This window comes from Myodes glareolus, chromosome 1 (genome assembly GCF_982192425.1).
Source record: "Myodes glareolus chromosome 1, mMyoGla1.1, whole genome shotgun sequence".
Classification (NCBI taxonomy): Eukaryota; Metazoa; Chordata; class Mammalia; order Rodentia; family Cricetidae; genus Myodes; species Myodes glareolus.
The window spans coordinates 98,622,653-98,766,831 of NC_142026.1; the positions used below are offsets into that span (position 1 = coordinate 98,622,653).

General features: G+C 39.9%; 1 long non-coding RNA gene across 3 annotated transcripts; it reads left to right on the top strand.

The window, feature by feature from the left end:
- The first annotated feature begins 1,120 nt into the window (after positions 1-1,120).
- Positions 1,121-106,048, top strand: LOC146895866 (uncharacterized). Of its 3 annotated transcripts, XR_015739035.1 has the most exons (7): positions 1,121-1,228; positions 14,220-14,358; positions 36,807-36,861; positions 56,148-56,252; positions 64,936-65,085; positions 89,131-89,337; positions 105,155-106,048. It is a non-coding gene; the product is annotated as an uncharacterized LOC146895866 (long non-coding RNA). The 3 variants fall into 3 exon arrangements; XR_015739034.1 differs by lacking the exon at positions 89,131-89,337; XR_015001982.2 differs by lacking the exons at positions 64,936-65,085; positions 89,131-89,337.
- Positions 106,049-144,179: the final 38,131 nt, after the last annotated feature.

A 144,179-nucleotide genomic window follows, 5' to 3' on the forward strand; every position in this document is an offset into this window, starting at 1 on the left:
AGGAAAGCACTCAATTTTGTTAGCCAGAAGACAGAATCAATTGTGAAAATGATTTGTATTTTCCCTCCTGGCAGGTATTGAAAGCAGAATTTCCTAAGTACAGAATTTTAGGATCAAAAGACGTTTTTTAAATTACGGCTATATTTACTAGTTGCTTGCATTTCAGATTTTAGAAAATCCAACATGTAAGTCTATCAGCATCATTAATAGATGTGATGCAAGAGCTGATAATTACTCTTAAAGCAATATTGAAGCTTATGAATGTATTTTCAGGGGAGTAATGTTTCTAAATGTTGACTCATTGTAGTGAATCTTTTGAGTTTTTTTCTAGATTTATTCATTTTATTTTATGCATGTGAGTGTTTAGCCTGAAAGTATGTATGTTCATCCACTAATGAAGGGACCATGGAGGTTACAAGAGGTCATCCAATCCCTTTGAACTGGATTACAGATGATCATGAGCCACCACGTGAGACTAGAAACAAATCCAGTCCCTCTCCCTTTATGAGAGCAATAGGCATTCCTAAGGACTGAGCCATTTCTCCAGCCCTTCTCCATAGGAATTTCTGGAAATCCTCGTAGATATACTCACAAACAAGTCTCCCCAATTGCCAGGCAGTGGGACTTGTTTGTGATATATCTGAGAGGATATACATGTGTGTCTGCTAATAGAGTTCCTCTTTCCTTAAGAAAATTCTTTCATTTATCTATAAAACACAATGTGTATGATTTTGAAGATACATCTACATTCAACAATTCTGGAAAACCCTGACGTGAACTTAGGACAGGAATAAATGAGAGACAGGAAGGTGTATGTGTGTGCGTGTGACCTCTCGCCAATATAACTACTATGTTTCCAGTAACAAGCAGCTGGAGGGTTCTGAAGCATTTCAGCTTGACTGCTGATCACGTCACTATTTGGATATGAAGACTTTGCAGTCTAAGTACCTATATTGTTTGATTTATGCTCATAAGAATTAATGAAGCGATTCTACATGAGTGTGGCCAGTTTAGGCATATGTCAATGGTAGATGCTCCGTCTAGCTTCTTTAGTGGAGGCAGATCTTGCCTGGTCAGATGAACACTTGGGCTGTTTCTGAAACTGGGCCATCTGTTTCCTGTTTCTCTGAGTTGCTCTTCCTCTGTGAGCAACTGCTGTAGTCATGGCCATTCAGTGAGTCACTGCTTCCTTGAGGGTGAGCATGCAGTCAGCCTGTCAGCCTCTCAGGTACGTGTGGGCATGAGGAGACCCAGGGGACTCTCAGCCTAGCCTGCTTTCCTCTCCACATTTCTTGCTTAATTCAGTATCCTTCCCCTGTCCCTGCTACTCTGCTCCTGGCTCTAACCTGCAAACACCCCGTTGCTTCAGGCAGAATGTTTTATTTTAAAAAATGTGATTGTTTTTTAAACACTTATCCTTTTATTTGTTGGGCTTCTCATTCTGTGCTTTCCAAGTGGAAGGAGAGTCCCCTGAGCCTCCAAATGTTGCTTCCACACCATCCCTCCTGCTCATGAAAATCCGGTTCCTTTGAAACTGACCCTTGCCCTCTAATCTAATAGCTTCAGCCAGCATTTATTGAATACTCCTACTGAGCCAGGCAATGTGCTAATCATTTTCAACAGACTGTTTCTTTGAAAACTCTCAATAGCCCTGTAAGATAGGAACTATTGTTATCACACCTTTGTGAAGTCTACGGAGGCCAAGAAACATTTTCTTTATCTATTTACCATGAACAGAAGAGAGCGTAGTGGCTTCAACTGTTGTGAGCTATTGGGACATGTGGAGTGCTTACTAACCTGAGTATTTACTGTTGCTGTTGCTCCTGAGGGCCTTGTGCATAGGTGGGAACGTGGAATTTACACCCTGGATGTCTGGCTGTGGAATGCCTGCCTTCCGCCATGAAGCATGACCAGACCACATTCCTCTGATATCAGATAAGAGGCCTCTGATTCACAGACCAGAAGCGAATTCTGCTTAAGGTCTCCTGAATTGTTCTATCCCTCAGTGTCTCTTGCTCTTTCTGCCTTTGTCCCGTTCTTTCGAACTTTTTCCTTTTATGTTGTTCCCTCACGACTCCGAAGATTTCAGTCCCCTTTTCCTCTCAAAGTACAGACTAGCCCTCCTTGCCGCGGTCATCTTCTCCACTGAGATGCCCGTTTCATTAACGCCATCAACATTTTGTCATCTACCAGCTCTGTCAGCCCCTTTTGGCAGCTTGTATTTATATTCAGGGCACACTCTTATCCTTATAAACACTCTTGGCTCCTTTATTCACCCCTCAAATGTTTCTTCACCTTCCCCAGTTGGAACTTTAGTTCTGTTAGAGCTAGCCTAAAATCTGGATCTTCATCTGAACAATGGTGGAATGGATGGAGAAAAATTGATACCCAGACTGCTTAATTATTACATTAAGTAAATTTATCATCCTACTTAATGTCTTTAAACAGACTCTTGGCACTGCCTGACAGTCTTTCCCTTAATATACTTAGCCATTCTCAAGAGAACTATTTGATATTCCCCCTCTCCCCTCCTGTCGTGTACACTCTTACTGATGACCTGGTTCATTGTATCATTAAGAAAATGGAAATACGATGGTTAGATGGGGGCTCCAGCTCTTCACTGTTGGGCTGACAGAGCTACCCTTCATTTGCTCCTGTCTCTCCTGGATCCTGCTCTTGTGGAGGAACTGTTTGTCTTGTTAACTATTACCCTTGTTTTCTGTCCTGTAGAGGAAGTGCCCCTGTTCATACTGAAACTAGACTTTGCTTGTGATCTGGGTCTGAGTCCTCGCTGCCTCCAAGGCCGGTTCTCTGTTCTCTGAGGTTACTCTGCCAGTTCCAAAAAACTTGGACCTGAAATGGCCAGCTTGCTTCTTTCTGTTCCCTGCTTCTGCCTCTTCCTTCCACATTATTTTGTCTCCACTTCAACAACCCATTCTTTTTTCTTTTTTTCTTTCTTTTTTTTTTTTTTTTTTGAGACAAGTTTTCTCTGTAGCTTTGGAGTCTATTCTGGGACTAGCTCTTGTAGACCATGCTGGTCTCGAACTCACAGAGATCTGCCTGCCTCTGACTCCTGAGTGCTAGGATTAAAGATGTGCGCCAGCACCACCTGGCTTCAACAACCCATTCTTATTTGGCACCTCGGTCGGTCACTGCCCCACTAAATTGCCTCTGCTGCTAAAATAGCCAGTGTGTGCTGTTCTGCCACCTCCGAAGGGTACTATTTAGTCTCCAGTATGATGCTGAACCTATTCATTCAGCGTTCTGTTGCTTTGCTGAGACCATCCTTCTGACTCGATCTGAAGCAGCCCCTCCCTCCACTGACAACGGCACTATGGCATTACTTGGATCTATTTGGTTCACAGGCTCTATTATGTGAATTTATCTTGTTCATGTATATGCTCATCTACACACTGTGCATCTCCCGCTTCTACCTAGAACTGTGCCTGGCACATCACAGACAGTAAAAAAGGATCTGTTGATTGACAGGGACAAGACTGTGTGTAGAATAATCTCCTCTTTTATAACCAGGCTTTGGTTAACTGGATGATCTCGTCTGCTTGCCTCTCTCTAACATCAGGATGAACTTGCTCTCTTAAAATTCTCTCCTCCTCTAATAAAGGAGACTTCCGGGTATGCTTATGATTTCCCAGGCCCAAATCTCATGTCAGGCCAACCACAACTGGGTTGGAGGTTCTTCTCCTGTTATCTTGCTCCTAAGTCATTAAGGCCACACATTTCAAAAGCTTGAAATTTCCTAAACGCTAATTGTAGGCTGCGGGCTCCGTAGGGATTGGTACACACTTCTGCTAGCAGTTCAAGCAGCAACTTACCGTTGCTCTCCAGTCTGCAAAAACATCCTCGCTGTGAGGCCTACTGGCTTAGCTCCAGAGTTTGTCTCTTGTCTTCTGAGATCTGGGTCAAAGTTACTCGTAGTCTTAACTTTTCTTATCCAGTCACTAAACTATTCTCATTACGCTGAGAACCACACTGACAGTGAAAATTAGCGGCATCTCTGTAAGAAGCCCAACCTGTCTGATTGTCTGAGGTACATTTGGCCAGTCTGTCAGGGCCAAGCAATATCAGAGACAAGAGAAACATCTAATTTCAGAAGTCACTAGCTACAGCTCTGTTACTGTTGGCAAGTAAACATAAAAATAAAAGAGCCCGGAAAGGCATGATGGAAGAAATCAGTCTGAATTATATTTTTAAGAGGCTTTCTTTAAGTGGTCATACATTTCGTTTAACTGTGATTTAGTGATAACAAAAATATTCCCGCACACACAGAGGCCTCCACGGCTCCTTGAGACTTGGATTAGTCATGTGTACATCCAAGAAATCTAATAGAGCGGAAAGACCCAGAGGGGTAATTTAGTATTGCTGTATGTCCAGTTTTAGCCTCTAGTCTGTCTCTGTCCACTGCCATAACTGAGTGATTGAGTAATTTATCGTTGCAACTGGGGCACTATCAGTAATTGTGCCGGGATACTGTGAGTAAGCTGGGGCCATTCCAAGCAAAGGAAAACATGTGGTCATTCTAAGCAGAATATGGCTGAGAAGTGGGAACATATCTCCTTCTGCAGGGAAAAAAGAAAAAGTAAAAGAAAAAAAAAAGGCTTGCCCTTTGTTTAGCTCTGGTTTCTCTTGCTGTGATAAACACCACGACCATAAGCCCCTTGGGAAGGAATGGGCTTATTGCCTCTTACGCTGCTATATTACAGTCCCTGACTGAGGGGACTGAGGGGACTCAGGCCAGCACTCAAGCACAACAGGAGCTGATGCAGAGGCTATGGATAAGTGCTGTTTCCTGGCTTGATCCTTATGACTTTCTCAGTTTGCTTTCTTTAACACCTAAGGCTCCCAGCCAAGAGATGGCACTGCCCACAATCAACGGGACAGACCCTCTCACGTAATCACCAATGAAGACACTACATCACAGGCCTACTTACAGGACAGTTTGGTGGGAATGATTTTTCAAGGGAGGCTCCCCCTTCTCAAACGACTCAAGCTGTGTCAAGTTGACATAAAAATTAGCCAGCACCACCCTTCTGGTCCATAGGCTTACCGGTGATCAGATGAAATTATTAGTCACCAAATGAGATTCGCTTAATTTCTGCAAATGTATTTTAGCCATCTTCTCAAAAGTGTGTGTGACCACAGGACTGTATGAGTTTTTGGTGTTTGCTATCCCAGGGTCCAAAATTTGAAACAGACAATTAGTCACTTTTACTAGGAACTGAGAGACCGGAGGAAACACACTTCCCTTATTCAGTCCAGCCATAGTTCAGGTCAACCCACGGCCTGTTCTTGCAAGTTGAAATCAAGACCCCCCCTTAGTAGACATCTTTCTTGAAATGTATTTGTAGTTTCTAGAAGAATACAAATTTGTGCACCCCACAGTGTGGTGCACAGAGTGCAAAAGAAATTGGGCTGAAGAAAGTATATTTCCCCACCCTGTGATAGTCTCTCGTGCTGTCTGGTTATGCATTCTTTACATGGTATACCTCATCCATCATCTATCGGTCCATGTGTCTATCATCTATAGCAGATGCACAATGGAAGAAACACAGGACCCAATACATTTATCAGAGGAAGGCTAAGCAGACCCATACATCGATTTGATAATCTTTCTATTCTGATAAGGGATTTTTGCCTTTTTTTTTTTTTTTTGGTTAACATGTATCACTTGTGCAGAATAGCGGATTTCATTGTGGTATTTTTACATGATAATATAATTTACGTTACACTCATTCCCTGACTTCCAACATGATTTTTTTTAAAAGACCAGGACAGCAGGTGACTCCCACTTCTTCTGGGCGAATTCTGTGGGTTGACCCTGATTAAGGCCCTTCAAGTGCAGCCCTGAGGTTGGCCCCTGGCAAAGATGTCAGCATCAGTTTCTGTAATGGCTTTGAGTTGTGTCCAGTCAGCTGTGAGAAACAGGCCAAGGATACTGACAGTTTGAGGATGCGTCGAAGAATCTCATTTCTGAGGTGGCTCATGAAATGTATCTCATCATTTCAAAACGGCCCATGCATATGAGAAGGACGGGGCTCCATAGGAAAGAGGGGCATTGAAAGCTGAGGCTCTTCACTGCCTTTCTCCTGGCACCTCCACGAAGGATACCTGTTTCAGAGAAGCTCCATCATTAGTGAAACCGTTGCCTGTCTCAGGACAGTTCTCTGACTCCTGCCTTCTTTAATTGTCCTGAAGTCTGTCATCACAGGTGACCACTCCACTTTGCCCAGGACTGTCCTGTTTTAACAGCGAGAAATCTGTATCCTGAGGCAAATCTGAGCCCTGAGCAAGTCAGTGCGGGCGATCACTGGTTGTAATTTTTCTTCTTTGGCTTTGCTGTCCATCTTGGGCTGCACAAAGACACGTCATTTTTGTTGTCCAAATGTCACACATATCGACACCCTTAAGACACATTCCTCTTGCTCTGCTCCATGGCAAAGTCGTAGAATGCTTGTTATTCACCCAGTCTGCCAAGAAAGTGCAAATGCAGTTGAGGGAAGGAGCTTGCAGTTCCCACAGACTTATTACTACAAATGGGCCTCCCTACTTCCTTCACGGAGGGCAGGAGAGGTTTGAGCACTTTATTTCCAATTCACATTCCATTTTCTATCATTCTGCTGAAAAGAAAAGTTACAGCTGACCAAATTGTTGGGAATCCAACACCCTTTGGTTCAAAGTTCTCACAGAGGCAGCGGCCATTTATTTCAAAGGCGATGAACAGGCTCTGTCCTGCCCTTTTCTTGCCTCCTGGGCATACACAAAGGACTTGGTTGTTTTTCTGCTTCAGGGCAGCCAGCACCTTCCAGGCAGGAAGAAGACTAGGTTCTGGAGGGACCTGTTCTAGAGATATTTACATGCTTTTGATTCTTTTCAGTTTCAAATTGTTGTGCTTCCTGGAGAGCAGACCAGATCAGCTCTGTCTTGCAAGCCCATCTGTTTTAAATTAAAAGTGGTGGCAATGGGTAACCAGTTGGAGGTCTCTTTCTTTCTCTTGTTCTCAGAGTTTCTCAGTTGCCTGAAGTTCTTTGTCTGGCGTCATAAGTGGTCAGTTCTGAAATCATATGCATAAAAGTAACATTATACAAGTTGAACTGGTTATATTTACATATTTCAGGATGTGGGGTGTGTGTGTGTGTGTGTGTGTGTGTGTGTGTGTGTGTGTAAACAACAACAAGTAAAGAAAAAGAGGCAATGAATCTGAAAAAGAGCAAGGGGAGGGTATGTGAGGGAGACTGAAGGGAGGAAAGGGAAGAAAATGAGGTAACTGTAATGATATTTTATTTTAGTAAAATAAAATAATTAAAATTACAAAAATGTAAGTGGCAAAGATATTCCACCATGTTCTTCAGTTTTCAGAAAGCCCAACACATTGATGATAAACTTGTCATAAAAATACAACTGATTCTTTGATTCCCTATCTGTTTTACATCTTTAAGCCTTTGTTCTTTGTAACAGTGAAGGAAAGTGAATTCAAATTTTAAAGGCCAGTTAGCTATTCTTTGTGGTACTATACCCAGGATTGAGTTCAATAATGGCAATGTGATAATTCCCACTTTTCCTGTCTACAATAACAATTAGTTTCCTGACTTATTTTTTAGATTTCTAGTTTCTATATCATTAAAAATCTGGTAAGCCACAGATACCCCATTTTTTTGCTTTGGTTGTTTGGGCCCAAGTTCCTAAGCTTGCTAATCTTCTTACCTGCCATGCCAGACTTTGGAATTCCTGGGAACTTTGTAATCAGTCATGATTTCTATTCCTCCTTTCAACCAATGTCTTTATCTGTCATTTGTTTGTGGATATTCTTAGGTCTCTATTCATACCCTAGCCCTCTCTTACAGGCACTATATTATTTTCTACAGGACAGTTCTATCTATAAATTCGTCTTGTATCTCAAATTAAGCATGACCTTGTTTGAATTATTAAATAGATTTAAGATTCTGATTTGAACCCTATTCCCTATTTTTAGATACTGGTAACATCACTCACTCCTCATCCTAATCTGGAAATTTCTTGCTGATTTGAACAGTCTTTCTGTTCTCTTTCTTCAGCCAGTTCTGATAATCCCACCCCTTGACTCTGATTGCATCCTCCTTCTCAAGATCCAGTCTTACTATGTCTTTTCTCATGGCTGTTGCTTTAAGAGCTTCAGTTATTTTGTCCCTGCTTCCTGTTCAGCCAGTTGCACTGTCCTCATGCTTGCCAGAGTAACCTTTCAACTAGGCGAATCATATGAAGGCATGACCGTGTTTTGTAATCCTTGGATAAACTCGCCTACTCTTGATGTCAAATGCGACTGTCTTTAGGACTTATTTCTCTGCTGTGTCTCAGGCCCCCTTTTCTGCTCTCCTTACCCATCTCCCTCATTGTCCTTCCTCTCAGCAGCAAAAAGTTGCTTCATCATTAATTATCCTCGTGCCATTTTGAAGCACTACCCCTTCTGCTAGGGATGCCATTTGTCTTTTTCTTTTAGCAAACTCCAAGTCATGTGACCTTCAGGATGGGAGGATTCATTCTATCCTGGTATCTCCCTGCTTTATGCTTCAACTCTATCATCAGCCAGGCTTTTTTTATGATTCTTCTAAAACTGAAGATTCAATGGAACTGGGCAGTAGTGGCGCATGCCTTTAATCTCAGCACTCGGGAGGTAGAGACAGGTGGATCTCTGTGAGTTTGAGACTAGTCTGCTCTACAGAGCTAGGACCAAAACAGGCTCCAAAGCTACAGAGAAAGCCTGTCTCAAAACAAAACAAAACAAAAAAACAACAACAAAAAAGGGGGGGGAGAGAGAGAGGGAGGGAGGGAGGGAGAGAGAGAGAGAGAGAATCAATGAATCACTGTTCTAAAACTTTATACTAAGATGGTATATGAGTGAAGCATAGAATATTCTATAAATCACTATATATCTGGGCTATGAACAACAACAGAGGAATTACCAATAACGCAGAACCTTATACTATGGGATGGTGCATATGTGCGTACGCGCACGCGCGCGCACACACACACACACACACACACACACACATACACACAAACACACTCTTGGTGAACTCTGTATTGTTCAAGGAAAAAGTTGCTATGTGTTTGTCATAGTCAATGAGTCCTTTGTACTTTGTTCAAGAAGAGTCTGGCTTGGTGAAACTGAGCATCAGAGCTTCGAAGTAGAATTCAATTACATGGTCTGAAGTAATACAATACTAATACAAATGTTTTATTAGAAACGATTAGTAAGTATAAACCAATTGAACTAGAGACAAGCTGAAAACATAGTGATTTTTGCCTTTAGAATGACTGGTTTTAACCCATTCTTCCTAATATTGAATTAATTCCTTGTCTATTTCTGCCATTAGTTCATGGCAGTAAAACTACCAGCTCTACATGGCAGGGACAGTTTTCTTCCTGTAGGAGAATGTGCTTTTAGAGGTCCTAGCAGGGTTTTACTTTGTTAATGCGTAAGTATAAAGTTTAAAGTGTGGTTCAGTCTTTTAGGAAGTTTTCTGATTATCTCGATTCTCATGGTGATGCTAAAGAGATGGTGTTGTGTGGGGATCTCCAGCTTGGGGACCTACCACTTAGCTTATGACTTCTGACGTCAGAGGTAAAGACCAAGGAAACGTGGCCAAAGCAAAATGACTGTGGTTGATGCTTCTCTTTTTGTCATGAAGGATGTTTTCACAAGATGATAAGAGTTTAACACAGAAATAGACAAGCTTTAGTCATGCTTTTTTAACTTAGCATTCATAGAAGGAAGTGTTCCCAAGGGTTATAGAAAAATGTGACTGTAATTCTTAAAAAGAAAAGGTCTATTTCTCTTTGCAAATGAGGTCAATCCTTCACACCCAGCCTGCCAGAATCACACCTAGCCTTAATGAAGACCAATTAATAAGTTTTCAAGAACTGGAAACCATCAATGAGAAAAACAAAACAAAACATATATTAAGCATGATCTGTAAAACTGAGAAAAATGAGTCTCCCAGGTGCTAGCTGGGGACTAAACTCATACAAAACTGAACAGATTCACATCAGATGTAACATTGTCTCCAGGCTGCACCTTAGTATTTAATGTTTAAGTTATTAAATGTGAGAAAAATTGTCAAAATATTTAAGAAAATTCTTACTCAAATATATTTTAAGGAAACAAAATATTCAAATGAAAAAAATTGTGAAAGCTTAAATATTTCAATCTTAATTTTAAAAGAAGCACAGTCTTTTGTGAAAGGCTTATACATTTTGGAGAAAGGTTTATAAAGATAGATACTTGCTTACTTTGAAGCAGTCATGTGAGGGGGGGAAATGGCTCACATCATTTGAAAATGTTTCAAACCCATTCTAAGAGGACAGGAACAAACTGTGTGTAATCTCCCCATGTGGGGCTCCTAGGGATGGCTAGAAGAACCAACATTTTCTTAATCTTCTCTCATGGGTGTGTCAGTCTCTGCTTTTGGTTACATGTGATGGGGAATATTTTGTATTCATTGACACTACTGATCTTGCCAGACTGGCAGCAGGAGAGCCAGCCCTCAGCTACACTGACCCTGGCAGAGCATGGCACCCTGTGGGGGATGAGTCTTCATTGCATTGTTTTCTATTGTCTGTCTTCTCCACTGTACAGTTTGTTCATTATGCGTAGATGGGCGTGTATCTGGGGAAAGTAGGTCCCTGGGCTTATGTGTGGAAATCCTCAGGGCGGAGGAAGCATGTGTCATTTTCACTGGAGGGAGGGATTAGAGTTGATTTGCCGGGAATGCGTGAATATTCTTTCCTTGCTGCTGTCTTTGCCATATTATCATAATTGATAATATGGCATATTAATTACAATAATTGGGCATACAGAAGGAAGGGAAGCCATTCCCAGCATCACTGTGGCTAGGATAGGGCTCTCTCTTTGTGTGTATGTATAGACTTAGTCTCTGTGTAGACTTGGTCTCATGGGTACACTCAGAGGTCTGAGAAAATGACAGTTAGGTTCAGGATCAAATGGCTTAACTATTATGGGTAACAAAGGCAGGCTGCTTTGTCCCTGGAGGTGGGGCTAATGATAGATACATTTAAGCCCCTGTGCACATCCAAAAATCTGGCAGAACAGGCAGTCCCATGGGTCCAGAGCTAGCCATTCAACGTTCAGAGTGAACGAAAGACAAGGGCTGGGGCACACCCTTGAAAACAGGCCTCAGGGAGAAAACTGCACTGTTCTGGTCAAATAATTTTTTCAGACTTGTCCAGAGGCGAAGCACTGGGAAGCCCACCCTAAGCTGGTGAAAGTTATTTCTAATTCTGACATAGTACAGAACTTCTTGCCCTCACAAAACAGAAGCCTTGTCGCTTTCATCTTCATGAAGGCGCTGAGATTTCTATTGTTTGTTAAGAAACATGTTTTTGAAGCCAAATTTCTCTTTCCTTCTTTACTGGTTCTAGGAAAGGCTTTAAAAGGTTAAACAGTTACTGACAAACTTGACTGCAAAAGGCATGTCATTGTTTAGAGCAAATAGGGGAAGCTTTATGAAAACACCACAAGGCACAGAGAGCGATTTGTACACCAATCAAATTGTATGTTTTCAAAACATAATTGATATTCTTTGCTGGGATGATGGCTGGGACCCCTCGATGTTCTGAATGGATTAATGCCAACCTGTTACAGGGTGATGATTAAATTAAAGGACAGACCCCAGCTGAGGTGTACAAGTCGTTCATATTAGAATACTGGCACTAACTCCAATTGGGGAATTATTTATAACCTTGGTTCACAAGGAGTGGCCTGGGAACACATGTGGGCACATACAAGCATTTCATCTCAGCAGCTAATGGAAACTTTGCTTCTCAGCTGTCTGGGGCAATGGCAGTTCTTAGGTGGAATCACGAATCTCTATGGAAGATTATGATAATTTGCCTGGTCTCAGAATTCGTTGGAATACAAAGAGTGCAGTTTATGAATGGAGGCCCTCCTTCCTCCTTTCTTCCCCCCTCATTTTTTTTTCTAAGCATACATATTTTAAAAGGTACTATTTCAAAGCCAAGTGGACACAGTTTATGGATAGAGCATGTTGTAGGAGAAGCTTTCCTTTCGAGTTTACAGGTCGTGTGTGAAGAAAAGTGAAGTTCTTCTAGCCATTCAAAAACATTGGAGGGTGTTAGCAGAGCTTAAATAAGGCCCTGCTTTTCTCAGAGAGGGGTTTAGGGATGCCTCTTACAAACTGCAGTGAAAACAAAGGCGAGTATGCACGTGACACTGAGCTGTCTTTCTCAAGTAGCTCATATAAAAAATCATATTTCTCCATTTCATTTCAAGTACAAGTTTTCTTCCAGAGGCATATTCAAAGTGGAGAATAGGACAGAGTATGTCTTATATCTTCTCCAAAGCCTTTAGCACTGTTAACTCGCAACTGGGCAATCCCTTGGCACATAACCCGTGAGGCAGGAACCTTGACAGAACATCTCCAAGGTTGAAGTGGATTTTGAACAATTTCCCGGAAGCTTTAGACACTAATCAACCTTCCTTTGGCTATTTCCCATGCCCAGCAACCTCCTGGCTCTGACACACGTGATAAGTGCTTTCTCCTGTTTCCTGCTCTACTTCCACGATGATCCTTTCCCCATGACTCAGATCTGTAAAGCAGAAGTCAGGAGTGTTCATGCACATGAAATCAAGCTCTCTTCGGGGCATTTTTCTCAGAGGACTTGTGCGGCATTAGCAATAACCTACATAATACTTCAAATGTCATATACTCTGTAGAGAAATAAAAATTCTTCATTTTGTTCACATTTCTGCTCTTGCTTAGAGCAAAGACTTCTTTGGGCACAGAGTAGTGACACTAAGGACTAACATTTATTCCACCCAAATTCTAGACACTACAGAGGCTCAAGGTGGCAGAATGGGTGACTTGCCCACGCAGACAAAGTGTTGGTGGTCTTCCTGAGGCCTAAAGGTCCTGGCACAAACATTCTTCTATACACACGAGAGAGAGAGACAGAGAGAGAGAGAGAGAGAGAGGGAGAGAGAGAGAGACAGAGACAGAGACAGAGAGACAGAGAGAGAGAGACAGAGAGAGGCAGAGAGAGACAGAGAGACAGAGACAGAGAGACAGAGAGAGAGAGACAGAGAGAGGCAGAGAGAGACAGAGAGACAGAGACAGAGACAGAGAGAGACAGAGAGAGCCTGGCAGGCAGAAAGTAGTCCCCTAGTATCACGATGCCCTTATGCGCTCCCACTTAATCTCCTTCCTGAGGAAATGGAGACATGGATTTTCACATTCATTCCCTGACTTGTGTCAAGGGGAAATTTGGCCTGGATGTCCTGAACTTTCCTTTTGGGTTTTTCCTGTTCACAGTCTTTAGGACCTGAGCTTCAGATCTTGTGTTTCTTCTCAGCCTTGGCCTTAGAACATTCAAAGTTCTCCTGCTTCCCTGCCTGCTCAGGTTGAAGTTGACAGCCCCTTTGACTAGCATTCCTGTCTCCATCTTTGCAAGGCTTTGGAAGTCACTCCTCAGTGCTCCTCATGCAATAGTAACTGCTGCTGCCAATAACCAACAATACCTTCAGGAGACCATGACAGGTTAGAGTTCTAGAAAGGGAGGTTGTGGAGGAAATTTATGCTTCCTTCCCACTGTTGTTCTCCTCATGGGCATGAGTGTCTGTTGATGTGGGATGTTCTGCTGTATATTGGTTAATGCATAAAGTTTTTTGGCCAATGGCTTATCACAGGTAGGAAATCCAAACAGAGACAAGAGAGAGAGAGAGAGAGAGAGAGAGAGAGAGAGAGAGAGAGAGAGAGAAGGCAGAGTCAGGGAGATTCCATGTAACTGCTGAAGGAGGCAGATGCCATGGAGCTGCCCAAGAAGCAAGAGGTAACAAACTACAAGTCACGTGATAAAATATAAAATAATAGAAATGGGTTAATTTAAGATATAAGAACTAGCTAAGAATATGTCTGAGCCATCAATCAAACAGTGTTGTAATTAATATAATTTTTTTTTTGTGTGTGTGTGTGATTATTCGGGTCTAGGTGGTCGGGAAATGAATGAGCAGTCTCTTCTTACAATCTGTGCATTACATGCGGAATTCCAGCAGTTGGTGTGTGCCTAAAAAGAAAAATTTAGAGGAGACGGTGTCCAAAAACCTACCTTAAGGCCTTTCCCTTTCACCCCATGGAAACAGAATTCTCCGTGAAGATATTCCTGCACTAACCTTTTACCCTCTCCTCCAGGTATCAGTGGTTTCAGCATTCCAGTGATAATATGTGAAAGACTGAACTATGGCCATGCCCCTGACCCTCACTGACCTCCTCTGGACTTGCCACCTGATTACCATCCCCAAAGGTCTCTGACATTAAGAGGGATGCTCAGGTAAGCTGTTCTCTGGAAATATGCAGATGGTTACAGACTGCATGCCACATTTTCTGGAGGTTTACACAGGGCCCTTGCTGTGCTCTCTTGGTTCCCATATTCCTAGAGTCCAGGAAACAGGCAAAAAAGGATCGAAAATGTTCACGGTAACCGTGAAAATGGGGATTCAGGCCGCATGTGACATTGCTCCTGAGGATTTGACTTTTAGCGTTCTACTTCTTCAAAGATTAAGGAAAAAAACTGTTGCTTTTTGACAATGTTACGATAAATTATATTCTTTTATATTTACTGGGAAAATTTCAACAAAACACAGATAATGTAACCATTGCCAGGATAATTTGGGCTTAAAACAATCTAACAACTGTTGTTACATAGTATATTTAGGGATGGAAGCCACTCAATTTTGCAGCATAGGAACCAAGAAGAATCCATTAACACCTTGCTAAACATCATCAGGAATAACAGTTTTAACCGAGGTAAAATGTACTTAATTGTGTCATCTCAGCTTTCAGGTTGATTTGCTTTAGAGAAACCTTTTAGAAAAGTATTCTCCAGGAGCTTCTGATTGACTCAAAACTTATTTTAATGTCTAAAAGTATTGCCTTACTGAGACCACATCTGGTTAGTACTCCTATCCCCACACACTGTAGTAAATGTTAGTTTTCAGTTTTTGTGTTATTTTGTGGTGTTGGGGACCTAACACGGGGCCACGCATGCTAGACAAGCACTGTGCAATGGAGCTGCAATTTAATTCCAGTGGGAGATTTTTCAGTGTTAAACCTATAGTCATATATGGTTCTTTTGCATGCATCTATGAACAAGCAGTATCGAGTGAAGGAAAGTTATCAGTTGATGTAATTGATGAACGATAGCCTCCTCCTCAAAGGGCTGACTCAGTACTGCATTATAACTTGTGCTCTGGTCTTAGCTTTCCATTTCTTATCATGGTGTCCCACACCCATGCTGATCTGTTAAAGATTCGAAACGCACTGGCGTATGAGTGATTCCATACTAATTTCTAGTAATTAATTTTCTACATTCAGGGACTGTACAAAGCCTCAGGGATAGAGCAGTGAAGAAAGAGAAAGATCTGCTCTTGTGAATGGGAAAACGGCAGATCAAGAAGGATCAAAGCTGAGTCTCAAAGAAAACTCTTGGATTGCCCCAAATACTTTTGTACACCCTACCCCCGTGAATTGCTGGCTCCCCATAAACATGTTTTCCCCACTATTTGGGAACTGTACTCTGCTTACTGCTTTTCCAGTCTCTGCTGAGGGCATCTGGATCTTTGCACACCAGCACTGTTGGCTTTGCTCCACCTTCTATCATTTGGCTCTGCTTTCTTCGCCACTTTAGGTTTGGACTTCTTCCTGGTAACCTCACCCAAAAGAGGTCTGTTCATTATTTTATTAAAAAAGACTTATTTTATTATCTTCTAAAGTTTGCATGTGTATGGGAGGGGCGTATGTGTACATGCTCGCAGGTGCCCTTGGACAACAGACATCAAGTTGCATCCCTGGTGGCTAGAGCTGTCGGTGATTGTGATCTGGGAACCCAGCTAAGTCATCTCCTCAGCCTTATCTATCCGTTTCTGCCTTCTGGTTCCCTGAGTCTTAGAGGTGCATGGGAATTTGTGGTGTTGTCTGTGCAGATGTGGGGTTGGTTTCTGCGACCACATCATCTGCTTGGATTTGATATAGCTATTATTACTTTCCTGATCTCAAAATAAGAATTACCTGGAAATATTGTAAGGGAGAAAATGTGAAACTTGATTTTAAGATATATTCAAACACGATGAACTAATAATCCAAGAAAACAAATTGGAAGAAGGAGGCTGGAGAAATATTTGTTTTGCTTTCAAGATTATGGGAACTGCCACCCTGAACCCAGTTCCAATGAACCTAGGCCATGGAATTGCTGAAGTGGAAGTTCCATTTGACAATATATTCAAGGCCAGAAAAAAGAATACTAACTTCTAGGAACAGGTAGATTTCTCAGCAGCATAATTTCTGATGTCAATATTCCACAAAGTGCGGAACAGGCATAGGTGGCTCTTAAGAAAGAAAGAAAGAAATAAAAGAAAAGAAAGAGCTAAAGAGAAGGATGTTCTGGGATGCTGGAGAGTGACTTTCTAATGAGGAGGAAAAGGTCGTCATCCAAAGAAACAGCTTCCCAGTGAACCTGCATTGCAGAAAGATGCACTCCAACATGGGAATCCTCAGAGAGCAAGCGTGGCCATGGAATCTGGAACATGTCAAGGGTGTGTGGTCTGTAATTCAGTCTTGTTCTGTTTACCTCACTTACCTCTAGTGCTTGCTCTGTTTGTGATCTTCTGCTTCCACATTCACTTATGTGTCTAGCTCCCTCCCACCCTGGCTTTTCTCTGGTTGGATTCCAACCTATTTCAATCCACATTTGCAGATGGTTTACTACTTTTCCCACACATATTCACCTTCCTGATTTCTTCTTCCTGTTCTTTAACAGTGTGTCACAGTCACAATGGCCTGATAGCCTGTGTTCCAACAGAGACCCTGGTTAAAATTCCCAGTGCATTCTGTAGTGATGCCTCCTTCCCTTACTCCAGGTTTCTCACATTTGCAGAACCCTGAACTGAAAATTGAAATAAAAATTCAAGGGTGAGTTTATTCACATTATAAAGGACAGAGGGATGAGGTTCTTTAAGTAGTTCCTCTCAAGTGTTTGTTCATAGATCATTAAATATTTAACTTGGTGAATAAGTAGAAGCCGGACTGTTCCAAACTACTGTTGGTTAAATAACACCTGGGAATTAAGATAAGCAACTCTAAAATGAAAATAAAATTCAAGTGTTCTGTTATCAAGTAAGTAGTGAAAATACTCAACTCTGTGCTTCAACAAGGGGCGGTCAACAACCTTGGGTCTTGCCTTCACCAGCAACTGAGACCCCATGCTTAGATTTTGGGTCCTTCTGATATCTACCTTGCTTCTTCCGTGAGAGACAAAAGCAGAATCTCTAAACCTCAAAATTCTCACAATAAGTGAAAAGGACATTTGGAACTTCAGTATGAACCATGGCATTAGGAAGGGACAAGGCTTGATGGAACAGTGACATATATCATCGAAGACAGAAAATAACCTTCGAACTTTGATTTCGCCTTGGTATTTTCATCAGGAAGAATGATCTTTAAATGAACAAGTGTAGCACAAACACAGTTAAGAAGTCACAGGAGCCCAGGTAGAGAAATCATAGTGACAAATAACTAAGCTGTCTCTAGAGTTGGGCAAAACCTGGGCAAACTGCATTCTGGAAGAATGTTAGTACTTGGCAGTATTATTGGCCAGATACTTTGGACTTTGGAGGGTTTATAAAAGGGATGCAGAAGGTTCAGGAAAGGTAAATATCCTAATTAGTAGTCAGGAGAGAAAGCAGATTTCAGAGATAGAAATTTGAAGGTAGGATTTAGAAAGGGAAATGGCATCTGCAGCACATGGTTTTATGTAACCAGTAGCGATCTGCTCAGACTTAAGGCCAGCTCAGCAGGAGCGAATTCATGCCTGGTGCTGTAAGTCTAGCCAACTACCCATGGATGGTGAGGCCATGGGACTTACCGGAACACCCATGGCTGTCACTTTCCCAAACTAGTATAATCTCTTACCCTATTCTTACTGCTCCTCATTATACTCACAAACAAGTGTATCTTTTATACCTAATCAAAAAAAAAGAAAAAAAGCTTGCTTTTGCAGTAGATACAAACCGGTATAGAAAGCCACAACTGGTCAAAATACAGAAGACAACTGACTTTGGGGTGCCTAGCCCTAACTGGTACATCAAAACACAACCCCTACACCTAAGGCTCAGGAAACATTGTTGGGAGAAAAAGACTGTAAGAGCCAGAGGACCAGTAGTCCTCTGTGAGACTGTTCCTTCTATATATGACAGGGAAGTTGCATTCGTGATCTCTCAAGAATATTGCCGAGAAATATGAAAAATGAGAATATTAATTGACATGCCAGCATGGGCTTCACTGCTAGACAAAGAGCTGTAGGCCATTAACGATTGCAAGAATAGGTCGTCTCCAGTCATAAATCCCCTAAATTGATTGTCTAATAGCAAGTGCGCAACCCTAAGAACATATGCATATGAGTGACACTAAATACAACCCAGAAGGTTGTATTTGCATCGTGGAGGGGGTAAGAGGAGACAAGTATCTGCAAGCATGTAAGGAAGGCGAATACAGCGGAAAAGGAGAAGTACTGTGTCTAGAAGTATATTCCCATTTTTGGCAAAGACATCTGAGTTAATGGCATTACTTTTCTTCATGCCCTTGTAGAAGGACACCCCAAGGATAGATGAAGTGACTTTAAACAAGCTGTCTCCTAGAAGCACGTTTTTGTCATGTGCCAGAGGGTTCTGTGGAACTTTGAATCAACCAGTGGCAAAGCTTAAAAAGCACACTCATCAAACCTGAGGACAACATAGAGCTGAGAGCAATGACTAATTAATTGGATGAGAGACTCAGGGCTCAAAGACACTGACAGGCTGGATTGATTGTCTTCCCCGAACAAGATGACATTTAATACATAAAAAAACATGACCTCTGGCACCAAGATTAGGAAAAACAACCCTACCAGAGGGGAGTTCAGAGTTCTGCAACTCTTAGCTGTATTTGCTTTAGGTTGCTTGACTTTCCTTTAAATCTTTGTTCAATGTCAAAATTTCTTCCTTGTTCATCATAGTACTTGTTTCTTTATACCTGACCTCTGGTAGTAGGCCTTTGCCCCTTGTCTTTGGCCTTGGCTTTTAACTTAGTGTTTTGGTCTCTGTGTATCTAGAGGCAAGGTTGTACTCAGCGAAGTCTGCCCTTGGTTTGCAAGTGAGTTCCTTGTCAGTCTAAAACTGCAGAGTCCTCTGAAGCCTGACCTCACAGGAATTCCCCACCACTCTTATCTGGGACTTCCTGTCTCATCTGTTTGTTATACACCATGACTATCACTTTCATTCTGCACAAAAATTAATTCAAAATGAGTCACAGACTTTATGCTCCCATATGGCTTTCTCATGCATAAAAGCCAATGGACTATGATCTATCTCTCAAACCTTCTGTCCAGATGATCTTTTGCTGATCTCATTTCTTGCCCCAAATACAGCCTCCTTCTGCTTTGATGTCACATGTATTCCGTTGCCTTCTCTTTCCCATAACTCTTCTCTTCATTAGGGACTTTTCATCTATTTTCATGATCTCCTTTCTAATTTACACACACACATACACACGCACACACACACAGATTTCACACACATGTGTTTTAATTTCAGATATAGCCAAAAGAACGGGACATCTATCTTCCAGGGTCTGACTTAGTCCCCTTAACATGATGATCTATCTCATCTGTTCTGTAAATGTTAGGATCTCATTTTCCCTTTCAGCTGATTGATATTCCATTGTGTAGATGTGCAATATTTCTTTCATCCATTTCTCTGTTAATGGGCTCCTGTTTTCTAACTATTGTGAACAGTACAACAATGAACATGTGAAGTGGCCTTTCATTTGTATTTTAATAAATAAAGCTTGCCTGAAGATCAGAGAGTAAACAGTCACACTGGCTATCCTTATAGACCAAGCAGTAATGATACACACTTTTAATCCCAGTAGTCACACTAGTTGCCATAGAAACCAGGTCGTAGTGGTGCATCCCCTTAATCCCAGAACTAGAGAGGATTATAAAATGGGAGAAGATGACTCTCAGTCTCAGTCTCATTCTGAGATTCTTGGAGGCAGGATTGCCAGTTCGGACTGAGGTTGCGATAAGAGCCAGTGGTTGGCTGTTTTGCTTTTCTGGTCTGCAGGTTGAACCCCAATATCTGGATTTGAGTTTTTATTAATCGTGCTCCAAACATGAATGTGTAATATTCCTGATATGTTGATTTAAGAGTCCTTAGGGTTTGTTTACAAAAGTCGGATAGCTGTGTTATATGTAGCGCTCTAGTTTCTGTATTTGCGGAACCTCTTTACTCACTTCCAGAGTGGTGACATCAGTTTACATTCTCACCAACACTTGGTAAGAGTTCACCTTTCCCCTTGTATTTATTGTTTCCTTGATGCTTGCCATTAGACATTTGGTGGAGGTGAGTTGGAATTATGTTCATTAATTTGAACATAGTTTTAGATATTTTTGTCCACTAATGTTTATTCGTTTGAGAACTATCTGCTTAGTCCATCAGGTCATTCTCTAATTAGACGACTTAGAATTATTTTGATACTTAATTTTGCAATTCTTTATATATATTGAGTATTAGTCCTCTGTCCAAGTTGTAGTGAGTAAAGCCTTAGGTGCAGTCTGTAGAATGTCTCTCCAGTCTGGTGATTGCTCCCTTTGCTGTCTAGAAGCTCTTTAAGGTAACCCCATCTGTGAGCTCCTGGGGTTAGTTTCTGGGTGCTGGGAGTCCTTTTCACAAAGTCTTTGACTACGGCTGCATCTCAGTGTTTTCCACCAGTTGTTTTTTTTTTTTATTGTTTAATCAACTTTTATTTTATCAATGTCATTCATTTCAATACAAATATAATTGGGGTTCAAAATTCAGCATATGTCTTTAGTTTTCGTTAATTTTGAAACAGCATTCTGGGGAAAACCTTTTAAATATAAGTTGGCATTTTTTTTTTTGTAATTTTATTAAATTATAAAAAGTTTCCATTTACGCCCCTCCTCCCAACGCCCTCCCACTCCCCCCCTCCCTCTCCTCCTCCCTCTTTGTCCCCAAGGGAAGTCAGGGTCTCCTGCCCTGTGGGAAGTCCAAGTTCCTCCCCCCTCACTCCAGGTCCAGGAAGGTGAGCATCCAAACAGACTGGATCCCAAAAATCCAGTATATGCAGAGGAAACCAGTCCCAGTGTCATTGTCAATGGCTTCTCGGAAAGACTGCAGGCCAGCCACATTCAGAAAATCCGGCCACATTCAGAGAATCTGGTTGGATCACATGCTCGTTCAGTCACGGTCCATCTGGCCTTGGTAAACTCTCATTAGATCCGACCCCTTGTATCAGTGGGTGATAGTATCCCTCGCAGTCCTTCGTCATTTTCTTCCTCCTTTTGCTCCTCGTTTGGATCTTGGGGGGCTCAGTTCGGTGCTCCAACGCGGGCCTCCATCTGTATCGTCATCCAACGCCAGATGAGGGATCTATGGTGATAAGCAAAATATTCATCAGTATGGTCACGGGCCAAGGCCGGTTCAGGCACCCCCTCCTCTGCACTCATCCATTGTTGGTGGGAATGCAAACTTGTGCAGCCACTTTGGAAATCAGTGTGGAGGTTTCTCAGGAAACTGGGAGTCAATCTCCCTCAGGACCCAGCAATTCCTCTCTTGGGAATATACCCTAGAGATGCCCAAACATACTACAAAAGCGTTTGTTCAACTATGTTCATAGCAGCACTATTTGTAATAGCCAGAACCTGGAAACAGCCTAGGTGCCCCTCAATAGAAGAATGGTTAAAAAAGGTGTGGAACATATACACATTAGAGTTTTACTCAGCGGTAAAAAATAATGACATCTTGAATTTTGCATGCAAATGGATGGACATAGAAAACGCTTTACTGAGTGAGGTAAGCCAGACCCAAAAAGAGGAACACGGTATGTATTCACTCATAAGTGGATTCTAACCATAATTAAAGGTCTTTGAGCCTATTATTCGTGATCCTAGAGAAGCTAAATAAGAAGACGAACCTGATGAAGATTATTTACCTATCCGCCAGGAGGTAGGAAATAGTCAAGAGTCCCAGGTAACCTTGGGTGCAAGGGGGGTGGGTGGGAGGGTTGATGGAAGGGGAGAGGGTTAGAGAGAAGGGAGTAGGGGAGGAATGGAGAAAGCTCGGTTGACCGGGATGGGGGGAAGGGAGGAAGGATGAATGTGGGATCAGGGAAGAATATATTTCAACTAAGGGAGTCATATTAGAGTTTACAGGAAACTTGATTATATATGGGATCCCAGGTCCAAGGAGAGATCCACCAGTTGTTTTGAAGACTCCGATCTTACATTAAAATCTTTGACCTATTTTGAACTAATTTTTCTGCAGGATGAAAGTGGCATTTCTCATTTCATTCTGCCATGGGTACCAGTTTTCCTGATCATGTAGGAAATACCTTTCAGTTAATCACTGAAAAGGATTTTGCTCCCAAAATGTGGTTTAGGCACTTTTGTGTAAAAGAGGTATTTGCGGCTATGTGAGTTTATTTCTGGGTCCTTTATTCTATTCAATTGACCCAAATACTCAATTTTGTATTAATAGTTTGCATTACGATGACTCTGTTGTATGACTTGAGATCAGGCATTGTGATACTTCTAGCATTGCTATTTTTGCTTAGGCTATTTCAGGTCTTTTGTGCTTCGAGTTTTTTTTTTTTTCTATTTCTTATCATGTCATTGGAATATACACGAGACAGCAATGAATTTGTAAATTTCTCTTGATAATGCAGTCATCTTAACAATACTAATTTTGCCAATCCAGATTCATGGGGAGTTATTGTCTTCTGATGCCTTCTTCAATTTCACTTTTGAGTGTTTTAATGTTTTCATTATAGAGCCCTTTCACATTCTTGGTTGGGTTTATGCTTAGGCACTTTATTATTTATTTGAAGGTAATCTGAGTGAGGATTTCATTTATATTTTATTCTAAGCAAGATCATCTTTGCTGTGTAGAAGCAAATCTGATTTTTTCACATGTCGGCGATGCATCGTACTAGTTAGCTAAGTGTTTGCAAGATTGAGAATTTTCTGGTGGAGTCTTGGGAGTCTTTCAAGAATTGGCTCATGCCATCTATAAAATAGAAGTCGTTTGGTTTCTTTCCTCCTTATTTCTATCCCCTTTGGTTCTTTCTCTTACTTTACCACTCTGAACACACCTGATCTTGAGAACTAAGCGGCAAGCACACAGACGAGAGGCCACTCTGATTTGTTGTCCCTTGTTGGATCTGAATCAGTATGGCAGGGATACATCCCTGTAGAACATTGACAGAGGTTAGATAGGAGAGCTCCAGCTCCACTTTCTATGCACTTGCTCAAGAAACTCAAACCTTGTACTCACACTGTCTTATCGTGAGTGCTGCTTTCACGGACTTTTCTTGCTTGTTTAAATTTGACCATGATGCTTAGAATTTTCTGCTTTACAGCCGGGGAAATGGAGGTTAAGGGTGGTGAAATAAGAGGGTTATATCCACACAGTTCTTACTGGTAAAATAGAGATAAAATTTCAGGCCTCTGATAAGTCCACCTCACATTTTACCTGTTTTTTGCTTGTAGGGCTTGAGTTTTCTCTTTACACATGGCCTTCTTTCAAAGACACATCTTGAGACTATCTAATGGATAACAGTTCCATTGATTTACAGAGATACACAGCCCTTAAAGACTAAATCCATTCTTCACTGACATATTCATGCAAGTACATAATATTTTTGGTTATTTTATTCCCCCATTACCATTCCTCATTCCCCACTACTTTTGTTAACCATTTCTTTTCCCAACAGATCTCCCTCCATAGAATTTGATGTTTTAGAATTTAAAATTGTGACCCACTGAGTTCATCCTAACATGGGTGGCTAAGAGTTATTTATGGGAACATGTTATCATGCTAGAGACAACATTGCAAAATAAAATGATATACTCCTTAGTAATCATTGACGTCTATATCTTATTTGGAGAGGGGGGACCTCATGAGCCCTTTCATCCATGGTGGAAAGTTGCTGGTAGAACCCTCCCTGAACAAGCCCTGCACAGACAGGGCTTTTGTTCGGTGTGACCCGTCAGCTTTTCATTATCACACATCAACAAATACATCACCAGTTAAGTATGTTATTATCTTAAGAAAATATCAGAAATGGAGCTCATCCCTGTGTTGAGTCAGCATTCCTGCTTCTGCCATGTCTGTGTTACTCATTCTGGGCCATAGTTGAGTGTCTGTATCAATGTTTTGCTGGTGTACCTGCTTCGCTTTGTCTCTAGCTCCAACTCCATCCTGTATCACACTTTGAAGGGACTCAATATTACTTTTATTATTGCCACACTTCGGATCAAAGGTTTTTATTGGCTTCTCCTTGCCTCTAGCATTACGATTAAATACCTTGTCTGTTTCTCAGCCCTTCAGAGATTGACTATACTCATCTGGTCAAGCGATTTCTTAGTCCAGAACTGTGTTCTCCTTCTTTTTTATCCATACTGCTTACTCCGAGTTCCCCGAACTTCCCAGATTGAAACAGGTTTACACAATTGTTTTTTCTGCTGTGGGCAGCACACTCAGCTCGGGCCTACATATGTGACTGAATCGTGTTAAACTGGTGGCTTTAGCGAGGGAGAGCCTTTGGCACTTGTAGGAGCCGACTTTCCATCATTGTAACGACACCGGGTGGATATTTCATAGAGAAGAGTTTCATTAGTTCACAGTTTTAGAGGCTGAAAGCCCAAGACACAGCAGCTCCAGTGACTTGGCCTCTGTTTGTGGTGGGCGGTGGGCAATGGCAGCCGCCAGTACAGGTGGAAGAGAAGCTGTTCAGAAACAGGAATTAGAAATGAAGGGAAGGGCCAGGATTGCTCTTAAATCATGAGAACTTATAAATTTGTTTCATAAGAAGCATCTTAATTCCTGTCAAATGCAGAGCCCTTCATGATCCAAGGAATTTCTGCTAGGTTCCATATCTTAAAGGTCCACACCATTTCCTGATATCACCTCATGTGGGATCAGATTTCCAACTCATGAACAGCTGGAGTAGCCACTAAAACCACCATATTCCTTACAGCTAATAATGTCTTAAACCTGAATTGATAAAGATTCCATTTCAAAGATCACAGATTGAAAGAATAAGACAAATTTAATAAAATAAACAGAAAGGGTATTGCCTGAAGTTTATTAAAACAGAACTTTAGGGGTTGAGTGATAACTCAGTAGGTAAAATGCTTGCTGTAGAAACATGCAGATACATTTGATCTTCTGCATTCATGTAAAAAGCTAAGCACAGTGGCATGTGCTTATAATCCCAGAGCTCGGGAGAGAGAGACAGATGGATCTTGGGGTTCACTTGTGAGCCTATGTAACCTGAATCAGTAAGCCTTGGGTCTCAAGAGAGGGAAAGAAGGGGAAATAGAGAGAGAGGGTGATAAGTAGATGTTAGATATGTCTCAAAAAATAATGTCATCCTGAGAATGACACCTAATTATCTCTCAGTCTCTGAAGTCATAGTTTCAATAAAGTTCAAATAATAATCTTTCTGTGTCAGCTTATTATTATTAAAGTTGGTCTATGCAAGTATGTACACATAAATCCATGTGTGTATAAATGTGTCCTCTTCCACAAACATGTGTTGTACCATGAGGGGCTGGCTTGTTGGGGTTTCTATCCCACCCAGTACCCCACAGCCGGCATGCCCCAAAAAGAAAATCAATCACACAGAGATCTCTATAAGTTATAAAGCTGATTGGCCCTTGGCTCTGGCTGCTTATTAGCTCTTATAGCTTATATTAACCCATTATTCTCATCTATGTTAGCCATATGGTTTGGTACCTTTTTCAGCTTGGCAAGTTACATGTTGCCTCTTTGGTGATCTGAGCAGGAGTGGCGGAGGGAACTTCCTCCTCTCTAGCCTTCTTCTATTCTCATTGCCCAGCCTCTACTTCCTGTCTGGATGACCCGCCTATACTTCCTGCCTGGCCAATCAGCATTTTATTAAAATACATGATTGACAGAATACAGACAATTCTCCCACACCAGTGTGTAGATACACAACTCAGATCCCCCCCATATAACTGAGATTATATACTGTCTTTATTCCATGTGTGAAAGGGACACAGATGACCCATGTGAAAGCAAACTGGAGACTCATCTGTTGTTCATATGGAAAAACAGAATCCCCAGAGCAAAAACCCTGCATGGACTAAAATTTGAAAGCCATTGTTTAGGAAAATGGGAAATTCAAAATGGAAATAAGATTCTGGGAAAGCAAAGGGATTTGAGACCAGCTCGGAGAGTCTAGGTCACTTGGAATTAAATGGAGGGATGCAAGCTCTATCTTTTGTGTGTGACGGAACAAATCTTCATTCTAGAACCAGTGGGTCCTAGTTTATTTGTCGGGTTTTTACAAGTATTGCTACGTTAAGGATCCTAACCCAGCCACGGTGAGGATAACAGTATGGCTCATTTGGGTAAGCCTCAATCCAATGGCAAGTATCTTCAGGAGGAGCAGACATCAGGGTACACAGTGAAGGGAATACATGTGTCAGAGGGGTGCAGGACAAGGGCTCCTGGGAGCATCAGGCAGTAAGAAGTATGGCCTCCATGTGAGTCCTGGAGGGACTGTGGGCCTGGTGATGTCTTAATCTCAGCCTCATGGCCCCAGAACTGCTAAGTGATGAGCGTGTTTCTTCTAGAAGGGGCAGGAACCCTATGCAGTGCTCCCATCTCTCTGTCTAGAGAACTCTCTCAGAACAGCTTGCAATGAGCTCCTATGTACTTCTTATATTCCTGTTTCCTCTTTCCTTTGTCTTGTCCCTCCCTCCCCCAGGACTGGGACTGCTCCTTTTTCCTTTAAAGATTGCAGCAGAATGAGAGGATTTTGAAATAAGAGGGGATATTTGAGATATGTTTGTTGGTTTTCACATGAGGAAATTAAGGTCCTCTGTTGGGAGTTGACCAAGTCCTGGCCACCAGGTACTCATCAGATCCTGTGCTCCCAGGTTTGTGGTACTTCTACCCTGTCCTGCCTTCCAGCAAGAACCATTGAAGGTCTCACACAGTGCTATTTCTTTTACCCACCTACCAGTCAGGCATTGACCTTAAACTGTGAGCAAGCTTCTGGACACTGAAATTATTAAGTTTTTTTTTTTTAAATACATGGTTATTTTTATGTCTATGTTTGGGATCAGCAAGAGGAGAAGGAGAAAGCACATAAAATTGTTTTTAAAGTGTGATGAAGGCATCTAATCCTCAGGCAAAGGTACCCTTTAGAAGAAATCTCAGATGTTTGTTAGTATTTATTATTTAAATGCTTTCCTTCTGCACCAAGAGTTCCAAGGAAAAGCGAAGATCAGTTCAGTTCTGGGAAGCTGTCTCTTACAGTTCTGGCTACTAACATTTCTTTAATAGTCTGGTTTCCTAGCAATGATCTCTTTAACAAATAGTTATATCATATTTTAAAAATTGTAGCATTGGCACTTTGAAACTCAAAGACAGATGTATTCCTATGAGACTTATCCATCATATCAACTGTGACTAAATTTCAGCATGGAGATTGCATTATATATATGTCTGGTGAATAATCTTCACCAGACTGAAAAGAAATTATCCGTGTTCTGAATCATATGTCCCTAGGAATTTTGCTTAATTTTATGTTTTTTAAAGTGGAAAATATTCTCAAATATTTTATATCATAGACATTCTATTTATTTATTTATTTATTTGGCATGTGCATGTGTGTGTGTATGTGTGTGTTGAGGTTCACATGTGTCACATTGCACACACGGAGATCAGAGAACAACTTTTGAGAATTGATTCTCTTTTTCTACCAGGAAGGTTCCTCTGATTGACCTCTGGTTGTCAAGCTTGGTAGGAAGTGCATTTACTCTCTGAACCATCTTGTCAGTCCTGCCTTAGACAAGCTTTGATTTTGTTGATGATTTTTGATTGTGTTTATGATATGTTAGTTTTCATAGCACTGTTTCTAGCAAGGTTGTTTGTTAATTCACTCGCACTTGCCATTAACACACTTTACAGGTTTCTTTAAAAAGGCATAGATATAGTCTCCCTAATAGCATTTTAAGAGAAGCCCAGTTTACTTTATTAAAGGCAGTTGCAACTATGCAGACAAGAAAGATGATCGTGTTTGTTATGCAGACAAGTCACGAGATGCCAGAAAGAACATGCAGACACTGATGCAGGCTGTGAGACACAGCTCCAAACGCCTAAATGAACATTGAATATCAAGTCAGTTTCCAATGGCCCACATGCTTGCTAGCTTTTGGGTAAGGGTATATTTAATAGAATTTTAAAATGCTCTGTGAGAAAAACGGTCTATTTCACAGTTTGTGAACACCCAGAGGATAAGTCATTAGTTTTTATCTGCATGACTTCGATAAGTTATTTAATTTCTTTGTATCTCCCTTTCCTAATCTTTAAAATTGTGATGACAAAAGTGCAGACTCCAGAGGCACAGGCGAAGAGCACCTGATGGAAGCTCACAGGAACAGCACCAACAGCTTATGGGTCTTAACTCACACGCCTGCTGCCTTCCCAGGCTGGAATGTAAGAGAATTTAATAGTATTTGTAAATGATTACTGCCAGCGATACCTACAGAAATAGGAGACACCACAGAAGATGACTTAAATACAGTTGATTTAAATATTCTATTAATATGAAAGCAACATGTCTGTTTACTTCCTTTCATGTTATCTTTTTTTTTTTTAAGACCCTGGGTATTTTAGGGCCAGAAGCAGAAAACAGAAAGCCTTCATAAATAAATTTTGTGTTCTCCCCTTCACTCTGATGACTAATAAGTATAAGAAATCAAGTGTGTTTGGGTTCCTTCTCCCACCTTCTCATGCCTCTGTACCTGTCTGTAGGTAGAAACTGTTTGTTTATTTCCTGGCTGCCCAGACCCAAAATAATCACATAGAAACTTTATTAATTAAAACACTACTTGGCTTATTAGCTTAGGCTTCTTATTAGGTAACTCTTACATCTTCAATCAACCCATTTCTATTGATCTATGTATCGGCACGTGGCTATGGCTTAGTGGCATGGATAGGGTGTATGTCTTCTTCAATAGCTACATGGTGTCTCTCTGACTCTGCCGACTGTCTCTCTATATCTCTTCCAGTCTGACTATATTTTGCCCTGCTACGGGCTGAAGGAGATTCTTTTATTAACCAAAGGTATTAAAGCATATTCACAGCCTACATAAGGAAATCCCACATAATTTCCCTTTTTCTGTTTAAATAAAAAGGAAGGTTTTAACTTTAACATAGTAAAATTGCATATAACAAAACAGGTAGCAAGCAAGAATTATAGTTACAATATTTGTATCTATTTTATCTTTTACCATAACTATGAAAAACTAGAATTATAACTATCTATTTTTCAACTCCATCAAAGACACCAGAAGGATATAATATTACTTAAGTTAACAGAAAGTACATTGTAAGCAACTTCCAAAACTCTGGAGTTGATAGTGACATCTTGCTGCCTGGATAGTCACCCAAAGTTCTTTTATAACATTGGGGACTCTATCTTCAGTGTACAGGCCTATAGTATCTGGCAGACTTTTCCATAAAACAAGAAATTTGAAGATCTGTTTTGACTTGTAATGGCATATTTCATCAGATGCTTTCTTCTGCTGCCTTCAAAATGTCTGGCAGTTCTTGCATGAAGCAAGAACCCCAAAGGGCCATCTCTCTTTTAGGCAAGTTCAATTGTCATTTTTTTTTTGTGAGTCCTGCATGTCTACTTCATACAGCTTAACATCAAGCAGTCCAGGGAAGAGCAGTTTCTTTCTCAAATGGCTAACAAACCTTATAAGAAGTCTTTTCTATGGTCATCATCCTCTTGAAGTAGATTGGTGCTGTCATGAGCAGATGTGGCTCATTGTTATGAAAAGTCCTAAGTTCTTAAAACATTTTAAATGCCATACTCTGTTAGTCTTTGAAAGGTTTAAAGACTAACTATGCATCTGAAATATATTTCTGTATGTCTAGAAAACCTAACTAACTTGACTACAAGCTTAACTATTATAGATGACTATTTATTAACCTCTATTTTTAACTATATATTACATTTTAAAATGAGCTGTTCAAATGCAATATCTTAATCAAGAGCAGAAATATACATATAACAAAACCGACCTTAAATTTGTATCAATAAACCAAGAGCCATATAGATACAAAATATTTATCTGTATAGCATGTCTCCCTTTAAATGTAAACAAACACTTATAAACAATCATTTAGGGAACTTGGTAATTGTTTTTAGACTACGTTTTGTTGATTGTGGGCACTTTTAACCAGGTCTTTCATGTGGTATATTGTATGGTAGATTCATCTCAGCCTGCAGTCCTGAAGCTGTTACGTTGGACCATCTGGGCCATTGCTTCAGGGGATCTTGTTTGATCAAATAATATTAGCTGGTAAGGAATCCACAGTTTTCTATCTTCTGTGGAAACAGAAGCAGAACCTCTTTACCAAAGCAACATATCCTTAGACCCAAATTCTAAAGTCATGATACCTTTAAAACATCTATGCTGGTTTAGCTTAGCAGCCCATACAATGAAATGCTTCTCTGTACTTAGCTCATTCACAATCAAAAAAATTCAAAGAAAACACAATAATATATATAATACCGAGTCTGTGTACATTTTCTATTTTTTGTGGCTTACATTTTTACTCTATTACTTTTTATGAGTTTAATATTTATTTTATTACCTTTACTTTTTAAAATCTATGACTGTAATACTTTTTTTATTATGATTGTCTATACTCTTTTCCCCCCTCTTTATATCAAGCCTACATACATTTATCCAACAATGTGACCCATTTAGAGGTATTTTTTATTTGAATTTGTCATTACTGCATGTGTATCTGTAATAATTTTTTTTTTAACCTGGAGCACTTTTTTAAATGTTAAGCAATGTGGCTAGGACTAAGGCTGTTCTGCCTTTTGGGGCTAGGATTAAGGCTGTTTTGCCTTTTGGCTATGCCCAGTCCAGCATAGTAGAGGTCTGTTTAGTGCCATCCCTGCGAGCTATGCTCACAGTCCCATTTTCAGGCACACAGTGGGTCTATGTTGCCATTAAGCAGTTTGTGGCACTCTGCTCACAAACCCCATTTAAGTGCTCAGTCTCTTGAAAGAGCCAGAGCTGTTCATGCAACTATCACAAACCAGGAAGCCTTCTTAAAGGAGCCATGTAGTTTTTGCTGCTATTACTGAGTCAGGAAGCCTTGTCTTAAAGGAATTGTGGTTCTGCTTGCTTCTAGCAAACAGAGTCTGCCTGAGAAAATGCTGCTGTCATAAAGCCATGCTTAACTTTGTCTTTTAGTTTCTAGAATATTTTTTTAAGTTCCCTCAGGTTTTATGTGGATGTAGTCAGCCCCACATTGGGTGCCAGATGTAGATGAATGTGATAAAATAGTCCCACACTAACTCAGAATTTAGTATTATAAAGGATTTTTTATTTAGGGGTAGACTCACATATCAACAGTCCTCTACACAAACGGGGAACAGGAACCAAATCCAGCAGCTGGGGGGTGGGGAAAAAGAGCACACATCTTTCTATCTTGTTTTTCTAGTACCCAAGGCCATGCTCAACGTGGTCCAGCATCTCAAAGGCCACTGGCTGAAGGAGTTCCCCCAGTACCTGTCACTACTAGCTTGTCATTGGTCTGGGGTGAAAATGGAAACAGCTAACATTTATTGAGTGTGCATAATGTGTCAGCCACTGTACTAAGTGTTTTGCCTGTTTTGTCTCATTTAACATGCACAAGAAACAAAGAAGGTGAGTACTATTATTTTGGGTTCTGTTAGGTTTCAAGTTTGACTCGTTGAAGATCATAAAGTCAAACAATTGTCCTGGATAGTCTCTTATGCTCTGGTCATTAAACTCCATATTCTTCTTTATTGAATGTCACCACTGTGGTGGTAGCTCATGGTCATACACTCAAAAAAGAAGATAATAGTAATAGTAATAATAATAATGATAATAAAGGTTTCACCTCACTCATCCCTAGTGTTTGAATTGTCAGGAGCTGGTTGCAAACTGTTGGAGTCTCAGGAGTGGCAGTGAACAAATTTGAGATTACCATCCCCATTTCACAGAGTGTGACTACTTCTGTTTTTGAAAGAATAAAATAAGATGCACACATCTCTGGGGGGAGTTTTGTGCTTATTGGTTTTATTTATTTTGTGTGTGTGGTCAAAATATGCTTATCACAGCTTAAAAGACAGTGTTTGAAATTAGGGGAAGTATCATCCACAGGAAGTGGAAAAGTAAATCTTAGCCTTAAAATGCCCTGAGTGCAGCACCTCAGCCCCTTCTTCTTCAATCTCTGACAGTAGAGTATGTGTAATCTGTGCAGAAAAACAAGACATAGGAACTTGTTAGGTGTTATTAATTGAATAGCGATGGAGGTCATTGACAATGCCAACCTATCAGAAGGTGCAGGAAATAGAACCCTCACTAAGGTAAAATATCCAGGAAAATTTGGAGCCAACAAAAACTCCTGATGAGCACAGCCGTGCGTGCAACCCCATAAAATACGGGAGTGAGCAGTTGCAAGGCACCAGGTGATTGTTTAGTAATAAGATTTGGTGTTTAGATCACAGAGGGAAGAGATGATATGGGGCTGAGCTAAATATTAGAACTGGAAAGGTGGTAGCTAACAGCCAATGAAGCTTTTACAACTTTAGACATCTGCATGGGAATGTGAATAAAACCTGGGAATTTTGTGATACTCTGGCAGCCAGAGCTTGGAAATTCAGGACTTCAGAAGTCACTGAGGTCCAAAGACATGAGCCAAACTTTCAAAAGATTTGGTGATTATGAAAGACAGCACAAAAGACCAAGAATAAAACCAAAAATAAAAAAAATTATGACAAAAGTTTTATATGCTGGTGAGATTAAAGACTGGGGTTCTGGGGTTAGAAATGATGGTCCCGAGAAACAATGCTAAGTTTTTGGCTTGTCGATGCCATTTAAAATTACTGAGATAAATATATGTAATAAAACAAATGAGCAGATAGAAAAATTTTCCTGAGGATTGAAATTATTAAAGATCAAATGGAAAATTTGATCCAGATAAGGACATATAATAACAAAATACTATAGTTAATAGTTTGAATGTAACAGGATATTGGGTAAAGCAAAAAAGAGGTCCTATAAACTGGAAGATGATAAGCAGGAAAGTATTTAGATTGCAAGGTTAAAAGTAAAAATGATGAAGAAATGTTAGAAAAGAATGAAAGAATCATGAATTTTGATATAAAATAAGCATAATTAGAGACATAGAAGGGTAGAGTAGACATGATATCAAATGTAGTAGATGTTCAGTGTTAACTTTATAGAAGACCATTGTTCAGAGCCTAATAAAAGATACCAACTCATACAATCAAAAGTGAATTTTCAGCCCAAAGAAAGGTATATGCAAAGAAACCACAGATACATTATTGGAGAACAGCTTTCAAAATATTGGTATACAGAGGAAAAATAGGAATACATTTTCAAAGAGTAAAATCAGTACTATTATCTGGCTTCTTGGTGGAAATAGCACGAGCAAAAAACATCTGCCAATTCAGAATTCTATGCCTAACAGAGATACCCTTCATAAGTGAAGATGAAATAAAGGTATTCTAGACAAAGAAAGCGCAACAGGAAAATAAAACAAACTAAAGCAAACACTTCACAACCACAGAGAGTGTTTCAGGCAATAGGTATCTCAGCGGAAACAACATAAACACAAAGCCAGAAAAGGAAGGACAACAGAACACAGCTCTCTGAGTATTCATTTCTGAGAACAAAGTTTGCAAATTCACAAAGAGGAAACAGGCTTGGAGCAAAATGTATGTAAGTGTACAGCACTCAAAAAGTCATTGCTGACACAAAATAAGCAGACATAAACCCAGTAAAAACTGCATCAATCACCGTTTTGTACACAAAGTGGTTAAAGCCCCATACAACGAGCAGTAAACACGGCATTTTAGCTTGCAAAAGGTCTGATCTTTTAACAATATAAGTCAACTGGAGGAGAATGGCAGCTTGTATGTTATTATGAAGGAGAGGCAGAAGGTTATCTGAGATTGGAAAGAAAGCTGCAACACTAGGTGCCTGTTGGTGTGGCCTAGGCTACACATGGTGCACCAAACAAGCTTGTAAGTTTTTACACTAACCTATGTTTGCATTCATGTCTTCCTACTATGTTTAATTAACGAGGATGCAGATTCTTTTGTATTTGTCTGTCTTTATCTAAGTAAAACTGAGTAATAGGAAATGAAGGTTTATATTATTATATTATTCTCATTTTTAAGTATCAAACCCATGCTTTCAAGCAAGCATCAAAGAATTGAATACAAGAAATTCCAACTGAGGCCAAGCGTGGTAGCACACGTATCTTTTAATCCCAAGACTTGGTAGGCATAGGCTGGTGGATCTCTGAAAGTTCAAGGCCAACCTGGTCTACATAGAGAGTTCCAGGACATCCAGAGATCCATCAAGAGACTCTGTCTCAACATTTCCTCTCAAAAATAGAAAATTTGTATGAATATTGACTATGCAAAAATAATAAAATACATAAAAACACGCCATTAAATCAATCATGTCTTAAGAGTACAGAAGAAGAAAAAATGTTGATTTTTTGGGATCTTATTATGGTCTAAGAAGTGGAAATAGTAGCAATTTATTGTAGTTGATAATTCAAGATCAATTGGAATTTTTAAAGTATAAGAAATTACATTTAAGGATCTAGCTAGGGACATCCCTGTGGAAACCTGGGATCCCCTCTAGAGCCAAGTCTCTTGCCAACCCTAAAATGGATCCCTTACAGTAGGTATCTTCTTCCCTGCTTCTATTTCTGCCCTTCCTCCATCTCCACCCTCCCACTTCCCCAAGCTTTTTCCAGTCCTTCTCTTCTCTCTTCCCTTTTCCCTTCTCCCCTTTCCCCCAACTTCACCCTCACTCCTGCTCCTACCCCCATGCTCACAACTTTTGCCCTGCAATCTTGTTTGCTTCCAATTTCCTGGAAGATCTATATATGTTTTTCTTTGGGTTCACATTGTTATTTGGCTTCTCTGGGCTTGAGAACTATATATAGGTTTAATGACCTTGGTTTATGACTAAAGTCCACAAATGAGTGAGTACATACCATATTCATCTTTTTTCTCTCACTCAGGATAGTGTTTTCTATTTCCATCCATTTGCATGCAAAATTCAAGATATCATTGTTTTTTACTTCTGAGTAGTACTCTAATGCATATACATTCTACACTTTCTTTATCCATTCTTCCATTGAGGGGCATCTAGGTTGTTTCTAGGTTCTGGCTATTACAAATAATGCTGCTATGAACATAGTTGAACAAATGCTTTTGTAGTATGATTGGACATCTCTTGGGTATATTCCCAAGAGTGGTATTGCTGGATCCTGAGGTAGGTTGATCCCGAATTTCCTGAGAAACCACCACACTGATTTCCAAAGTGGTTGCACAAATTTGCATTCCCACCAGCAATGGATGAGTGTTCCCCTTACTCCACAACCTCTCCAGCATAGGCTATCATTGGTGTCTTAGATTTTAGCTATTCTGACAGTTGTAAGATGGGATCTCAAAGTTGTTTTGATCTGCATTTCCCTGATCGCTAAGGAGGTTGAACATGACCTTAAGTGTCTCTTGGCCATTTGAACTTCTGTTGAGAATTCTCTGTTCAGTTCAGTGCCCCATTTTTAAATTAGGTTCATTAGAATTTTAAAGTCTAGTTTCTTGGCAGAGTAGAGGTTGCCTGAACTGGCCTTGCCCCACTATCACGTTGATGATTATCTCAAATATCACCATAGAATCTTCGTCCGGCAACGGATGGAGATAAGAGACAGAGACCCTCATCAGAGCAACGGATTGAGCTCCCAAGGCTCAGTTGAAAGGCAGAAGGACGGAGAAGACGAGCAAGGAAGTCAGGACTGTGAGGGGTTGGTCCACTAACTTAGGCAGTGTGCCTGTTTTAATGGGAGCTCACCAAACCCTGCTGGACCAGGTCTGAATGAGCATGTGATCAAACTGGACTCTCTGATTGTGGTTGACAATGGGGACTGACTGAGAAGCCATTGATAAAGGCACTGGGACTTGTTTCTACTGTATGTACTGGCTTTTTGGGATCCTAGTCTATTTGGATGCAGAGCTCCCTAGACCTGGATGTAGAGGGGAGGGCCTTGGACTTCTTATTGGGCAGGGTTTCCTGCCCTCTCTCAAGCAGGGTGGGAGAGGTAGGAGGGGGTGTGGGGGAGCGGAAGGGGATTGGGAGAGGAAAGGAAGTGTAAATAATTGAATAGAAAAATTAAAAAAATAAAATTAAAAAAGTAAAAAAAAGAAATTATATTTAAGACATTATCAGAGAACAGTAGATGGATATAAAGAACATACAGTTCTATGGGACAATGGTCTTGTATCATGTAAATATTTGTTGCTTGTATGTGTTCAATAAAATGCTGATTGGCCAGTAGCCAGGCAGGAAGTATAGGTGGGGCGACCAGAATAAGGAGAATTCTGGGAAGAGGAAAGGCTCAGTCTGCAGTTGTCACTCAGATGCAGAGGAAAGAATATGAGAATGCCTAACTGATAAAAGGTACCAAGCTATGTGGCTAATGCAGACAAGAATCATGGGTTAATGTAAGATGTAAGAGTTTGCTAAAAAGAAGCCTAAGCTATTGGCCAAGCAGTGTTGTAATTAATATAATTTCTGAATGGTTATTTCAGGTCTGGAAGGCTGGGAAATAAACAAGCAGACTCCTCCTACGTGTTTAATGCAAAGGTAAGCAAGAATCAAAAAGCAAGAAAATATGGAATAAATTTAAAAGCAAATAGTGAAACAACAATTACAATTATATTTACTAATTGTACTTAAGGAAAGAACTCTAAATACTCTAATCAGAAATTCCTATACACTGCTGCAAAAATTCTTCATGTTATGAGACACAAACTTATATATAAGAATTCAGATGTACGGTGGTGGTACACGCCTTTAATCTCAGTACTCGGGAGGCAGAGGCAGGAAGATCTCTCTGAGTTTGAAGCCAGCCTGGTCTACAAGAGCTAGTTTTATGATAGGCTTCAAAGCTACAGAAAAACCCTGTCTTGAAAAACCAAAATAAATAAATAAATAAATAAATAAATAAATAGTGCAAAGTTACTGAAAATAAAACGTACCCAGCAACATTGGGTACCATTCTGTTGTCTGAGTTTTCTGTCCTGCCCAGTTCCTGAAGTTGTTAAGTCCCAAAAGAATCACACAGTGGTCTACATTAACTATAAATTGATTGGCCCATTAGCTTAGGCTTCTTATTAACTCTTATATCTTATACTAGCCCATTATTCTTGTCTATGTTAGTCATGTGGCTTGGTACCTTATTCGGCGAGACAGTCACTTCTTGCTTCTTCTGTGGCTGGGTCAGGACTGCAGACTAGGACTTCCTTCTTCCCAGAATATAATAAATGTGCGTTTGTTGTGCCTGTGATGATCAGCCTTCAAACAGCATACACAATTATATTCTCTTATAGTATTTTATGTAAGAAACACAAATTTATTTAAAATTTAGGTATTCTTTGAAAGTTTCATGTGCACACGGAGTGTATTCTGACCATATCCACCTCTTGCTTCCCCACTCCAACTCCTCCCAGGACCTTCTGTCACATCTTCCCAGCTTCATGGCCTACATTAGAAACTATTTTTTTATTAAACCCACGGAGTCCAATCAATGCTACCTATATGCACGCACACATGGAGAACCATTTCTAAAAGAAATTGACTTTTCCTCCCCTAGAAGCTATCAACTGCCACTAGCTCCTCACTAGGAGTGGTAAGAATTCCTCCTGCCTCCATCCTGGAAGATTTTAAGTGGCTTGATTTTTGTGCAGGTCTTGTATAGACAACCACACCTGAGTAAGGTCATCTGTCTAATATTGATATCATGTCCAGAGAGAAGCATTTTACAACACCCATCTGATCCTCCAGATCCCATATTTTTTCTACCTCCTTTCCTTGATGCTTTCTGAGCCATTTGTAGGATGGAGGTGGGGTTCTGTGGAAAGTCCCTGCAGGCTTACAGTTGGTAAGAAAACTCTCTGAGAATCTAGAAGATGAAACTTGAATCTGCCTGATTTTGGTGCTAGTGCTGGACCAGGACTTGTAAAGTCTGACATCAGCTCATATATTCTTTGCCATCTCTAAGCATAGCACAACACTGGGGGAAATGATTTCAGGTAACGGTTAGCCTCTCCTTGTGGGTGTAATAAAGCTTAAGACATGTTTACATTGAAGCTCTTCACAAAGTACATATGACTTCATCCATAAACTGGGTTCTGGTTGTCTTAGAAACAGTGTTCAAGATAAGGGCTGAGGGAGAATGACTGAAGTAAACACAGTATCTGTGGGAGTCAGGGTTTGGCCTGGCCCTAAGATAACACAGAAGTCACTTAGGCTGTTGTAAGGTACAACTGACATCTCTCACAGCGATGAGTTTTATGGCTTAGGAGTAATATTCAAGGTTTTAGGGTGAAAGGGCCTAGGATAAGTAAAACATAAATTCTGGAAGATACAGGCAGAGCCTGGCTCATTAGATTGCAAAGGATCATCAGGTTGTGAACTATATCCATTCCAAACATTCCAGCAGGAGAGGCTACACGCCACTTTCCTTTGCAGGATGCCTATGAGTTTAACTTTTCTGGCTTCTCCAGGGCTTGTCTGTGTACACAAGCACCCTTTGCCCTCTACAGGGTTGATACAGATGTCTCACTTACATGTGAGACACTCACAGATGTGTTTCTCAGTACTCTGAACATTTAGGACAGTTATGTGTCTATGCACTAAACATGACCCACTGCCGTAAGAGGCATCTCAGGACAAGGTTGGCAGAAGCACAAATATATAGATATAAATAAACATGAATATTTAGAAAGCAGTTCGACAACATGACCATTAGAAAAATAATACCAACAGGTTCTCCTCCAGGGCCTATGTCCTGAATTCCATGTGAATGGTATCTTCATCAATAGGATCTATGGTAGTTGAATATAATTGGTCCCCATAATCTCACAGGAGGTAACTAGTGGGAAGTATGGCTTTGTTGGTGGAAGTGTATGACTGTGGGTGTGGTGTTTTGAAGTTTGCTATGTTCAGGTTGCTGTCCAGTATCTTAGTCAACTTTCTGTTGCCTGAAAGATGTAGGATTCTCAGCTACTCCTCCAGCACCACATCTGCCTGCACGTCACCATGCTACCTGCCTTGATGATAATGGACTGAACCATTGAGACTGTAAGCAAGCTTCCTCAATTAAATGTCTTCCTTACAAGAGTTGCTGCGGTTGTGATGTCTTTTCATAGCCATAGAAAACCTTAATTAAGACAGGGACTTACCATATAGTTACTGTGTGTGACCAAGAGCAATAGAAATAGCTACTATTGTTTTGGGCATCTCTGGGGTCTTTCTGACCAATGACTTGTGTAGAAGTAACCTGTGTCTGGTACAATGGTTCTCAATTAATAACCCATGTCTTCTGAGAGCCACATTGTTTACCAGAGCAAGGGACTTTCGTTCAAATCTTTAAAAAAGGTATTTCTAATTAGTTTAAAGCTTTATGAACATTCATAAGTCTTCTTTATATATCCTTAGGGTTGGTTAATCTACCATCTATCCATGGTTGCCGCCTCTGTCTCCACCCTCACTTTAATCTTCCTATCACTTAGGTCCTACTAGGTTCTTATTTTTTACTGATTGCTAATCAAAGATTCTCAGGTAGCTTCTTCATGTGCACTTCATTTTGGCAAACCCTTGCCCTATAGACCAGTGGTTCTCCACCTTCTTAATGCTTTGACCCTTTAATTCAGTTCCATATGCTGTAGTGACCCTCAATCATAAAATTATTTTCATTGCTGCTTTATAACTGTAATTTTTAATACTGTTATGAATCATAATCTAAACAACTGTGTTTTCTGATGTCTTAGGTGACCTGGGTGAAAAGGTCATTTGAGCCTCAAAGGGCTTGTAGCCCACAGGTTGAGAAACACTGCCATAGCCCCTCAGTTCCTTTCTCTCACCACTCTCTTATCCACTAGAAACTTTCTGTCCTTAGTACTCCTTCTTCTGTTTCCATCTCATCTATATTCTGTGACCCACTCCATGAATTTTCCATCTCATCAATGATCTGTTTCTGATTTTCTAGCTTCTACATGTAGTTAATATTAAACACATAAAACAAAATTCGAAGCTAGGAGCCTCATGTGAGAGAGAGCATGTGGCGTTTGTCTTCTGGGGCCTGGGTGACTTCATGCAGCTTTTTCTTAGTTTGATTCATTTACCTGAAGATTTAGTTTTTCATTTAGCTGGGTAATATTCCACTGTGTATGTGTAATGCCACCTTGCTGTTAGGCACTTGTCATTTGATGAGCATTTAGGCTGGGTCCATTTCCTAACTATTGTGTGTTGCAAGGAGAGACAGGCCACTTGTTCATCTTAGTTGCCTGGCTAGCTTAGCCCCGAAATAACCACACAGAAACTGTATTAATTAAAACACTGCTTGGTTCATTAGCTCTGGCTTCTTATTGGCTAACTCTTATATTAATTTAACCCATTTCTACTAATCTTTATATCACCACATAGCAGTGGCTTACGGAGTAAAATTCCCAGCATCTGTCTCCAGCGGATCCATAGAGTCTATCTGATTCTTTCCTTCTCCTAGCATTCAGTTTTATCTTCCCTGCCTACCTAAGTTCTGCCCTATCAACAGGACAAGGCAGTTTCTTTCTTTCTTTATTCATTAACCAAGAAAAGTGCTGTGGGAGCACATTCTGCTCCTTCAGCCAAATAGCCTTTAAGATACCAGCCCACTGGGGTGTGGTCTCTTATACTTTAAAAAGCAGCAGGAACCGTGTGCTCTCTCTCTTGCTTCCAATGGCTAGACTGTTTCCTGTTTGCAATGAGAGGATTAATGTCTGGAATGGTTGTTCTATAAGTTTTTCCCCTCAAATAAATAAACTTTTTTTATTATCCATACTTTCTAACTGGTGTGGGATTGTTTTGTGGCTTCATTTGGTGCCCAGAGGCTTCAGAAAAGCAACACACAGAGGAGATTCCCACATCAATTGTGACTACAGCATGAATGTGTAAGGGTCTCCGCTATGGGACAATAAGTCATATGCCCAGGAGTGTTCTAGCTAGGTCATGTGGTAGAACTAGTCTAGTTTTCCAAGAGATTTCCAGACTGATTTTTAGAGAGGCTGCCCTCCCTACTTTTCATCCCCACCAATAAAGTATAAAGGTTCCCCTTTCCTCACATCCTTGCCAGCATTTCCTGTCATTTGCTTTTGATGATGGTCATTATGACTGAGATGAGTTGAAATAGTAGTGCAGTTCTAATTTATGTCTTTCTGATGACCAAAGGTATTGAACACTTTTAAATGTATTTACCAGTATTTATTTACCAATAAAAAATTTTATATTATACTATATTATATTATTTTAATCTTATGTTATTGTTTACTGGTATTTATTTACCAATATTTACCAATAATTATTTTCTTCTTTTGAAAATTTTCTGTTCAGTTCCCTAGCTGGTGTAGGAGGTCCTTCTGTGTTTGTGTTGCTTTCATTGATTAATAAAGAAACTGCTTTGAGCCTGTTGATAGGGCAGAACTGAGGTAGGCAGGGAAGATAGAACTGAATGCTGGGAGAAAGACACTATGGAGCTGCTGCCAGAGTCAGACATGCTGAATCTTTGCCAGTGAGCCACTGCCACAGGGCAATATACAGATGAATAGAAATGGGTTAAATCAAGATATGAGAGTTAGCCAATAAGAGGCTAGAGCTAATGGGCCAAACAGTGATTTAATTAATACAATTTCTGTGTGGTTATTTCGGGGCTAAGCTAGCCACGCATCCAGGATGAACAAGCAGGCCCTCCTCCTACAGGGCCCTCCTCCTTACAAACTCAGCCCATTTTTAAATTGAGTTCTTTGTTTTCTTGGTGTTTGGTCTTCTGAGTTCTTTATGTATTCTAGACATTAATTCTCTGTAAGACTAGGTAGTAAACATTTTCTCCCATCCTGTAATTTTAATCTTCCCTCGATTAACTGGTTTGATGTAAGAATGTAAGAAGTTTTTTAGTTTTGTAGACCCTGCCTACAATTGTTGCTCATACTTCCTGAGCCACCTGAGCCCTATTCAGAAAGGCCTTGCTTGAGCCTTAGAGCTGCAGTATACACCCTGCTTTTTCTTCTAGCAGCTTCAGAGCATCAGGTCTTACGTTGACTTTTGTGAAGGGTGAAAGGTAAAGATCTAGTTTATTTTTTTTTTGCATATTGAAATCTAGTTTCTTAGCAATGTTTGCAGAATGTATTGTCTTTTCTCCAATGTATATTATTGGTGTCTTTGTAAAAACTCAGGTACTTATAGTTACATGGAGTTATATCTGGGATTTATTTTTAAATTAATTTAAATTGTTTTTAATTACATGCATGTCTATTCATTATATATGTAGAATGCCTATGAAGTCAGAAAACTGTGTTGGATCCTCTGAAACTGGAGTTGCAGACAATTCTGAGTTGCCATGTGGGTGCTGGGACTTGGCAGGGTCCTCTGGAAAGCCGTCAGTGATCTCAACTGCTGAGCTCTCTCTTCAACCCCATGGATTCGCCATCCTAGTCCATTGATCTATGAGTTTAGTTTATCTTTTTGTTGTTGTTGCCAATCTCTGCTGTTTTTGTTAATATGTAATGTAATATGAAATCAAGTATGCTGATGCCTTCTGTTGTATTCTTTTCACTCAGAATTGATTTGCCTATCAATCTATTTTGTGTGTGTGTGTGTGTGTGTGTGTGTGTGTGTAGATGCATGTGTGTAATTTTATGCACTAAAATAGAAGTGTCTGTTTCTTCTAAGAAACTTCTAAGAATGTTTCTTCTAAGAAACTTCTTAGAGAGTTTCTTCTAAGCATTTTTTGAATTTTTTCCTTGCCTTTTAGAGGCTTCTAGCATCCCTTGATGTTAGACCATCCCTTGATGGTCTCATTAGCAACCCTATTATTTCCATCCCCCATTCTCTCACACTTTATTTTCTAACATTCCCACTCTCCATAGATGGAAGGATGCTCACAGCAATAGTGCCAAACACACTACTTTCAAATGCATATGAAACATTTATGAAAACTGAGCATAAATGTGCTTTAAAGGAACTCTTCAAGGATTTTAGTCCCCGAGAGCACAAGGGCTGGTCACATTGTAAGTGTAGAGTCACTAAGAGCAGGACGGGGGTCACACTTTAACTGAGTGTATGGCCACTGAGAACATGATGGCTGCTCATACTAAAACTAGATATTAGTCATAGAGAGCATGAATACTGGTCACACAATGAGTGTTAAGTTTTTGAGAATATGAGGGGTCACATTGTATCTAAGTATGTGGTCACTGAGAGCATGAGGATTGGTCACGATGTAACTTGGTGTGAAGCTCCTGTAACTAGATGTGAAGCTCCTGTAACTAGGTGTGAAGCTACTGTTAAGAAATTTCTTAAACATTAGAAATAACCCAGAGTCAGTCAAGGAGAAAATAACAGTGACAATTAGAGCTATTTCAAATTGAATGAAATTGAAATATGACATATTAAAATTATGGGATGTATAAAAGTGTATTGAGGGCAAATTTATATCTTAAATGCTTTTATTACAGGAGAAGAAAAGCTGAAAGTCAGTTATAAGCACTCCTTGTAAAAGTAACAAGCAATAGGCACAAGGAAACACAGTAAAATGAAGGCAGGTTTGTAGGTCTTTAAAAGGGAAAGCCTAGGCAGAAATGTGTCTTTGAAATATTAGTAGAACTGATATTCTCCTAATCAAATGTGACCTTGTTGACTGCTGATGGGAGCGCATGTTAGTACAGTCGTAATGGAATTGAGCACAGAGGATATGCAAAAAGTTACAAACTGAACTACCAGTGACCCAGCTTTACCACTCCTGGGTATATACTCAAAAAAATGTGTTTTTTTTCCGGAAAGACACTTGTAATTACATATATGATTACTGCTGATTCACATATGATAACAAGAAAATGGAATAAGCGTAAATGTTCATCAGTAGATAAGGAAAATGTGACAAACACACACACACACACACACACACACGATATTACTCATCTCTTCATCTCTAAAGAATAGTACAATATAAAATTTGCTGTAAGAAAATGGGTGGCTCTGAAAGTACAGTGTTAAACATTGTGACAAAAACTCAGAAAGACAATAGCAGCATGTTCTCCCTAATACGTAGGTCCTATCTTTAACACACACACACACACACACACACACACACACACACACACACACACAGAGACACATGTATGCGTGGGAAGTATAAAACTCTAGAAAGGAGACTGAAGAGAGTAGTATTAGGTGTGAGGTGACAAAGGGCAGGGAGTGCACAAAAGGACACATAGGACATGGAAGAGGAGAAGGACCTTGGTAGATGGGCTACAAGGAGGAAACGGGGACAACAGGAGTGAGAGAGATGGGAAGGAGTCAGGGGGTTTGGAGAGAGGTAGTGGTGGATAGATATGATCAAAATACATTGTATAAATACTGGAAAACTTCACAAACAAAAATATCAAGAAGATTGAAGGAAAAAAGGTGAAAATTACTAAAGTTCAGCATAAGACTATGTGACTGCTTTTATCACAAATATTAAAGTATAAGAAAAAATGAAAAATGGACTATATTGCTAATATAATTGAAACTATAGCTATATTTGAAATCTATGTCTTCTAAAGTTACATAAAGAGATGATAGGTAGTCATACATTTATTTGTTCATAAGCGTGTTCCCAAAGATAAGCCTCATCATCCAAGGGGATTGTCAGAAGTTAAAACATTTTAAAAAGCAAAAGTAACCACAAAGCATGTAAGCTTAGTAGATGCATCAAATTCAACTCTTGATTACTGGTTAGCAGCAAAACTGAATCTCAGCAGATGAATATGGGAGAGGAAGTTCTTTAATTTGCTAAAAGGTATACGACGAGACACTGCAAAACTGTCCCGCTTTCTGTGGGAGTACTGAACACTTCTGTGAGATTGAACTGATGCACATTCTGCCATGCCGTGCCATTCAACGTTGGAAAAGAGGGCATAGCAAAAGCAATAAAGAAGCAACCAAAGCATTAAGATTGGAAAGATGACATAGAAATATAAAGCCTATAGAAAATATAACAGAATACACAATCAAAATATTTGAATAAATAAGAAGACTTTGAATGAGTATGTAGATTCAAAATGATTATATGTGTATTAAATTTCTTTATACTACCAGCAAATAACTTGAAATGAAATGTAATTTATATTGGTACCAGAAAGTAGCAAATACCTAGAGACAAATCCAACATAATGCATAAAGATTTCATCTAGGAGTATGCAAGACTGTTTTGGAGAAAATCAAAAGCAGACTTACATAAACAGAGAGCCATTCCAACTCTGTGTTAAAAGATGTTAGTATAACAGACTCAATCTAAAAATTCAAATGTTTTTTTTTTCTCAAAATCAACAAGGTGAACCTTAATTATTAATGAAAAAGCAAGGAGCCAAGACCAGTTAAAATATTAGTCAGTTTTCTAATGGAAGAAACCAAACTCTAGGAGACGTACTACCAAACTTTAACATATATATTCCAAAACTTAATCCAAAGTGTGTTGTAGTGGCAGAAGAATAAATAAATAACTAGTAACATGGTAAGTTCAGGAATGGACTGACCAGGACACGGTCACCGGATGCAAGATACCTGAACAGCAACAAAAGAAGAGCGGCCGTTGTGTGGGATGTTTCATTGGATATCTCTATGGGAAAAGTGGATTGACGCTTCTGTTATGAGACATAGAAATACAAATCCAGGTGGATTATAATGTCTGTGTAAACAGTAAAACAGTAAAGCCACAGAGTTCACAGGAGCGGGCATTGGAATCATGACTTTGGATTTGGCAGAAATTTTAAGAAGGACACAAAGTCATTGGCTTGTAAGTGGAGAGACTGACAAACTGGAATTCATTAAAATAAATAAGAACAGTCATATTGAGGAGAGCGAAGAGACAAGCCTCTGTGGGAGTGTGCGATTGTGTTTTCTAGACTCACAGCCTCAGTGAAAAGCAATTCCCAAATTAATAAGAAAATGATGGACAACACACTTAGAAATGCGATTACACGCAAACATGCACTTCAAGGGGAAGGGGGCTATCCAAACAGCCAATAGTCAATGGAAGAGTCTGTAGTCACGAGAAAACAGGAGTTACTGCCTTGTACGATAAGACTGATGTATTTCATAAACACAATGCTGCTCAGAAGAAGCCAGACAGAATAGGGATTACTCACGTGATCATTCAGAAACATTCAGAAGAGATACAGAAATTGCTAAGTGACATCAGAAAAAGGATCTTCTGTGCAGTTGTCCAGCTGAGGAGCAAGTGTAAGGCAGGACTCTGAGGGGCCAGCAGCACTCCCTTCTCAGGCTGGTCAGTTGCACACACGTGCATGCATGTTCAATTGAGGCATTTGTGTTGGAAACATAATTGGTAGTCTTTTTTTCTCCACATATGTGAACTTGTGATAAAAAGTAGAATTATAAAACCCCCCAACACCAAGTTGAACCTAGATTAGATCCTGAAAATTTGAGGACAACTGGGGAATTTGAGTATTATTTTGACGTTGGGGGAAATTCACATATTTATTCATGATTTGAGATGCAATGGTATTGTTGACATTAAGGATAGTGCTTTTAGTTTTAACAGAGAGTGACTGCAGTAGTTATGAGCAAACTGTCATGATGCCAGCAACATAGTCTCAGTGATTCAGTGAAATGAAGATGTGCATATAGAAATATGTATTTACTTAGTATAAACACAGATGCAGCACACACGAGGCAGTGCTATCTACTGTGCTTCTTACTGCAATCAGACTTAGAGAGCGGGAATATAGTGTGTTGATCCATCAATATTCCTCTGTGGTTAAAGCTATGCAGTACAGAGAACCGGGAGACCTTATGAAGCATTGCAGTGCATTCTTAGCTTCCTGCACCTGTTCCGGGAGCTCTACACAAGATGGGCCGTCTAGGATGGCTGGAACCTCGCTTTGCCTGTCTCCTCTAAGACTGCCTCCGCTCATTGGCTCATTGAGAATCCCTGGCTCCCAGGCCAGCTGCCGCCTTCGCCTTCCTCAGCCGCTGATGCCACTGGTTGCCCTCGGCGGGCTTCTCCTTTGGCACCCTCTCCATTTTCTTTATCTTCTTAGTGGTTGCCTTCTTTCCCTCCTTTTGGCACCAAGAAGTTCCATTCTCTTCCGTTGAGAGAAGATGAAGAGCAACAAGGAAATCAAACAAATACATCACCTCAATTCACTGGAGAAGGATCTAATTGAACAAAATGAAAACCATTTCTCTGCAGCCAGCACTGCAGCAGGAGCCCGACTTTCTAACGCGTGCCAGCGACTCACTGTGTAAACATTTTCAGATTGTCTTGTTAAAGGAAAGAGGGAAGCTGTGCCAAGCCCTGCCCTGTCCAGATTCCTGTGATCAGAATGGTCAAAGCTCTTCCGGAAAGGACGAAGGGCCGCACGAGGCTTCTGCACATGATGAGATGGGCATTGATAGGCTTCCCCAGGACAATGAATGGCATACTGCAGAGAGCAGGCAGAAAGGACCCTGCTCCATGCAAAAAGCGGGAGTGATGAGAGGGTAGCTTCCCTGTGGACATCACAGAGTGTGAGGCTGGGAATCCACCGTGTGAGCACAGCGTCTTCAGTCTTCAGTCCCAGTTTCCCTTTTGTATACTACTGAGCATGGCAAAAACGTTTTGGTATGTGTCCCCATTGTTTTCTTCTTCCTCTTCCTCTTCTTCCTCTTCTTCCTCTTCCTCCTCCTCCTCCTCCTCCTCCTCCTCCTCCTCCTCCTCTTCTTCTTCTTCTTCTTTCTTCTCCCCCCCCCTCTCTCTCTGCGTGTGACAGTCTCATCATGTTCCTCAGGTCTGCCTAGAACTTACAATCTTGCTGTCTGTACCTTCAAGAAGCTGGGACTGCAGGTATGAACCATCACATCCTGCTGTCGCTGACACAGTGTAAACTATTTAAAGGTGGTCTCTGAACCTCACATGCCCTCAGTTTGCAATTCAGCCTCCATGGCTTGCTTCTGTCTTCTGATTTCTGGTAGGCTACATTCTCCTCTTGCTCTGGAAATGGAGCTATTGCTACAATGTGTCTTTTGCGCTTTCAATGTGTTAAATTAGCTCTAGGTACAAAAGGCCTAGGATAGTGCCCAGAAAAGTCTAAACGCCTTCTCTTTGCAAACTACTCGTGTTACTGTGGTGATGAGGAGAGGGAGACCTCAGAATGAGGAGGACTTCACAGTCACCGTGTCCTCTATTTATTAATTAATGTCCTTTATTTATTGATTTCTGTTTCTGAAATGACTGTTTTAGCTTCAGATTCCTGACTCTCTGAGCCATGGTCAGTTTCTCATTTCCATTTGGATTTCTAGCCTCCAGCTGATTAGTTAACAGAGCTTGTAGACTGGACTTCTTGGGTATCTAACATATCTTATCCTGTTTGATTTTCAAAAGCTTCATTGTGAGTTTGCTTCTTATCTGAAACCTGGCAAGGGCCTCTTTTTCCTGGGGACCCTCTAGTTCCCCACTCCCTGAAGTCTCCACAGTGCTGTCATCTTGGGTAATGTGCAAACCTGTGCAAACACATTAGTGGCTGTCTATTTATTGCCTGCTAACCAGCACACGGCCTCGAAGCCAGCTCCAGGAGCCTGGGGAAATCCTGACCTGCATTTCTAGACTTAGCCCTTTTTATTTATTGATATGCACTGAATTCTCCAATTCTGCATCTCACAGTCTCTGGAGGCTTGCCGGTTTCAGATTGCTCTACTTTTAGCTCTGTGGTTCTGTCCATCATTAGTTTCACGACTGTGTTTTGCCAAATGTAGACACACAGCCTCTCCGTGAGGGGCGGTGTTGATAAAAGGAGTTGATATGTGTGGAGCATTCAGTGCTTACCATAAGGTAAGATTTTAGGAATGCCAGCTACAGTGTGTGCAATTATTTATACTGCTCTCTTAAATGCAATCTCCCTTATCTTTCCATTTGACAAGAAATAGCCACTCTTCAAACAGGGAATTCACTCATGCCTTGCCCATCAACAGTCTTTTCTTATTCTACCCAACCAGATGTCTTCTCTTCCTCCTACGAACCCTCATCTGCTGCCCTTACATTTGTAAAAGACACCCTGTACGCCTACAGTAAAAACGTTTTTTTTTTTTTTCCTGAGCCATCTTTGTTTAAAAACTTAATAAAAAGTTTTAGGAAAATCATTTATGTATTGATTTAGTGTCTTTCTCTTTGTATGTAAGTATGTTTGTATGTATGTGCATATACAAACAGCAGCACATATGTGGAAGGCAGAGGACAGTTTATGGGAGTTAGCTCTCTCCTCCTGCCATGTTACTCCTGTAGACTGAACTCATGTTATCAGGCTTGGTAGCAAGCACCTTTACCTGTTGAGCCCTTTTGCCAGTTCCCAAAATACTTAAATAGACAACCCTTGAAAGTATAGTCTGCTACTTCACCCACCTTTGTATTGTCTGCTGTGAGGCCACATGGAAATTCCTCAATGTCTCTTTAGTAGGTAATAGTAATATAAATTTCTTGGATTGATTAGTGATTAAATTTAATTGATATGTCTATTTTGTTCATTTAACTGTTAACATATCAGGAATTCTGAGAGTACCACCACAGAACTAGATGTTAGCTACTTCTTACTGTTCCACCTCTTTCTAGAAAGGGCTGTGTTCTAGAAATGTCTGTATTTAGGACAACTGAACAACTGTGTGGACAAAAATTCCATAAAAAGGTTCATAGTTGATATGGTACTGTTAAGGGCTAAGGCTAAAGCAACTGATTCCACTTGTTCACACAGACACGAGGTAGGCAGACTAAGTCACACAGTAATGTTTTTAGTACCGAGTGCTGGGAGGACTTTTTTAAAATAATTATTTTATTTTATAGCCTGACTAGTTTCCCCTCCTTCCTCTCTTCCTCGTCTCTCTGCCCACCTCCCCTGTACCCCATCCTCTCTGCCTTCATTAATCTTCATAAAAGAGCAGACCTCCCATGTATCCCAACAAAACATGGCATAGCAAGCTACAGTAAGACGAAGCACTTTCCCTTGTATTAAGGATGGATGAGGCAATTCAGTATGAGGGAAAAACTCCCCAGAGCAGAGGCAAAGATAGTTTTAGGAAGTCTGTTAAAAGCCCCATAAGAAGGCCAGGCTATACAACTGTTAACATTTAGGCAGAGGACCTAGGTCAGTCCTATGTAGGCTCCCTGGTTGTTAGTTCAGTCTCTGTGAACTCCTCTGAGCCCAGGTTAGTTGATTCTGTGGAATTTCTTGTGATGTCCTTGATCCCTCTGGCTCCTACAATCCTTCCTCCCTCTCTTCAGCAGGATTTGCTTGAGATTCTTAACCTTTCTTTTCCTCTTCAGCAACAGGGGAAGAGACATTTCTCAATTTTACTTTTATTTTCCTCTTAGTCTAGAGCCGCCTATTTTCTACTTCCTTGTGGGATGATGTTAGGAGTTTAAGGAGTTCTGAGGATCTTCTTTCTCATTGCAAAGCTCTGGAGCCTCTGCTTCCTGATTCCTCTTTTGGTTGTTTCCTTCTCCAGTAGCCCCTTGCACTCTGCAAGCACGCCACTTGCAGAGAGCTGCTGGTTGCAGGCTTCAGACAAATAGCAACATTCTTCTTCAACTCTAAGTAGGGATTGTGTTGTTCATTTCAAACAGTGGGGTCTTCACCGTTCTCCCTTCCCCAAGTAGATCAAGCCATTTTAGGCAAGATTCTGAAAAACCAGAAAGGTTAGCTCAGGAGGGAAGATTTGTTTTTGTGTTTTATGTTTGCTGATGTTTTTCTGTAGACACACCAGCTAAGAACCCATGCCTCAGAACCCAGGAAAGTTCTAGGTCAATGTAAGACGGTTATTTTGGATTCACAAACTAGTTCACAAACTGTTTATATCAGGGCTAAGCATTTATGTATATTTACTGCTGCTTGTGAAAGGACAGGTCACGGTGTCTCTTACCTGCATCTGCTTCAGACTTCCCACGGAAAACTGTTGCCTTACACAGGTAATAGAATCACTGTAAAGAGCTCCCTCTAATGTATTTACTTTCCAGACAACAAAATGCCAGACTGCTAACACATGAGTTGTTTGTACTTTAAAAGTTTACTGTTCCAGTTAGGACATTCTTGATGGTGTTTTATACTCCCTGTGCCGTGCAGCCCGCTGATTCATACCGAATTCTGAAGGTTATGAGTCTCCATGTGATGTTAAGAACTATACGTCTGAACCACTAAAGAAGAAGTGTATAAAATGCGGGGCTGCTCAGTGGAAGTATAGAAACCAGAAGTATTTCATTTTGTGCCACGGTTCTCATTATGTTTGTAGCTTTTGAGTACTGGCAGTCCTTCCCTTTTCTTTCACTTTTGGAGTTATAGCTGCTCTCTCTTTCCAAAAAACATAGAGCGAGCAAGGCTTTTCAGATAAGTTCTTTAGATTTATTGTATGCATTTTACATTTATCTGAAACATGCCGTGGCTGACTGAATTATTGTACATGAGGGTCTCTGTAAACTGTCCAGAGGGCTCATGATCTCTGGTTGCTGGGATCGCCTAAGTACCACCCCTGAAAACCCCTGGAAGAATTTGCTGGAGATGATCAGAGATGTACAAGCATAAGGAAGCTTTAAAGGAGAAATGCTTGTTTTTGGGAGACCCGGAAGAAGAAATCTAAGAGAAAAATGCCTTTTGAAATATGAACTAAAAGATGAACAGGATTTAAATAAATGGAAAAAAATTAGCTCCTATTCAGGAGTTCCAGGGGGAAAAATGAAAACCACAAATCCAGTCAAGAGTCAGTTTGACAGGAAGTCAAACTAGGGACATGTGGAGGAGTCAAAGGGCTGTCACCCGCTATTACCCATGGTTCTCCTCTCTTGCCAGCATGCTGCTGCTACGTGGGAGTGAGCCTCAGTTGAAGACTTCTCTGTTGAAGGAGGCCACTTGTTGATTCCTGTCTGCCCAGCTAGCCTAGACCCAAAATAACCACACAGAAACTGTATTAATTAAATCAGTGCCTGGCCCATTAGTTCAAACTTCTTTTTGGCTAACTTTTACATATTAATTTAACCCATTTCCATTAATCTATATATGGCCACGTGGCTGTGGCTTACCTGCTAAAGTTCCAGCAGCTGTCTCTGGTGGGGCTACAAGGCATCTCTCTGACTCTGCCCTTTTTTCTCCCAGCATTCAGTGTAGTTTCCCCCTCCTAGCTCTGTTCCCCTATAGCTCTACTATTGGCCCAAAGCAGTTACTTTATTTATCAATGGTAATCACAGCATACAGAGGGAAATCACACATCACTTCTCCCTAGGAATATAAGTGGAAGGGGAGGGGATCATTTCCAGCTCTTCCTTGACTTTCACATTGATTGCAGAGGTGACACTGGAAGCACATTTAATCTCATATAGAAGTGGCTACAAGTTGGATTTAGGATGTTAAGGGACTGAGCACTTTTTACCTGCCCCTGAGTGGATAGACAAGAAGCCTTTTAGTGTGTCAAGCCACTGAGACCTGGCTTTCTTAAGATAGATGGTGTTTACCTTAATGAACCTGCCAATTAAAAGGAGAAGGTAGATGCAGCTCATGCATGTGAATGACAGCATGATATAGTAGGACGACTCTGGACTGGAAGGCATGAACCTCACTTCTTCACTTATTTGCCTTTTTGCTCATTTGCTCATTCATTCATTTCATATTTATTGAGAGTTTTCCACCCTGTCATAGCTTGATCTAAATGCTGGAAATGCTGTGATTAATAATGCATAGATCACGGCCCTATGGAGCTTAGAGTCGAAGGGAGGAGGATGAGTCAAAGGGAAAAGGATGAAACGACACCAGGCTATGCTAATGGAGTGGAATGCCTCATTTTCTGAACTGTGGGCTTTGGATCAGCAGGATAAGCTACACTTGGGGGCATACTAGAGATGTAGCAACCCAGGCCCCATTCTCAAATCAGTGGAATCATAGCTACTGCAGCAAATCTTAGCTGATATGCACAGTGAAGTCTGGGATGCATGGGTGAAGTGAATACAATGGCTGGGCATGCACCATGACCAGGAGTTCCTTCAAAGAAAAGGCACTCAGGGCAGATCCATGAGGCTGCAGCGATGGCGTGAGAGCTAAGCTGATTTTGGTACAATGAGCTGTACATGCATGATTGAGTGAGGTCAAGGCAATCACTTGAGTTCAGCTTCGTCTGTAAAAACAGGCACAACATTCCAAGGTTGTGTCATGCCTTAAGACCCTCCAAGGTTGCTTTGAGTCTTAAATGTATTTAAAAGTACCTTGAATGTTCAGATCTATACAAGAATGGAAGATTTTTACTTCTCAAACTGCAGATATATAGGAAAATGTGTTCCTTGGTGTAATGATGCATTTTAAATATTCTTTAGCAAGAAGATGTGATCTAAGATGGGCTCGCTCTTTTGAAGAAACATGGATTTGAAAGAATTTTGCACTCTTCTTATTGCAGAAGAGTCTAACATCTGAAAAACAAGTCTAGTGCGTTGTTTAAATACAGTCCCTGGGGGAAGGTCTTGGAAAATGCATTCTCCAGGGGTGGGCTCTGTACTTCAATCATCTGTGTCCTGGAAATGTGTTCAAGCAATAGTTCAGTTCCAAAACACAAATAAAGCTGGAGGGGACAGAATGCTCCCGAGCTAGGACAGGCATTAATTCCTTGCTACAAGCAGAAAAATAAAAGTCAGTGTTATCCAGGATGAAGAGAACCATAGAAAATTAATGAAAAATAAACACAGAATGGTAATTAGTTGGTGATGATAGACGTCTAGTGATATATTCTCCATGTGCTAGTCTCCCCACAACTAACAAGTGTTTCCTCGCTTTCTAATGAGGCTGGTGACCTACAGTCCAGTCAAGGGAAAAGACACACCCATTTATTCATTGGTCCTATTGTATGTATTTTCTTGGAGTGTTATTCCTTTTCCAACCCACTAATGTCATCCAAACTATCTAATGGTTGCCTGCAAGAAATCAGATATCATGGGTCAGACAGTATGATGCCATTAGCGATCAATTCAACCAGTTGTGTTACCTTTTCTTTAAAGCTTTCTGTAGGCAAGAAGAGAGTCACCCTGTCTTTATTGCTTGACGTGCTTAGCTCACATCTGAGACTGTGAGAATATGGGGTCTAGGCTGTATTCATTTCCTATCCCAGGCACTTGGCACTCTGCCAGACACATGCTAGGTTCTCAATAAATGATGAGATGGATATGAGAAAGGTGGGCCATTTTAACAATGAATAAGGAAGTGAAACTTTTGCTGAAAAACCAACAGAAATGTAATTACCTTCTCTGTCTTTCAGCAAGAGAATCTTGCTAATGTTCTCAGAACACGAAGAGCTACTCACAGAGAGTACAGGTTCAGATATGTTTAGATATTCATGTGGGTAAAATTTGCAAATCGTTGAACGGCAGCAGTTTCTTTAAAGCGTAACTAAGGATATTAAGAAAGAATACAAACATTGTCATTTTATTAAGTATATAATAGCAAGACTTGCATATGAGCAAGGCGGTCATCAGTAGTGGATTACTTAAATTATAGTGGAACTGTGATGTAAAAGTGTTTTTATTAATGTAGAAAGATATTTATGTGTTGTCAAATATAAAAAAAACAGGTTACTAAATACAATATTTACCAATTAGTCAATTTATAAAAAAGGAAAAAAAAACCAATGAGATACGTATATGGGAAGGCCTTGGAAGAGATGTACACTAAAATGATTAAAGATTCTCTTCTGCCTGATGAAATTGTATATCAACTGAATTTCTGGGGTCTTTGCTTTCCTACCAGTTGTGTATAAATAATTCCTTTCTTCCTGTGTCCTCAGCAGTATTTGTTGCTTGTTGTTTTTCTTGATAATAACCGTTCTGACTGGGGTGAGATGGAGTCGCAATGGATTTCTCATTGCATTTCCCTGATGGCTAAAGACGCTGAATATTATTCCTACATATTTATTGGCCATTTGCACTTCTTTCAAGGACTGTTTGTTCAATTCACTTGCCACATGCAGAATGAAACAAGACCCTGGTTTAGTGTGGCTTTTCAGCATTCCCAGTATTCATTTCTTTCTGAAGTCTTGCTTCAGTGGAGTCTCAGGACTCTTACAGGATTGTGAAGAGCTAGGAAGCTTAACTAACTCCACCAAAAACTCCAATTTTAGTTGCTCAATTTAAACACAAGAAGTCTGTGTTTGGGTTGGATGCAATATCTTCTGGGATACTAAGGTTCACAGAGGAGGTTGCAAGCCAAGTTCCAAAGATGTTGGCAAATGAGCAGCATGATGCAGTTCTTGGGTGTAGAAAGCAGCAGAGGGAGAGAGAGTGGAACAGCAGAACCCTGTGCTCTGTAGGAGAACACACTTTTTTTGTTGTTCTTCAAGGGTGAAGAGCATGCTTCTCAAAACAGCAGTGAGGAGTGAGACCAACTACCAATCTATGGAGTCTGAGATGCACAAACTATAGAGAACAAAAGGCATCCCATGAGCACACCAGGGCTCTATGAGTCCCAGGGGCAACTGGGTTTCACTTAGGACTGGATATTGCTTTAATCAGACCACAGTAATCACGCATTTCAAGGATAAGCTGAGATCAGTATCTCAGGTCTTGCAGACCTTCACATTTTGCTCATAAAGTAAGTTATTCCATAGCTCCTGATCAGTGTAGTTCACATATGAAATTTTTGCATAGGCTCATATTTGAACACTTATTCTTCAGTGGGAAGATCCTATTTCAGGAGGCTCTGAAATCTTTAGGATGTGGTGCCCTTATGGATGGAGCAGGTCACTGGATGTATGACTTGGAAGTTTATTTCTGGTTCCTGTGTATTCCACTTGTTGCGCTTCCTGTATACAGTAAAGTGAACATGTCCCTTTATATGTTCCCACAGCCATGATTAAAGCACATGGGTCAACCTACCATGGACAGAAACTTGGAAACCATGGAACCATATACGTCTTTCTAAACCGGGATAACAGAAAGTCACTGGCTTTAGGTAAGTTATGTTAGTGAGGAATCCATACCCAGGATATACAAAACAGCAACCCAATATTTAGATGCTAAGTTTCAGCAGTCAATTGTTAGCTTTTGTTAGATCCAGTCTAACTAGCTCTCAGCTTGCCGACTCACCATTTGACACAATTGCCATGCCTAAGTCCTTGCTAGTCTCTGCCCGGCACTGAGACTGCAAGCTGAAATTCCAGGTCGCCAAGACTGTGACACCTGTGCAATGTGGACTTAGAGAGGACAAGTTAGAGGCGGGAACCAGAAGGGCTGGAGTGGGGCTGATGCGTGCCAGTGACTGAGGCAGCTCTCGCCAGATGAGACAGACACAGGGTGTCATTTTACAGACACAGGGAACAACATGAGCAAAGACCCGATGGGAAGATGAGCAAAGCAAGAGTGTAATCCAGATCCTTCATCCGACGATGGATGGCGATACAGACGGAGACCCACATTGGAGCACCGGACTGAGCCCCCCATGGTCCAAATGAGGAGCAGAAGGAGGAAGAACATGAAAAAAAACCTCAGGACCGCGAGGGGTGCGATCACCCACTGATACAAGGGGACTGATCTAATGAGAGTTCACCAAGGCCAGTTGGACTGGGATTGAACGAGCATGTGATCCAACCAGATTTTCTGAATGTGGCCGGATTCTCTGAATGTGGCTGGCCTGGAGCCTTTCTGAAAAACCATTGACAATGACACTGGGACTTGTTTCCTCTGAATATACTGGATTTTTGGCATCCAGTCTGTTTGGATACTCACCTTCCTGGACCTGGAGGGAGAGGGGAGGAACTTGAACTTCCCACAGGGCTGGAAGCCCTGACTGCTCTTAGGGATGGAGAGGGAGGAGGAGGGGGAGGGGGGGAGTGGGAGGGTGTTGGGAGGAGGAGCGGAAATGGAAACTTTCATAATTTAATAAACTTTGAAAAAAAAATTTTTTGTATCACAAATTTTATTTATAATTTTTCTAGTTCTTTCTATTTTGGTGATTCTGGGGATCAAATCTAGGAGTTTGCATGTGCTGGGCAAGTATTTACCACTGGGCTACATTCCTGGTCCTCCAGGTCCATTGTTTTAAAATTAATTTTATTGAGATCTAATTTACACGAAAAATAAAATAAAGTCTTTTAGGGGTAAGACTTGAAGACATTTGCTGTTATGTAGTCATGTTGCAGCAATTTATAAAAAATGAGGCCATGAATTTGAAAGAGAGCAAGGTAGGGTATATGTAAGTGTTTGAATGGAGGAAATAAAAGGAAGAAACAATGTAATTTTATTTTAATCTCAAAAATAAAATAAAAAATAAATAAATTATTTTTAATAAAATAAAAAATCAAGATGCAAAGTTTTATGGTCCTTTAAAAGTATAATGGAAGCCATTTTGGACTTTTAAATTTTAGGAGCTACCTGAAAAATTAAAAGAAGGAGGCAAAGTTTTTAAATAATATATGTATCATTTAGCCAAATATGTAGATACAATGTAATCAAACTAAATTGTTGAAAATTTTGCATTTTCAATGTCTGCTTTGTCTTTGTCACCTATAGTGTATCTCAATTCAGTGCTCACATATAACAGGTTTAAAAGCAGATGTGTCTAGGGGCTATAGTGTTCATTTGTCTTGAGGAAATATTTAAGTCACTGTATTATATAACATATGGCTTCTACTAACAGAAAAAGAGCTTTCACAGACAGAGTGGATCTCTCTCTTTCTCTTTCTCTCTCTCTCTCTCTCTCTCTCACTCTCTCTCTCCTTCTCTCTCTCTCTCACTCTCTCTCTCCTTCTCTCTCTCTCTCTCTCTCTTTCTCCCTCTCCCTCTTTTTCTCCCCCTCTCTCTCAGACGTTAATACTCTGTGTGTTGTTTGCTTACCCAGGCTAGTTTTCATTTCTGATCACAAAACAGCTGTGAAGGTCGCATCCCGTACAGATGTCACGTCAGAGGGAGAAGATGAGGCTGTGTAGTTCAGAGCTGGGATCATTCCAAAGGCCATGTGTTGGAGGCGTGGATCCCAGCTTGAGGGCTAACGTGGGTGTGCTGGGGTATTTAGAGGGTGAGGCAGGAGTCCCTGCTGACCACGCTTGGAAGTATTATTGAGAGGTAGTCTTGCTCCCTCTCTTCCTTTCTGTCTGTCTGTCAGGTAGGCAGTTGTTCCTTCACACGCGCCTACCATGAGATGCTGTTTTTCTGTCATTTCATGTCATGGGGTCAGCGCAACATCGTTGGAACCACGCTGGCTCCCAGGGTTTCTACGTTGATGGGCTCCAGGATTTTGTTAATAGTAATGAAGTTGGCTTCTATAGAACTTTTTCTACATACTCTTTTTCTCCATCGTAAGGTCAAGGAAATCTTCCCTAGAAATCTCCTCAATAGATTTTGTTATCTCACTACTCATTGCTTAGAATGCAGTCCAATCCCTAGACTTTGTCAAGTGACTGAAGCAACCGACCTGGTTGAAACATTCAGAGCCTGCCCATTTGAGGTGACCCTTGTGCAATTTCCCCTAAAGGCCATGGTAGTGCAGAGAAAGGTGGACACCTGAGCATGGGGTGGGGGGAACTGCTAAAAGGGTACGCAGTGAGGGCCCTACAAGGCACAGTGCTGCTCTCTAGAGGTCCTGCTACCATTAATTGAAAGCTCGTTGCTGCCACCATTTGTGTGGAAAAACACAACCTTATGACCTTAGAGTTCGGAGCAGGGCAGTTTCAGATCCCGGGGCAAGCAGAAGTCTGACAGCAGGATGATGAGGGATGGTGGAATGACAGCGACATTGGAGGGGTTCAGAGGAGGACAGACACCTGGGAACAGGAGCAGAGGAGAGATCCTAGATGGCTTGCCAGGGAGACTCTGCACAGGCAGACAAGAGTGTGGGAGGCCTGTGTCACAACGTTCAGAAGTCCCCGGACCAGTGTGTGGTGAGTACCATGACATTTGCTGTATCCAGGATGCAGTGCTTGCTCAGTGCTCAGACTGGCTTTTATTCCCAGCCGTTGTTAGATAAATATTTTCTGTTTGCCTGCTATGGCTCAGATAGTGTCCTAAGCAAAACAAGGATTAGAGAGTAAACCAGGGGGATCAAAATTCCTGTTCTCATAGAAAGTGTGCTCTAGCAGAAGAAGGTGGGCAAGCACACAAGAAAGAAAAGCATGCTGACGTCAAATATAGTAGAGGAAACTCACGAACTGGGTGAGACAGAATGGTGACGTGCTATGATTGCAAGGGGACAGTTGCAGCTCTGGGGTTTGCAGTGGAATGTTTTGTAACAGAAAAGGACATGAAGGGATGTTGGCTGGAGCATGCAGTGATCAAGGTCCCTTTTCTTCTTGCCATTTGTGGGGGAAAAGGCTCAGAGTCATCCCAAGCTTGTGTAGGAGGCGAGTGACTTTACTTTTATGAATTCCAGGAGAATTTCTATAGGCTAGAACAATATAGGTTAGAACCATGCTGTTAAAGACTTAATAATGGATCAAGCAAACTAGATGCGTTTGACTTGTATTGTGTTTGTTTTGTTGGCCTTAATTTTCCGTTTTGAGACAGGGTCTTGTGTAGTCCATTCTGACCTTGCAGTGGCTACACAGCTGAACTCCTGATCATTCTGCTTTCACCCTTTGTGTGTTGGGACTGCAAGCATCTACCACCACCCTTGGTATACAAACACACATCCATCGACCAGCATGATAAAGACAATCCATACAACGACTACACTTGGTTCCCCTTGAGAACTGTTGGAATGCTCCTGCTGTGTTACGAAACAGAAGAAAATCCAAAACCAGCCAGGAAATACTGCTCTTAAGACATTTACATTAAATCAATCCATGCTCTTACAGAATAATAACACAACTTTGCTTTTCCTAGGACGTTTTAGAGTGATTAAAGATAGTGTCAGTTGTGTTTTCAGTAGTAGGTTCAAACATGGGACTGTTCAGAGCTGTGTGGTATCTTCTTCCAGTCCTGCCTTACTCTCTCTCTGTGTATGTGTCCTTATTTGAGTAAAATAATCCTCTGTTTGGGGCTCACTGACCTCCTGATGTCCTATTGCTTATTGATGGATATTTTGGTTGTTCTCTGACCTCTGCTGTTAGTGTCCTTTAAACTTTTCCTTTGTTTAATGACTTCTGACTAGCCCTCTTGCTGTTGTGACCCTATTTGATCTGTATCCCAGTTTCTTGGTTCTGGCTCCTTGCCTGGTTCCCCGGACCTGCTGCCACTCACAGGCTAGTACGACAGATGGTCATAGGCTAATGGCAAGGACACTCCATCAAGCCTTGGCACTGCAGTCACATCAGATGCATGGCCGGCAGCAGAGAAGAAACATGAAGAGGCTGATGATGCTTTCCACACATCCCAGTTTGGAATCATTTCTTGGCTGAACTCTTTGATATTCTTTTAAACCAATGACTCTAAATGAGACCATGTGCAAATGGAGTCTCCCTTTAGATTGGTGTTTGCATTGCTTTAAAGCAGCACACCCTTTTAAAGGCGAGTTGCATGAAAGCGCATGCTGGCTTCTGTGGGGCATATAAAGATGACATGTGTGATTCAGTCATTTCCATCTCTGAGCTTATCCAAGAAGGAAGATCATGTAAGCATTCAAGCCCTAGTCTAGATGGAGCAATGTCTGAGCCAACCCTCAGGAGGCACACAAAGCCAGCAACTTGACCATGGGAAGGATGTGGAGATGGTTTTAGATTGCAGCTCTCGCTTTGGTTCTTAGTCTTCCGGGTCTTGAAAACCGCAGGTAACCATCAGTCCCTGCCAACCGCTTTGCATTCCTTAGCAGCCCTGTGCTTTCAGTTTTCCCTACGAGCACCACAGTAAGGAATGTAACTGTTCTCTACATGAGATTCAAAAGTGAGTCAGATTTATAGAAGAAAGCTTGACAGCATAAGAAGGGTAAAGGAAAAAAATGGCTCATTGTGATCAAAATATGACTTATATTAATCAATATATGTAAATCTCCAAGGTCGAATACTATGAAGACCATTTTGCTCATCCCATTATCAGAGAACCACCGTGCCAACTTCAAGACTTATTTGTCATTTAAATATTTAGGTTGTAATTCTTTCACCTGGAAATGAAAATTTCTGTTCTTGACTTATATGTGACCAGGATTGATTAGGAGAAAAAAAAAAATCTCTTCAAAATGTTCCAAAGCTATGAAAAAGACTTTTTCCATTTGGAAAGATGCTATATGAATTACCCAAAGTATTTCAACTGCTATTCCTAAAGATTAATTCTATAACATTACATTATCAAAACAAACCAATCTGCCATTTAGATAAAAACAAACAAAAATGACAATTTTCATTTCATTAGAAAAAGACAAGATTTCTTTTTTTGCAACATGTAGGTCTTTAGAGATCAGGTTCTTTGCATTTTCCTTGTAATATCTGCTCAAAGAAAGACTATACACAGAAAAATTCATTAATATTATAGAAGTATTGGCATTAATTCTTATGCTCTTAGAACTCCCATATACATGTATGTAGAAAAATCATGTCATCCTGCTTCGTGTTCTTAGCCTCAGTATAAAATCTAGTGAATCAATCAAAGCATAGAGCATCAATGGTTTTATGTTTCTAGCACTTTGATTTCCATTTCAAGCACCTAACTTTTTGGAGTGGTGTATATTTTATCTTATCAATATGGAGTTTCTTATGTTCCCCTTAGGGTCATGACTAGGGACTAGAGGTCTCTACTATACTAAGATATTGAAAGATAGAATCTCTAGGCCTAAATGCTGTCTTTCCATTAATAAAGATATTAGAAAGATCTCCCTTATTCCTGTTCTAAATTATCCTAAGAAGCCAATTAACATCTTAAAATATTTCAGCATATTAATTTATGGTTTTGCTGAAGTTCATTCTTTTAGTTATCTTATTAAGTATTTATCCAGATGTCTGGCATGCATGTAATATGTCCACAAAACAAAAATGAAATGGGTAAATTCAATATGAATTCCAGTTTATCTGAAATATATCTGACAGAACCACTGGAAGGAGACATAGATATAAATAAACAAAAACATTAGATGCTTGATGAATTTTTAAATTTAATTTTTATAACCTCATTTCTTCCAGGCAAGATTTCATGAAGGACCAGAGACCAAACAGTAATATATAAAAGAAAGAGATAAAAATAAATCATGTAATAAGTTTATGGAACATAGCTAGAACTGTATGGCAAATTGAATTTGGAGGGTTTTTTTTTTGTGGCTAAACCAGAGGAAATTGCAGTTTGTGGAAAGATTTATACTTTAATGTTACAGTGTTCTGAGGTAGCACAATCTGCCCCACACAGTGTCCTCAGAGGGGTCTCTGGTAGATGGCCATGCGTGAGACTTTTTGGCTTATGAGCAGTGTTTCTAACCCCATCCTAAAAAAGACCCACAATTCATGAAAATAGTTCTAAACGAGGCCACATCTTGCTCCGCCATTCAGGCACTGAGTTTCCTGCTGGTGCGGAGCAGGGCTAGTACAGCCAGCACACAGAGGAAGAGAAGTCAAGTCAGCATTCAGCTGAATTGACCACTTCAGTCTGATTGAATTCAGGTTCGAGGTGGGTATGCAGTGAGGGCCCTCCAAGGCACAGTGCTGCTCCCTAGAGGTCCTGCTACCATTAATTGAAGGCTCGTTGCTGCCACCGTTTGTGTGGAAAATCACAACCTTATGACCTTAGAGTTCAGAGCAGGGCAGTTTCAGATCCCGGGGCAAGCAGAAAGTAACACACTCATCACCTGCATGACTGATGCTGTGCCTTCCCGACAGCACTATTACCAGTACGTGCCATCTGGTCGCTGCCTATTTTTGCTACTTATTTTTGCAGTGAGGTGCTGAGCTCCTTGGTTTCTGTGCTGCTGAAAGGGAGTGTATTCTGTAAACAAGTAAATGTCATATATTTTTAAAGGAAAAGTTTTAAAAATACATTATCATTTGCTTCTAAGTTCTAAATTTTAGTGGTTTGAGGCAAGTGTTGAAAAATGCTAGCTAGCACCCTGGAGCAACCTCCCAGAGAAGATGTCCCAGATTGGGGAATGCCACTTAAGGCACAACCTCTTGTACCTTGTGCACAGGAATATGTAGGTTTTCTGGGAATTAAAGTTCTTTGTAGACAGCAATACCAACTACTTATTTGGGCTCTGCACCATCTGGAAGCGAAATTGACTCATTTGACTTAGGAATAGGCCTAAAAATAGTTAATTTCCAGGTATTTTAACATAAGGAAGTGCATACACCAATTCTTTACCAGTTATTTGTTAATCAACATTAGCCAAAGATGACAATCTGCCATCACGTTTTAAGTTTATGGGGGTGGTGTAACATGGGGACCTGCTTGTTGGGGTTTTTGTCCTGCCCAGTTCCAGCGGGGCAGATCTTCCCACCAAGAGATGAGTGCTTTCTAAGTGCTTTCTGGTATGTTCATCTACAGTTAGAATTCTGCCTGTTCTCGGACTTCCTGCAGGTTGGTTCATCTGCTGTGTCTTCCTCTAGGTCTCACTCCTTTCCTTAAGATCAGATTTTGAGACCTGCCATGTTTCTGCACCCTACAGTTTGCTTCTTGTCCTTGTTACGAGCTTCCCATGCCGACCACTCATTCTTCCTGTATAGATGACATTTGGACGGTTTCTATAAAAGCTAGTATGCAGACTCTTGTACATGCTTCCCGGTGGAAATGTGTTTTGTTTGTGTTGCGTGGGCCGCGGCTGGGTCAGAGGGTAGCAGTATATTTAATTCTACAGGAGAATGACAACTTTTCTCCCAAGTGGCGCTAGCATTTCACAGGCTCACAAGCACTATGTGGGAGTTCAAGTCGTTCACATCCTCCTCAACATTTGCTATTGTCAGCGTCTTTTCAATTATAGCCATCCTGGTTATAATTTTAATTTGTGTTTTTCTTATGACTACAGATGTCAAGTACCTTTTCATGTGCTTACAGTACACTTGTATCGGTCTTTTTCAAAGTGGCTATTTAAGTCTTTTGTTCCCTTTTATTGCTGTTTTTGGTTCATCTTTTTCTTACAAAGCTCTATTCAGCCTTTATAATCTGGATGAAAATCTGTCAGGTATGTGATTTTCAATTTTTTTTCTTGGCTTGTAACTTGAGAATTTTATTTTTCTCCTTATTGATTTCTAAACCAATGCTTTCTTTAAAAATATTTAAAGTTTTAGCCTTTACTTTTAGTTTTATGAGTCATCTTGAATTATGCTCCTTAAGCTAACCATAATCCAGACATCTTTTTACCTCCATTGTCTGGATGCCTAGTGATCCCAGAACCATTTATTGAGATTTTCTTTTGCGGTAGACTGTGCTCATTGTTAATAACAATGATAATAAAAAACTAATTGGTTGATTGGTGTGGGAAGGTCTTCTGTCTATGTGTTGCTTGTATTGGTTAATGAATAAAGAAACTGCCTTGACCTGATAGGGCAGAACTTAGGTAGGTGGAGAGGAACTGGACTAAATGCTAGGAGGAAAAAGGGCGGAGTCAGAAGACACCATCGATCTGCCGCCAGAGGTAGATGTGCTGAAACTTTGCTGGTAGGCCACGAGCATGTGGTGATATACAGATTAATAGAAATGGGTTAAACTAAGATGTAAGAGTTAACCAATAAGAAGACAGAGCTAATGGGCCAAGCAGTGATTTAATTAATATAATTTTTGTGTGATTATTTTAGTTCTGGGCAGCTGGAACAAACAAGTGGCCCTCCTCCTACAGTTGATAGCAGGACAAGAAGAGTGAAACAGCCTGACACAGAATGATGGAAGGAGGAAGGATGGAGTCAGGGGAATTGTGGGAGAGGCCAACCAGCCACTGGACAAACACGGTGTGTAAAAAATGAGGTAACAATGTAGAGGGCCGCAACCACACTCTCCACCATAGATGGCGCTGCACCGCCAGATGAGCTAGAAAGCTCACATGTGTTGGTATTTTTCCACTACTCCCAAGGTTTCACCTGGGACTGGGAGCAGTTGACCAATCAGAGAGTGACACGTCCAAAGCAGTGTCTGTTTCCTATATAGGGGATGGGTTCCATCTTGTCTGGGTCTCCGCCATGTGGCTTATGCTCTAGCTCCCAAGAGACATAAAGCTTTACTGCAGAAGGATCCTATGTGTACCGCGTGGTTCTTGCTGGCGAGACGGTAGCGCGGGACATAACAAGCCACGAGCCATGTGGCAAAGCATAAATAGAAATATGGGTTAATTTCAACTTAAGAGTTAGCTAACAACAAGCCTATTGCCTGAACATTTATAATTCATATTCAGCTACTGAGTCAGTTATGAGAGCCTGCGCAGTTGGGACAGGAAATGTCCATTTGCATTCTTTTAACCAGTAAGTTTCTTAGATGTCTTCACTGAAACACAATCTACTGCTTTAGTGTGTTATATCTCTGATTCCGTATTCTGTTATTCTAACCTCTACTTACCTATTCCTTATGTTAACGATATACTATTTTTATCTTGGCTTCAGTACCTTTTGATTAGGCAAAGGACTTGGTAAATAAGTCAAAACAGCAGCCTACAGAATGGGAAAAGGTCTTCATCAACCCCACATCTGATAGAGAGCTAATCTCCAAAATATGTAAAAAGAAACCAAGAAACTAGGCATCAAAATACAAAATAATCCAACTAAAAAATGAAGTACAGAATTAAGCAGAGAATTCTCAACAGAAGAAACTCAAATGCTGAAAGACATTTAAGGAAATGCTCAGCATCCTTGGCCATCAGGAAATACAAATCAATACGACTCTGAGATACCATCTTATACCTGTCAGGATGGCTAGGACCAAAAACACTGATGACTACTTATGTTGGGGAGGATGTGGAATAAGAGAAACACTCCTCCACTGCTGGTGGGAATGCAAATTTGTAGCCACTTTGGGAATCAGTGTGGTGGTTTCTCAGAGAATTGGGAATCAATCTACCTCAAGACTCAGCAATAGCACTCTTGGGCATATAACCTAAGGATGCACATTCATACCACAAGGATACATTTGCTCAACTGTGTTCATAGCAACATTACTCGTAATAGCTAGAACCTAGAAACATCCTAGATGCCCCTCAACCAAAGAATGAATAAAGAAAATGTGATACATTTAAACAATGGAGTATTACTCAGCAGTAAAAAAATAATTGCATCTTGAAATTTGCAAGCAAATGAATGGAACTAGAAAAAAACATCCTGAGTGAGGTACCCCAAACCCAGAGAGACAAACGTAGTCTGTACTCACTCATAAGTGACAATTAGACTTAAAAAAAGGATAACCAGGTTATAATTCACAACCTCTGAGAAGCGATAACAAGGAGGACACTAAGAGAGACTTGCATGGATGCCCCTGGGAAGGGAAATATATAAGATCTCCTGATTAAATTGGGAGAGGGAGGAAGGAGCTGAAGGGGAGCAGGGAGAAGAACATGAGGGAAAGGGAAGGTTGAGTTGTGGAAAGAACAGAGAGGGAGAACATGGAAAGAGATATCTTGATAGAGGGAGCCATTATAGAGTTCTGGAGAAATCTGGTGCTGGGGAAACTCCCAGGAAACCACAAGGACAACCCCATCTAAGAATCATAGCAATTGTGGAGATGCCTAGCTCCTGGAGTCCAGTCGAAGAGAGGGAAGGGTAAAGGGGTCAAGATCTTGATGGGAAACCCACAGAAACAGTTGACCCTAGCTAGTGGGAGCTCACTGACTCTGGACTGATAGCTGGGGAACCTGCATAGGATTGAACTAGGCCCATTCACTATGGATGGATACCTTGCTCAGTCTTGATACAGGGGGGAGGATCTTGGTCCTGACTTGGCTTGATATGCCTGGTCTTACCCTTTCTGAGGAGTAGATGAGGGGTTGGCTTGGGGAAAGATAGTGGTGGGAGTAAGAGGAGGGGAGGGAGGGGAAACTGTGGTTGGTATGTAAAATGAAAAAAAAACTTTTTAAATTAAAAAATTACAAAAAAGCCCCAACCCAAAATACTAAGTGACTTTCTATGTTTTAGATTGCCCTGGCTATAGAGGACTATTGTATATCTAAATAAATATGAGAATTGATTTATTAAGTGCTGTAAGAAAATCTGCCTAGATTGTGCTTATGATTATGTTGATTCTATAAAGCAATTAAGGACAACTAACATTTTAATGATAATGATTCCCACATCTGCTATTTCGGCATATATTTTCATGTATTTACATCAAATAATTATTTCATCAATTTTTTGTTATATCTATAAAGAGTGTCCTGATTCTATTGCAAACATATTTAAATTTTGCCATCAATTTGCTTACTGCAAATGTATAGAAACACAGTCTAGTTATTTATATTGACTCTGTATTTCATATTCTTGCTGGATTTAGTTGTAGTAGTAGCTTTTAATTTTTTAAAAATGCTCCACATTTTTTTTAGATGCTCCACAAAATAATCATTTCATTGAAATTAAAGGCCATTTGACAAAATGTTTTTTAAATATTCATATCTTTTGTTTCTTTCCCTTGTTTTGTTTCAAAACTGTCTCTTATTCAGCCCTCACTTTGCCTCCCTTTCCTCAATATTCACATCACTTTCCCAATATTCTTATTCAGGCTCTGAAACTATTTATTCTTAAAAATGCTCACATCCTCCTTTCTTCCCAGGTTAGTCATAGTCTCATTTATAATCAATTAGCACTTTGAAGCATTCATGTTGATGATGCTTAGTGAAGTGGCCTTTCAGCTATGACTAATAGGACAAAATTAAAATACACATCGGGGGAAGGCTGCACCTCACTGCCAGGAAGCAACAAAATTCTAAGTGGGTAGTGAATTCTAAAGCAGGGAATTTTGTACAGAATTACTTGAATAAGAGAGTTGTGAATAAATCCAGAAGCGGCCATTTATTATTCAGAAGTGCCTGGCTGTTTCTAAGGGCACCTTGACATTGCCTAATTGTGAAGATTTAAAAGTCCTATAAATTACAAATCATTGGCATAATGGTTTATTTGCTTCATTTGAAACGATAAACTTATCTGAAATTTTATTCACTGCAACAGATACTCCCTCCTGCTATGGAAATTGTAAAGAATACTTGTCAATTCCAAGTTAAGTTTATAAAGCTGATCATTTTATTCAACTTGCCAGCATAATTTTATCTCAAAATTTGTAATTGATCTAATTAATCAATTCATTCATGAGATGAGAGTTTCTCTAAATTGATGCAGATTTTTAATAGAAGCAAGCCCATCAAGTGGTAAACTGAAATTGTTTTATCAATATGTGGTTTGCGGGACAAATAGACATCACTTTGATGAGAAGAAAATACTGAAAGGATGGTGAAAGCTCATTTTTATTTTTGTGAATCTCTCCATCTATTTATTTATCTGGAATAGTTTATAGTTAAAATAAACGTAAGCGATACTGGTATAAACATACCAAACCAAAGCTTTTAGTCTAATTAATATAGTTTCTTGAAACTAATGAATGACAATGAGAAATTGTGACAAGAAGGAAAGTACTCTACAACCTAATAACTCAGTTTTCAATTATTTTGGCGTCTGGAAGCAGCAGGAGTGTAGCTTGTGCAAATTCATCCAGAACCAACATGGCAAAATTTTCTATCCCTGATGCATTAGTATACTCCTTTGTGATGCTTCTAAACCTCTCAATTTCCAGGAGGCCCATTCTACTTCTCTAGTTTTAATGCATTGATGATTATTTTTTCTCTCCAGATAATATCTATATGTTAAGGCCAGTTTATTTATAAACATATTTACACACACATATGGAACATACAAATACATTATAGAATGCAATGTATGTGATGTAACCTCATCATATAAGTAAAAGTAAGGATAAGGTGGAGATCATGAGGACCATTTTGTGGTTTGAATGTGAAATGTCTCAGACAGATCCACGTGTCTAGATACTTGGTTTCCAGCTGGTTTTGGGAGACTATGGATTAAATCTTTAAGAGACAGAGCCTTGCCAGAGAAAGTGGGGTACAGAGGATGGGCATTAAAGTTGTATACACTGGCCCCACTACCTGTTCTTCTGTCTCCTGATTGCCAAGGCAAGGTGATCAACTGGTGTCCTACTCATGACGCAGTGCTTTCCCTTGTAGGACGGAATGTACCCCTGAATCTGTAGGACAGAATACAGCCTTCCTCCTTTAAATTGCTACTTGTTAGATATTTTATCACAACGGTGTGCAAAATAACTAATGCAGAAACTGGTACTAAGAGATGGAGCTGCTGTTGTGATGAACCTGATCACATGCTCCTTAGTCCTTTGGAACTAGTTTGTAAAAAGAATGTGAAAGAGTTTGTGAATCTGAGCTAGAAAAGCTCTTGACTACTTCAAGAAGAGCTTAATGATCTTGTCTGGTGGGAGTTTCATAAACAAAATTAGGGAGAAATATGTCTCTGGAGGCCCTGCTCATGGAGTTTCAGAGGGAACCAAGGACTTTATAGGAACTTCATTCATCCATATGAAATCTGAGTCTGAGTACATTCTAAGAACTTCGTTAGTTAGGTTGTATTTGGAATTTATACTCAGTAGAAAGAATTGCAGGGCAGGGTAATGTTCAGGCTGTGCCATAGTTATCACATGGTTACCACTCTTACCCAGATATGCCATGAAAAGAGCAGTAAGTAGGACAGAAAAGTACAAATATATTTGGTTTGTTCAGAAAAGAGTTGGGTAAGTTTAAAGTTGCAGCCAAGGCATGTGTTTAGATAAGGCTGTAGTTGTTGAAGAGAAATGGTGTAGGAGGTTCTTCTGTCTATGTGTGGCTTTCATTGGTTGAATAAAGAAACTGCCTTGGCCTTTTGATAGGTCAGCACTTAGGTAGGCGGAGAGGATAGAAATGAATACTGGGAAGAAGGACAAACAGAGAGCCGCCATGGAGCTGCCAGGTCAGACATGCTGAATCTTTCCTGGTAAGCTGTGACCTCGTGGTGACATACAGGTTATTAGAAATGGCTTAAATCAAGATGTGAGAGTTAACCAATAGGCGGCTAGAGCTAATGGCCAAGCAGTGTTTTAATTAATACACTTTCTGTGTGATTATTACGGATGTAAGCTAGCTGGGAGAGGCGAACAAGGGACTCCACACTCCTTTCAACAGAGAAAAGTCTGGGAAAATAGAAAAACTGCTCCAAGGGTAAGATCCCATCCATTAAAGGCTTTGATGCTTAAAATGCAAATTTTTTTAAAAAGAGAGAGGCTGATCTGAAAATGCAGTTTAAGTGGTTTCTGTCTAAAAAACAGCTGCACACCAAAATGGTTTATATAGTTAGCAAACATGGAATACAGATACCACTATAGCTTTGTTGCAAAGAGGTCAGTCTCCATCCTAAGATGACAGCAGAACATGGCAGCATCATTCATGAGAGCCTGGTTTTGCTGACAAAAAAGATGCATCATAAAGGAAGTCAGGGAATTTTTCTCCACCATTTCAGACAAATGCTACTAATGTCAGGCAATGTGTTTTGGGATTGAGCTCCTTACTATAATGTTCTGAGAAGCTTCTTACTGAAGTTGTGAAGAGGAAACCTAAATTCCAATGGAGAACTCAAAATGCTTGGAGATGTCAGGGCCATGGAACATCTACCAAGGGAAAATGTGATCTTTGAAACCCAGATGATTCCATAAAGAGCCACACATGGTAAATGTGGAGCTTTGGAGTTTGTTATTTGTCCTGCTGAATTTCAGCCCCATTTGGTCCAAGCTTCCTTTGTTGTATTCCCATCTGCCCTTGTTTATTTTCTGAGTATTTATCTGTTGTCATTGTACTTTAGAAGTACATGATTTGACATTTACTTTTTACAGGGACTTGCAGTTAAGATAATGCTTTGAGTTAGTTTCAAAGAAGACTTGAGATTGGGACTATGCTTTCAGATGGTGCTTGGCCCGTTGAACACAATGGAGGACTTCTGAAGTTGGAATGAGTGCCTTTTTGATTATAAAGATAGCCACAAGTCTATGTGGGCGCAGGACAGATGTGATGGTTTGAATGTGAATTGTCTCACATTGGCTCATGTGTTTGAACACTTGTTTCCCAGCTGGTTGTACCCTTTGGGAAGGGTGTGGAACCTTTGGCAGGAAGAGCCTTGTGGGAGGAAGTAGGTCAATGAGGAGAGCCTTTAGGTTTTGTAGCCTTGTACCACTTCCTGCTCGCCGTCTATTCCATGATCTCCAGCACAGTGTCTCCAGTACAACTGGTCTCCCATTCCTGTCCCCATGACTCCCTAACATTATGACATATATCCCCTCAAACTGTAAACTAGAATAAACCCTTTCTCTCTTAAATTGTTTCTTGTCTGATAATTTTATAACAACAATACAAAAAGTAATTAAAACACATACCATTCTCCAGGACATGTCTTTGTAACAGCAGATAACTTCAACATTAGATTCATGATCTTTGAGTAGGTAACAATTCCATGTATTCTGTGGGAACATTGGCATTTGAGAAGATACCATGGTTGCTCATTACCATCCATCATGGTTTGAATGACAATGGCTCCCAGAGCCTTATATATTTGAATACCTAGTCCCCAGTGAGGGGACTGTTTGGGAAGGATTATGGAGTATGGTCTTGTTGGAGAAGGTGCATCCCTGAGGGTGGACTTTGAGGTTTCAGCTCTCTCTGTCTCACGCTTGTGTCTCAAGAGGTAGACTCTCAACTACTCCTCCATTACCATGCCTGTCTGACCGCAGCTATGTTCCTTGGCATGATGATCCTGGAATCTAAAATTCTGAAACTGCCAGCTTCAAATAAACTCTTTCTATAAAATGCCTTGGGCACAGTGTCTTATCACAGATATAGAAAAGTCAATGTCCAAGTTTCTTGACTTTGTTCAAATGATATTCTCTGCAGTCATTTTTGTCTACTTTAATAAATACTGTATATTTGATCAGCTGCCAAGGTGGCTCAAATGGATAAAGGCACTTGCTACCAGGACTGAAGATGTGAGTTTGATTCCTGGAACCCATGTGGTAGAAGGAGAGAACTGATTCCTGTAAGATGTCCTCTGATCTCTACCTGAGTTATTTAGCACATACGCACCCCAGCACTTTCCTTAGGCCCACCCCAAACAAATAGATGAATGTAATAATCGATTTCAGAAAGAACTTATTATTTATCTGGCATCTACAAATTTCTGCTAATCTTTTTGGCTATAAGCTGCATTGAATTTACCACAAGACTGGTTTCAGGGAGCAGCGGGAAGCTAGAAGTGGGCAGAGTCAGAAATAAGGGTGCAGTCTGCCAGAGGCTGGAGTGTCTCAGGATCAGCAGAGAAGTCGCAGGCAATTTACAGTGCTCAAGGATTCAAGGCTTGGTAATGAGGCCCGAGAGTTCTGAATAACAGCCAGCAGGTGACTGCATAGTCCCTGGGTGGGAGATCACTGTCAGGGGTTACATTATACTGTTAGCATTGTGGCCAGCCAGTTGAATTTAAGGAAGTCCTATGATCTCATTTTGAAACCTCCGAAGTTGGTTAGTAGAACTGGGCAGTCCGTGGGAGTTTGGAAAGGGTTGTTGGCTCAGTTAAATATGGAGGTTTTGCTTTGGTTTTAAGTTATTTTAGATGCCATGTGCTAGGGAGCTGATGCTTCCAAAACTCTGCCATGCTTGTGCGAAGACTGGAGAGAGCTTATCAGCCCATGTGTACTTTAAGCTACCATAGCTGCCTGTGGCTAGGATTGGTAGGACCAAATTCTATCTTGTTGGACTTTTCAGGCCTGGGGACCCTGACCAACCCTTTCCTCACATGAGACTTGGGATTAGAATCCTCTTTCATTGGCCTCACATGAACTGAGTGGGGCATGAAGCCATGGATGTCTCAAACCTCTGTTCACATGAGAGGGGATAACATGAGATCCTTGAGTGTGTATTATTGAAAACACAGAAGGAATCCAAACCCAAGGCCAGTCTTACTCTATTTTTTAATGTTATAACCAAACACTCAAGTCTGGATAATTGTCACAGGTTTATTTCTTATAGTTCCTGAGGTCAGCAAGTTCAATATCAAAGTGTTGGTACCTAATAAGGGACTATATGTGGTGTCATTCACAGTGGAGGGCAGAAAAGCAAGAGAACAAGATGTGACCTACCTCACTTTTATTGTAAGTTTGTTCTCAACTAACCAAGTCACTTTTCTGATAATGGCATTTGTGATGGTTTGAGTGAGAAATGTCCTTTACAGGCTCACGTACATAAGCACTCATTCCCTGGTAGGTAGTACTGTTTGGGGAGGTTCTGAAACCTTAAGGAGATGGAGCCCTGTAGGTACCAAGGTCTTTTTCCCTTCTTCCTGGTGATTTGCAGGGCCCTGTGACCTCCGGCTCCCTGGAGATTCTGCACTAGCACTGGCTTGAGGGGATAGCTTAGGAAGAACCTGACTCTCTTTGTTATGGTGATTCCACCTGTATTCAAGGTTGTAGCAGTGGGCTCCACACGCCTGGACCCTCCCAGCTGATTCTGCCTGAGGCACCGGGGCCTGTAATCTCCTTCTCCTGCTCCTGATGGGAGGAGGCCTTGCCCTTTTGATCCACCTTGCCCATTGGTATAAATAACTGACTTGAGTTTAATAAAGTGGCCATTTACTCTTGGTAAGTGAGCAGGTCTCTTTTGTGTGTGTCTGTTCAAACCCTCAGGACAATCGTCCATTCTCGTGGGCCCGAGTTCGGGAAGGCGCACGCCTGGATCGGGTGTGGGTATCCACAGAAGAGGCAGGGTCCTACAGAGCCCCAGAGGAATTATATAATTATGGGAGGGTTTGGAGTGCTTATAGCTTCACCCCACTTCCGGGTTGCTCTTTCATGTTTGCTGTTGCGGAAGTGATCCCTGAGTTCCATGCTCGGGTCAACTGCTGCCATGCTTTCCCTGGTACTATAGGCTTCTCCTCTGGAACCATAAACCAAAATAAATTCCTGCTTCCATAAGTCACTTTTTGTTGTGGTGGTTTATCACAGCACCCAGAAGTACCAACTACAACATTTCTCCGTCCATGGGGGTCAAAGACTGGACACTCCAATCACCTGTTACCAGGCCCCGCCAATCTCTACTGTTAGACTGGAGATTAAGTTTCGTGCACTATAACTCAGTGGAACATGACCGAATGATAGTTAAAGAAGGAGCAGTAGAGAACAGTAGCTGGAACACAGGGTAGGAGGAAGGGGTGAAAGAGACAGGAAAGTTAGAGATATTGAGGTAGACAAGGCAGAAAGGGTGAAATGTATTCATTCATCCCTTGCGTCCTACCCCTGTCCCTCTGTCCACCCCCCATTCTCACTCTCTGCTGCGCTTCTCACTCTCTCACATTGTCAGCACATTTTAGCTTGAGCTAAAGTGAGCAGATGGGCCTTTCCATTTTACCTCAGTTGAAAAGCACTGTATATATATATATATATATATATATATATATATATATATATATATATATATACAACTATATATATATATATAGTTGAAAAGTACACACACATATGCAGAACTGTATACTCTGCTGTAAGGATAGGTTAGTATTGATTTCAGCAAGGAAACCAAAGCAGAATGAAAAGGGGGGAAAGGATGTTGTCCACAACTAGGGCAGAAAGTATTATTCTAGCCTTGCATAGCTCAGGTTTTTACCAGTATCTCCGGAGAAATGCTTGGAAGCTAGCTGTCAAAGGATAATTAGTCTAGGTGTTACTTGTAACTTGCTTTATCATTGTGAAGCACTGCTACTGTTTTCGGATTGCTCCACTGCAAGGAGAAAACTCCCTTTTATTCTATTCATGCTCCTATGGAGTTTCAGAGTAGAAGTCTCTCATGTGTTGCTACAGCTGAGTGCTTTAATGTGGAGTTAAATGAGTAGGTCTTTTCGATGGCTTTCTTGACATTCTGACTATTAAGCTCTCTTACCTTTGGGGTCAAAGGCTGGAAGTGATTCAAGAGTGTTGTATAGTCTGTCCAATAAAGTAAATTAAGGTGACATCATGGTGACTCCATCATATCAATAAGGCTTGAGAGTTACCTAGATTATGCTGGTCATACAAAGCTGGTTGGAGCCTGTTTCCTTCCTTTCTGTCTTCCTTCCTTCTTTCCTTTCTTCCTTTCTGTCTCTCCCTTGAGCTGCATTATGGGAAAATCCAGAGAACTCCATGTAGCTAGGTGCTCATGGTATGTCTTGAAAGTCTTCTGCAGTGTTCAGTTCCTCTCTGTCACCTGCATAGGCAGGTGGGGTAGTTTGAGAGGGCATATCACATTCCCGCCTGGTACTCAGCAGTAAGTATATCATCAATTCTCTAGCCATTCCTGAGAGACCAACGCCTTTCTGTAAAAAGCCTGGTTTACATGGTGTGACCGAAAATTAACAAGATGGATTTTGTCCTGGCTTGCTGAAATCATTCTTGAGAGACAGTGTTTGAAACAAAATTTAGCAAATGGTCTGTGGTCTATTTACTCCCAGATATTAATCTCTGCCTATGGTGCTGGAAGGTTCTTTTCCTCATGGAAAAGCTTTATTCTTGTGAATTTATTCTGTTCATGTGGAGTCAACCCTAAAAGACTTTTATTGCCTTTTCATTTGAAGGAAATAAAATTAAACAAAAAAGAAAGGACGAAAAGACATTGGCAACTCACTGTGTGGTCCAGGTCATAGAAAGGGAGACACATGATCTTTTCCGATTCTTTAGGCATACACAAAGCTCTACTAAAATAGAACTTCTCAGTGGAGGAGGTAGCTATTAACTGGGGAGGCTATGGAGTTTCTACCCACTCAGGATAAAAGCTTCTTAGGTTGACCCCACCCATCCCATAGTACATTAGCATGACGTGCAGGGTTTGCTTTGCTATCCAGTAACTCAGTGGTAACTTTCCTCTCATGCACTTCGACTTTTAGTTAACGATAACTCCATGACTTCAAAGAATGCAAGCTGGTGTTCTTGGAAGTAGTGAGCAGCATGGTAAAACAGCGACTATTTTTCAGTTGCTTGTTAATTGCCTGTTCCATTATAGGCTATAATACATTATTCAGAAAACTTTCTGAAATATGACTATGAATAAAGACTGTAATTCTTTACCACCACCCTAACATTTCTAGAAAAATGAACAGTAAGCAGGAGAAAGAAAAAGGGCTGGCAGTTAGCACGTCTGTCGCCATCCTCAATTTTCATGGCTCCCCACGTCCGATTACCGCAAACATAAAACTTCACTTAAATCCTGCTCACTGCTTGCATGGGATGATGGGTAATGTGGTTGTGACAGACAGAGTCATACACATTGGCAGGTCCCTAAGGCTTCTTGGGTGGGCAAGGGGAGTGAATGCGCAGGGGAGGAATGTTTTCATTTCTGTAGGAATTGATTCCAGTTACAAAGATGGGACACAGAGATTTATTCTTAATGCATACTTAGTGATGTGGCTTAAATTCAGATAAAAGGTCAGACCCTTCCTTTTGGTCATCTCAATTCCTGTGAAAATAAGACCTTCTATGTCATGGTAGGAATTCCTGCTGTCTTCTCCAGAATTGAAGTCATTTAGTATCAACCATTTAGAGACTTTTTATGTCGAACCATGCAAATGCTTTCCAATCAAAGTGTGGGAAGATTCCACTTTGATGTGATATCAAAGTGAGACCCGAGAGGTTACCGGTTTGTAGTAACAAACAACCTGAGTGTTTTCATAGGGAAGAGCAACTTATCAGTTTTTAAAATCTTCAGTCTGTGTTGCAAATTTGGGTAGGCACAGGGAAATACTGGTGTGTTAACTGACAGAAGGAGTACTAAACAGCTCTAAGAGCCTTCAATCTAGAACAGCAGATCCACCAATATCATAAGCCACCAAACAATAAACACCATCCTTCTTTGCAGCATATGGGAGGCGTATTTCACTCTGCTTGTTACGCAGAGTGAATGGAGAGAGGAAACGCTGGGAGTCTGGTGGAGGCTTGTGCTCCTGACTTAGGGTCCTGTTTAGAATGCTGATTGTCTTCACATTTTATGTCTGTGAAACAATATGAGTTTTATAAAACTGCAAAGTTTATGAGAGGATTAAGCAGGTTTTACTTTTATAGCCCTAACGTGTTCAAGCACATTTGCATCAAATGGTAGATATAATTTCTCTTTGTAATTGAAATTTAAATCCCAGCATAAATATGGTGCTGAGAAAACTATTTTATGAGCCTTCCTTTCATAAAGATCTTGTCTGGGAAGAAGGTTACACAGCTGGAGATGGTTTAGAGACAATTAAGACTTATTGGCTTTCAGCTGGTGACAAAAGTAGGCCTTGGAGGTGTGTAGCATTTTGGAAGTATTACTAAGGTGAGTGTCCATGCAGGCTAGTGTGTTTTTAGACACAAGACTTAAAGGATGATCTATTGGAGTCTAATCTTATGATGAAGGCAAAGTGTCTATTTGTGTTTAACATGATTCACAAGGATTGGGTCTGAGACCTCCACAGGCTTCTCCAGAACCTTTACTCATTTCTTGTGCTGAGGAAGCAAAGGTGCAGGGGATGGGTTTTAGGGCTTCCTCTTTCCTGCTTCTGTTAGCTCTTTTGAACTGCTGCCCCACTCCCTTTAGATTTACGTGCATCTGGACATTGTGAATGTGTGCAGATGTGCATGCACAATTGTGTAGTACGTGTGGAAGTCAGTTGTTAATGTTGGGGCCTCAATTGTGCTCCAGTTTTTCTTGTGAGGTAGGGTTTATCACTGAACCTAGAGATTACAGATATTACAGATGTAGCCATAGTGCTTCAGAGATCCTCACGTCTCTCTTTCCAGTTCTGGACTTACAGGCATTCATTACGGTACCTAGCCTTTTATGGAGAGTCTGGGAGATTGAACTCGGTACCTAGCCTTTTATGGAGAGTCTGGGAGATTGAACTCAGTCAGGTCTTTTCCCCTGTACATCAAACACTTGACCAGATTGAGTTATCTCTGCAACCACTTGATTTTCAACTTGATTCAATTGGTGTGAACTAAGGGATACACTTCTAACCTGGTTTTTAGGGACAATTCCTGAAAGGATTCACTGAGGGGGCAGCACCCTCAGGAGTAACCTATAATAAAGCGGTTCAAGGGAAAAGCTGTTGTCCTATCTTTCCTGCCTACCTTCTCTTCCTGTGGGGAGTGTGTCTTCTCTACTGCTATACCCTTCACTGATATAGAAAGCTTCTTTATCTTTCCACATGGATTGGAGAGCCCTGACTTCCCAAGAATCCTCTAAATCTTCATTGCCAGCTTGGGACTGCAGAGATATCCAGCATGGTAGGTTGAGGAGCTACAGCATTTATAGCCTCTCCAGCAGGTGGCTGCCACCATTGGAGCTAATTGTGTAGGCTAATTTATAGGAATTCCAAATACATATTCACCCCATCAATTTCTTTCCTTAGGAGAACCTAAGGGAGGTAAATATACCTCCCTTTAGATTGTAATATCTACCTCTTTTTTTTGTCAGACTTGATGAGACTGTATAATTCAATAAACAACTAAATGATAGAATTTGGTACTCAAAACACTGCTGGTAACATTAATGACTCCATGGAGGACCCTCAACAATGATGGGCTTTCCAAAGCTGTTGGAAAATGTTTTTTTCATGGAAGGGATTTTCCTAGTATTTCACCATTTAGACTACACAGGGGATAGTTAATACTAAAGTTTGGATGTGGGTTCCCCCTCAAGGAGCTCAGGGGCTGGTTTGGCTTTAACAGCTGCTAAGACTGTTAAAAGGTGACCGTAATGATTTTGGAACTCTGGGGAGGTGGTGGAAATGTTTGGGGGAGAGCATAGTTGGAGTCAGTGGCGACTGGCGGCATGCTTTGAGGAGACATGCCTTGCATCAGGCCCCCTCCCCGCCTTCACTGCTTTCAGTTCATACAGGTCCATTGCTTTTGTCCATGGCCTGCTTCCTCCCACCCTTATGCTCAGCCTGACAGCTGTTCCAGAATCAGAAACTGGGAGTCAAAACAAGTTCTTCTTAAAAAAATTAATCTATTCTTTATTTCAATATTGTTTTGAAGTTTTATTGTTATTTGCTATGTACGGGTGTTTTGGTTGTATTGCTACATACCACATGTGTGCCTGGTGTCTACTGCTGAGGCCAGAAGAAGGCATCAGATCCTGGGGACTGGAACTGTGTTACCACGTGTGTACTGAGAATTGAACTCTGCTCTCCTGGAAGAGCAGACAGTGCTCTTAGCTGTGCAACCAGCTCTCCAACCTCTTCTTTTTAATTTTAAATTATGTGTATGTTTGTATCTTGAGGGCCGCACAACAATTATGTGGAAGCAGGCATGCTTGGACTCCAAAACAAAGCCTGAAGTTCCTGGCTGGACTTGCCCGTTGTTATAAGCTGAACGTGGTTACTGGGCATTGAACTAGAGTCCTTCACAAGATAAGAACAGTATACGATCTTTACTGCTGAGCCATCTCCCCACTCCACATCTAACACACTGTCTTTCTTTTAAGCTAATCATGATATATATTTTTTCAAAGTGATAAAGGCTAACATATTTGCTTTATGAGAATATTCATCTGCAGTTTTAGAAAAAACCCATATAATATAATCTTTTACAGTTAAACTGACAACTGTCTTGGTCCTTCTTATAGTCAGACCATAGGTGGCCACAATAATCAGATAAGAATCTGACTAAGCCTATGTTCTGAGTTCTCTGATTAATGTCACTAGTAGAAATTTGATTTAACTTATTTCATTAACGTGGAAGTGGAAGTTTGATGGATAAAGATAAATCTATATATTACTGATGTTTGATTCTTGACCAATTGAGATATGATTTTTTTTTACCCATATTTGCCTTAAATTAACATTAATTTGAGGAGGATGTTACATGTAGCACAGCATATGTGTGGAGATCTCAGCTCAGCTTACTGGACTTGGGTCTCCCTTACCCCTATATGGGCTCTGGAGATTGAAGTCAGGTTGTCAGACTGAGTGGCATATTCCCTTCCCTGCTGAGCTGTGTCACCAGCTCAAATCTCTACAATTTAATATGGTGGGATTTATTTCTTGATATGTAGTTTGAGGCAGGCAGAATAGCAAATTAATTTAATTTGTCTCATTATACTAATACTATGTGTCTATTAGCTTTGGGGGGAACATATTGAACTTGTCTTTAATTTGCTGTTCCACGCGGGGACAGGAGATGGTGGCACACATGCTTTCCATTCTTGTACTTTGCTTCTACTTGGCAGGGTTTTGTTCTCTTTGACAGACATTCAGCAGTAAAAAGTGGTGTAATTATTAATTTCCCACTTGACAGAGTGAACATTTCAATGCTAAGTTAGCAGGTAAAAAAAATGTCACAATCCATTTCCATTGTATCTCTCCACTGAGTTCCAAAGGTTTCCCAGCAAACCTTTAGTAGAGAGAAACCAACAGTAACACAGAAGATAGCAAGTACAATCAACTTTGTTAAGGGAACTTGACCTTTCTGTAAAGTGCTCCGTTTTGTCAGGTACTTGTTTTCATGGGGATAGTTTGAAGAAATTAGCATCCATCACCATAGAGTGCTTGTGGTAAGTGGAGAGAAGCTATTTTAGCAAAAGATGCACATTGTTTTCTCACATACGGGAGCAAATGCTACTCCCCAGGGGCTACAATAACTGCCAAGCACCAGCAGATCCAGGAAAAGCCCAATCTGCATTACTGGAGTGATAGATGGCAAGGGACCATTGCTTCTTACAAAGGCACTGCTGAGCGATTACTGTCTGAGAGTTACAGCTCTCTGTGTTAACTTGAGCTTCAGTGCAGAGCAGGGTGCACTGACATAGGGAAGGGGTCTCTTTCCTCACGTTTGATGCTCATAACTCAGACCAGGAGAAACATCATCCTTGCTCTATAAAGGTTTTTGTAGTAATATGTAGATAGATGGGGGAAATCATTTTACATAACTAAATCCAAACAGCTATTCCTTCGCTATGTGACACCCTCTCCTTGTCCAGTGATTTATAGCCCTGTGTGACTGTTGCGTGGCTACAGAAAATCTAGGGCTCTGCTATTTGTAGTGTAAGTGGACAAAGCTTATTGCCCAGTCCCCATCCTTTGTTCACGGAGGGAAATTAGAATGTAATACAGTCATGGTTTATGTCATAGTTCCCTTCCATCAATGGTTACAATTTTTCTTTTGGTATCACTATGATCCAGGTGGAAATAGAGCGGTTTGTCTGACTCAGGTTGTTTGGAGGGGGATTCACATACAATTGTCTGTGGCTGTCATTTTCTTATCCAGAAGATAAAGATACTGGACTCTAACTAGAACAGAACCATGTGTAGATCAGCATACTAAAACAATTAAACATAGCTTTACAGAGATAAGTCACCAAATGTACTGTTTTATCTCTCAACTAGGTTCACAGAGCAACGAAAGTATCACTCAAGTGGCTTGAGGTTCCCACGGGTTGGGTGAAGGAAGGGTGTCTGAATCGGGGACACCCGATGGAAAAACATCCTCAGGTTCCCCTAGGGTCTGATCCAGTGACAGTCAAGTTCAGATTTTAGAATTGGTGAGACTGTAACCATGGTTCTTGGAATGTTAAGTAAAAAAATCTTTTTTTGGGGGAAATAATACGGGTAGGATAATAGATGCGAGCTTAAGGTATATAAGGAGGAAAAATGCACAGCTTCATGTTCAGCTCCTGTCCATCTCATTTGAAAAGGAGCGCGAATAGCAATGTAGTACAAAGTTATTGAGTACATACTCTTTGGGGGATGCCTGTGTGCACAGGAATATGACAGTGATATTAAGTGCACTTAGTATCTTTCTGGGAGGCTAAAATATGGCATGCTATGTCAGATACTATAGAGAGCAAGGAAAGAACTGAGATACAATTCTAGCTGAATGGGTGTCATTCCTGCTGTGGTCAGTATGAAAAGAAAGCTTGGAAGTGTATGGAAGGGAGGATGTGACCTGAAACCAGAGTTGGACCACAAAAATAATGCAAGTTTAGAAAGTTGGTGGGAGGGAAGGGGCAGATCGTAGATCAGACATTTAAGCATGTTTATAATTATTTTTTGTGTAACTAACATACACAGCATGAAATACACTACTTTAACGCATTTTATGTGTATCATATTTGCCTGCATATATGTCTATGTGCCATGTGTGTTTGGTGTCTGTGGTGGTCAAAAGCAGGTGTAGACAGTGGCGTGGGTGAGCGAGCCCTGAGGGTGTGAGGGGGCATAACTGGTTCTACCTCCCTTGGCCATGATGTGGTAGTCAGGACAAGGGAAAAATGTCTTTTTCCTGCCTTGCTCCTACCACCTCCAGTTGGCAAGGGAGCTGACCCCTTTATCAGCTGCAACATTCAGGAAAGTGGGTCCTGTGACTCGTCTGGGTAGCACAGAGTAGCTGAATCTGTTGACATTGGCACAGGTGAGCCGGCCTGGGAATGTGAGTATGGGAAACATGGTATGGCTCCTCATCTACCGTTCGGCAGCCTGGGTGGGGGAGAGATGCCTTCTCTCCCATAAATGCATGAGGCAGATGGGAGAGCTGGACCTAAGGTCATAAGAGCAGGAGAGCTGCCCCTATCCCTCATTAGCTGCAATGCTTGGGAGAGCAGGCCCTGTACCATATTTGGGCAATATTATAGAGTCGGTCCTGTAGACTCTGTTGTGTGGGTGACCCAATCCTGAAGTTGTGAGCATTGGAGAACTCTCCCCATTACTCATATGTCATGTGGCAGCAAGGTTGGGAGAGAAATGCCCTTCCTCCTTACCTGCCCATCAATGCCTGAGACAAGAGGGAGAGCTGGCCCTGAGGTCATAAGAGTGGGAGTGTTGTGGTTGCCACTTGTCAGCTGAAGGACTTAGGAGACTGGCCCCTACACCACACCTGAATAACACAGTAGAGCTGGCCCTTAAGTTCTAGGTGCGGGAGGTCTGATCCTGAGAACATGGAAGCAGAAGAAATTTCATGGCCCCTTGCTCATGGCTGCAAGGGGTGAGCTAGCCAAGGGAATGCAGGAAAGCTCACCCTGGTGATGAGGAGACCTAGTGGACTGATCAACCCTGTAACTATCAGATCCCGAAGCAGGGGTATGTGTTTGTCCACCGCAACATTCACCCTATTTGTGATCTGCTGGAACATGTGAAGGGAGCAGTCCTTCAGACCTAAAGTTGCAGTATTTCAACCACACAGGGAAACAGCAGGATAACCAAGTGAGTTCTAGTGAGGGCCCAGCATTGATAGTGTAGCAGAAACCAGAGGCTTTGAACCAGGACAATGACTCCTTGAAATGAACACTTGCAAGTAAAGTGATATGGATAAAAGAGTTTAGTGTGTGACTTGCTATGTCACACCACAGCTTTCATGATGAGATTGATTTTTCCTTCTCTCTTTTGTTTTTCTGTTGTCTGAGGTTTCTGTCCTGCCCAGTTTCCACAGTTGTTAAGTTCCAAAGAAATCACACAGAGGTCTACATTAATCATAAACTGATTGGCCCATTAGCCCAGGCTTCTTATTAACTCTTATAACTTATATTAACCCATTATTCTTGTCTATTTTAGCCACATGGCTCAGTACCTTTTTCAGCAAGGCAGTCACATCTTCCTTCTTCTGTGGCTGGTCAGGACTGCCGAGAGAATGGGCTTCCTTCTTCCCAGAATTCTCCTGTTCTCCTTGACCCGCCTCTACTTTCTGTCTGGTTGCCCTGCCTATACTTCCTGCCTGCCTTCTGGCCAACCAACGTTTATTTAAACTATAATTGACAGAATATAAACAATTGTGCTCTTAAATTTTATTTGTGTGGTGGGAGGGAGTTTGCAAGGACAGAGGGTTGATGTGAAAAGGAAGGACGGGGAAATGAATTGGCTGGAGATGCATGATTGAAAGACACAAAGAATAAATAAAAATCAAGTTAAAAAAAGAGAGAAAAAGGAGAGGAGAGTAAATCAGATATTTGAGCATGTATATAATTTTTGTATGTGGCAAATACAAATACAGCATGACATACACTACCTTAACCAATTTTATGCATATCAGATTTGCCTGCATAAATGTATTGGTACCATGTGTGTTTGGTGTCTCTGGTGGTCAAAAGCAGGTGTCAGATTCTCTGGAGTTAGAGTTATAAACTGTTGTGAGCTACCATAAAGGTACTGAGAATTGAACCTGGGTCTTTTGTAAGAACAGAAAGAGCTCATAACTGCTAAACCATCTTTGCAGCCCCCTATCTTTTTCAGTATAACGTCCAGTGGTATTAAATATATTCACAGTATGATACAGACATGGCCATATTCATCTCTGAAACTCTTCATTTTATGAGACGGAAGCACTATACTACATGGTATCGGCAAATCAATCCCACACCAGTTATGTTTTAAGGGGTTATTTATTTTGGGGGGGTAAAACTTACATAAACCATAAACCGTCAGGAAGGGAGCCTAGTCGCTGGAGCAGGAGACGGGACCAAGTGCCGGAACCAAGAGAGCCTGATCTGGGATCTGTGTCTCTTTTTAAAAGAGAAATATACCACGCCCCAGTGGGCTGGTATTTCAGTGGCTATTGGCTGACAGAGCGGAAGGCGCTCCCCGCCGCACTGTGGGCTCATGCTTCAGCGACTATTGGCTGAGGCAGCGAAAGATACTCCCACAACAACATGGATAACTCTATTTTTTTTTTACATAGTCCCTCGTAGCCACCATTCTTTTTGTTTATGTGAATTTGGTTACTCCTGAAACAAAACAGTAGAGTCTTGCAGCCGTTATTCATTTGTGACTGTGTCATTTTGTTTGGCATAATGTCCTCAAAGTTTATTCATATTTCATATTTTGATAGGACAATTGATTCACATATCTATTTAAAACATGGAAAAGAAGTGGGAGGAGAGATGGAAGAAGAATAAAACTAAGTAATTAGAAATGAGAGCTAGAAGAAGTGGTTTACTTTGTGACCTTGTGATCTAAGAACTTGGGAAGCTAAGCCAGGAATAGCATGTGTTCAGGGCCAGCCTCAGATACATAGTGAGATCATGACACACACACAGACACAGACAGACAGACAGACAGACAGACAGACAGACAGACACATTCACACACACCCCAAACCATGACCTCCACAGTTCTCCAGAACTGTGCTATGGAAAAATGAAGTCTGCTTCCTTTCCAAGCCCTTGCTGCTCTCACTGCTGGAGGGATTAAACTCGGTGGAATGAGTGATCTCCGGTACTGTCCTGACCTGGCAACCTCCCAAACACTGTTTTCTGGTTTCTTTCCATTGATACATTAGTTTTAGTGCATACACTTGTCACAAATTGAAGGCTCAGTAAAATATAAGAAATGATTGAGATTGTAGATTGTAGAGACAAACTATTTCACAAGCCCAAGGGGATAATTTACTTTTCATCTGTTTCTTCTTGCTCAAGATAAAGAACCTCCAACAAATGGTATATAAAGGAAAACAGAGCAAACAGAAGAAGGAAACTTTGCAATCTATTAACTGAAGCATGAAAGTACAAAAAACAAGCAGGGCTCAACTTACTTGGAAAAATAGGTTTAAACCTATTGAATTAAAACATGGTGTTGCACTAATCTAATGAGTTTTAAGGCAAATGGAGCACAAAACATTGCCAAAATATATAGTTGGTAAAATATCCAAATTACTCTTTAATGTCACTATATGTTTTATTTTATTGGGAGCTGGTAAAGAATAAATTATTTCTAAATCTGCAACACTAGCAAAGTAAGTGAAATTATTTTACAAGAAATCGGTCAAGTCACGTGACTAGTGGCAGATCAAAAGCAACTGAAACCCCCTGCCCCCACAAAAGACACATCAATGCCCATTTAATCAGAAAGCATTAACAACATAGAATATGTTTTTTAACCCAGTCATTCATTTCGTAAGAATTCAGGGTAATGGGGCACGGGAGATTGGCTCAGTAGCCAGCATGTGCAAGCATGGGAAGCAGAGTTTGACTCTTTAGCATCCATATAAAAAGTTAAAAAAATGCCTATGGGGGCATGTTAGTTTGCAATCCAGTGCTAGCTGGGTGACAAGGCAGACAGTTGGATTATTAGTGTTTCCTGGCTGTCTGCCTATCTTGGGGCTCATTGATTAACCCTCTAACAAAGGAATAAGGCGAAGAATGACACGCCAGAGCATCTGAAGTCCTTCCCTGATCTTGGCACACACATACATCGGCATGCACACCTACACAGGCATACACACCTGCATAGGCATGCACAGCTGCACAGGTATGCACAGCTGCATAGGCATAAGCACACGTGCACACTCACACGAGCTTGACAAAAACAATGAAAATGAAAGCAGTAGAAAAAAACCAAAGATGATGAAAGAGACACGGAGCATGCTGGCCCGTGATTGTGTTTGTCCTTATTACCTAGGACTGAACTATAATCTTCTGTAAAGAAGCAATAGAATTATTTGCCAGATATATTTATAAAAGAATCATGATCATGAAAGAATCTTCATCCTAGACCTTTCCCTGGAGTTATTCTATTACATTCTGGATATGGTTGAGTGGAGTATTCCCCATAGCTGAATGAGATTAGTAAAAAGCTCTCGGTTGTTTTCAATAGTGCAAAATGGGAATGATTTCTCCTAAGAATCCCGGTTGTATTAAAGTATTGTCAAATTACTAATTAGTGCCAAATTAGTGACAGTTTGGTAAGAGCTGTCAGCTCGTAATTTTTCTTAGCTCCTTACTTGTCTGGTGGTTTGAATTTGTGTACCATTTAAAATTATTTCTACGGGATTGCTGCAACCTCTTGCTATAACATGGACAAATTTTTTTCTTCAGAGGTCTTATGGTGGATGCAATTTTGTATTTATTCTGCCTAGGTGAAACAGGGCCAGTTTTATAATTTTTATTTCACCAAGTGTGTATTGCCAGATCTTTTCGTTGCAATAGCCATAAGTGATTCTCCACACTCACAGTGATATGCTTATTAGTGAACAAGCAGGTTCCCAGTGTGCACTTGTTTGTGTCACCTTGGGCTGATTTAAATGCCTTTACCGCTCTGACATCATAATGACAGGAGGGACATTAGAAAATAGAGCTAGCTCAGCAAGAAGAAGAGAATTCTGAGTTTCTGTTTTTAGCAGGAGTGAGGGGTTGTTTGCTTTATCTTCACACAACCAGACGTCAGAAGATTCGCCTAGAAGCTCCCTGTCTCCATGATTCTCCCTCACCCCTTTTGCCAATGGTGCCTGGTTCCCAGCCTTTATAAATATTGATTCCCTTGGCTTTATCACATCCCATGCCTGGGGCCCTTGTCTTCCTGTCTTGCTCTACTGTGCTTTGGACCTTGGACTTCTTTCAAGTTAAACCCCTTGCTCTTCCCTGAATGATCATATTGGCTTTTCCTTCTTTTCCAGTGTGTTAGCTACTTCCCTATTGCTGTGAGAAAACACCATGGCAAAGGCAATTTGTAGAAAAAAAATGATTTAGGCTTGCACTTCCAGAGGCTACAGTCCATGGTGTGGAGTTGAAGGCATGGCCGCAGGAACAGGAAGTTTAGAGCTCACATCTTGAACAGCAAACACGAAGCACATAGAAAGCACTAGAGGTGGCGAGAGTCTTAACTCTCAAAGTCCTTTACCAGTGACACACTTTCTTCAACAAGGTCATACCTTTAAAACTTCCTAAGCATCATCATCAAACTGGGCATCAAATATTCAAATGCTTGAGACTATGAAGCATAGCTCAAACCACCACATCCAGGCACTCACATAATACTATACCTTACATCTAGCCAGTTGGTCTTCAAAGGAGTTGGTGAACTAAATTTTCTAATATTGGCTTCCAGCAAATTGTAACACAATTAACATAAAGAAAAATGCATCAAAACTGAAATGGAATTTGCCTGCAATTCTTCAATTTCTGCTTGTACTTTTACGGTGCCTGAACACCTAATTTGCCACTGAGTCTCCATGACAATAAGAAAGGGGATAAAACTTCATGAAGTCATAAGTCCTTCTCTACGACAAGTTGTCTCAATGGGATTAAGCAAACGTTATGTGACTTTGGGACTTGATGAGAAGAATGAATCTTACCTGTTTCTGAAGAAATAAGTCTGTGTGCTTCACTGCTAAACTTTGCAGATGTATTTACTGATACTGTTTTGTGTGTTTTTGATTGGGAAGCAACAAGTGGGAGGCTTCCTTAGGCAGTGTTTCCTAGTTGGTGTGAGCATGCATGTTTCTTTTCAGAGCACATATCGAAAAGCCTGCTCTATCAAGTAGCCCATTGAGCTTATAGTTCTGTCCCCCATACAACAAAATTGAAGCCCAGCTTTCTTGGTCTTTAATCGGTTGAACTGTTGAAGAGTCAAATATAAATGTCATATCAAACACCCTTGAAGGCCTAATCAATACCAAAATTCATTGCCATGCTTATCCACGTTTCCCTGCTATATTTCAAAATTTCTATTCTCCTCTACAAAATGACTTCACTCAAATTAATGATGACATACATCATCAGAGAAAAGCACATGTTGTCTGATTTATTATCATATGTTCTATTTTCCAACTGTTAAGAATGTACCAATTGAGGAATCTTACTAGACATTTTTAAATGCCTGTCAGAGCTCCCTGCCTATTAATAGGCTGTTCCTTGGTACACTAATGGTATAATTCCAGGTTCTTGGCAAAGAGTTGATATGAAAAAGGAGATGGGACAGTTTGTCACAGGATCACATAAAGAGAGCAAAGTAGGAAGGACAGGAACACAACCGGAAATAGACTGTGACAGTAGCAGGATCTGTGGTTGGCTGCCTTTGATCTATGCTTTTGGGAACCTCTTAGCTACAGTCTTTCTTCTACAGCTCTCCTTATTCGGCATGGCTTTGCATGTGGCTGCCAACAACAGAATGCCTGATGTTTTCTTCCCTTTGCTACCAGTGACCCAGTAAACCCATTTCTTTGTCATTGAGAAAATCATGACGAGAATGACGACTGGTTCAACTTGGATCACTTGGCCCTTGTATCAACCACTCTACTCCCAAGAGTGGGGCCATTCAAGAAGAGGTCTGCTTTGGGTGGGAACATCCAAGACTGAAATAGGAGATAGGAGCTGGAAGTGCATTGTAACATGAGGATGGTGGTCTCAGAAGAAGCAGAGAGCATGGGCAGTCCTTCAGGTAATAAACACCTCATTTGAATATCATATTTATTTTCTGATTAACTTCGGTGCACTCCTACCTGTCTCCACAGAACATTTGTCTCCTAGAAACTTCCTCTACAGGCTCTTGACCCTCAGCCCAAACAATGCAAGGGTTTGAGACGTTTTAATGAGTGCAGAGGAAGAAAAGATACAGGCATGGTAAACAGAGCACCAGTGGCAGCTTGTTAGCATACTTGAGGTTAGCTGTGCTTTTCAGAGTTCCCCTTTCAGTATTGGCATATGTTAAACAGGAATATCTGTCCTTTCACCTTCCTAGTTGCAAGGGAATAAGTTTGCCAGAATGGTCTGGTGTGTCTGTGATGATTCCTTAAACCTATTCTGGTCCAGTGAGTCTGATAATTGTCCTTGCGTCTAATGTCCCACAACTTGTGACATTCAAGCTCAGTGCCAAATTAGTCACTTCTCTCCCCTTCTGGGAGAAGGGAGAGGAGAATGGAAGGAGAGGTGGTTTTCTGTGTCATTTCTGTCTGATCCTTGCCAGTGTGCATCTCCCTGTAATTTCATTGAAGTTCTGAGCAGTACAATTCTGCTGCCACTGAAATTCTGTTAGCCTTGTCTAATGTCTGTGGGCGAATTAGACTAGTATAATTACAATAGATTAGAGATGGAGTTATAAATTTCATTTGATATGATTTAGTTCAAATTAATGCACAAATTGCATGATTTTTGTATTTTATTTGTAATAATGTTTTTAGCAGTGCGGCATGGATGAGAACTTCATAAAGATTCAGAATGTTAGAGGCATCTGATAGTCTGAATTAGTAACTTGGTGATGATGATAAAAATGATGACGGTGACTGTGGAGGCCCACAGGATCAAACCCAGAGCCTCACATATATAGGCAAATCCTCTCCATACCAGCTATAACCCCAACACTATACACTTCTTTTCAGAGGTAAGAAATGAGATACTCAGGCAGACAAGAAAAGTATATTTTTCTAGCTTTTGACAATGCCTCTTAAATCAAGGAGTAATATATGTCGTGAATTTGCTCTATCAGTATAAAGAAGTGTAAATTACGGTGTTCCAAGCTTACAGCATTAAATGAATTTTCTATCTTGAGAGTCTTCTATTGTATAAAAAGTTTCCAGTCCTTCTTTCCTTCCTCTCCTTTTCCTTTTCTCTTGATATTACTTTTCCTCTATGGTGTCAACTGCTTGGAATTATGTGTTTCTTCAAGAAAAATACTGTTGATTTGGGAAAATCAGTTTCATGTTGCAAGATTGTCAAAAATAAATAGAAGTGAGTGAACCTGACATGGAAACACTTCTCTTTATTAATTTTGAATCTGATGTGGACTTATAAAATAGCAGAGCTTACATTTGCTTATACTTTTTTAGATGGTGAAGTACTCTCATACACATATAATTTTAGCAGGTTTTTAGATTTAAAAACATAAAATACTAAGGTAAAATTTAATTCCAGACAGATAACAAAAATCTTTTTAGTATTTAAGTATATTTTTAAAGCTTCATAACACACACACATACACACACACACACACACAAGCACACATATACATAATACATACATAACAATATCCATTGTTTCTAAAGATATATTATGCTGTGGGATAGTGGGATAATGTTCTTGTACACTGTGAATATTTACACTCATATTGGTTTAATAAAACACTGATTGGCCAGTAGCGAAGCAGGAAGTATAGGCAGGGCAACCAGACTAAGAAAATTCTGGGAAGATAAAAAGCAGAGAGTCAGTTACTAGTCAGATGCAGAAGAAGCAGGATGATAATGCCTCACTGAGAAAAGGTACCAAGTCATGTGGCAAATATAAGCAAGGATTATGGGTAAATTTAAGTTGTAAGAGTTAGCTAATAATAAGCCTGAGCTAACAGACCAAACAGTTTATAATTAATATAAGCCTCTGCATATTTCTTTGGGACTGAACTGCTGTAGGACTAGGTAGAACAGGAACTTCCATCTGCAAATGGCAGCCAAATGTTTGGCAAGAATTTCCAAATAAAGCCTGAGAAAGGTTTTAAAAAAAAAGGATTCCAGCCAGTTAAGAACAAAATCAAACACAGATTCTTGGTAACTGTCTTTACTTCAGTGAACTCTGTTTGCTGGCTGCAAACAGAGGTGTGGCTCCTTTAAGAAATGTTTTCTGACTCAGCAATAGCAACAAAAACTGCATAGTGACTCTTTGAAGAGGCCCTGCGACCCAACACTTAAATGATGTCTAAGCAGCCAGTGTCATGCTTCTTAGTGGTGGCATGGACTTAGAGACTCTGCAGAGTTGTGACAATAAACATGGCTTCTGCCAGATCTTTCATCATAAAGCAGACTCTCAAAAAGACAAGGAATGATGTGGAGTCAGCCACCAAAAGTGGAACTTTAATCCTAGCTATATTGTTTAGCATTTTAAAGACTCATGTGGTCAGAAAAAGATAAAAATATACTTAAAGACAGATTCAGATGGAAAAAATCCTCAAAATGCTTTACAGTGTGTTTAAAAATATGTGTAGACTTGAAAGAGAAAAGGAAAGGATAGAGAAAGTTTTTTTTTAGAAAAGAAATAGAGTGGCTAGGTATGATGGTACACACCTTTAATCTCAGCACTTGGGACACAGGGGTAGGCAGATCCCTGTGAGCTGAAGGCCAGCCTGGTCTAAAGACTGAGTTCCAAGACAGTCAAAAATACACAGAGAAACCCTGTCTCAAAAAACCAAAAATTAAATATAAAAATGAAAAAATAGAATAAAATAAAAGGTCACAATAAGATGGAGAATACACAGAGATTCTGGATACTGCATGTTATTGTGTTGTCTTTGAATTGTTTGACTGCTGAGGAAGGAGCAATAGCTGCTAAAAGACATTTGGTTATAAAAGCTGCTAGATTAATCCAACCTATATATTTTGAAAATGCCTTGACTTCAAAATTTAAGTCAAAGATATCTTCCTTTGGAGAAGAGGTTTTGCTTTTGTTTTCACAGGCAATGAGAGCCTGTGGATTCATTCTGTGTTAAAAAAAATTATGGTTTGATTAAGGAAGACACCTGGAACAATCTCCAATGGGAAAATATGGTCCAGATGATTTAAAATTTAAGAGCATTCCTGTTGCAGTTTCCTCTGAGCTCCTCTCAAGACTGCTGACTGAGATGACCCAGTTTCACAGAATACTCCATTCAGGACTTGATCATAATCCTAAATTTTCATTGGGTCCCCATAAGATTATCAGCTTCCCCAATCAACAGGAAATATCCTATAAAACTATTCGTACATTCCTAAAAATTGATTATGGATGTTTGTCTTTGTTTAGAGTATTTATTACATGTTGTTATGGTTAATGGTATGGAAAAAAACAAACCAAGGTGATTAGATTCAAAGTTCTTATTTTGAAAAGAAAAAAGGGGAAATGCTGTGGGATAAAGCTCTTGTACACTATAAAGATTTGTCACTCATATTAGTTTAAGAAAATGCTGATTGGTCAGTAGTTAGGTAGGAAGTATAGATGGGATGACCAGACCAAGAGACTTCTCAGAAGAGGAAAGGCAGAGAATCAGTCAGCAGCCAGAAACAGAGGAAGCAAAATGAGAAAAGCTACCAGGATATGTGGTTAAACTTAGACAAGAATTATGGGTTAATTTAAGTTGTAAGAGTTAGTTAATAATAAGCCTGAGATAATAGGCTGAACAGTTTATAATTAATATTAACCTCTGTGTGTTTCTTTGGAACTGAAGGGTTACAGGAATGGGTGGGACAGAAACTTCTGTCTACATATATTTTGTTAATTTGTTAATACAATGTATTTGATTGTATTCACTCCCAGACTACTCCCATAGTCCTCTTAGACCCTCCCATCTCCTCTGAATTTTGTGTCCTCTTTTTATTTTCATTTTTAAATGACCCACCACATCTAGTTTGTGCTGCCCATATTCTCATGGATTTGGGACCATTGACTAGACTAAACAGAGGACATATCCTTAGAGAAAAATGACTCTCCATTTTTTTTCAGAAGCCATCAATATCTACTCAGTGAGGGTTTAAGGCTCATGAGCTCCTTGCCTCCATGCTGGAATGTTGGCTAGCTTGATTTTATATTAGGTCTTGTGAAGGCAACCACAACAGCTGTGAGTTCATAAGAGTAACAGTACTGTTATATCTAGATCAGACTGTTTTACTCCACAACCTGTCTCTTACAAACTTTCATCCCACTCTTCCAAGATGGTTCCCGAGTCTTAGCGAGTAGTGATGGTGAAGTAGATGTTCCATTGTCATTGAACTTTCCACTGAAATTTATTGTCTATACATTTATCAGTTGTGAGTTTCTGTGTTACTATCTACCATCCACCATACAAAGACTTTTCCTGATAATGTCAGGATTTCTCTAATCTATCGATATAGTAGTATAAATTTAGAGAAGAGTGTGCCAAAATGTCCATTCTAGAATAAAAGTAGTAAATCTTCTCTTGGGAACTGTGAGTCTCCCCAACTGTGGGTTCTCGGCCAGTTTCACAGTACCAGGCATATGTTTTCTCCTGAGAAGTGGGGTTTAAACTCAATCAGAAAAGAACTGGATACCTCCATAATATTTGTGCCACTGTTCACCCTTGGTTATCTTGTTATGCTAGTTCACTTTATATTTTTACTTAAATTTAACTGCCATTTTGTGTTTTATCTGGCAACCTTATATTAGATTTTCTGATAATATTACATACTCATAGAAATTTTTGTTTTCTGTTACTGGGTAATAAACTTAGACTCTTGCATGTACTAAGCAAGCACTCTATCACGGAACTGTATTCCCAACCCTATTTTCAACTTTTATTTTGAGGTCTTTCTGAGTTGAAACTGATTTTGTAGGTCAGGTAGATCTTGAACTCAAGAGCTTCCCAAGTGACTGGGACTACAGAACATGGCATATAAGGATCTTGAATATGAGAATGTTTTGTGTCAGAGCCTGGATGATTCTCCAGCATAATATGATGGAACTGTGAATCTTCCCTTTAAGGAAAGTACAGCCTATCCCTCAGTGCAATGATACACTGCTCCTAGCAGGACTGGGAGTAACTAGGAGTCCTATGGAAAGGATACCAGACCACTATTGGCAACTGGGAATGTTTCCTAAGATGGGGTCATTGATGTTAAATACAGAATGCGGAATATGAATTTAACATAGAGAATGAAAGCAGAAATAAATCTCTGATATCACTAAAGAAATTATGTGCTCTTTGTGAATAGGTAGAGAAGCACTTTGAGCAGTGGCATGGTGATGGGCGAGGCTGGAGAAGCGAGGAAGTAAAGTTATATTTCCTCCTTAAATATTAAAAAAATAATTTTATTGATTCATAGCAGGTATTCTATGTGTATGCATGCATGCGGGTTTAAGCACAAAGCACACCTGTGGAAATCAGAGACAGCTTGCTGGAGTCAGTTCTTTGTCTCCTTGCACTGTGTGTTCCAGAGATTGAACGCCAGTTCTCAGGCTTGCAAAGCCAGCACTTCGCCCACTGAAATACCTCAATATTTATTGGTTGGCTGTCAACTTCTATTTATTCTTTTTCCTCGTGACACTAGTTACCCTTCAAGGTGGGATGGAATGAGCCGCTACATTGGAGCTAAGGGAGTGAATAGAAAGGGAGGGAGAAGGACCAATGAAAGTTATTCATGTATTCAGCAAAAAATGTTTGTGTGCTAATTTTGAACTAGACCTGAATCGAGAGACCTGGAGTAGATGTGATGACAAAGCCATTATAGACTGACAAAAAGCTTGCTCTAGGAATCTCTGGGAAGCAACCGAGTAGTTAAAGCAATAGAAACCGATCATTTATAGTCCTTGGTGAGATGCAAAGAGATTGGTGAAGCTGTTGGATTAGGACGAGTGACTGACATGTTTTACTGACGGAGAGCACATGTCATACATGGAAGGAGTTGAAATGATTTTCTGTTTTGGATCTATTTAGTTCGATGTGTCTATGGGGCTTGGAAGGATAGAAATGAAGGCAGACAGTTTCTGGAAACACAAAACACTGAAGAAAGATTCAGTATAAAACATTCTCATGATTTATGAACCAGAGCTTATTAGAGCTTATTGTTGGACTCGGAGGTGAGAATGAGATCACCCAGGGGTTGCTTCGGGTCAAGAGTGGCTGCCAGAAAGAGCTGCTAGGGGAAATCTACATTTAAGACACAAAATGTGTGGAGCAAGTGAATAGTGCAGCAACAACAGCAAAGAAAGCTATTAAGAATGTCAGAACAGCAGAGGAAAACAAAACAGGGCCTTTCAAAGATGTAAAAGTCCAGCTTGTCAAAAGCTGAGGGCAGATATAGTGATAGGAGAAGGAAAACCAAATTCTATCCTCAGCTCTACTGTGGTTTGATCTGGCAGGCTCACAGGCTCATGCTTTGAATGTTTACTTTTCAGCTTGTGCTGTTATTGTATTTTGGGAAATTGTGGAAATTTTGTTAAGTGATATCTGTGTGGAGGAAGTATGTCACTAAGGACATGTTTTTCAGGACATCTTACCACAAGCGATTTTATGTCTCCCCCTCCCTTCCGTCTGATCCACCTTGATGCCAAAGGAGCTCCTCAGCCACACATGACCTGCCACAATGGGTAGAATCCTTTGCAACAATGAACCAAATTAAATTCGTTCTTCCTTGATTAAGAGAGGTATTTTGGTGTCAGGAATGATAAACATATCATGTGATGATTGTGTTCAAGGCTAGGAACTAAAATATTTGGCTACCAGAATTTGCTGGGGGCCTTCTTAAGGTTTCAGCATCCTGTGGCTGACACCAAGAGGATGAGGAAAGGAGCGGAACCTTGAGAGAGAACAGGAGAGCAGGGGAAGGAACAATTTCTACAATGATATTAATGCATTGATGAAGCCAGGGCCTTCATGACGCATTCACCCCTTTAAGATCCCATCAGTCAAACTGGACACAACATTTTCAACATGTAAACATCAGCAGGTGCACTCAAATCATTGGATGAGATGTGCTTACAGAACATGAGATGAACTGCATTACAGAAGAGTGGTCTGAGTTGTGCCTGTAGACGATGAAGCAAGCCATGCCCGTAGAAATGAAGTGAACTGCAACACAGGCAAATTGAACTACACATACAGAACATGAGATAATGGCATTTGCAGAAGATGAGGTGAACGCTGTAGCAGTAGACAAGGTGAACGATTTCTACAGAAAAAGTGAACTGTATAAGGAAAGAAGAGGTAAACCACACCTACAGAGCTTGAAGTGTACAGAATCTACTGATGAGGCTCACTTACAAATAACAGAATTTATGATCATCGGAACAGGTCACAGTGTTTATGTAATTATTGTTTGGACCACACATATAGTGAGAAAGATTCTTTAAAAGATTTGAATGAAACAACATGAACTTGGGAAACATAAATAGTGCTAGTAAGTTACAAATTTTGAGAAGTTTGGAAGCAATGCAACTTAGTCAATTTTGCTTTCCCTTTTATTGTTTTTTGTAGGCAGGAGCAAACTCACGTGGTTTGATGCTAACTGCAGTAAAATGTTTAAGGCCTTGTATACGTATATTCAAATGCCATATATTCACACACATATACCCACATGCATACACACATATGTTTTACAAGCAATCTCATACACACATGAATGCACGTGCACACACACACACACACACACACACACACACACACACGCTCATATTATTTTCATATGATTTTATTTTCTCCTAGGTGTTGAGAAGCAGCACTTCGGGGTGGGGCCAGAGGAAATAGACATTTCAAATCATTGTGTAGACTGAATCTGAGAATACTGTGAAGGGTTGTGTGCTAAAAGCCTTGGAGGCCAGATCTGGGAGGTGGAAGGTTCAAGGAGTTAAGGCTGTCATGAAAGAAGTATGCCATTGTAGGGTAAATTTCCGAGGTCCATTTTGAATACTTGGAAGCACCCCCTTTCCGAACTTTTGGCTTCTATGAGGTAGGTCTGTGCTCCTCTACCATGTGTTCCCCTCCTTAGTGTTTTCCTCAGCACAGGCCTACAAGCCGTGACGACAGCCTACTATGGAGCAACACCCCTGAAAACCATTCAGCTCTTTTAAGTTATTATTATTATTTTTTGGGACAGGGTTTCTCTGTGTAGTTTTGATGATGTCCTGGAACTAGGTCTTGTAGACCAGACTGGCCTGAAACTTGTAAGCTCCGCCTGCCTCTGCCTCCCGAGTGCTGGGATTAAAGGTGTGTGCCACCAACCGCCCGGATCTCCTAAGTTATTTTGCTCGGATATTTTGTCACAGTGCTAGAAAGCTGACTAACGCAGTTGTACACAATGACAAATGACTCCCTAGAAAACTTCAGTCAATCTAATTGTTGTCTACCAGCAGTAGATTTCGTTTGAATATTTACGAGCATAACAAAATCAATGAATTTCATGTCTTTTACTAGTGATGGATTTGAATATTGCTTTGCATGTCAGTAGACTATATTTATTTATATATTTATATTTGTTGCGATTTCTAACACCTTCTTTTGTCATTTTTCTTTTGCTGGGTTTGCTATTCCCATATTGATTTGTAAAAGCTATTATTATATGAAAAATATTAATCCTCTGTCTGTTACATGCACTCCAAATGTATTTTTTACTATATTTCCATATTCCTGTAACTTTTTGTTGTTCTTCTTACTGCTTTATGCAATATATTCTTTTTTCCTTTATGATTTTGATGTTTTGTTTTAAATTATATGAAAATCCAGGTTTATAGTTACAGAAATATTTACCTAAATTTACAGTTGTCCTTTTATCTTTTATGTCTAAAAGCTCTTACATGCCTTGCTTCCAAGCTTTGTCAGGGATCAAGTTGATGGATGGAAGCAGAACAGAGATACTATATAACTTAACAACTAATGAAAACAAAAAAATATTGTAGTAATAATGCTTCTATATTCTTGGTTATCAGTTTGGATTTAACAAGTCAAAAGAAGTATATGTATTAGGATTTTCAATTTAATTTCCAGAATGCATTCTTCAGGATTGACTGAAGACTTTTCCTAAGGACATTTGAACATTTTTATTATTGAATCTACGGAGCAGTAATTGTAATCACCATTTCTCCATGCACTTGGCTTTGTCAGATGTTCTTAGTTTCTTTGATGGACCACAACACCAATACTTTGTACTGCTTTAATGGAGAAGCCAGGAAGTGGCAGTCTGTGAGCCAGAACTCCTCTGCTGTGTACATGACATGAACTCGCTCCCCAGTGGAGAGAACAAAATGACCATCTGTTGCTTTGGCATGTATACCACTACTGCTTCTCTCACCACCACAGCATGGTCTTTCTAGAAGCCTCTCTCACCAATGTCTGTGGGAACTTCCTGTGGGAACAACGGGACATGAGTCACTTTGGGGGGGGGGCGGGTGTGGAACCATGAAGTGGATTTATGGACCTCGATGAGATCCTTATGTTTCTTCATATTTCTCCCATGAGTCTTAGTCATCGTGTGATTCCAAACAGACAGATAAGCTGTCTCTAGAATTAGAGTCTTTGTCTCTTTAGGGCAGAGAAAAGGCTACATATTCCTTTAGTTGGTAAACTGTAGTGAAGTTGGGATCTAGGAAAACTGCTCTTTGCTTCCTCTGTACAAGGAATCGAGGTTAACGTGCAAAAGTGCAGAGCTGAAAGCCAAAGACTAGCTAAGCAAGCCAGGACTCAGAATGAAGCGCTCTACTTCTAAATCTAGGTGGAATTGCTGTTGTGCTTTTGTTACTTTTCATCTGAAATGTTGTGGAGTAATGCCTCAGTATAGTCACAGCACTGCGGATGCTAAATTATTGTTGTCTAGAGATTGATTGCTGCATTTTAAGGTTGATATTAATCTGGAAACAGGTATAGAATGTGAATGAGTACAACTTAGAGCAGTGAGACAATTCTCCCTAATAAAAAGGGCCCTGGAAATTATTTTCAGATTTGTCATTGACTGATTGCATAACTCTCCTCTGAAATAACTGCGTTGTTAAAAAATACTATTGGGGGGTTTCATGAACACATTGGTAAGTAATGATAGGCCGTTCTTCCCTGCCCTCTCGCAGAAACAGGGATTATTAAAGTTGTATAGCATGAAGCAGGAGTGTTATCATGAACTAATTAGATGACTTTAAGTGACTAAAATCCTGTAGAGAATTTAGCCTTGTACTAGATAGTGTTATTGCCCATATTTAATGAGTGTTTAGAGGTGGCTTGGTATTGCTGTATAGTAAAGACTGATTCACTATTACAATACTGTTTAGGGCATATAAAACAGATGCAATTCTTTGTTACATTGTTCATATTTGTTTATATAATAATTTGCATTATCCAAACAATAGATATTTAAAAGGTAAGTACAACAGTGTCAACATTTAAAAATAGTTGATGTTGTTTTCTAAGGGAAAACAACCTCACCATGTTATTTATTTTGAATATAATAGGATGCTTGCTTTTCAGAAGGCATGCAACAATTTAAGTAACTGAGTGGCTTTTGTTATCTCTCACCCTAACACACACAGACACACAGACACACCCCAAAATATATTCGCTGTGAGCTGGACTGTATGATTATTTTCAGTTTATTCTTTTTGTTTCTGTGCCCCTTTTAATAGTCTTAATCCTACTTCCTTGTCTTAAAAGATAGTCGTTATTATAGAACACTTCTTCAAAATGTAAACTAGTAGGCAAGAAGATGAGTTTGACACCTGATTTACTTTTACTGGGTTTTCAAATCAAATTACAGGATGGTTTCAATGAAAATTCATATTCAACTTCTCAATAGGATGCCAGAGACAGAAAAGAAGATGGTAAGACATAAAAGAGTCTAAGCAATTAACACGGTATGATTTGCTGTCCAACACAGTATGTATTCACTCATAAGTGGATTCTAACCATAATTAAAGGTCTTTGAGCCTATTATTCGTGATCCTAGAGAAGCTAAATAAGAAGACGAACCTGATGAAGATTATTTAGCTATCCGCCAGGAGGTAGGAAATAGTCAAGAGTCCCAGGTAACCTTGGGTGCATGGGGGGGGATGGGAGGGTTGTTGGAAGGGGAGAGGGTTAGAGAGAAGGGAGTAGGGGAGGAATGGAGAAAGTTCGGTTGACTGGGATGGGGGGAAGGGAGGAAGGATGAATGTGGGATCAGGGAAGAATATATTTCAACTAAGGGAGTCATATTAGAGTTTACAGGAAACTTGATTATATATGGGATCCCAGGTCCAAGGAGAGATCCCCAGATTGTTCTCTGGACAGAGGAGGGGGTGCCTGAACCGGCCTTGGCCCGTGACCATACTGATAAATATTTTGCTTATCACCATAGATCCCTCATCTGGCGTTGGATGACGATACAGATGGAGGCCCGCGTTGGAGAACCGAACTGAGCCCCCCAAGATCCAAATGAGGAGCAGAAGGAGGAAGAAAATGACGAAGGACTGCGAGGGATACTATCACCCACTGATACAAGGGGTCGGATCTAATGAGAGTTTACCAAGGCCAGATGGACCGTGACTGAACGAGCATGTGATCCAACCAGATTCTCTGAATGTGGCCGGATTTTCTGAATGTGGCTGGCCTGCAGTCTTTCTGAGAAGCCATTGACAATGACACTGGGACTTGTTTCCTCTGCATATACTGGATTTTTGGGATCCAGTCTGTTTGGATGCTCACCTTCCTGGACCTGGAGTGAGGGGGGAGGAACTTGGACTTCCCACAGGGCAGGAGACCCTGACTGCCCTTGGGGACAAAGAGGGAGGAGGAGAGGGAGGGGGGGAGTGGGAGGGCGTTGGGAGGAGGGGCGTAAATGGAAACTTTTTATAATTTAATAAAATTACTAAAAAAAAAAAAGATATTTTGGGATTTTGGGTGGGTGAGATGTCTCTGTGACTAAATGTGCTTGCTGCCGAGCTCGATGAGATGAATTTGATCCCCGGACTCATGGGATGGAACGAGAAAATCCACTTTTGCTAGCTGTTCCCTGACCTCCAAGTGCATTCTGTGGCATGTGCACCTGCAAGTTCACATAAGTAAATGAAACGAAAAGCTTTTTGAGTAATTTTTGTGTCATATAAAATAAAACATTTTTAGAACTCTGGTATAGTTAGAGTTTGTATTGCTGTAATAAAACATCATGGCCAAAAGCAAACCAAGGAGGAAAAGGTTTATTTCAGCTTACGTTTTATATGTCCACCATTCAGAGAAGTCAGGGCAGTAACCTGGAGGCAAGTACTGGAGCCAAGATCATGGAGGAATGCTTCTTACAGGCTTGCTCCTCATGGCTTGCTTAGTCTAATTTCCTTATTTTTTTTCCCGAGACAGGGTTTCTCTGTGACTTTTAAGCCTATCCTGGAACTAGCTCTTGTAGACCAGGCTGGTCTCGAACTCACAAAGATTCGCCTGCCTCTGCCTCCCAAGTGCTGGGATTAAAGGCATGCACCACTGCCAGGCTCAATCTAATTTCTTATACATTCCCAGGACCTCCTGCCCTCAGGTATGACCATCCAGATGAACTGAATCCTTCTGCATCATCAATCAAGCCTCACCTGAGGTAGTCCACAAGCCAGTCTAGTGGAGTTATTTCCACAATTGATATTCCCTCTTCTAAGAAGACTATCTTGTGTCAGGTTGACACAAAGCTAGCTAACATAAACTGACTCATAGAAATAGTTCTTTATGTTTATATTTAAAAGTAAACACTAGAACAATAGACAGAATATTTGGGGTACATTGAAATTTTCCCCACTTTTATTTCAAGCTTTCTCACTCTATTAGTAATAATTTTGATTCTGATGTTTGCAATCATGGATTGGTGTTTGTGTTTTCACTATTTTGGAATAAATGGAATCACATAGAGTATACTTTTGGGGTTTGGTTATTCACATTTAATTTTTTTCCTGGGAGATACACCATCGTGTAGACAAGCTACATTTTTTTTCCTCATAAGAATAATATAGAGGATTCGCATAGGTAGGGTTGGTTCTAGGAACCTCATATGAGAAAGAACATGTGACATTTTGTCTTTCTATGTCTGGGTTACCTTGCTCAATATGATTGTTTCTAATTTCACCCATGTAACTACAAATTTCATTATTTTATTTTTTTAACAGCAAAATATTATTCTGTAGTGTATATGTACCACATTTTCGTTATGCATTTGTTGGCTGATGGACATTTAGGTTGTTTACATTGCCTAGTTATTGTGAATAGAGCAGCAATGCACACGGCTGAGTGAGTATCTGTGAAATAGGTTGTCAAGTCCTTTGGGCACATGCCAAAGTGTGGTACAGCTGCGTTAGAGGGTCAATTTTCTTTAGCTTTTTGAGGATTCTCCACATTGATTTCCAGAGTGACTGGACCAGCTTACAATTCCAGCAACATGCATTTGCTGATTTTTTGGGGGGAGGGGTGATCTTCAGCATTCTGATTAAAGTAAGATGAAAACGTTGTTCTGATCTAAATTTCCCTAATTGCTAGGGATAATCAGTATAACCTGGAAGAACTGCAGACAACAGGAAAGTGAAAAAAGGGGCCACTAGAAAGGGGAACAATACAGAGGGGGCATGTCAGGGTACAAATGATCTAAAGGGGACAATGGGGAAATGAGGGGAAAACTAGGTAGGGGAGCTATCAATAAAGAAGTAGACGGGAAGAAGGCAAAATAACATTAGAGACATCTGAGAAAGGTATGAGGAATCTTACTGTTAGCTACCTAAAAGCACCTATAATGCTTGCAAGCCAGTACCTAAATATACATAAATAATTTAGATTAAATTTCCCCATCTTGACTTAGAATACCCCCTACTCCAACAAAACCCTCAACACCAGGAATGAGAAGCCCTCTTTTGAGCAGTTGGTCTGGGATGTCCAGGACTCACACAACATTCTAAACTATTTCTATCGCCCTTGGCTGCTCCTCAGAGGGGGAAGTTAGATTGCTATTGCTGAGACTGCTATGTGCTTCAGAAACAGGCCCCAGAGGCCTCTGACCTGAAAGCCTCCTCCCATAGGACTCACTCTCATGATACCAGAAGATGCTGTTTCTGCTTCTAAAAGAGGGAGGCAAATGCCAGTCCTAGTGAGCTGTGATGCCTATAAACCAGGACAATGACGGATGGGGCATAATAGCCCTAATGGTGCTGTTGTGGCACCCATACTTTGTCAATAACCTATAGCTTTCTCATTGGACTTAAGACCTGCTCAACAAGAAGGAAATCATGCCTGGTACTAGAAACTGAGTCAATTACAAAGGCATAGTGAATTCATAGATCTTTGAGAAGAGCTTACAACTGCCATTTTACTAAACCAGTATAATCACTAACTACATTCTAAATATTTATACTTGTACCCACAGATAAGCATAGTGCTTACCTCTCATTAAGGATACTTCTCTTTGCAACAGACAGAGATTATTACAGAAAACTGCCAAATGTGGAGATGTGGAGCCCAGTCCTAATTGATACACCTATAGTACAACCCTTTCTCCTAAAATTAAGGCATCATTGCAGGAGAGGGGTCAAAAGATTTTAAAAGCCAGAGAGAGGAACAGGGAATTTGCTTTAAGACTGTGTCTCAGAAAAATCAGAAGATGCATCCATGAAATCTCATAAACATGGTTGCCTAGACATGACCGAACAAGAATGACACCAATACATATGACAACATGGATGGGAGAAAGTTCAGGGGGACTTAATCTTGGACAAACAACTATAAGTAACTGAGAAATGCTGAGAATTGGAGAAATACTCTTCTCCAGGGAAGAGCACACCACTTGGTTATCCAATTCCTATAATTATCCCTAAAAACACATATACATACTAGTAACATTATAGACTGTATATGTTTTACTTATGTATAAACAAATATATATACATATATCTATACACACAGGTGTATGTATAACAGCAATTAAAGACAAATAGAATAAATTATTTTGAAAGAGAACTAAGGGGGTCACGTGAGACGGTTTGGAGGTGGGGAATGGACAGGTGCAATGAAATAATTATATTATAACTTCAAAAATAAGAATACTATTCAAAAAGAATATAGCACACCTTGCTTCAGTTTTTACACTGTATCTCAATTAGAGAAACCTGTAGAGATTATAGACTCCTGGGACAATGCTTGAGTGAAGGGAGATGGCACTGGGGCATGAAAGTGTTCTAAAACTAAAGTATGGTGTCATGGCTGTGCAACTCAGTAATTTTACTAAGTATTGGAGAACAACACATGTTACGTTGGATGATACAGTGCCTTGTAAATCATGTGTTACTATAGCTGTTAAAATTACAATTTATCTAACTTTTCTATTGTAGATAGGCATTTGGATTGCTTCCAGTTTTGTGCTAGCCTGTGTAATGAAACAGTAATATTCTCAGAGTATTTTTTTTGATGAGTATATGCATGGTAGGTATTTAGGCTGGAGTGGAATTGTATGCTCAGTGTTCATCACTTCAAAAAATAATCCTTGAAGTTCAATACTCATTTATTACTTGTTATTACTGATTTTCTAATGAGAGCAAGAGCTGGCATGGGTTTGTGTAGGTGGGAAAGGCGAGGAGGCTCTGGGAGAAGTAGGGGAGTGGAAACTGTAATCAGAATACATTGTATGAAAAAGCTATTCCAATATTTTTTTTAAAAAATCTCACATACACAAATAAGAGAAAACGTAAAAAATGCTTTGCATTTTATTACACCGTGTCTTGGTTAGAGGGTTTTTATTGCTGTGAAGAGACACCATGACCATAGCAACTCCTGTAAAGAAAACATTTAACTGAGGGCGGCTCGCTTACATTTTCAGAGGTTCAGTCCATTATGATCAAGACGAGGAGCATGGCAGCGTGTTTGCAGACATGATACTGGAGCTGAGAGTACTACATCTTGCAGGCAACAGGAAGTCGACTGCTTGTCACACCGAGGGAAGCTTGAGAAAAAGAGACCCCACAGCCCTTCTCCACAGTGACACAGTTCTTCCAACAAGACCACACTTCCTAAGGATGCTATTCCCTTTGGGGACCATTTTCTTTCAAACCCCCACACATTATTAACTTCTGAAGACGTAGACAGGAGCCCTAGAGGATTATACTTACCACCCAGAACTGAAACATGTCAGCAAATTGTCCTTTGTATTTAAATAACTGAAAAATGAAAATTTATACCTCTTTTTAATCTCTCACAGTCTCATTCAGTGTTCATTCCCAGAAGCACCTATTCTCACAAAATCAGTGTGCTGGCTTGACAAGTTCTTAGGAATGTGTGAAATCTCTTTCTGTGAGACAAGTTTTATTTCCTTCTTCCAGCATGAGATTCCAATTTATTGATTCACTGTTTCAGTAGTTTGATATTCAGAGAGAGAGACTCAAATCATTTTTAGAGTATCTTTATTTCTACCAGGCTTGTTACGATTCTCCATTTTCTGTTTTCTTATCTCAGTCCTAAGGTAGAACGTGTCTGAAACAAACATAACAAAGAGAACACAAATAAGGACCAAGAATAGAAAGCATTTAGTGCCAGGAAGCCATATATAAGAACCGTGTTTTCAAATACTGTTGGAAGGGCTGGCACAAGGAGCTCCATCTTGTTGGTTTGAGGTGTGGCCCTGTCAGGAAGCCTAGGTTGTCCTCAAACTTACAACCTCCTGTTTCAGTTCCCACGTGCTGGGATTACAGGAACATTCCACCATACCCTGTGCCACTTCAGTCTCTGAAGACACTGCTGGTTAACCATCAGGTGGTTTGTTCACCATTGGCCTATAATACCAGGGAAAGAGTCATCCTGGTGGTTCTGATTTGATCCTACTTTTAGGGAGGAAAGATGAGGAACAGATGTCAAGAAGTTAGTGCTAGTAAACCCCTTGGACTCTATTTAAGCAACTGAGACACTGAAGAGGCTCTTAGGCCAGACATAACTAAAGTTCATTCTGCTTGTCCTATGGGTGATGTCCTAACATTTCTAAAATGTCTTACGTGTTTGTTCCTTCGAAGCTGTCCTCTAGAAGTTAAGTTGGTTAGAAGGTTTTACAAAAATACAGCTGTAAAATAACAGACAATAATTCCTTATAAAGTTTTGCAAAACATAGTCAGGAGTAGAATCATTTTGAAAATTAAATAATTACACACAGACAGAAATATATAATACCTATCAATCTTTCAGCATCTTATACATACATGGAATCAGCAACAATTAGAATGCAGAGATAGAACTGTACATTCATTTAAAAAAAGTCTGTTCTTTGTATAGTATTTTTCTGTTGGGGAATATCTGTATTTTATCATCTATCTTATCTGTATCTATATGTGTGTGTTCATGCATGTGTGCATCCCATAGATGGCTGCCTGTCATCTTTGGACAATTTAAAATGTAAATAATTTAACTGATACTGTTGTATCTTTCTGTATTTAAGCATCTCTAACATAAATCATACTAAGGCTAAAAAGAATGCAGGAGAAAAATTAATCCTTCATACAAATGATAAAAAATATAGTTTGAGAATGAATACGATTCATCTTTTCTACATTGCTTGTGTTCTAATATAAAGACACCAGTGTAAAACTGGAGCTCAGTTCCTGTATCCAAAGTATCAAGATGCTCTTCAATAGACTGTTTTGCTCTTTGTGATGAACGTAAAATAAAATTTTATGTTGTGATAAGAATTATATTATGTCTGTGTTTTAAAATTTTGGTTACTTTAGGCCACAGTTTAGCAAAATAAAAGTATGCTTGAAGTTTGGTTTCTGTTACAATCTGTTAAATAAATACTTTGTAAGCGACCATTATGAGTCTGGACTAGTACATTTAATGCAGTCTGTATCTGTGACTAGAAACATCTTACAGGTTGATAGCTAAACTTTATATTATGCAAAATTTACAGGCTTTAAAAGCATGTAAGGTTCACACATGCAAAGTAACCAATGGCTGCTGTTGTTCAACACAATGCCTTCTCAGTAGCCAGGTATGGTTGAAGGATAGAAATCAATGGGCTGCAGCCAGCCATAGTCAGACTGTGAGATGGGCACAGCAGGTCAACCCTGCCCTGCTTCCTCTTGGACATGGACCAAGTTAAATAGCCTGTGCTAACCCTACTAAGGATGAAAAATAAATATAAAAAGTACCAGGACAGCACTCTGGATGAGAAAGGGAGCCGACTCAATGTTTGTGGGCTTGAAGAATTAATAATGTCCTTTCCATTCATACAGCTTCTCCTAATTTTATTCTTTTGAAGGAACAAGCGATAGAAATGTTGGGATCATTTTATGGACCTTGCTAATGTTTTCTTTTAGACCGTTTAACTATTGGCTTCTTTCTTTAATTGATTTTTATTGAGCTCTACTTCTTTCTCTGCCTCTTCCCTCCCCTCTTCAACCCTCCACAAAGGTCCCCATGATCCCAATTTACTCAGGAGATCTTGTCTTTTTCCACTTCCCATGTAGATTAGATCTATGTAAGTCTCTCTTAGGATCCTCATTGTTGTCTAAGTTCTCTGGGATTGTGGTTTGTAGGCTGGCTTTCTTTGCTTTATATTTAAAAACCACCTATGAGTGAATACATGTGATAATTGTTTTCTGTGTCTGGGTTACCTCACTCAAAATAATGTTTCCTAGCTCCATCTATTTTCCTGCAAAATTCGTTATTTTTCTCTGCTGTGTAGTGCTCCATTGTGTAAATGTACCACATTTTCCTTATCCATTCTTTGGTCGAGGGGCATTTAGGTTGTTTCCAGGTTCTGGCTATGACAAAGAAAGCTGCTCTGAACATAGTTATTGCTTCTTGAACTAACTGGATAGTGATGGAACTTCAGGGCCCCCTCTATCCTCTTTACAACTATATGGGCCTTCAAGGCCTCTGCCATCCTCTCAACAAATGAAGAGCCTCTCAGGCTCCTTCCACCCTTTCTGTAAATATGTTGGGCTTCAGGGCACCTCTGATCCTCTCTGCAAAGGTTTCATTACATGTATGGTATATTGATGACTTCACAGACTTAAACAGCATCAAAATTTGTCATTATCAACAATCTTGTTAATTAAAACCATAGTATCTGTATCCATATATCTGCATATTAACTCTGATGATATGTTTTTTGCTGTTGAATATATGATATATATGTATACATATCATAACTAGAACTGTTCTCCAAATTGTAAAAGATTTAAAATTTTGATTGTCAGTGATATTAGTTTATGAAACAAAAGGTACTAGATTATTATATCCTTTCCATTTTTTTTAAATATATACATAGCATCACTCAGTATTTAATATGACTACACTTAAATCTATTCTCTTTGACTCCCAAATATTTATCACTAGAAAGAATCCATAATTTACGTGAAATAAAATTTTGCATTTTTAACTAGCAAATCCAAAGGGATTCCTCTTCCATCTATGGACTTTGAATATTTCAGTAGTGTAAGCCCTAGAATTAGGACCACAAATTGGAACATTGAAAGTATTGTGGTTTAGTTTGTCAAAATGAACTTCATAGACCTTGTCTTCCTTGGGCTTTCACCAGCTACATGAGACTAACTTAAGACATAGAAATAAGTTTTGTTTCATCGTGGGAAATACAGTTCTCCTGATGTAGCTGTCCTGAAGAGTCCCAAGCAGATACTTTAGGAGCATCTGTCATGGGACTGGAAGGGAGACTCACACTGGGTGCCAGTTGGTTACAAAGCTTAACAACCTTTTGTCCTCTCCTAAGACACTATTTCCTGTTCCTTGTTCCTCACTGCCTACTTCTCTAAAACATTTCACACAGACTTGTTGATCTTTATGCCAACCTTACCTCTGGTTTCTATTTACATTCTCATTAGGTCCTCTGTTTGCATTCACAAGTAAACAAAGCAACATCTCTTCATTGCTTTCTTCAGGAGTAAGCTCTTTCTAACAGGCATCAACACTGTATCTGTGAGAACAGTCTCATGGGAGGTAAAAGAATTACTCTGCTATTATAAAACTATTCTTAATTTTTTGCTGCAGTACAGAATATGGTGTTAATACTTGTTTTTCATAAGATTACAGTCTACGCAAGAAAGTTCTCTCAACTATTCATAATGATAATAAAAATCTTAATAATGAAAGTTAGGAAATAGCATACTTGAGTGAACTTCATAAGTGTATTTTCAATGTGCTCCAGCACTACAGCACTCTGAGATCAGTGTGTTCAGTTAGGTTTAGGTTAATGCAAGATAAAGCGTTTCATTAAAGGAATGACTACTTCATAATTAACTTGCCATTGACCACAGGGGGAGTAGGGTTCACTTTTGTGAAAATTATTGACATGGATATTGTGTTGTAATATCATGCATATATAAAATGTACACCAACATGAGCTTTTTGTCTTTGAACACTGTACAATCAATATTCTATTACCACAATGCTGGGGTTGCTGCATTGTAGTTAAATTGGAATGTCAGATGCGGAGACGCTTCTATCAGACATTCAAATAAAGGGATGACACAAGAATCCTAATTATTTGCTCACTTAACAAGCATTTTTCTCCCCCCCCAGTGCTTTTAGAAATAGCTCTCGATTTAAATGTCATTAAGATATTTATGAGTATCTAAGGAAACTCGCTATTTTGTATTATTAGAAATAGAGCTCTGTGACAAGATACTTATCTCAGTAGAAATTTTCATGGCATTTGAATAAAGCCTATAGTTAATATCCTGTGAGTGTTAATTGTCAGTTTTTTTATAAATGTAAAATCTTTAGTGTTTGGAGGTGTGGGTCACTTCAAAAATTGTAAATGGGACATAGAAATGTTGATAAGAATACTGATAAAGCTGTCAGCAAGTCTACAGCATCTAAAAGTGCAGACTGTTTGTAATCTTGACCTGGAATTTTTTTTGGGACGAAGAGGAAACAGCTTATATGCATGATCACAATGTTCAGCACCTACCACACCAATTTCAAAAGTTCATGAGACATCAGCATAGCTGCTAAGTAGCCTTCCATCACTGCAATATTCCTAATAAAATAAAGTGTAAATTACTAATGACAGAGACAGTATTTAAATGCATGTGTTCTCTTTATTAATTCGCAGGGGATACGTTTGTGTATGTTTTTTCTTTCTTTTTTTTTTTGAAAGTAATTTTATTAAATTATAAAAAGTTTCCATTTACGCCCCTCCTCCCAACGCCCTCACACTCCCCCCCTCCCTCTCCTCCTCCCTCTTTGTCCCCAAGGGGCAGTCAGGATCTCCTGCCCTGTGGGAAGTCCAAGTTCCTCCCCCCTCACTCCAGGTCCAGGAAGGTGAGCATCCAAACAGACTGGATCCCAAAAATCCAGTATATGCAGAGGAAACCAGTCCCAGTGTCATTGTCAATGGCTTCTCAGAAAGACTGCAGGCCAGCCACATTCAGAAAATCCGGCCACATTCAGAGAATCTGGTTGGATCACATGCTCGTTCAGTCACGGTCCATCTGGCCTTGGTAAACTCTCATTAGATCCGACCCCTTGTATCAGTGGGTGATAGTATCCCTCGCAGTCCTTCGTCATTTTCTTCCTCCTTCTGCTCCTCATTTGGATCTTGGGGGGCTCAGTTCGATGCTCCAACGCGGGCCTCCATCTGTATCGCCATCCAACGCCAGATGAAGGATCTATGGTGATAAGCAAAATATTTATCAGTATGGTCACGGGCCAAGGCCGGTTCAGGCACCCCCTCCTGGAATGTGGCTGAGAACATATTAGGAACTGCCTTCCCCAGGGTTAGTGTCTTAATGGTGCTTTCTTTTTCTTTCATCCTGATTGTAAAGAATAGAGATTTAAGTCTCTCCACTGACGGCAGGGTGAAGACTACAGCAATCCAAGTGACCCACCTCAAGAAGAGCAAACACTGGGCACTGGGAAGGATATGGAGTCTTCTACAGGGTCTCAGGATACCTGCATCAACCTCTCCCTTCCCCCCGACCGGCTGTTCCTCAAATCATTTTCTTTGGACTGTCTGATATCTGCAAATTTTCTTTATGACGTGTGCCCATCCTAATTTCTGTACTTTTTAAAAAATATCGACTCACACAGAGATGATTAAAGAATAACATGGCATGTCCCCAGCATGGGGATGAGCAGACCTGTGACTGAGAGGACTCAGAGACTAGAAGAAGAGGTATACTATTGGTATGTGGGGAGAGTAAGAGAAGTGAGATCTGGATAGCAGAGGCCTAACTGTGTAAGGAGCTTCATGCAAAGTCCATTTATAGAAATGCAAGGAAATGATTTTGTGCACAGAGCAAACCCCATAAAATGGTACATCTATGGCCACTAAAGTCATTCTTCCCAGAGAGGGCCATCTATCCAGCAAAGCAGTATTAAGTGTTCACCTAATCTCATATGAAACTTGAGTAGTCTGCACATACTATTAAACTTCAATGGATATACTCTTTTACTTTGAATTAGTAAATTGATTTGTCTGCTTAATAATGGTTCTCTGTGCTTCATTCATGGACACCTTTTCTGGCAGTTGTCCAGTATTGTCTTGTTCTCAGTTCTAAAGTGCCCAGGGAATCAATTAACTCTCAATTAGCTCTTTAATAGTCATCTTGGAACTTAGCGACTATGTGTATCATCTTCAATGTAACAAAATACTCTATTACTATGGTAGGATGATAGATGGTAGTTCCATGAGGGCCTAACCTGTTTCTCAAAGATTAAAGTCAAAGCAATTTCTGTTTTCATGTAAGGAGGAAATAAATATGTGTTTTAAAAAGTAAACAGTGCGAAGCTTATATGTGAGAAGGTAAAATGAACCGAATGAGTGGCAGGACTACGCATTAAGTGGAATGTCAGAGGATAGAGCCGCGATAGTTACTTAGCAATATAAAGCAGTGACTTTACATTTTGACAGGTTTTGAGAATGGTGTTGTAATAGCAGAAGTGTTAAGGTCTCTGCATCAGGAGGTTGCTCTGGAAATGTGTCGCTCTGGAGCCCGGCTTATCAGGAATGTGGTTAATTATTCAGTTGGGATCCCCTTTGATGACCAAGCATCAGATGTATAAATATGACTTTAAAACAGGTCACATTTGAGTATGCAAAGTTTTGTTTTGTGGCAAAAATAATGAAAACACTTAGTATAGAACCTTTTCATTTTCTCCCCCCTTGAACAATGTCAGCACAGCTCCCAAGTTAATATTTTCAACCTTCAACTGCTTTTGCTGAAATCAATTACCTTATCAGTGTGAGCAGGTCAAGAGGGCGGAGCAAAAGGGAAGGAAAAGATAAACTCAACTCCTTCACAGTATAGGAATTCTCACATGTATGTGGAGACTCCGATGATGGCCCAGTTAGCAAAGTGCGTGCTGTGCAAGCCTGAGGATCTGTGTTTGGATCCCTAACCCCTACATAAAGTTCTTGGCATAGTGCGGGCCTGAAGTCCCGGAGCTGGTGAGACTTGCAGGGAGTCAGTCTTGTTGAATCAGTGAGGTGAAGACTCCGTGAGTGAATCTGCATGACAAGGCAAGGTGGGGAGTAACAGAGGAAGGTACCTGACCTCACTCTTCAGCTCCACGTATTTACACACCGTCACCCACCCGCAAACACACAGTCATGTCCCTCTCTGTCCTACACACGCAGTTTTGAATATCAGCCACTTATCATCCTTTTGACACCTATCCTGCTCTGAAAAAGTACCCTAGCTGTTTAAACAAAAGATAAAAGCAAACCCACCAGCACAGTAGCATCCCTTATTCTGAGTGACCTAAGTTTCGTTATCTGAAATGTGTGGAATCAGGTGTGACAAAGTGAAAACCATGCTCAGTATGACTCAAACGTGGGGTTGTCGGGACTGAACAAAATCCAATAGGTGGGCTTCCTCCCCTGAGCCAGCACTTGGGATCAGGAAAGCTGATCTGCTGCAAAAGTGTATTAGTACTTTTGGGTGGAGAAAAGGTCCTGTTAGAGTTTTTCTTTATGATGAATCACTTGGGGGAATTTCTCTGTGAGAAAGCTTAATTATTTTCTCCATTAAAAAATTTTGCACTAGCACTCCAGCTCCAGGGAGCGCAGTTTACAAAGGAGAGGCAGTGTGCGAGATCATCTAGAATGCCTTTCAACTTCCTGTGAGGAATGCCAGCAGCAGAAGAAAGAACACCCTTTCCCTCCCACTAAAGGGTAAAGAGTCTCTTTTAACACACAGGTGCACGGATGGGATGTGAATGCTGTCCCAGGTAAGATCCTTTATAGAGCTACGTTATCCTTCTTCCTCTCTCTCACAGTGGGACAGGGTCTTTCCTTCCGGTTTTTAAGGACTTCAGTTGGTAACAATCGGCAACATGGTGTTCAGGACGACCCTGGATAGAAATGTACATCTTCCCATTTATCAGATAGTGAATTAAAACAAGTGTTTCTATCCCCCCAAGTCTTGATTTCTATGTCTAAAACAAGAGAAAACAGGGCTTGCTTCCAAAATCACTTTTTAGAGAAATAAACAAGATAGCATTATGTGAGAGATGTAAATTGTATTATTTAATTATTACAGGGCTGGAAAAGAGAGACTGGTAAACTAAAGAGCTATTTAATTATTGTGAAGATGGACTGAGAGGAATGCTGTGTACTTGAGTAAGAAATGGTGTACAAAGTGTGACATTGAATAGCATGGCTAAAAAATAAATCCAGATCTGCTTAAATAAAATTCCAAAGTTGGTGAAATAAAAATATCCATTTAAAGGGAAAACTAAAAATTGGGCAAAGACTAAATTGTCTGAAGAGTGTATACCCAGTTCTCTGAACTCTTTAAAAGTTCTGTTTCCTTCTGTCCTCTCCGTCCCGTTCACCCCCTGCTCCTCCTTCCATCAGAGGTTGTCAGCAGATCCTGTGTTTAGAAAGGAGAGTAAGAGAAAGTACATGGGGCAATCACCACATCACTTCAGTCTGCGTAGCTGTTCATTGTCCTCTCTCTACCCTGACTTGTCTGCCTATCCTTTTCTCTCATCCTGCTTCTTCACTGAATCACTGGTTCTCAACCTTCATGAACCAGCTCAACTTATTTCTCTGCTAATGAAGCAATCAGTGGTGACTTCTGTCTTTAAAGGTCACTTTTTAAAATAAAATAAACATGATTATTTTATATGCATGAATGTTTTGCCAATATATATGTCTACATCGTATGCCTGGTGCCTAAAGAAGAAGGCATTGGACCCATTGCAAGTGGAGTTATGGATGGATATAAGCTGCTTATGTGGGTTTTGGGAATGGAACATGAGTTCTCTGGAAGAATAGCCATGTCTCTGAAACTGCTGAGTCATTTTCCCACCCTAGAGGTCCCATCTTACTTAATGCTAAAATATCCCACATTGTACTCATCATTTGCCATTATGAGTGACTGATATGATTTACTGTGCACTTTTGATAATATGTATGTCTCTCTTAGGATCATCTTTGTTGTCTAGTTTCTCTGTGGTTGTGGCTTGTAGGCTGGTTTTTCTTTGCTTTATGTCTAAAAGCTACTTACGAGTGAATATGCTTTATATTTGTTTTTCTGTGTCTAGGTTACCTTGCTCAATATGTTTTTCTTTCTAGATCCTTTCATTTGCCCACAAATTTCAAGATGTCATTATTTTTCACCACTGTGTAGTACTCCATTGTATAAATGTACCACATTTTCTTTATCCATTCTTCGGTTGAGGGGCATCTAGGTTGTTTCCAGGTTCTTGCTATTACAATTAATGCTGCTGATGAACATAGTTGAGCACATGCGGTATGATTGAGCATCCTTTCTGGATATACCCAACAGCAGTATTGCTGGGTCCTGAGGTAGATTGTTTCCTAATTTTCTGAGAAATCACCATAGTGATTTCCAAAGCTGCTGTACAAGCTTGCATTCCTGCCAGTGACTGAGGAGTGTTCCCTTTACTGCCATCCTCTCCATAGATATCTACATGGGAAGGTGAAAAAGACAAAATCTCAGTAAGTTGGGAGCGTGGGGGTCATGGGGGAGGGCAGAGGAGAGAATAGAGAAAGGGAAGTGGAGAAAAATGTGTAACTCAATAAAAACAATAAAAATAAGAACATAGTAGAGGGTCTCCGTATCTCTGTCCTTTTTTTCTTTTTCTTTTTCACTGTCCATATCTGTTTCTGATCAACATAATTGAAATATTATTTGGCAAGGAATACACTCCATGTGTTTAAAGATGCAATTTGAATTTTTTTCTGCTCTATGTGTATAATTATCATCACAGAAAGAACAATGGACATATCTGTCACTCCCACAAACTTACCTTGTGCTTTTTATATGCTTCAAGTACGTCTTTTCTCTGACTCCCACATACCACTGGTTCCTACCAGCTTGAAAAGCAAGTGTGGAACCCTTTGTTTGGGAAAGACTATGCAGTCATCTTCGGTGTTCGGTGTTTGACTTGACCCCCTTGCTCCAGAGTGGGGACTCTTTTCTTTAGCTGGGAGGGGCATAGGAGAAGGAAGCCTTGTTTGCTGTGCTTTCTTTCACATTTCTCTGAAGACTCCTGTGCAATGCTACACCATTGTACATATCTAAGTGTGAGTGGATGAGCCATGGAAGGAAGAATGAATGAACAAAATGTTGAGGAGAGTGTTATTTTTTCCAGAGTGCAGCCATAGGACATATTGTATTCTATCCCTCTTGGGAAATAGCACAAAACAGGTAGACAATAAATGTTTGTTGAGGAATTCATCCCAATATTCTGAACATACATAAGAACTATATGGGTGGCATTGTACTAAATGGATGGTATTATATATGAGATAAAAGTAATTTGAAAAAGAAATCAATGGTATTTTAGAATGTAGGATTTATAGTGTTGGAGTTTAGGAAGATAGTTGACTTCATTTAATCTTTAGGAAGATGATCAGCTGCTATTAAACAATTGGGTTGAACAAGATGAATGCTTAGACATGTCTTCCTAAAAGGAAAAGATCCTGTCATCCTAAGCATTAGTGGCAAGTGAAAATATATGATCCCTAAAATTGCTGGCATATTTTTTGTTAATATGCAGAGTAGACAAAGCATATGTGCATTTTAATGGTGGTTGTAAAGAAATATGTGCACCAATTTTTGATAAATACAGCAGTGGAGTGCTTACTGTTTGTGAGGACAGGGCATTGGCCTTCTCCAGAAACTGCAGCATCAATGCCTGCAATGGGCTTTGTCTACCAGACCTCCCCCAACTCCGCCTGACACCTCCTCCACTGTCCTCCCTTCCTGCCCATCCTGTCTTCTCTACTCCTTTTTTCTCCTCTTCCTTCTTCTCCTCTTTGGTTGCTTCTCCCCCCTTCTCTTTTTCTCTCCTTCCCACCCTCTTTACTCTACTTTTATGCCAATCTTTCTTAATTCACATCTCATCTTTCTTTTCTAGACAGGGTTATACTATGTAACCCTGGCCTCAAGCTCACAATCCTCCTAAGCCCTGGGATTATCAACATGTACTACAGTTCACACCATCTTCAATGCGTTAACTTATTTTAGTGTTGAAATAATCCTAGGAGATAGGCATTGTTCTCCTCAGTAACCTGTGCTATTTTAGACGAAAACAATAGACCAACCTGAACCATAAATAGTTAAAGCCAAGAGCACATAAGTGGTCTTTGGTTAAATTATGGGTTAGTAAAAGATTTTGGCAATGGACCATATAAACATCTTATATAATTTCATTCTGTTAGAACTGTATCTTATCAAGAGTGATCCCTGTTTTAATGATGACAGAATAGCATACCAGGGACAATAAGGCTCAAAAGCATCCATCTTATACTTTTGAAAGATTGAATAATCTATTCATGTTATATCTGACCTTGAGAATTCACGCTGCTACACCATAATATATTACAAAAAGAATGGAAAAGGGTAAATAATTTTGACTTACTAATTGAACAATTCGGAAAAAACCATACATTTTGATAAATTTGGAGGTACAAAGTATTTGATAGAAAGTGAAATGTTTACATTATTCTAACCACATATTTAGTAAATCGTATACACCTGTATAGAAATACAGAGTTATTGTAATTATGCTTACAGATACTGTTCACACGTGATGTAAAGAGTGTTCACTTTATAAAGATAGATTCGAAAGTTCAATTTATAAAATCAGAAAAGAAGTAGAAAAAGGAATATTTCCAAGTTTTGGATGATTAAATTATGGACATTTAAAATTTTATATGTCTTGTGTAAATTTGCCTTAAAATGTAAAGATTAATGTTGAATTTTTCTTTTCTATATTTGCTTCAGTATCAATTTCTTATAAAATACATTTTTTCTTTCCTTAAGGATGTAACTCAATTGGCAGAGTGCTCACCTCATGCTCACAAAGCCCAGGTTCAGGCTCTTGCCCTGCATAAGCTCATTGTGATGGTGTACACTTAAAATTTCTGCACCCTAGAGGTGGAGACATTAGAATCAAGAGTTCAAGGTCATCCTGGTACTTAGAGGCCCTGTCTCAAAAATAGAAATAATTGTTTCTTTAGAACATCTCTAAAAATATTTGGAAACAACTAATCCTGATAAGTTTACTTAAATGCTTACTTAAGTTTATTTAAATGGAATTTAAATTTGCTCATTACATATTCTTAGTCAGTAAATATATTTTTTTCCTATATGAACCTTCTTTAGAAAGCAGATTAAATTTGGTATATGACCTTTGCATTATAATAATAAATGGTCTACAGCGAAACAGAGAGAAATGTAATCTCTTTGGTTTAGAAAAAATACTTTGAACTCTGTCATTATAGTGGTACATGTTTATCTGTTTCGTCATTTACAGAGGCTGGTCAATTACAGGGATGCATAAGAGCAGAGAGGCCATATTCAGACTTCCCGTGTGATGTAAAAGTATTGCCTACCTCTGATCGTGGATCTGCACCCAAGTCATAAAGCCAAACAAAATTGTTCAATAAAGTACCAATTCTAAAAGGAATCTGATTGATAGTCTATGTTTGCATGTCTATTTTTATTTTATGCTTTGGGGAAAATCACTTGCTTTTGAAAATTTCACTTTTAGGATAATAGATCATTATTAGGAACACCAAACACTTTGAGTTTAGAATTGGGAAGACATAGAGGACAACATTTCTGTCCTGAGTTTAAGCATGTGGTTGGAAGCATGCTGTTCTAGATGGCAAAGTGACATTTGGAGGCAGGGCAGGGCTGAGCAGGACTGTTGGCACCTCTGTTATCTGAGCAGACAGGTTTTACCTAGAATAGACATTACCTAGAACTTTTAAAAGAGCCGTTTGATTACTTGTGGATTGTTTCTAGAAATGAATCATATGGCATCTGGGGAAATACCTCTAGGGGTTTGAAAGAAATCTTCCATTAGTCATGAGCAATAGGAAGAGTTAATAAAACCACATCTGGTGAATTATATTTCAAAAGCCTCATCCATTTCGCTTTGATATCACCAGGTGCTGAGCCAGGTGTTTTACATAAATTATCTCATTTGTTTTCTCTGACTGTAAGTGTTAAGGTGAGTGTTGTTAATCCTATTTTATAGATGAAGAAACAGAGTCTTAAAATGGGTAAAGGATTGCCTAGCATTCCATAGATAGGGTCATATCCTCTTCCTTGCACAGAAATCTAGGGCATGATATTTAAAGGTGAAAAGCATTAACAACAAACACAGACAGTAGTTACCATGTGGCTGAAAATAAGGGGCACAATGCAGCCTGATGTAGTGGAAACATTTATGGTAATGATACAGGACAGAAAAGTGAGAATGTGATGGGTATGGGTTCTGGGTGATGAGGCTGCCTGGACAGAATGATATGGGAAAAAATAGCCAGGCTGGAAAGAAGTACATATGCTGTTAGGTAAATAGACAGATCTAGGAAATTATAGATGTGGTTTAAGGACCGCCTCGCTGGCCTAATACCTTTTGATGGATGTAGTTTCAAGCACATGCAGGTTTAAAATAATTTAGCCTTGATTGCCTGTGGATGGAAGTTGAGTTTTTGGAAGGCGAAATGTATTTTCTTCCCTCCTGGGAGTCTTGTGTACTGCATCAAAAGCCTAAATTAAAGGAATTGCACTGGCTTGGGTGTGTTGATAAAGTTACTATTTAAAGCAAACAGAAGACTTCAGTTTTTCAAAAGAGGTGGTAGTTGGACGATAGAAAATCGTTAAGCTTGGACACCTGCTCCGAATTCTTCTTGGTCTTTAGAAGGAGCATGAGCTAAGTAAAACTTGCTTGAACTTTCTTCTTTTTTGCTTGAGAGATGAAAGATGTTCATACCATCGCCTAGAAACAGCATGTAATGAACTGACTAAATGATGTGGGGATTGCTATACAGTACAGCTTTCAGGAAAAGCAGGGATAAGTTCCTGGGGTTTCATAGTGAGGTGATTCGAATAAACAGACTCATCAGTATGAGACAGTGCTCTAGACTAAAGTTGATCTCTGTGTAGAGGATTAAAGATTGGCAGAGACAGGGGCTGGCAATTGGATGCAGCAGTTGAACTTGAGAAAGCCTGTCCTGCTGTTATTGAGAAAGGAATGTTGACTTTCTTGCCATGCTGAAGAATGGACTGGGTGGTGCTGAGAGTGTAAATTTCACAGGTAGCCCGAGGAGAAGCATTCTTCTGCTGAATGCCTGTGGGATGGAGTCTGGAAGGTTCTTTGTGGCTGGCAGCTGATTTTAGGTGAACTGGACCAATGGAGGTGTTATCAGTGTGACTACTCCAGTTAGTTTAAGAAGTAAAGATCAGCAATGACCGCTATTAGGTTGATTTTGTTACCTGGCAAAACACAGGAAACAAAGCTCATCTTTCTGAGAGAACTGTGGTCTCACAATGTGGAACAAGGCCATTCAGGAAAGGGACTGACTTTCCTTGTCAGTAACATCATTGCAGCCACAGAAAGAGTCTTGATCTGAGATTTAAAAAGCTCTGGAGGTGAAGCCCCATCCTCAGTGCTGACTATAATTGTTATCCAAGTACTGATGGAAGTTAAAAATGTCTGGAGCAGGAAATATTCTCTGTCTTTGGGAAAATGTATAGGAAAGAAATGGGTATCCAGATGGTTCATTCCAGCCAATACTCTAAGAAACATCAGTGTATGGAGGAGATTCATAGTTATACGAGATGACATAGTTTGTCTATTATTTTTAACTTACAGAAAAAAATTAAAATATGTATTTATTTGTTTTTATTTTGTGTGTATATTTGTCTGTGTGAAGGTGCCAGATCCCCTGGGTTACAGACAATAGTGAGCCTCCATGTGGGTGCTGGGAACTGAACCTGGGTCCTCTTGAAGAGCAGTCTATGCCCTTAACTGCTAAACCATATCTCCAGCCCTATAGGAAACATTTTATATACATGTGGTCAAATAACAGAAAGGGTTGTGTTTTGTGATTTGTGTAGCCAAATGATCAATTATATTTTTCTGAAAATATATATTTCTCTGAAAGAAAAGGTTGCCATATTTGTTTATCAGGAGGGAAGCTACAGAAAGTAAAGGGTCAAGTCTTTCTGTAGATCCTTAACCTTGATCCCAAATGCTATACTTCTGGCTAGTATTCCAAGTTCTAGTTATGCGAAAAGAGTGTGCTCTGAGAAAAGTCATGGAAGCCTGTCTGCTCATAAGCTATGATGTCTTAATAAAGGCAAAAATCTTTTGGATATAAGCGACTTCTTTTAGGTAATTTCCACATTTCATTTTTTTTTCATCCTGAAAATTTCTTTGGTACTAGTGTTGTAGAACATATGCTGCACACAGTAGATTAAGATGATAATTTTCTTGATGCTGACCATCCTGGATGAGAGAAAAAAGCTTTATTATTTGATAATAAAAGCTCTCTCTCTCTCTCTCTCTCTCTCTCTCTCTCTTTCTCAGTCTCTCTCTCTGTGTGCGTGCATGCAAGCATGCGTGTATATGTGTGTGTGTGTGTGTGTGTGTGTGTGTGTGTGTGTGTGTAGGTAAGACATAATGATTCACTCAGGCTTCTGGGGATGGTAGGAATTATTGGTCAGAGTACCCACTGGTCAGAGGGGAAAGATACAACTATAACCGTAACGGATGTCTAAACAACTCTCCTGTGTGGGACCAGCATGCTCAGAGAGAGGGAAATCAGAACACTGTTGGCTGTTACACAATAGTAAAGAGAGCAAAGCTTTCATCCTCCTGTTCAACCAGTCTACCGCAGAATTGTTAGTTTCATGACTTAACTGTCATGAGCGCCTCGATTCCAGCACTCTGAAGGGTCTTTTATTTGAATAACCTCACAATGATGCTCAAGATTTATAAGCCCTATTATGTAGTTTAAATTATTGTTTACAAATTTTGTTTGAGTTTTAGTAGTTGCAAAGACCATCATTTGGGGAACCTAAGAATTGATATTCATAGGAGCCTGAGAGATTTTTCGACTTTCTGATATCTTCTTCAATTTGTTTCCTCAAAGACTTGAAATTTTTGTCATACACGTCATTCACTTGCTTGGTTAGAGTTACCCCAAGATATTTTATATTATTTGAGACTATTGTGAAACTTGTTGCTTCTCTGATTTCTTTCTCAGTCTGTCATTTGTATATAGGTGGCTACTGATTTTTGTTTTTTTAGTTAATCTTGTACTCAGTCACTTTTCTGAAATTGTTTATCAGCTGTAGGAGTTCTTTGGTAGAATTTTTAGGGTCACTTATGTATACTATCACATCATGTGCAAATAACTATACGTTGACTTCTTCCTTTCCAGTTTGTATCCCTTTGATCTCTTTCAGTTGTCTTATTGTTCTAGCTAAAATTTCAAGTACTATATTGAATAGATAAGGAGGGGGTGGACAACCTTGTCTTGTTCTTGCTTTTAGCGTATTTGCTTTGAGTTTCTCTCCATTTAAATCAATGTTGACAATCAGCTTGCTGTAAATTACATTCATTATATTTAATTATGTCCCCTGTATCCCTAATATCTCCAAGACTTTTATCTTAAAAAGGTGTTGAATTTTGTCAAAGGCTTTTCGGCATCTAAAGAGATGATCATGTGCATTTTTTCCCTCTTTGACTTTATTCATATGGTGCATTACATTAATTGACTTTTACATATTAAAACATTTCTGTATCTCTGGGATGAAGCCTAGTTGATCATGGCGGATCATCTTTTTGATGTGCTCTTGGATTTGGTTTGCAAGTAATATATTGAATATTTTTGCATCTGAGTTCATAAAGAATATTGGTATTTAATTCTCTTTCTTTGTTGGGACTTTATGTGGTTTGGGTTATCAGGGTAATGGGGGCATCGTGAGATGATTTGGTCAATGTTCCCTTGACAGATGGACGATGTTTGTACCACAGTCTAGAAACAGGGATATGATGAATTGACAAAATGATGTGGTAATGTCTATAGAGTATAGCTCCCAGGGATAAAGGAAATAGTTACTGGAGTTTCAACAGTGGGTTGATTCAGATAAACAGACTCATCAGTATGAGACAATGTTGTAGACTGAGGATGATTCCTGTTTGGAGGCTTGAAGATAGTCAGAGACAGGACATGGCAATCTGAGGCAGCAGCCGTTATATGTGGGAAAACCTGCCCTACTGTTGTTGAGAAAGGAATGCTGACTTCACTGCCCTACTAAGGAATAAACTGGGTTATAGTTCTACTTAAAATATATTTATATAATTGTGATTTAGCTTTGACTAGTGATACCTATCAAGAAAACTATTTTTTTAAGATTTTCCAATTTGGTTTAGTATGTCTTTATAATTCTCTAAATTTCCTTAGTTTCTGCTGTTATGTTCTCCTTTTCTTTTCTGAGTTTATTAATATTAATATTCTCTTCATCTTTTTGTTAGTTTGGATGAGGGTTTGTCTATTAATGCACTTTAAAATCCTAAATATGGTTGAGATTTGAACTGCTGTCATCCAATAAAAAATATTAGCACATTTTAAACAATAATCCATCGTGTCTCTTATTCTTCTAAATTTTATATTTTCTTCATCTCTCACAATAGATTTTTAAACTTCTCTATCTTAAACCATCAACTAAATAGAATAAAAACCAATATTATTTTATAATATTAGTAATAGTACATATTTTATGAACAAAGTCTTTTATAATCAAATATAAATATTAAAAAGTATTTTTCCTATAAACTTGATGTCTTGATTTAATGTCTTCGTCAGGTTGTAGTTCAGTTGTAATGCTGCCCTTACTAAATGAGTTTGGAAGTGTTCCTCTTCTCTTTCTTGGAAGGAGACCATTATCATAAAATCACTCATTGAATTGGGTAGGTCTAAGTCTGTCATTTTATCATTTGTTCTCTTTCTTCTCTTGTGTATGTCTGTGTCATTATATTACCTTTCTGTGTCTGCTTTAGACATTATAATGTGTGTTCCTTTTAGTTCATTATGTGCCATTGCTAAATACACCGCTTAATATCAGGTGTAGAGAACTTACAACCAAAGTCTGGGAAGACGACTCAATAAGTAAATCACTTGCTTTGTGAGCATGAAGACCCAGCACCTGCTTACCTGCTGGCGCACCTGCTGGTCTGCCTATAATTCCAGAAGCCATCTGCAATTCCAGCAGGAATAGTGGATGTCTTGCTAAGCTGGTTGGTTAGCTGAACTGAATTTGTAACGTCTGGAGTTAAATGAGAGACTCTACCTTACACATGCACATTTATCTTCCATCTTATCATTTATACTTGTATGTTTAAAGAAAAAATATTTAATATTAATACATATATATAATGTATTTGGATTAAATCTACCCCAATTCTCTTATTCTCCAATTCCTCCATTATCCCCCTGCCTAGCTATTCTTCTTCTTCTTTTTTAATCAACTTGATTCATGTTAGAGTTACTTGGGAAGAAGAAACTCAGTTGACAAATACCTCCATCCCGATTGCCTGTAGACAAGTCTATAGGATATTTTCTTGATTATGACTGACATGGTTGGGCCCAGCCATTAACAGTGTTTTTTTTTTTTTTAACCTCTAGGCAGGTGGTCCTGAGCAAGACTGTGCAAACAGGCTGAGCAAGCCAAGACGGGCAAGCCAGGAAGAAACACTCCTCTGTGATCTCTGCTCCATCTCTTGCCTCTAGAATCCTGTCTTAATTTCCTGCTCTGGATTCTCTCAGTGATTCTCTCTTACCTTAGAGTTGTAAGATGAAACAAACTCTTTCCTCCCAAAGTTTCTTTTGGTCATGGTGTTTAAGCAATAGAAACCTTAAGTTAAACACCATACCATCACTTTTTATTTCCAATTTCAAGTCATCCCTAACTCCCGCTTATCTCTCAATACTCACTAGTCCACTTGGTGCTGTCTATGTATGGGTATGTACAGGTATGGGCCAATTTACTGGAGCATTGGCAGCCTTTTGGGGCCTGCATTCATGAAGAAAACTGATTCTACCTTCTATAGAAGCCATTGATTGACAATAGTCCCTTATGTAGGTATGGAACTTCAAGAACTCTCCCATCCATATAGGGATTTGGCCCTATAGTCAAACACTTACATCCCTTCAAGAATGGCATCTATTTGTTTAATTTTCTCTTGAGAATTGATCTGCTTTTCCTAGTTTTGAGCATGCTGCGTACTTGCGTAACACCCTGGACATCTAGATGTTGTATTATGTGATTTTTAGGTCTGGTTATAATCATTTGAGAAGGCTGATGTCTCTAGGGAAGCTGTTTGACTAATGCCAAGTGTTCTGTCTTCTTTGGCTCTGACTCATGGCTCCACTCCGTACTTGTAGCACTTTCAAGCCGAGTTTGAGTTTGCTGCACATGTGGTGAACGTTCAGTTGACTTCTCAAAGCCGTCACTACGCTGATTTGGGTGTCTTCTACTTTATGGGCTGAGAGGTGAACCTGATTCTTGCTTACGGTGCAAAGTTAGGGGATCCCATTTTCTAACTCTCGATGATACGTGATTCCCATACGTTCTGTAGTCCAGATAAACTTTAATTTATTTCTGTGGCTAGAAAGAAAAAAGAAGTTTTATGTCTGCTGCCAATGCCAAGCCATTGGTATGCCTGGATCTCACCCTTTGGGCAAAGTTGTGAGGAATTTGATAAGAAACCATTACCCGGTTGCTTTTGTTGGTTCCAACTTTCTGTGCCATCTTCATGCATTTGTTCACTTTTCATAACCCTCAGGAGTCCCTGCTTCCAGAGGCCACAGTAAGTTTGGCAACAATGTTCTTAATGCTGATGAACTAGAGGGACAAAATGTGGGTGTTTGTATCCAGCACTGAATCAAGGACAGTGGCCATCTTCTAAATTGTTCTAATAAGAATAATAATTATCTTTGGAAGATGTATCCCAAGAGAGGAAGTTTGGGGTTAGATAGAAAAAAAAGTAAGGATTTCATCTCTGCTTTCCTTTCTTGTTTCTTATCTTATTCCTGCCCCTCTTTCTTGAAAAACGCCAACACCCATGCATGCTAATAAAAATCTTACCTAGGCCAGGTCTCATGTCTGACTGAGGGTTTTCTCATCTCTGTTAAAAATCCCATTTTCTCTGTAACCCACTTGAACTTAGTTATCAGGTAAAGAACATTTGATAAACTAATTCTCTTTAAGGTGCTATTGTGTGATAATGTTTATCTCATCCCAATGCCTGCTCTAAAGTTTATTTTGGAAGGAGACTTTGTGCTAATCTAAAGCCTGATCTTTGGGAGTAGAATTTTTAAGTTTCAGCATTAGGTAATTATAGAGATATTTCCTAAGCAGGATAAACAGGAAACTTTTACCCAATCCCAAGGACAATCATGACTACTTATTTAGATGTGACCATTTATACGTTCACATTTTATAAGGATCTTTACAATAATTTAAAAATTACAATAGCACTATACTATATTTAGTCTATATTCTATACTTTTTACTTGATTTTACAATTTAAGAATAAAACAGAAACCTCCCCTGACCAGCCAGGACTATCAGCTTCAGTATTGCATTCCTGAGAACATTTAAGGTGTCATTAAATATTCCTGTTAAAGGAAAGGAGAATGACAAATGTAAAAAACTGTACCAAATGCTTAAATACAACCTTAAGATATTCTTAAAAATGCACGGATACATTTTCCTACCGTCCACACCTATTTGAATGACATTTTTAGAATACATACCTAATCTTGTAAATCACTTTCTTTATATTATCTAGAAATAATGCATGAAAACATTGCTCATTAGCTTAGCATTTTGGAAAACACTTAGTAGTCCTTAAAACTTAGCATATCATGTATTAATTTGCCGTAGATTCTCCAGAAAACTCAAATAGGTAACTGTGTGTTGTAAGCTTTTGCATTTTTCTGTGGACATCCGAACCTCGAAACAGGTGCGCGCTTTTCCTGACTCGAGCCCATGAGAAGGGACGACTGTTCTAAGGGTTTGAACATATGACATACATACAAAGAGACCGGGCTCATCTGCCAAGGAGCAAGTGGCAAGTGGCAGCTTTATTAAGCATAAGTCGGGTATATATACTGTGGGGCAGAAAGACACCAGCCCCCAATCAGGAACAAGGAAAGAGAAAAGTCAGGGGGCCGCACCCAAGGTCGGAGAGCAGCTGAACAGAGAAAAGAGGAAGCCAGGTGGGCGTGCTCAGGCTCAGAGAAAAGCTGACCCGGGAACCTTGCCTGCGGGCGAGAACCTTGCTTGCAGATAAAATTACCATAACAGTAAAGGGAGAGTTCTCTCTAAGCTACACCCTTGGGCCATAGGTAAAATTAACATAACAGGAGAGGGCAGTTCTATGCTACACCCTCAAGCTGACACAATAAAACCAAAAAGCAGAACAGCCCTACATAGCGCCTCGGGAAAAATGGGGAACCTGTGTACCTACAGTGTGTATGTCCTGAAAACATCTTCCACACAGTGTCCAAATAGCTAAATTGCAGTCTCCTTCTTATGAGATCCTTCAAGTAACATGCTGTCTTCCTCAGTCCTTGCTTCTTCAGGCTCAAAGCAAATTATAATTTAGTTTCTGTCTAAGAGGACCATGGTGGACAATAAAGGAAGAAGCCAGGAAGTGGAAAGAGTAGAATGATTAGATTAGGAAATGTCCCCCACAGGTTTATTATTTGGATGGCTTGTCGAAGGCGCCAACAGGAGACTCAGTACTCCAGTGAGACTGAGCCCCCCTTTGTATTTGTCCAGCCAGTATTCTCAGAGGTTACGTAATGGGGAAGCATAGCAACAACAACATCATTGGTCAACTCAAATTAAATTAACATATGGGGTGGATCAACATCAGGACAAAAACAAGTCTAAATTAAGCTAGTTTCAGCCAGTTTCTACCCCCTTGGGTTTTGATGTACAAAGGACTGGGTGTTTGTCTCAAGACTGCTTCTGCTGCCCACAGATATCCTGTTTTCATCCTCTAGGCAGGTGCAGCCGGTCTTAAGACTGCTTCTGCTGCCCACAGATATCCTGTTTTCATCCTCTAAGCAGGTGCAGCCGGTCTTAAGACTGCTTCTGCTGCCCACAGATATCCTGTTTTGCCCTGGCCTAGTTGACCAAAACATCTTAAGATGGAGACTAGGGTTGGGGTCTTTCAATACCTAGTCCCTGAGATCTCCTCTGCCTCTCTCTCGCCTTACACTTCTCCTCTCTCTCCGCTACACGCTTAGTCCACACTTAAGTCCCATGGGGTCAAGCCATCATTTAGGCCCCAATCAAGCAGTAAGCAGGAGTAAGCAGACCCCAGAATGAAACCTCTGGACTCATGAACCAAAATAAACGTTTCCCCCTTTGATAGTGTTCTGTTAGATATTTCGCCACAGCAACAAAATGTCTGACTAACCCCCTAACTCATGTATGGTCCATAGAGGCCGCACATGAGAAGGAAAGCCTAATGTTGTTTCGGGGTAACTGTAAGAGTGAAGAAGAGAGCGTGGGAGCCTCAGCGTCTGTTCTGCAGTAAGAGGGAGCTGGGGCATTGATGTTTATTTCTCAGAAGGACCGGGAGACTTGTCCAACAAATGGGAAAGAGCAAGGCAGGCCTGGAGAGACACCAAGGCCACCTGGCTTGAGTGCAGGGGGCCATAGCTAAGAGGTGAAGCTGGGGGTGATGGTGTGGGGAGGGCATGAACTCTTTGTAGGTAACCATGTTCACAAAGAAGCACTCCTCTTGAGGCGATGCCCAGACAAGGTGGTTGACAAGAAATAGTGAAGACTGGCATTTCCTTTTGGCTGTTTTCTTAAAATGAAAACCCCAAGACAAAAACAAAACAAAAATAAAAAACAAATAAACAGAAAACAAAACAAAAAAAAAACCCAAAATAAATAAAAAAAAAAACAACGAAAACCGCCTTTGAGAATTCATTCCGCTTGCAGTCTTGATCTGTTTGAAAGACTCTCTCAGGACAGTAAGCTACTTAAAATGGTAAGTGCTTATTAAATGCCCAGGGTGTCCAGACAGCTAGGCAAAGAGCTGTGTACTGTGGGAAGGGAAAGCTCGACAAACAAAGATCTGCTTTAGGCAAAAGTAATATCCCCTTTGTGTAAATGTGTGCAAGACTTTAACTGGGCTGAAATAATGTGTTTTAAGCTTGGCCTGGAAAAAATCCATGTTGTGAAAAAGACTTAAACAGTATTGGGGGAGAATTCAACAAAGACTAGAAAATCAATCAAGGTTTAGAGGTTAAGGCAGGTGAAGCGTGTTCCCTTGTGCTTCACACGGTTTTCTTTTATCCATCAAGATGCTGGGCTAGATTCTACCATACAAGGAACAGAACTTTACCAACCCCATTTGGGAAACTAGCCTTTCAATCAGTTCAGTAAAAGGAGCATTTTCAGACGCCTTCCATGTGTCCACTCCTGTGCCAAGAGTGTAGAGGAGAAAGGAAAATTCTTGGCATCATCTTGCCTGTTCAAGTTTACTGGAGAAGAACAGATGAAGCGGTGTGAGGAGACAGTGAGAAGACTTACAGAAGAGATCTCGAGTAAAGTTGGTGAAGGTACTGAGAGCACTGATCTATGTAACTATGCCCCGAGTTCCCAAATTATAGCCGTCATGGCATAGTCAAGAGCTTGGATGGCTACTGCAAAGGCTCTATAATCTAGGCCTCTCGTGGATTTGCACCTAATCTTAGTATTCTTATTTATCCCCTTTTAGTTTCTAGGAGCTCTCATTGATTTGGTATCATTGATAGTTTTCTATTAATGCTCTGGATGTGGTGGAGTTGGAACTCTGTACTTCCCCGACAGGGCGGGGTTTCTATTTAGGTGACCAAAGGACGAGGACAGAACAGCCTCTAAACCTAGGGTGGCTGTGTGTGAAACAGCTGGAATTGGGACCGGGTGAATCACAGTTTTAGTGCATGTAGGACTGCTACAATTGGTAGTTTATTTTGAGGTTGGGAGAAGACGTTTTATCCTTCTCTAATGATAGTAGTGCCCATGAATCCGAAGTGACTTTACCTTAAGTGATCCAAGCTGTGGCCCTTCAGTTTCACGAGAAGAGCTACCACAAGTCTCAGTGTCTTAGGAATGTGTACTGGACCTTTGATTGCAAGGGGCAAAGTTAGCCAGATGAAATGATGTTTATTTAATACAACATGTGTGGAAACAAGTGGGGTCTTGGGAGAATGAAACTGACGACTAGAATGCAGACTGTCACTCTCTGTCTCCATCTGCCTGGAGTTTCTTGTTTGTCTCTGAATGACACCAGTACACACAATAGTCAGAAAGGTGCACTCTAGCCTCACCTTTGCATGAATTTTCATTAAAATCTCTGACACCCGACTCTAAGTCTGGGAAACTCAGATCAAACTCTCAGGGAGGAAGCAGTTTTGGAAACTTGTGGCCTTATTGCTCAGTGAATGTGCCATGGGAAGAGGGTCATATGTAAATACATCTCTATCAACCTTTCCCCAACAGTAAGTGATCCATAATACATTCAATAATGTCATCTGCACAGGGATCCCCCAAGCTACCACTAGAACTGCACATTGGCCCCAATCTACAGGGTAACTTTTCCTGCCAGTCAAATCACTTTCATAGCTCTTTCAGAAAAAGGGTGACTCATAGAATCTGCCAAGTCCACACTTTGAGAATTCTCTCATTGCTCAAGGGCCTCAAGGATCTTCCTGATGAATTCCAAAGTTACCTTTAGTGTCTGTGTTAAGAAGTTTTATGGAAATGAGTTATACAAGGAATCATGGTGGCCTGATTAGATATCCCAGGATTCTAAGTAAGCTTATATTCATCGGCATGCCAGCTTAACCTGGGAACACAGGGAAGGTTGAGTAAGTTATATGGTTGTTGAAAAGGGGATGAAATAATAAACAGTTCAGTGGGGAAGATTCTATGACTTTTGTTCCCACATTTGTTTGTTTCAGGCAGTCTCATGTGGTCCAGGCTGGCCTGAACTCAAGGAGGTTAACCTTGAACTTCTGATCTGGTGACTGCTACATCCCAAGTGCTCAGTGTGCACCACCACAGCCAGTGAATGTGGTCCTGGGAATCGGATCAAGGGTTTCGTGCATGATCCATAGACATGGTACTACTGAACAACCTCCTCACTTCCTCTCCATACATCTTATGGGATGCCATTTAGAGCCCAGATCTGTCTCAGAAAGGACGGAGTGATTTTGATTTCATTTTCTTGGTGCTCATTGCCTCTGCACACTTTGCATTTGGTACCATGAAGGTCCTGTGCACAGAGTCAAACTCATGCATTTTAATTAGCCTCTCTGAGTACCAGATTGACCACACACTCTGAAGGGCAGTGTGCAAATTAAAAATACAGAGCCCTTCTTTCCTAAACTATTATGAGTTTTTAAGGTGGTAAGAACACCTTCTACAGTTCAATGCTCTGCACAGTGTGGAGCCATCATGAGGGTGGAGCCACCCAGGTTGAGAAGCTTGGGGAGGTCAGGTGGAATAGTATCCCTCAGTGTCTCATGAAGATGAGAGGGGGAACTTTTTCTTCGATGAAGCAGATACTAACATAGCCCAGGTGATCCCACCCATTCTAATTATGCCTCAAAGGGAAACAAGCTCACGATTTATTCTATTTTCTAAAGGAGAAACCTATGTCTAATTCAGGTAGCTGTAATCCAGTTGCAGCATTAGAAAACCTGAAGTTATTAAATCTTAATTTAGTTATATGAACTTATTCTAACAGATTTCATATTAAATCCACCTCTCTTGTATTTTCTTGTTGTTTAAAAGTCTCAGGTGGCCACATTTATAAATTGCTTTTTGTAGTAGCTTTTACACATATCTAATTTCGGTTGACTTTATACCCTATACCATAATAGTTGGCAAAATAACAACCCAATTCTTTTAGTCAAAAAAGACATCAGATCAGGGATGCTTTAGAGGGAAGCCCTGGTTTATAATGCCTGAATTTATTATGCAAATCTAGGGGGATGCAGTGTAGCCTGAGGAGAAAATGGCAGTTCTCTACAAGCTGTATAATGTACCTTAAAATAATTTAAGTAATATGTTTCATCCCAGGATTTTCATTAACTCAAGCAGCATGCGTAATAAAATACATCCAGCAGACATATTATAAAAATTCAGTAATTTTTAAAGGAAGGGATTATATAAAACATCTCTATGAAAAAAGTTTCACAAAGAAGAGAGATTTCACACAGTTGTTAATAAAATGATAGTAAAAGGCATCCATTGTAGCTTCAATATTTGGCCTGAAATTTAATAATGCTGTTAGATGGTGAAGGTCATCTTGTTTTCCAAGACTATTCCTCTGACTTGGTGTGTCAGCCTTCATGCATTCTTTTCTCCACTGTGGGCTCCCATGGGTGTAGGCTGCGCTCTTTTTGGGGTTGGCTCATGCTTTTCCACTTGCAAATGCCTCTGTGTCTGGCACAGGGGAGGCCCTATTGCTCATGCGGTTAGGACCAGCAGCTTTGAGACTCAAACTTGCCAGCCGCAGGTTGGTTCAGTCCTGATTGGATCCTAAACAACCAGTGGGTATTGTCCTGGTGATACCCTGAGCATCCCTTTCCCTCTGCGCTCATTCCGAATGGGGTCTGGGCAGGCAGAGGTCTGAATCTTTATTTCTGTTTCCATTTCACAGTCGGTGCAGTTGTTTGCTGCTCTCCGGGTGTCTGCTAGATGGACTTCCATTTCTGGGAATTTTCTCCTGGGACTAACTGTAGATTGAGAAGAAGGCTATGATTCATCCTTATTTCCAAGAAGACATTCACTTCTTGCTGGGATAAGATCTTGCTTTGAGTATCCTTTGCAGAGACGTGAATTTCAAGTGTATTCTGACTCTGCCTCCTACTGGACTAGACAACTCTTCTATTAACTGATTTTTTTCTTTTGTGTGTGTGCGTGCTTGTGTGTTTACCTGTGTGTATATAGGTAAAAACCAGAGGTCAATGTTTGGTGTCTGTTTTTTTTTTTTTAATTGCACTCTCTTATTTTTTTTCAGACAGGGTCTCTCATTAAACTTGGAACTCAGATTTCAGCTGGAGTGAATGGCTAACAAGCCCATGGACTCTGCTTGACTTACTCTCAACATGGGTTAGAGGTGGACATGAGATATTGGAATTCAGTTTCCCGCACTTATGCACCAAACAGTTCCCCCTGACCTATCTTTCAAACTTGTGACTGGAGGTTCTTAGACATTCCTCTGTGAGCTTTTCTCTGCCACTTGGAATTAGATATTTCAATTTTGCAATATGTCGGTCTGTCTTAGTCACTGTTCTATTGCTGTGAAGACACACCATGACCTAAGCAACTCTTATCCAAGAAAGCATTTAATTGGGGACTGGCTTATAGTTTCAGAGACGTAGTCCATTATCATCCTGGCACGGAGCATGTGGTATGCAGGCAGGCATGGTACTGGAGAAGCAGTTGAGAGTTCTACATCCTGAGCCACAGGAAGAAAGCAGGGAGGAAGAGAGAGAGAGAGACTGGACCCGGCATGGGCTTTTGAAATGTCAAAGTCCATAACCAGAGACACACTTCCTTCAAGGCCGTACCAACTCCAACAAAGTCATACCTTATAATCCTTCCCAAATATTTCCAGTCCTTGATAACTAAGCATTCAAATCTATAAACCAATGGGGGCTATTGGTTTCATTCAATCCACCACAATTCACAAATACACCACAATTCACAAATACATTTACTCTGCTGCAGTAAGTAGTGAATCTATTTCCATAGAAGTCTCCCCTTATTGTTAGAACAAAATTTTTATGAGTGTGTGCTGATCTTGAAGATCATGAAATGCCACTAGGGCTTAACTAGAACAAGAATCAGGAAATTGATAAAGATTAATCATTAATCCATAGTGACTGTACAGAGTGTTTTGGATATCACCTGAGTTGAGTGACAGTAACTAAGGTGATCTCTACTGACAAACTGGGATGTTTTCTATGTGTTGGTGGGAAAATATCGTAGATTAATGAAGGCTGGAATAATGTAACATTGTATGGGAATTTTTCAGTCTGTCCATTTGTAAACCAGAATGTTGCTGCTTTTCTTCTAACTATGACTCCAGTTCATTGTCTCCAGTGAACTAAAAGGTTACAGAGGTTCTGCTTTCTGATTTGGTATTGGCTCCAGCGTCTTCTTCAACATTTTTGGGGTCTAGATGGTCTGTAGGTGGCCAGGCAGGCAGTATAGGCAGGAAAGCCAGACAGGAAGTAGGGGTGGAGCAAAGAGACTGGGAATATTCTGGAAGCAGAAGCTCCCTTGCCACTCCTGTGCAGACCACCGAAGAGGCAGCATGTAACTTGCCCAGCTGAGAAAGGTACGGAGCCATTATGGCTAACATAGATGAGAATAATGGGTTAATATAAGCTATAAGAGTTAACAAGAAACCTGACCTAATGGGCCAGTCAGCTTTATAACCTACAGAGATCTCTGTGTGATTGATTTTCTGGGGCTTGCCCGTTGTGGGGTACCCGGGAGGGACAGAAACCTCAACAAGCCAGTCCCTCATGTTACATGTAGGTCTTTTCCAAAGCAAAAACCCTGACCAAGATATAGCTTCCATGACTGTTGAAAGATGCAGATATGAGATAAAGCCTAGAGGAAAAAAAAATCCTTCAGGGCAAAACAGGGCCACAAAGGCAGAGGAGTGCAGAAGGAAGAATTCAGGTAAATGGGTCAAAGACACTATTTAATCTAGCTCTGTTTGCAGCGCGGTCTCTAGAATCTTGCTAAACAATATATAAACAGCAGTAGGGACAATAAAAGTTTGTTTATTCTTCATGTGAACCCAGAATTATTGTTGTGTTATCTCTTTCTACCATTCCCCTCCATTCCAGGTCTCTGTGATTCCCATGTATGGCTGCTGATGGCAGAGCATGACCAGAGGAGACTAACCTGTCAGCTCTCATTTAACACTCCCCTGACTCCACAGACCCTGCTGTCTCTTGTCACTTCCTTTCCACCCTGAAACTGCTCAGACCAGAGCTCTCCCTTGATTAAGCTGACTGGTGATTATCCTGACAAAGATTCTACTTTTTCCTTCTTACCCCTCTTATGTGCTAGCTCTTGTTTCCCACTTTTGCTGGTTCCTTCTTTCATGTCAAAACCCAGTCTCTGATCCCATGTGAGAAAGTTAAAACACCATTATTATAAACTATAAATAGATACTATTCATTATCCTATTTTATTATGTACATGTATCAAACACCTCTCTATATTACCTATTTTTATATTACTTACATACAAAGGAACATCAGGTTTTGTTTTAATGCCAGATACATAAGCAAACAATATTGTAATTATTTTGATAAATAAAGATATAAATTATGAGATAAGAAAATATCATATTAGAAAAAGATTTGACCAGAAACACTGAGTTAAGGTCATTAGGTATAACTAAGAATTAATTTTCCTCCAAGATTTCTGGTGTTCCACAGCCAGAATGACTTGCCTAAGTGCCTAGATCTTATTTTGTTCTTTGTCAAAGCAAGTGCACACTTTTAAAGGAGAGGTAAGGTGATAAGACATATAATCCCTATCCTATGTAAATGATTTAGTTCATAAACCCTGTGTAAAGCTCAATGAATATGTATAAAAATAATGTATAGGTATATATGTTACACATCTCTATATGCATACCATATTAAGAGAACACGTATTTATCTACGTATATATAAATTTTACATATACATGTGATTATATTTTCTTAAATTTTCCAGTTTAAGAGGAAAGTGAAGGTCTATAGTAAACAATGTGACATTCTCCCTGGTCCTGGCAGTACTGGTTCTGTGGCAATCTTTCCCCTGAAGTTCCTGCAAAGTTCTTTACCAAGGGGATGCATAGTCCTTCCATTCTTTAGGATGTCTCTAAATTTGAAACTGTACCAATAATTAAAGACAATTTGATTACCCTTTAATGATTTCATCCTGGCTTTCAGGGTGTGAGAACAGACTCCTGTTGGTAGGGATTTGTTATTGTTCTTGGCATTGTCATTTTAGTTTTGATTTTATACCTTATCCCAGTCCTGCAATCATAATGACTACTGTCATGAATTGCAAAAATGCATTTTCTACTCAGGGTTCACATCCATCAATGGACTTTCTTTGGGTTATTATTAACCCCTGAATGATAAATTAATCTTGGCAAGTTTAAAAGTATTTTCTGCTTACTTTCATATAATTTGTAAATATATCATCAGGGATTTCATTGTTTACACTTCTTTTATTCTTCTAGTCGTAAGATATCATTAGCAGAATTGATTTTCTGCTAGAACACATTTTAATACACGTACATCACTTCTAAGAAAACGGAAAAATATCCATTCATTAGAATCCATGGTTGCATGAAAATTTTAAAGAATGATGAGAAGTCTATTAATTTTCCTCTGGGAGATAAAAGCATATTAATATCAAAGAGTTTCAGGTAATACATAGAGGTAAAATCAGTGATATTCTGCACATAAGAAATTTTGATTCAATCCTACTTGTGAGAGGTTTCATAATTGTAATTAGCCATGAAGTAAGTGTTTAAAGATCCTGGACAATTGGAACTATTTATCTTGGGGTTATACTAACTCATCAATGGTATCAACTTGCCTTATGCCCAGGCCCATGTTATTTTTCCTACACTTGATAACATGGAGCGCTTTTGAAGCTTATTACAGCTGTTGTGTCCATAGCTGTCCTTCTTAAAAACCTTTCCAGTAATTCCACACTCCTACTAGATCTATTGCTCCCTTGGATCAGGTCCTTGGTAACTGCTAACTTTCTCTGTCTGCACCAGATGTTGTTAAGGGGGTGCTTGCTCTTATTATCAGTTTAAGTAACCAACACTCATTATACCTCAGATGAAAAACTTTTATTTACATGTTATGTTTATTGTAGCAGTAGTCAAACAACTTCCCTAGCAGACTTTAAACACCATGTCAAGATGAGGCTGTCCCTACTGCCTTGTCTCCAGGCAAGTTGAGGTCATTATAGAAATATCTCTAGCATACATCTTGCTTGTGGCATCTTTCATAGCATGTCTTATTTTGCTTGTGGCATCCTTCACAGCATGTCTTATTGCAGGTTAAATCTATAGGTTTCTAAATCTACCCCCTTTTGACCTGGTTCTTGATTCTCCTTTAAGAAGAGAATTGGAGAACAGTAATATCAATCACATGATTAGGTTAAACGATGTATAAGGCAAATATTACATGAAGAGTTAAATTAATCCTAGGATATCTGGTGCCTGTGTAGATAATTTTGAGAAGACAAAGGGAAAGAGAGGAAGACACTGAGTGCTTCCAGAATAAACTTGGGGGCAATACAAAGGAAGACATTTAGAAGATAATCGGAAACAGGTAAACACAGAAGCCGAGGAAGTTCTTCTGTTTGATCTGTTTGAAAACAAAAATGTCCAAGTTGATTGCTGTTATACATTCCTGTAATTGCCACTCTCTGGAGGTTGATGCAGAGCAGAAAGATTGACAGGTTGCCTATATAGCAGGATCCTCAGAAATACTCCTCCTCCCTCACCCAAAAAATGTTTGAAATCACTTCTACATAAAATGCAAGTATACTTTGGAATGCTCCTTTTGTTAATAGTTTCTATTGGCTAAGATGATTAGAAGTTGATTGTACATGTAAATCTGGGAGGAAAACTCTAAAGGGAAGGCAATTTGATAATCACTGAGCCTGGGGATTCTTATTCTCAGTTTCCTTTTCCATCTCGACCCCAGTGTACTTTACCCTTAGTTTGCTTCATTTCAGTAAATGATGTTTTCAAAGAATAAGGGTAGAAACTTTGGAATCTTTTTGAGTCTTCTATTTTTCTTAGACTTTGGTCTCAATGGAAAATGTAAATTCATTCCTATAACCTATGTCCTGTCAGTGTTTGGCTTCTAAGTGTTTGGCGACATTTCCTACTTCTTCACTATACTACAATCTCATCAACTTCCAGTGGTTAGTGAATAGCACATCCATGATCTGCTTGTCCTCACATCTTTGGTACATGCAGAGCTCTCTCTTTGTCCTGCCCCTTCCCTGCATTTCTCTCATACTCCATTCTGGTGAACATCTATATGTCAGCACCTTAGAAAGGCCTTCCCTGCTGACGCAGTCAAAAATAGTATTTCTTCTTACTCTTTAATTGGTTTTATTTATTTATTTATTTATTCCATTAAAGCATTTATGTGAAATGATATAATTACATACACTAATGTGCTAAGCTGAGTATGTAAAGGGTTGATTTGTGGTTTCTTTAAGACTAAAAAATATCCTAACTTATTTTTATTTGTTATTTCTCTGTCTTTGGTGATCTCCCAGGTTTATTTCATGAAAAGAAACTGGCAAAAAGATGGTGAGCTGCTTAGAAAATACCAAGACTGACAAACACATATATTTAAGTAGTCTTATAATTGAAGACAGACAGCAAGTTATTGCATCCTTTTCCAGGTACTAGATGTAGAACCCACTTCTGACCCAAATCTATGTACTGTTCGCCTTTGGTGTCTGAATAGAGGCTCTGTCATCTCAGGGTCAGACGCTAAAATTGTATGCAGGTCCTTCTCCAGGGGATGCCAAATCCCCAAGCAGAAACTGATGACAGTGATTCCAGGGGACTTAATTTGCAACGTTCTGAATGACAAATTTTTAAGGAATTAGATTCCTTGGCAGATGATATTGTGTGGAAGCTCATACAAAAATCACTTAAAACAGCAAAGGGAAAACAGAAAAGAAGATGCCAACTTATTTCTTGAAAACTGTTGGAAAGGAAGAAGCATGCTTCCATTACGAGGAGGTGTGTTGCTCCAAAACCATCACAAACTGGTTGTGGTGCATGATGGCAAGTTAGAGTTTAGGCTATTGGGGAAGATAGTGTGGATTTGTCAATGATAAAAAAATACTGTAATGATTTCCTTGTATAAAGTTAAATCCATATGGTCCTCATGAACAGAGAAGTTTCATCTTTGTGAAATAGAGGGCAGACCTTATGTGAACCAGTAAGAGTGGTACATAGAAATCGAGAGCCATGACTGGGAAGACTCTCAGTTTAGAAGCATTATAAGTGTAAATTTTAAACTTGTGATGAATTTAGGAGTCACAGGAGAGCTCAGCTACAACTGAGATGAAAGAACGAGGAAATACAATCCCAGAAGAACAAAATTGGAAGCTCACTCCGGAGCAGTTTTTCAAATAAAGAGCTCTTTTGCAGAGAGTAAGGCCTGCTGGTTTTGCCTCCTTTTCTTTGGAAATGTTCATCACTGTCTACTCCTGTGAAACTCATACCCATCACCAAGACAGCTGAGTTATGTGGCACTGCAACTGCTTCTGGCAACATCCTTTATCTCTTTTTGTTCTGTAGAGAAACTTTCTTCTCTCAGGGTGGACACATCCCAAACCCTTGCCCTGTGTTCTTTCCTTTTGTGTTGCCAAGGTTTGTTTACTCTGTGACACGTGGGCTCACTGTAGACATCAAGACCTGTCTTTTTTCTAGTTTTTTGCTCTTCATAAAGGCAGATGTTACCTGGGTGTGGGACAGAGTAATTTTTTTTTCAGTAAATTTTACCTTCTCTACAGATCTTTACAATGTGCCAATTTAAAAGTCATTGATGGGATGAGAAGATAATTAAGTCAACGGAGTGCCTATATCATCAAGAGGACATGAGTTTTGTCCCCAGCAGCCACATGAAAACTGGGTGCATCTGTAACCCCAGTACTAGCAGGGTGGGTGGATCTCAGGAAAGTGCTGATCTGTCATTCAAAACATTTGCTGTGCTCTGTTCAGGGAGGGGCCCTGTTTTAGAAAATAGAGGAAGTCACTGATGTCAGCCTTCTGACCTCCACATTTTCATGCACACGTTTGTATATATTCTTGCATGTACAGACACACACACACTCACACACACACACACACACACACACACACACACACACACACAGAGAGAGAGAGTATTTGGTGTCTCATTTTGTTGGCATGTCTGTTCTACTTGCCTCACTGTTTGTTGTCTTAAAACTTCCTGAATTTATGTGAGAGCCACTCAAGGACAGAGAATGTGTCTAGTCTTATAATTCTTTAATGCACCCACCACAGAATATAATCCTTAGTGGGTTATCAGGACTAGTTTTGAAATTGTACTGAAGGAAACACTGACTTGTGCTCAGAAACATAAACATTCTTTTAGGAGGAAAATGATCTGCCTTAATTAGTTTACAATATTGGTTTAGGTCCTAGAATATGTTGTCAAACTTATTTCTTGAAAATTATATAATTAAACATGAAACAAGATGTTTATGACTTTTAAGGAGGAATATATATCATTTAATTATTAGAAATCATATTCTTTCTGAGAATTTTAGCAAATTTCTTTTATTTTCATATATAATTTTCAACTATCTTTAAAGTCTTCCTTGACTGATAATTTCAGGTATGCTAGTCTGAGAATTCATGTGAAGTTTCATATTCAAGATTCAAATAGGTCAAGTGTTCTTAAAAGTCACAACAATCTGAACCTTAGTATTCTCAAAACATAGTATTCTCAAAACACAAATCTATGAGATTCTATGGGCACAATTGCTAATGAGATTTTAGACATATAAAAGGAAAGGAATTAGTAATGAAATGTGGTTGCCCTTATGTCATATCACAGAGAAAACCACAGTTTGTGGAACCAAGCTCACACATACACACACACACACACACACACATACACACACACACACACACAATGCCACTGTGTAACATGTTTTCTTTATCTGTAACCTTGTTGATGGCATCTGGAACATAAAATATTAATATGTGCATATTATTGAGGTATCCCAACACATTTTAATATTTTCATGATGTTTAATTCATGTTATACATTTTTAAATATTTAACTTTCATTGATGGTGAAATTTTCCAAAATACATTATTCTGTCTATAGTTGCTCTAATATGCAGTAGCACAGAAGAAGGGCTGGTTTCCATCTAACTGTATTTTGTACCCATTAGTCGGCCTTAGGTGTCTCTCCATCTTTCCTCCTCTTCTAAACCTCTAAGCATTTATGCTTTGGATTTCTTGTCTATTTGCTGTGGTGTAGTCATTACTACATCTCTTTTATTAATAAAGGTTCTGAGTTTTGATGGGAATTGCATTGAATTGCTTTTTGTAAAATTGTCAATTTTTAATGTTAATCCTACTTATCCACAAGCATGAGAGATATTTCCATTTTTGGATATCTTCTTCAATATCTTTCTTCAAAGACTTAAAGTTATTGTCCTACATATCACTTTCACTTGTTTGGTTAGAGTTACTCCAATATATTTTATTATTTGTGGCTATTGGGAAGGGTGTTATTTCCCTAATTTCTTTCTTAGTTCATTTATCATTTATATATAGGAGAGTTACTGATTTTTTTTTCAGTTAATCTTGTATCCAGACACATCCATGACGGTGTTTGTCTACTATAGAAACTCCCTGGTACAATCTTTGGGGTCATTTATGTATATTATCATGTCATCTGCAAACAGCAAATATTTTAGTTCTTCCTTTCCACTTTGTATCCCCTTGACCTCCTTTTGTTGTATTAGTTAGAACTTGGGAGTATTATATTGAATAAATATGGAGAGAGTGGACAGCCCTTTCTTGTTTCTGATTTAGTGGACTTGCTTTGAATTTTCCATTTAATTTGATGTCAGCTGTCAATTTTCTGTATATTGATTTTATTATGTTTAGGTATGTTCCTTGTATCCCTGGTCTCTTAAAGATCATTATCATAAAAGGGTGTTGGATTTGTCAAAGGATTTTTCATCATCTAATGAGATGATCCTATGACTTTTTTGTTCAGTTTATTTATGTGGTGGATTACACTGACAAATTTTCATATGTTGAATCATCCCTATATCTCTGGCATGAAGCCTACTTACTCATGGTGGATTATCTTTTTGATGTGTTCTTGGATTCAGTTTGTTAGTATTTTATTGAGTAATTTTGCATCAATGTGCATGATGGAAATTGTTCTGTAATTCTCTTTCTTTGTTGAGTCTTTGTGTGGTTTCAGTACCAGGGTAACTATAGACTCATAAAATGAGTTTAGTATGTTTCTTCTATTTCTAGTGCATGGATCAATTTGAGGAGTATTGGTATTAACTCTTCTTTGGATTTCTGGCAGAATTTTGCACTGAAATAATTTGGCCGTGGGATTTTTTTTGTTGTTGTTGTTGGAAGACTTCTAATGACTGCCAAATTGTCTATCTGGTCTTGATTTAATTTTGGTATGTGATACCTATCAAGCAAGTTGTACCTACTCAGAAAGAATCAGGTCAGCAATTAGGCGTTATGTAAAATTCTGTTTCCTCAGAAAGTATTTTATTATTCTTGAACAAAAATGCTTGGATGAAAACAATGTTGGCTCTTCCTGGAAACTTTCAGGACATAGTGACAGCCAGGGAAACCTGTAGACCTTCACTTCCCGTTCTGCCCTCCAATTTCAATTCCCCAGTCTCATCCACAGCTCTACAACAGACCACATGTTGTGGCTTCCCCTTCCTCTGGGCAGCCATTCCCAGGAGGCTATGAAGATCTTCTCCTACACTCTTCTTCCTTACCCCATTCCATGTTCTCAGACACCAACACCTGAGGCACCCTCTCCCTAGAAACCCACTGGCCTTGATGTCCAGGAAATCAGGTAAGTGACCTTCACTTTCCTTCTTATTCTCTAATTTCACTTCCTAAGTCTCACCTGCAGCTCTGTAGCAATCTATCTGTAGGGGTCTGTTGTAGACAGAGACTGTTTGTTTGTTACAGGCTGCCCAGACCTGAAGTAATTACACAGAAACTGTATTGATTAAAACAATGGTTTGCCAATCACTTAGGCATATTGCTAGCTCGCTCTTATATCTTAAATTAACCAATATCTATTAATCTGTGCATGAACATGAGGTTGGGACCTACCAGCAAGGTTCCGGTGGGCTCTCGCGGGTGTCTTTCTCCTCCTGTGGATACATGGTGTCTCTCTGACTCTGCTGCTCCCTCTCTATATCTTTTTTCATCCTGGCTATATTCTGTTAAGCCATTGGCCAAAATCAGCTTTTTTTATTAACCAATGGCAATAAAACATATTCATAGCGTTAGAGAGAAATCCCACATAGGCCTTTGTTCTCTTTCTTCCTTCATTCCCTTGTCACTCCACAGATTTTCAAAACAGACCCAGATTTTCTCCATCCTGTGTATCCTCTCAGACTCCACCCTTCTAGCCTATTCCCATTACTTCCTGTCAGCTCCCATTCCATAGATACAAGTTCAACTCTGAACTTCCAGAGGCCACACCTGGCAGGGACACAGAAACATTCTCCACCATGCAACAGACATACACCACATTCTTCTATAATCCAGAGAGGGCAACAAAAAACAAGGGATGGAAAATCCACCCAACAAAAGAAAGATCAGATAGCAACACTCAGAATTACAACAATCTGTAACATGAGAGGCTCTAGACACCATCTTAAAAGAACAATTAAAAGCAACATGTACAATATGCCATTTAAGAAATATTTATCTATAAATTAAGATCAACAGAAGGTGCTAGAAAGAAAATTTCAGGCTGAAGAGGAAGTCTATGCTCAAGAAAACCCAAGTAATAAATAATCTTAGATCAGTAAATCAAAAGAGGTGGAAAAAACCCACACCATCACAACAAAACAGCAGCTATCAACAAATATTGCTCATTGATGCTCAACATCAGTATTTTTAATCCCCCCATAAGAAGACACAGGTTAACAGAATGTGTGTGCAAACAGGATCCATCCTTCTGCTATACCCAGGAAACATACCTTAGTATAAAGGATAGACATCAGCTCAGGGTAAAAGTATGGAAAAAATATTCTAAGCTAATGGGCCCAAGAAGCAAGATGATGTACTAATTTTAATATCTGATAAAATGACTTCAAACAAAAAATAATTAGATGAGATAGAGAATGACATTGTATACTCAGAAATGGAAAACTTTACTACAAGAATATTGCAATTCTAAATATCCATTCATTGAACACAAGGGCACTCAAGCTCATAAAAGAAGTACCACTACAGACAAAATATTGATTCTCATAGTTTGATAGTAGTTGATTTTAGTACCCTATTCCCACCAATAGACAAGTCATCCAGACAAAAACCAGAGAAATGTTGGAGGTAAATGTCATTATAAACCAAACAATCGTAACCAAACACAAAAGAAAATACTTTCTTCTCAACTGCTCATGGAACTTTCATCAAAATATGTGATACATATTAGGACACAAAGTAAGTCTCAGATTCGAGAAAATTGAAATAATACCCCGCTACCTACCTGACTCCTTGGCTTAACGGTGAATCTTGACAACAAAAGAAACAAAAGAAAGGTTATAAACTCATGTTAACTGAACAATTTACTACTGAATAAAAAATTAGTTAAGGCAGAACTTAGAAAAGAACTTAAAAGCATTCTAGAATGGAGTGAAAATGGAAAACGGCACACCCAAAACTATGGGACACAATGTAGTCAGTCCTGAGAGG